This window comes from Tenrec ecaudatus, chromosome 3 (assembly GCF_050624435.1).
Source record: "Tenrec ecaudatus isolate mTenEca1 chromosome 3, mTenEca1.hap1, whole genome shotgun sequence".
NCBI classification, from domain to species: Eukaryota; Metazoa; Chordata; class Mammalia; order Afrosoricida; family Tenrecidae; genus Tenrec; species Tenrec ecaudatus.
Genome location: NC_134532.1, coordinates 148,610,959 through 148,755,137, shown reverse-complemented (window position 1 = coordinate 148,755,137; position 144,179 = coordinate 148,610,959). Strand labels below are relative to the sequence as shown.

Below are 144,179 nucleotides of genomic sequence, written 5' to 3'. Positions count from 1 at the left end.
AAATTATTATTATTTTGTCATATCTTACACTGTCCAACGTCTCCCTTCACCCACTTTTCTGTTGTCCTCATCCCCCAGGGAGGAAGTTATATGTAGATCCTGTGATTGGTTCCCATTGTTACATCATTATAGGCATTAAAAACAATACTTCATCTCTAGTCATAAGTTTAGGCTTATATTTTCTTGTTGCTGTTTTAACTTGAAAGAGGGAACATTTATTAGCAGGCCACCAAGAGGAACTAGATCTGGGACCTGAGTAGCCTAGTCTTATACTTAACCATCCCTAGGCTAAGAAAGAGTTGATCTACAGTATTGATAATAGATATGAAAGAGAAAAAAAATCAAGAGAAAAACAATAAGCAATTTAAAGACATGACAAAACAAAAAGACCCGAGGAAGGAAGACCCAGATAAGAAATCTATTCCCTTACATTTGTGGAATTTTCAGAACCTAGTTGTGATTCTTCATAAAACCTTATGCATTTAGTACTGTATCTCTGTATTGAAAAGTTCAAGCTTAATGACTTGTCCAACTAGCTTTGCAAAACCAAGACCTTCAAAAATGCCAGTCTTATGCATTACTTTCCCAACTAACTCTTTCAGCCATGGGTTATTTTCATACTAAACAAGAGAGGAACTTATGAATGAACCTTCGAAGAGTTTTTGAGTCTCAATGAACCCTTCCTTCTGACAGAAATTGAGTGACTCTAGTATCAAAAGCCCATCAGGGCTAAAGGCAAGAGCAGGGGGCCCTCATCAACATGATGCTGAGGAAGACAGGGCAGACACAGAAGAATGCACACTGCTTGGTCCAAGGGTACAAAGATCAAAGGGAGGCAAAACAAACCGATGCTTTTAGAAACCAGAAGAGTTGTTGTCCTTGACGGAGTGGGGCCTGAGGAAGCTTCTGGAGTGCTGAAAGGCTTGGTTTGCTGTTGATCCAGGTGTTGGCTCCAAGGGTGAGTTCAGTTTGTGGGATTTCATTGAGCTACACTGATGGTTTACTATGCCTTTTTTTCCCTCACTTGTAATACATTTCAACACAAAAAGCAATAAATAGATAAAAATAATAAAGATCCTCAAGAGGGCTGCATTAATGAAACAAGTTAACAGTGGGATTGGAAGAACTAATCATCGATTCTCTTCATGCCCGGATCCTGATGTGAGTGTCATGTCTTTTACACATCAGCAAGTTCTGAAATGCACTTAAAACGGCAGTCGAAGGTGTATGAGCTCAGGAGTGAGTCACCACATTCAGAAACAGCGGTGGAGGGCTTTAGATATAGTTTTGACCTTGAAAGGATAAGGGCACTAATACAGTTAACTTACAGGATACCGAGGAAGAAACCGTGCTGAGAAAGAGTGATGGACAAGACCCAGTAAAGACCCAGGAGGATGGTTCGATGGCTCAAGGCCCAGTACCAGGAGACTGGCAAAGTGTAGGCCGGGACCCAGAGGTAGTGGAGCAGGTGTGTGTATGTGGTGGGGTGGGACATGGGGGGAGTGGACAAAGCAGGATCTCATCTTCTGAGAAGAGACATGGTAAAACTAATCAAGATTTCAGGGCCTGGGTGGTGGTGGTGATGTTGGGTGTGTGGAGTCTTCAGATCTGGAAAGAGGAAGAGTGAAGTTGCTTCAAACAAAAGCATTGATAACATGATTTTGTTATTAAGAGTGAATATAAAAATGGTAACCTGATACGTAAAGCGATGATCTGATATATAAACCACTAGCTAATTCATAATAAAAAATTATGTTCAAAAGGGGAATGAATAAAGGGCATGAACATGAGGGGGGATGGGAAGAGAAAAGCCAACAGGCCCCAGGTCTCCAGCAGGGTAGGTTTGTAGCTCTGTACCCACGAAGGTGTCAAAGGCTTAGGGCAGACCTGCTTGATTTAGCCATTAAATTTTAGCCATTAAATTTTTCTTCTAACCTTCACTAAGCTGTGATCCATCCAGTTCTTGCCTCGATTGTTTTCTGAGTTGGGAAGGTATCATCCTGCAGGTGATACGTATAGGCGCCCAGGGCTGATGGGCCAAGGCTGACTTTGGGTTAAGTCTGAGGCAAGAAAAGTGAAGCTGAACAACCTCAGATATTATACGGAAACCTGTGTCTGGAGCTCCAAAGAGAGGTTGTGGTAGCAATAGACCCCTGGGAGCATGGGTGTTGACGGTGCGAAGAGGGCCCTAAGGAAGAAGCATGCTAACTGTCCAAGCCGAAGGAAGGACTTGCATCTAAAGGATGCTGGGTAATATTCAAAGAGACACAGGGGAAAATGAGAGTGGAGCAGAGACATTTCGCACTGCAGAGGCTAAGAGATCAAGAGGTTGTAAAGAAGGGAGCCAAGCTGTCAGTAGCCCTTGATGAAAGATAGGCTACAGAGGACAAAAACTGAATTCATGCCCTGGGATTTGGCTGGTAACCTTCAAAGGGAAGCGTTTACAAGAAAGGGAATGGAAACCTGATTGCATCAGGTTCAGAGCTGGGGTGGTGAGGAATGAGAGCAGAGCCAAGCGAATTCGTTGGTATTTATGGCTGTAAGGTTGGAGTTGTTTATTTTGGCAAGGGTGTTGCTAGGCTATCACAAGCATGCGCTGAACTCCTGCCTTGCCACTGCCTTTTGCGTCCTGAACTCTAAGAAATCACCTGGATCATCTATTCTTACCCCGTCCTCAGTAATAACTACATTTTAGAATATATTTCTGCTTTTCAAAGGAGAAGCCAATGGCTCTGTAACTCCGTCCCGGGCTGCCCACAGTCAACCACAGTACGTGCTGTGCTGGCCGAGACACTCCTGTGGGATTGTAGAGGTCACCAGGCAGGCGACGGACGGCAGGGAAGGATATTATGTTCTTCCCTTCCTGCTGCATATCTGTTTTCCACATCAGTGTCCAGTGGCCTTGGCACCGGGCACTGAAATGTGTAAATGATGCAGGCCGGGCACACAATTGCCAGCCTTCTAGAAGCACTGCCAGCCATCACCGCCGTCATGGAAAGAGGACTAAATCCAGAATGTGGGCACGATGGCGCCATGTTAATTTTGTCATCGAAATCCCTTTCCTCCGGCTCTTGTTCACAAACGTGGAAGGGCAAACTGAAGGTAAACTCAGCATTTCCCACAGGAGAGGCGCTCAAATAGATTTGCTTAAGTAATCATAAAATGGTAATGCCTAATAAAGAAAGTTGAAGTAGGCAGAAGCCATCATCTTCAGACTTTATTTTCATCACCTGTGAAAAGATCAGCGCAGTGGGTTTCCCCTATTCATGGCACCAAGCACCTCAGAGCAAGTAATGAAACGTCAATCATCAAATTAATGTATTTTGCTGAGATATTTATGGATGAAATGATACTCTGTCTGGGATTTGCTTCAAAATAATCAATAATATGAAGAAGCAGCTAAGGGTCTGGATAAAATAGGATTAGCTTTGAGTCAATAGTTACTTCAATGTGGTAAAGAACACGTGCAGATTTAATTGATGCGCTTTTCTACTAGTGTTTGCTCAACATCTTCCATAATGAAAAGCTTCTAAAAATTAATGTGTTTATGTAAGTTCGAGAGCATCTCAAAAACAAAATTTAAAGGGAAAGCAGTAGAGGGAGGGGAACTGGGGACTGTTGGGGTTTATATACTTGAGATACTCACAAATCAGAAATAGAACAACTAACAGTTAATAAAAAATAAGTCATGACTGGGAAATTCACAAAAGAAATAGAAAATGTAAATCAGATGGGAAAAAATTGACTTCACCAACTGTGGAAGACTGAATAATGAATCCCCCAGAGATGTCCTCCCTAATCCCTAGACCTTGAACCTTTCCATAACAAAAAGGGACTCTGCAGGGTAATTAAATAAAAGATTTTTTTGATGAGGAGATTATCTCGGATTAATAAGTGGGCCCAATGTAATCTCAAGCTCTTTACAAGAGGGTAGATGGCAAGAAGGCCATTCAACGCAGGCAGCAGAGTCAGCAGGAGCCGTAATGACACTGCACCGCTGCCTTGAAGGTGGAGGAAGGGGGCCAAGAGCCAAGAAGTGCCGCTCTAGATGCTGGCAAAGGCAAGGAAACCGATTCTCCCCCTAGAGCTTCCAGAAAGAGCCAGCCTTGCTGACATCTTGACTTTAGCCCAGTGACTGTGCATGGAGGAAAACACACACAATGCTATTTTACCTCACTTTTATTTTCTTGCCCATTGATTTCCAGTGGGCCCTCCGGGGCGGTATTTCTAACACCACCACAATTAGGCAAGCTTTCTTCAATTGTACTTTTCTAGACTTTTTTCCGAAGTGTCTGCACTATCCTCAAAAGATCCCTGGTGGTGTAGTAAGGGTTGAATGGTGGGCTGTTAGCGAAAAAACAAAACAAACTCACTGCCAAGTCAGGGCCGGATGAGAAAGCTCCAGGAGGAAGAAGATGCTTGCTGCCGTAAAACCCTGTGGAGCAGTTCTTCTCCGTCCTGTAGCGGTCACCCGTCAGGCTAGCCCGTGACCACTCTGCAGTCTCCCCATTTCTCCTCCGAAAGCATTTCCCGTGATCATGCTGCTTGCTGGAGGGAGGAGGGACTTGTCATGAGCCCATCACAGGGCAAAGAGCAGTAGTTCCCAAAGTGGTGCTGCCACGGCCAGGAGCCGCTGGACTGATAAGGGAGGCTGCCAGGGCAGATACCCACACTTTATCCTGCCTTGTGGGGTATAGGACACACGTTTTCCACGGCTACGGTGGTGCTGAATCATCTTTTTTTCTGAGAAGGCGGTGATAGGCCAAGTAAGTCTGGGAACCCATGGTGAAAAGCCATGTTCAGATGCCTGTTTCTGTCGGTACCACCATCTGTACCTCCTCAGTCAGCCCGGTGCCCTCTGCGTCCTTTCACTGTGCGGTGCTCTGTTACAGTCAATGCCTGAGGAGTGTGGCTCCTGCAGTTCTCCGGCTGCCGCAGCCCCGTGTGTTTCAGGATAGAATTACACCCCAAGGCTGGAGGGGTTGGCATCTTCTGGAAGGAGTCCTGGTGTTGCAGTGGTGAGGTGCTTGTCTGCTGACCAAAAGGCAGCTGTTCGGCCCCAGCTGCTCAGTGAAAACGGAACCTCCTACGGGGCCCAGTTCTACTCTGTCCTACAGCACCACTTCGAGTAGGAATCAACTTCATATTAGTAGGCTTGATTTTTTCCCCCGCCTTTGGAAACAGCGCATCGAGATTTTTCCAAGCCCGTTCTGGGTAGGTTCGAATGGCCAATCTGAACCCTAGTAAGCTGGGTACTTAATGTCTGTGTCACTCAGCGGTTCTCACGTTACCATTCCCCCTGTCCTCTGGGACGTCCCCACGAGCAGCATAGAAGCATACTTCAAAATAGCACCGCTTTCAAACAGCCAGGAGTCAACTCAGGGCAATCCCACGTGTGCCACAGTAGACCTGCGCCCAGGATTTTCAATGGGTGACTTTTGGGGCGTAGATTACCTAGCTTTTCTTTCTGAGGCACTTCCGGATTGACTTGAACTTCCAAGCTTTCAGGTGGCAGTCTAGCTTGACTGTCCCAGGGATCCCCCAAACTGTAAACATTCCTTAATACCCCACGATTTAAATGACCATTTCGATGTTCTGCTCTTCCATGGAGTAAAAGTCAAAAGAGCTGTCTATTCTTGATATTGCCAATGTTTCATCTACCCTGTGAGTCAGGAGAAGCCCAATTTTGATTTTCAGAAGGCATGGCTAATGGTAGGGTAGTGGACCAAGGCCCACGTTCTGAGGAGATTTCATGGAGCTCAGTAAAAGGTGGGGCAGGGTTCAATGACTCATGCAGATTAGCTAAGGGATGGCTGCACTTCTATTTTCCTATCTATCCCCCTTTCTCTTTATAGAGTCCACCGAAACTAGTGAGCTTCAAGCCATTTCACCCACGGCTGGTAGTGGAGGCCAGAGTTTGCATGGTTTAGTAGTTCTTTCTATTTTATTCTTAAACATTTTATTAGGGGCTCATACAACTCTTATCACAATCCATACATACACATACATCAATTGTGTAAAGCATATCTGTATATTCTTTGCCCTAATCATTTTCAAAGCATTTGCTCTCCACTTAAGCCCTTTGCATCAGGTCCTCTTTTTTTTCCCCTCCCTCCCCGTACTCCCTCCCTCATGAGCCCTTGATAATTTATAGATTAGTATTTTGTCATATCTTTCCCTATCCGGCATCTCCCTTCACCCCCTTTTCTGTTGTCCGTCCCCTAGGGAGGAGGTCACATGTAGATCCTTGTAATCGGTTCCCCCTTTCTAACCCACTCACCCTCTACTCTCCCATATCGCCCCTCACACCCCTGGTCCTGAAGGTATCATCCATCCTGGATTCCCTGTGCCTCCAGCTCCTATCTGCACCAGTGTACAACCTCGGCTCTATCCAGACTTGCAAGGTAGAATTCGGATCATGGTAGTCAGGGGAGTGGGGAGGGGAGGGGAGGAAGCATTTAGGATCTGGGGGAAAGCTGTATTCTTCATCGGTGCTACATCGCACCCTGACTGACTCATTTCCTACCCTAGACCCCTCTGTGAGGGGATCTCCAGCGGCCGTCAAATGGGCTTTGGGTCTCCACTCTGCACTTCCCCCTTCATTCACTGTGGTAAGATTTTTTTTTGTGATGATGCCTGATACCTGATTCCTTCAGCACCTCGTGTCCCACAGGCTGGGGTGCGTCTTCCGTGCGGGCTTTGCTGCTGAGCTGGATGGCGGTTCAGTAGTTGCCTTAACTCTTTGATTTTCTTCACTCTTCTGTGCTGGACGGCAAAAGAGCAATCGCTGCGCCTTGGATGAACCTCTGAGAGGGTAATTTTTCACTTTGTCTTCTTCTCTGCTCTAGCCTGTTGGATCAGTGTTGACTTGCTGTTGTAAAGCTGTATCAATGTCTATTTCGAATATAATCATGATGATTCAACAGGATTTAACGTATCTATGGAAGGATGAGCTTTTACTGATGCGTGCTGTTTTATGCGTGCGATTGGTTTTCTAATGTTCTTTGGACTCTGGGCAGATTATCGTTCTGTTGGCATGTCCTTACATTTCCCACCTCTATCTTTCTCTCTGCTGCAAAAAACCCTTTCTGGACGGCTATCACTCTGTGGTCACTATTCCCTAGAGCAGGCTATAGCACGGAGAGAGGGGGTACGAGGAAGCAAGACAGAAGGCTGAGAGCCCTTTACACTGTTGTATGTTAGACGGCTGGTATAATAACTTACCTTTCACATATAACTTGATCACCAGCTTTGTTATTCATTTGATCAGTATAAGTTTTTAATGTCAATTAATTTTTTTATCACATAAGTTTAATTAAAAGGTTCTAAATTTTGTTTTTAGTTTTAAGATCATTTTCTTGGGGTTTCTTACAACTCTTATTACAATCCGTACATCAATTGTATCAGACATATTAGTACTTATATTGCCATCGTTCTTTTGTAGACATTTACTGTCTTTTTTGTTTTGTTTTGATTTTTAAATCCTTTTATTGGGGCTCATACAACTCTTATCCATCCATTGTGTCAAGCACATTTGTACATTTGTTGCCATCATCATTCTCAAAGCATTTGCTTTCTACTTGAGCCCTTGGTATCAGCTTCTTGGTTTTTCCCCTCCCTCCCCATACCCCTCCCCCACGAGCCCTTGATAATTTATAAATTATTATTATTTTGTCATGTCTTACACTGTCCGACGTCTCCCTTCACTCACTTTTCAGTGGTCCATCCCCCAGGGAGGGGATTATATGTAGATCCTTGTGATTGGCTCCCCCTTTCTACCCCACCTTCCCTCCACTCTCCTGGTATCACCACTCTCACCACTGGTCCTGAGGTGTTCATCTGTCCTGGATTCCCTGTGTTTCCAGTTCCTATCTGTACCAAAGTACATGCTCTGGACTAGCCAGATTTGTATGGTAGTATTGGGATTGTGATAGTGCGAGGCAGGAAGCATTAAAGAACTAGAGTAATGCTGTATGTTTCATCGTTGCTATACTACATCCTGACTGGCTCGTCTCCTCCCCGAGACCCTTCTGTAAAGGGATGTCCAGTTGTCTACAGATGGGCCTTGGGTCCCCACTCTGCACTCCCCCTCATTCACAATGATATGATTTTTCTGTTCTTTGATGGCTGATACCTGATCCCATCGATATCTAGTGATAACACAGACTAGTGTACTTATTCCATGTGGGTTTTTTTGCTTCTCAGCTAGATGGCCATTTGTTTAACTTTAGACATTTACTTTTTTTTTTAACATTTTATTAGGGACTCATACAACTCTTATCACAGTCCATACATATCCATATAACAATTGTATAAAGCACATCTGTACATTCTTTGCCCTAATCATTTTCAAAGCATTGGCTCTCCACTTCGACATTTACTTTCTATTGAGCCCTTGAGATCAGCTCCTCTTTTATTGCCTTCCCTACACCCCACCCTTGTGGCCCCTTGATAGATTATAGATTGTTATTGTTTTCATTTATCACACCGACTGCTGTCTCCCTTCCCCTCTGGTTTCTGTTGTTTTTCCCTTGGATGAGGGTGTGTGTTTATGCGCCATTCATTGAGATCAATGCCCCCTGCCTCACCACCTCCCCCTGCTTTTCCCCTACCCTTTGGCCCTAGGTTTTAAAAGATCATTTTATTGTAAACATAATTTTATTTTGTGATTTTTTTGTCTATCTCAGAGTACATGCTTCTCTTGATAAAATTTTGGTTTTATACAAATGCATAACCCACTACAAATTCTCTTAAAATATATATTTAAATAATATATTGATATATATGAATGTATATTTGTGTGTGTACATTAACCTCCAGCTCTACCCTGAACTCACCTAAATTCAATGCTTAGTTTGAGAAGGAAATACCCCAAAAGAATAATCCCCAATACCTAGGGTCCATAGAACTGCCTGAAATTCCTCCCTGGAGTTCCTCAGAATGTAAACTGCCCACTAGAAGCAACCAAATACCCACAGTTAAACTAGGGCTGACCTGCAGGCTACCTGGAAGGCAGCGGCATCATGTGGGGGGTTTAGACCTCACTTGATGACAACATCAGAGGGGGAGACATCAGTATGACTGTATATAAAATTTGTGTGCAGTGTTGCAGCAGAACGAGCCCTGGTGGCATAATGGTAATGAATTTGGCTGAAATCTGCAAGGTTACCAGTTCGAAACCATCAGCTGCTCTGTAGGAGAAAGATGGGGCTTTCTATACCTATAAATGGTAGGAACTCACAGGGGTAGTTCTACCCTGTCCTATAGGTGGCTCTGAGTTGGCATCGACTTGATGGCAGTGGGCTTGTTTGGTTGCAGCAGAACTTAATTTTTTAAATAAAAATATTCTCCTCATTAGTTATAGCAACTAAAACATTACTTGCATACCCGTACCTATACCTTTATCTATCTACAATGTTAAAATTCTGTGCTAATTTACTTTTGGAATATTCCAATGAGCTCACTAAGAGATGTCATTACTGCCAAACGACGAAGACACTGTGAATCATGGGATTTCATCTGGATGCGCCATAGTAACTTCGAGGTGTGACTTCAATTTTGCTAGTTGTTTGCACCACCATTAGTATTGCTGTTACCCGCAGTAATGTGTGACACAGGGAATTGGGACTTATGAGTAGCCTTAGGACACACAGCATTACCAGGAGGCTGGACAGCATGGAACAGGAGGAGTTCATGGGACCCTGGGTGTTAAGCGTCCACTAAGAACAGAAAACCTCACCACCACTAATCTGTCAGATTGCCCTACTGTGGTGGCTGGCTTGTGACTATGTTGTTGGGAACTATGTCACAACTATTTCAATAACCCACAGGGTCACACATGATGGGCAGGTTTCAGTGGAGTTTTGAAACCAAGACAGGCTAGGAAGAAGGACATGGCACTCTACTGAAAACGATTAGCCAGCGAAAACCTTATGAACGGTCTGACAGTTCCCCAAGATGAGCCCTGTAGGTTGGAAAGCGCTCAAAAGACACCTGAGAAGGAGCTGCCATCTCAAAGTAGAGTTGGCCTTAATGACGGGGAGAGCACAACTTCTAGAACAAACAAAGCCAAACCCCTCACTGCCATCAAGTCCATTCCAACTCACAGCGACCCGACAGGACAGGGTAGAACTGATACTCTGTACTGGAGGAGGAAGCCTCATCTTTCTCCTACACAGCAGCTGGTGGATTCAAACTGCTGACTTTTCGGTTAGAAACCCAAATCCCCAAATTATAACCACCACACCAGCAGGGCTCCTATAAGAAGCTACTGTATGGCTTAAAATCAGGGAAGGTATGCTGCAGGGTTAGAGCCTTGTACCATACTTATTCAATCTATATGCAGAGCAAATAATATGTGAAGCTTGATTATGTGAAGAAGAACTTACGATCAGGATTGAAGGAAGGCTTATCAGCAACCTGCAATATGCAGATGACATAACCCTGCTTGGTGAGAGCAAAGAGGGGCATTTGCTGCTGAAGATCAAAGACGATAGCCTTCCATATGGTTTACATCCCAACATAACGAAGAAGGAAAAAAAATCCGCTGCACCAATAGGTGACATCATGATAAGTGGAGTAACGATTGAAGTTATCAAGGATTTCGGTTTACTTGGATTCACAATCAAGGTCCATAAAATAAGTCATACGGTAAACCTTCTGCAAAAGACCTCTGTGTAGTGTTAAAGAGCAAAGCTGTCACTTTGACCTGACAAAGCATGACAAACCATGATATTTTAATCGCCTTATATGCAAGAGAAAACTGGACAAAGACCAAGAAAGACTGGGGAAGAAGTTATGCACTTGCATCAGGTGTTGATAAAGCATGTTAATCATAGGTTGAATTGCCAGAAAAAGAAACAACTCTGTCTTGGAAGAAGTATAGCCAGAATGCTCCCACAAGGGTACAATGGTGAGATTTTTTAGCTCACATATCTTAGAAGTGTTATCAGGTCTGACTAAGGACCAATACCTGCCTGAGAAGGACATCCCATCTGCTATGGTGAAGTAGATTCCGACTCATGGCGACCCTACATAAGGCTGGGAATCTTTACAGGGACAGACAGCCTTCCTTCTGTCCTACAGTGGCTGGTAGGTTTGAACCACTGAGCTTACAGGACAGCATGACTGGGGCTCCCACGAAGGACGCATGCTGGTTACAGTGCTGGCAAAAAAGAGGAAGGCTCTAAATCAGACGGATTGATGCAGTGGCTTCAAGAGGCTCAAATATGGGAACGATTGTGAAAATGGCACAAGACCGGGCAGTGTTTCATTCTGTAACACACAGGACCACTATGTATCAGAATCTGCTCAGTAGCACTTAATAACGAGAGGAAACAAGAGGCAGAAACCTTAAGAAAATATCAAAAGTAAACTCAACAAAGCCAGAGACTAACGTGGATCCTATGTTGCCATTTCAATAGAAGCCAGGAATTATAGATCAGAGCCAAATGAGGTCGCCTGTCACTGTCCCATGTCTTCTCCTGCGTATTGTCTGTTTCCCTTTGGAGATTAAGTGTAAAGGTTATAAAAATAAAAATAAAAAGCCAGGACTGGCCAGGCCAGGGAAGTTGGGACAGACAGAGAGCACACTCAATCCAACGCAGGCCTGAGGGAGAGGCCCCTGGGGAAGAGTGCAGATGGGTGGCAGGTTGGGAACAAAGGAGCATGGGGCTATGGAATGGGAAAGTCCGGTCGATCTTGTAGATCCAGTTTAAGAACTCTTAAATTAATTTCCTTAAAAAGAGATCGCTGGTAGATGGACAAATCTTGGAAGTGGCCTCTAAAGAAGGAACAAGTACAGAAAGCATTCTCAACATCTAAACACTCGTGGATACCACCATGGTTTTTGTCTTTACAGCTCATGGATACAAGAAATGATTGCTGTCATTTATTGAGCACAGACACAGGGTACAGATTAGTGAGCACATGCTACAAGACAGGCACTGTGTGTCCTTTTCTTTCCCCCCACTCATCTAATTCTCCCAACAATTCTAAAAGATTGCTTTTATCGTTATTTCTATTTCACAGAGAGGTAAACACAATGTAACTCAAAGGTGAGTCCTCTGGAAACTGTATGTACAAGGATCCTACCTACTCCTTCACTTCACCCCTTCCAAAATGTCTGGCCTTTCAATTCTAGGTCCCTGGTCGATGACTGTACCAGGACCAGGCTGCTTTGATGACTGCAGCTGTACAGTACGCCTTAATATCAGAGAGTGTGAGTCTTCCGACTTTGTTTTTCTCTTTCAACAGAGCTTTTAGCTAGTTGAGACCTCCAGCCATTCCACAGAAAGTTGAGGATAGGGTTCTCCCTTTCGGTAAAGAAGCTTTTGGAATTTTGATTGAGAGTTTATCTATAGATCACTTTTGGGTAGTATTAACATCTTAATAATATTAAGGTTTGCAATCCATGAACATGGAACACGTTTCCAGTTATTTAAGCTTCCTTGACTCTCTTTCCGCAGAGTAAAAATCTTAAAATCTTCAGTGTAGAAGTCCTGCACATCCGTGTTGTTGTTAGGTGCTGTGGAGCCGGTTCTGCCCCAGTGTGACGCCATGTACAACAGAACAAAGCTCTGCCTGGTCCGTGCCCTTGGCACCTTTGTTGTTATGCCTGAGCTCAATTAGCAGCCACTGTTGTCGATTCATCTTCTCTCTCTCTCTTTTTTTTTTTTTTTTTGCTATTCCTCCACTTTACCAAGCATGATGTCCTTTTCCAGGGATTGGTCAAGTGTCCAAAGTACATGATATAATTTTTGCCATTCCTGCTTGTAAAGAAGTATTCTGGTCGTACTTCTCCCAAGACAGATTTATTCTTAGGCATTTTATTCTCTTGGTTGCTATTGCAAATGAAGCTGCCTCCCTAATTTCCCTTTCAGATTTCTCACTCTGGTGTACAGAAACCCAGCTCACCGGTGCCTGTTGACCGTGTACTTGCAACTTGGTTAACTTCCTCTGTTAGTTCGAGAAGCTTTCTTCTGTACTCTGGAGTTTTCTACTGATCAAATGATATAGCTCCTAAATAGAGTTCATTTTACTTCTTCTCCAATTTGTATATATTTTCTTTCCCTCGTCTTAATGGTCAGGCTCTGACTTCCAATATGATACGGAAGGGAAGTGGTGAGAAGGGGGCACCCTTGTCTTAGAGCTGACTGAACGGAGAACGCTCTCCCTACAACTGCAATGTGAACGGTGCAGGGTGCCTCATCGGTGCCCTGAATCATACTGAGAAGTTTCCTTTTTACCCTAATCTTCTTTAGGGTTTCCATCAAGAAAGGGTGTTGAATTTTAGCAAATGTTTTTTTCTGGATCCATAGAAATGATCAAGTGTGTTTCTCCTTTGTTCTCTGGATCCGGTGTGTTACATTGATTTTCTAATATTGAACCATTCCAGCACTCCTGGAATAAATCCCATTTGGCCACTGTAGCTGAGTCTTTCAAAATGCGGTTGGATTCTGCTAGCATTCTGTTGAGGATTTCGTATCTACATTCGTATGTCGTTTTCTTTCCTTTTTTGTGCTGTCTTTGTCTGGTTGCGGTATCTGGGTTGTGTTTGCTTCAGAGAGTGCATTAGGTGATATTCCTTCCTTCGGAATCTTTTGGAAAAATTTAAACAGTACTGGTGTCAATTCTTCACTAAATGCCTTTCCTTTCTAATAAATGTGGATTCTGATGCAGTGTTATGTGTTCTAGTCGAGCATATAGACTCTCGCTTGAAGCCCACACACTGCCACTTATCAGTTGTGTGACCTTGCAAAAAAATTAAAAACAAATATAGAATTGCCAGAGGGTGGTTATGAGGCTTAATTAGGTCATATATGCCAAATCCATAGAACAAAGTTTACAACACAGTGAGTGCTCAATCAAATGTGGTTACTACTGAAGTCTACAATAGGCCACAAGGAACAATGGGAGTGGAGAGTAATGAAAAATAAAAGCCACAACTCTTAACAGTAAAAGGGAAAATATAAAAATATACACAAGTAAATAAGATCCTAAGTGGAAATGAGCTTGATAGGAGATGACAACAATAAAAGACAGTAGTATACATGACATATATTTTTGGATATACACCTCATGTATTTTGGGGGAGGGTACCCCCAAAAACAGTAAAAAGCTCCACTGAGCAGAACAGAGCTTTCGTAGTACACATTTTTCTCTCCTGACAACACATTAACATGGACGATGAAGTCTTGCCATCCTTGCCTCCCTCTAAGGAGCGCTCTGTAGTTCTTCTAAGATGGGTTTGTTTGTCCTTTTGGCAGTTCATGAAAGTTCCATTCTGACTCACAGGAATCATAAAGCAAGAGCAGAACAGCCCCTGTGGGTTCCTGAGGCTGTAAATCTTTATGGGTGGAGAACGCCTCATTCCTTCCCCCTAGGAACCCTCATTCCCCGCAGCTAGTGGTCTCAAACCGCTGACTTTGTGGCCAGCTGTCCACTGTGTAACCTACTACAGCACCAGTGCTCCACAGTCCAGGTTAGCAGTGGAGAAAAATAAAGTTGACTGAATATCCCAGTATGTGCCAGGTTCTATGCCAAGTATTAGACACTGAGTTATTATTGAACATTAACTATATACTCTAGCTCATTGCCATCTAGTCAATTCTGACCCATGGCAACCCTATAGGACAGGGTAGAACAGCCCCTATGGGTCTCCAAGACTGTAACTCTTTGCAGGAGTAGAAAGCCCTGTCTTTCTCCCTTGGAGCTCCTGGTAGTTTAGAACTGCAGATCTTGAGGATCACAGCCCAATGTGTAACCACTACGCCAGCAGGGCTCCCTTAACTACGAATGAAAAGTATGGGTATGCTTGAACTGCTTCTTGAGTTGGTAAATGACTCAGCAGGAGATACCAACAAGGTCACTTCTCATCTTCATGCATTTGGTCATGATCACAGGCTTGCCAGATTGGAAATATCTGGGAAAAGTACGACTCACTCGTTTGGACATATATAAATATTCACCTCATAAAAATTATCTATTTCCTCAAAGGGAGATAGCCTGAGAGAAATACGGACTATGAGCAGGGTGAAGCTATGGGAGTTGTCAGGAGTAGCCAAAAACTTAAGACCAGATGCAGATACAGAAAAGCAAGGACAGAGATATAATAAGCTAAATCCTGTCCTATTATTGAACTTTGTGATCTACAGCAAGTTACTTAACCTCTCTGCCTCAACAGAAACAGGATTATGAGTTCAGGTGGTACAGTCAAAAATGTGAGACCAATATAACTCTGAAGAAAGGTCTAGCAACCTACTTCTAAAATATCAGTCATTGAAGACTGGGAAGCATGCTGACGGCATGAGGCCATCGACGGCGAGTCAGAGCTGACATGACAGCAACTGAAATGAAGCGGTGGGCCACCACTCAAATGACAAAAGCAACATTTATTAAACATAGCTCTTGACTGGACTAAGATGCACATCTGACCGAAGCTGAACCAATCATATTCCCAGAGTTGTATTGAGTCATATCCTGGTACCAGTTCTGTGAAGTTGGGTTTTTGAGACAGGGATGTTGAATTTGGTCTGAGGAAGGTGTAATGGCAAGTCAAGGTCATTTTCAAGTTTAAGGTATATGCAACAAAGAGGCTGTGAGTCAGAAAGCCAGCCTCACAGAGAAACAAGAGACGGGAACAGACTCCCCAAAGAAAAACAGCACAGTAAAGACCTATGAAGCTTGAAGACATCCAGGTGCAAACAATCCAAGTGAGGTGGCAGATAAATCCACATGGAAGAAGTACACCAGCCAGTGTGATCAAAGGATTATTGTTAATAAACCCTATGATCAGAGGAGAGAAAACTTCAATTCTGAGCACCTGGTTTGCAGAAGACTACAGATGACAGTGAAAGCCCAAAATCCATATGGAGAACCCCATGTGGATTAAGTCTTTATTGAATTCCTTTGACCAGTGATGTGAGTAGTCTTGGCCTCAGACAGAGTGCATTGGGTAGTCGATTACTACTGATAATAGTTTAAAATTTAACATCATACCATTTATTTTCCCTTTTGACTAATTTTTAACTTTAGTTTTTATTATTTTCTACTCTCTTTTGGATTAAGGTTTTTCTATGTCTTATTTTGTTGGTGGTGTTGTTTTTGGTTTCTTGTTTGTATGATTTTCTTTATATCAGTGGTTCTCAACCTGTGGGTTGCAACACCTTTGGTTGTCAAACGACCTTTTCACAGGGGTCACCCAATTCATAACAGTAGCAAAATTATAGTTATGAAGTAGCGATGAAAATGATCTTATGGTTGGGGAGTCACCACAACATGAGGAACTGTATTAAAGGGGCACGGCATTAGGAAAGTTGAGAACCACCGCTTTATATGAAATTGACAATAAGTAAATCTATAGAAATAATTATTAGATTTATAGTTTTTTAGGGTTACGGCACAGGAGGTTGAGGGTGGGTGAGGAAATGAGGAGCTAATCATAATGGATACAAGAATGAAGAAAATGTTTTAAAAATCCACTGTGTTGATGATTGTACAACTCTTTCTAATATATTTAAACCGATAAATTGTGTGGTACATAAATTATATGTAAATAAAAGTGTTTACGAAAATGTAGAGTTCCGACCCACACTTAATAGAAGGCCCACTAACATATGAAGAAATGCTTAAATCACTGGCCAGCGGAGAGATTCAAATCAAAACAACAGTGGGTTACCACCTTACACTGGCATTGGAAGCCAAGCTGAGAACCGCGGAGAAGTGCTGGAGAGGGCATGGAGAGGTTGGACACATCATATACTGCTGGTGGGAGTGCAAAAATATGTAACCACTGTGGAAAGTGATACAGCATTTCCTCAAACGAAGGGAAACAGAAATACCACATGACTCTGCGATCCATTTGCTGGATAATTGCCTTAAAGAAATATGAGCCAAAACACAAGCAGATCCAGGCAGGTTCTTGTCCATCGCAACACAGTCCACAGTAGCAAGAAGAGGAAAGCAAGCTAAGCACTGCTCAGTGGAAGAGCGGCTCTAAGTAAGCTAGAGCACACGTACAAGGGACGCATTGACAGAGAACAACCTGGAGAGGATTATGCTGAGCGAATTTTGCCAATCACAAAAGGACAAATATCGTATGCTACCAGTGTCAGAAAGGGGAAATTACGGCAAAGGGCAGTGGATTATTCAAGGTGGCTCTAACCAAAGTCTCTAATTCTCACCAAATGACCTTTCCCCGCATGGGTCTGGTAAGAAAGCGGGAAGATACTGATAGGATTCACCGATGAGTAACTGTGAGCAGGATTCCCTGAATGCCATCCTGTGTGTATAAAAGGGGCCCTCAGAGGCGCAGGTGGCGGGATCTCTTCATCAGCAAGAGTCAGGAGTGGAGGCCATCCTCTGGACTTGAGATCTCTACGCATGACACTTCTGGATCCGGAAATAGCTACAGCTTCTGAGGAGGAGCAGCAGGGCCAGAAGCCAGAGCAGGGACCGCGGTGGCAGACTTCCCAGTCCATGAAGCAAGTGCAGCTTCTGTGCAGGAGGCGGAGGAGTGGATGCCTCTGGGCACTGAAGTTGGGCTTGCGGCCCCGAAGAAGTGGAGCTGAGTGCCTTTGTGCAGAGGCTTACTGCAGACGGAAGCCTCTGGGCACTTAATTCAGGGAGCTGGGTTTTCTGACCCAAGGCACTGCGCTGAATGCCTTTGAGTTGAGGTTTAGAGCAGAGTGGTATGCCCGTTGAGCATTTACTAGCAGACTGGACAGAACTCTGTACGTGTTCTGAGCAACAACTCATCCTTGAGCAGCTCTCATTGGCGTTACAACTTGTTAACTTCCTTCATAAAACCTTTCATGGTGGATTTGGCCTGTGGAGTTCTGTGTAGCCACTGCAATGGATATTAGAACCCAGAGAGGTGAATTTAGAACACTAATTAAGAAAACACACAGCATATTCTATACCAAAAGAACCAATCTTTAATGGCTGGATGGAGGTAGGGAAGGAGAGAGGGGCTGTGGAGCAATATAGAGGGTGTGGTTAGCTGATGTCCAGTTGGTTCTGACTCATGGCCACCCTACGTACAACTGAACAAAACACAACCCAGTTTTGAGTCAGGATAAAGGATGGGCAGATGCTAATTTGGGTGAAGGGGAAGTAGTATTCTACCAGAAGAAGAGCAATCAAAGGGGGTGGGCAAGGTAAACTATTGAGAAGTTGGTAAGTAGTTTAAGTTGTTGAATACAAAATTGATTATCTGAAATGTAAACCCTCACATAATTCACAATAAAAAGTTAAAAAACAAATACAAGTATGACATAGCCACAATAGCTGTTTGTCGATGTTTCTCATCTCATAAAACCATGTTATACTTCCTAAATATTTCCATGAAGATGCCCCTGTAGTTTTAAACAGACTCTTTGGAGGGGGGAAAAAAAAGAGGACCTGATGCCAAGGGCTTAAATGTAGAGCAAATGCTTTGAAAATGATGAGGGCAAAGAATGTACAGATGTGCTTTACACAATTGATGTATATATGGATTGTGCTAAGAGTTGTATGAGTCCCTAATAAAATGTTTTTAAAAAACCCAGACTCTTTTATAACCTGAGTTAAGGACCCCTTGTGGTCCAGCGGGTGAAGTGTTTGATTGTGAGTAGCAAGGTTGACAGTTCAAACCTACCAGCCACACTCCAAGGTGAAAGAGGAGGCTGTCTACTCCCGTAAAGAGGCACAACCTCAGAAACCATACTGTAACCTATAGGGACACTGTGAGGTGGTATTGACTCAATGGCAGCAGGTTTAGTTTGGGGGTTGATCCATATTCTTTTATAAGATTTCTGTTTTGTTAAACAAGAGAGTCTCCAGATTCTCTAAGAACTAGTCCATGATCTTACGGGATGTGGTTTCAGAATAATCAGGGCAAAGGCGATGGCGGGAAAGAGTACACTGGTCACTGTGAGAAAAGCAGGAAGAGTCTTTGCTGTGGGGTGCTGAGTTCATGTTACTAGTGCTGGAACAATTTGGAGAGGGGTGGCAATAATGGCTGTACAACACAAAAAGCACAGCCAATGACACTGGATTATACATGGAGACGTCGTTGAATTGGAGAACTTTTTTTGTGTATATTTTTGCCAAAATTGAAAAAAGAATTCCAAGCATAACAGAGGAGTATGGGAGGGAAAGAAAATGTTCTAAAACTGGTTGTGGTAAAGACTGTACACATCTTCTAGATACGGTTGAACTACTGAATTGTATGATGTGTGGATGAAGTGCCAATCAAACTGTTGAGGGGGAAGAAGAGTAAGATTGGAGCGAGTCTGTAAAGATTCAAGTGAAAATAACAGCAGAACCCAGGCACCCACACAGTTAAAATCATGGTTATTTCCAAAGCTTCCTGACAGAAATGTGAGCAAAGAGCTACTGCAGCAGCAGAGGGCCTGCAGGTGTGCGTCAGTGGGCTCTGCTATCGATTCTTCCTCACTTCGTGCACATTTTGTGAGAGAGACACCCGCGTTGCCAGTGTGGGGGCTTTGGGGAGGAGTGTCCAGATTCTATGGCCTTCTTTCAAGATCCTGGTTCTGAAGGGAAAAAAGAAGCGTGTCGACTGCACCTGGGAAAGCTTCTGAGTCTTTCTAAAGGGGAAGGCATTTGTTCAGGGTGAACTCTGTTCCCACAATCCTACCACTTCCTGTTGACATCTTTCTTATGCTTGCGGGGTCACCTCTGCCCACAGGATCCTCATGCTTCCTACTCGGAAACTCACTCATTGACCCTTCCTGGATAGCAATGAACTGCTCTCTTTTCACAATTCTTTCAAAATAGGGCTATCATACAGCTTGTGAGGTATAAAACAGATCCACACCAAAATACGAAGGATTCTAAGGGCAATGATATACTCTGCCTTGATTACTGCTTTTTAAAAGATGTCTGCTGCCTCAACAGGCTAAGTCCTGAATGCCATAATTCAGGTAGTGGAAGCATCTGGTTGGGCAGATATTGTTGAATCAAGGAGTCTTTCCAGGGCCTCTTAAATCAGTCTCTTCCCACTAGAGCATAAATACCATAATGGCAAACTTTTTAAAAAAATCGATTTTAATCATTGCTGTATCCCCAGTGCCTAGGGCAGTGGGTGGCATAGAAGTGTGGTTTAATTAATGCTTCTGGAGTGAACAGATGAAGAAACTAGGGCTCAAATTCAAGTCTGTTTGTATTCAAAGACGCTTCTTTCCCTTATCTCAATCTCAATTTTTAAATTAATCTCAACACTGACCTCACATTAAAAGGAAGAGAGCAGGAAAATAAAGCATGGAAGAGAGGGAGGCAAAGAAATTATTTGGGCGCAGACAACAGTTGCGATGTGGAGCCCCGTGGGCATTTCCTCCAAACAAACTAATAGTTCCCTCAAGGCTCCAGATGTTTCTCATCTGCAATTGTTTCTATGTAACATGGTCTTGAAAAATGTTATTGCTTACATTTATTAAAGACGTTTGCCCCCCCCCCCCCCGCAAAAAAAAAGCTGGAAATTGAAAGTTAAAAGAAAACATCACCCGGGATCCTTCCACCAAATAGAACCATTCTTCATATCCATCTTATCACATTTCCTTTAGGCTGCTTTCCTCTTTTAAATTTGCCTGTGATCAATAAACATAATTTTGCCTCCTGTCTACCATCATTTTTAATTTATGATATCATGATTCCATGATGTGTAAGATTCTCAGTCAGATGAACTGCGACGTTGCAGTCACACGATAGTTAATCTTTGTGTTCTTTCATACTGATTCTGAAACAAGGGAACTTTAAATCCCGCTCTCTATCACTGGCGGGGGGGCGGGGGCGGGCGGGGGGAGAGTTCTGTCCTTCTTTTCTTTTTTGCAGTTGTGCTTTCTGTTAAATATTTTAAATACTGCAAGGAGGCAATAGAACTCGCGAGCAGGTTTATGCTCAGGGCTGAGCAAATGCCATCACTCTCCGCCCACTGTTCCCTCGCAGGCCTTTCTGGTGGGCTGGATGGCTGTTGCCCTGAGAACAGCTGTCTAGGACTCTATCGAGATGAAAATGTCCAAATACAAGGACACTGGAAACAAGCTTTTATGTAATGTACAGATTGCAGTTTTTCATCTAGTAAATAGGATCAATCCACAAACAGTTCTGTAGATCAATGTAGGAAAGGGGTAGTTTTAGCTGTAGAAATGAAATGTTGCCCCCAAATTTATGCGCATACAGGACTTTAAAACCAGAGAGAGGAAACTATGGTGCAGTGGTCAGACTAAGTAAGGTCTGCAGATCTGCTTTGCTTTTTACCAGCTAGGTAAACAAAAGCAACAATACAATAAACAAACGGACAAAATACTGTTCCCGTAGGTGAGGGGTGGCACTTAAAAATACCCGTGATCGATTTTTGGAAGCATTATTTAACCTTTACCATAATACTAGTAGGTTGGCAAGTTGCGTACCCAGTGTTCAATCTCATTTTACTAATAACCCCCCCCACTTATTACTGAATCTCTGACCATGTGTCTTCTAGGCATTCCTACACCTACGGGTGGCCATGGTTAGGAAATTTGCAGAGGTTAATAAATGGAGCATCCCGGAAAGCTTTTTATAAGATAAGCATTTAAACAAGAATGATCAATGAATGCTAAAACTGGAAGGTGGATGTTTGATGAGAAATAAAATAGGCAAACAGCATCAAAATATCTCCACAAATGGCTCTTGTTCATTGAAAATGGGGGAAATGATAACTTTACAGTGGGAAAAGATGGCAGACACCTTCAACAATGATCAAAACTAACATCGTTAGTATGGGACAGGAGTCTCGGAGAGGCACAAAGGGTTAATGAGCATGGCTGCTAATGGAAAGGTTGGAAGTTCAAGTCCATGCGTAAGCACCTCAGAAGAAAGGATGGTGATGTCCTCCTGAAAAGGCAGCACCGGACACCCTACAGGACACAGTTCTATTCTAATACACATGGGGAACTCTGAGTTTGAACCTACTCCACAATAAGCGGCGGTGGTGGCAGTGGTGGTTTCACGGGAGAATAGATGTCAGGTGTCCCCAAGAATTGGACTGTGAAAAGACCCCACTGCTGTGATCTTCCTGCTAAAGATGCATACACAAGACCTAACCATGGAGGAAGATCCCAGAGACCGAACAGCCGACCTCTGCAGTCCTCTTCAAAAGGTCAACGTCAGAAAAGACAAAGAAAGATGGAGGAACTGTTAGTGACCCGTAACAGCTCCCGCATCCTTCTTTGCCATTTCTTTCTTCATCTTTCTTTGTTAGTTGTCATCCAGGCAGCTCCAACTCACGGTGACCCCGCGTCCTCTAGAGCAGCGCTGGGCTTCACCGGGCTGTGTAGGCTGCGACCTTCTGGAAGCCCTGCATTTGCTCTTTGTAAGGGTTATCTTGGGGGTTATGTGGTATTCACTATGATTCAGTAGGCTATTTTGTCCCTTTAGGCCATTTTGCCTCAGAAAAGGTTTTATCCAATCGCTCTTATATCTAGGAATAGCAAAGGAAACTTATCTATGTAATTAAATTGCCTACTAGCAAACCGATTCTAACTCACACAGGCCTTATGAAGGGTTCCTGAGGCTATAAATCTTTATGGAAGCAGATGGCGTCGTCTCTCTCCAAGGGCAGTGGGTAGTTGGAACTGCTGACCGAGATGTTAACAGTCTCACAGGGTGCAGCACCTCCAGGGCTTCTCTCTCGATACATACAATATATCACATGCCTACAGCCCATGATACATACAATATATCACATGCTTATAGTCCACCATACATACAACATATCACATGCCTACAGCCCACAATACACACAATATATTACATGCCTACAGCCCACAATACATAAAATATGTCACATGTCTACAGACCACGATACATACAATATATCACATGCTTATAGTCCATGAGACATACAATATATCACATGATTATAGTCCACGATACATACAATATATCACATGCCTACAGTCCATGATATATACAATATATCACATGCTTATAGTCCACCATACATACAATATATCACATGCCTACAGCCCACGATACATACAATATATCACATGCCTACAGCCCACGATACATACAATATATCACATGCCTACAGCCCATGATACATACAATATATCACATGCTTATAGTCCACCATACATACAATATATCACATGCCTACAGCCCATGAAACATACAATATATCACATGCTTACAGCCCATGATACATACAATATGTCACATGCCTACAGCCCACGATACATACAATATTGAAAACAGTTGTACAACCATCATCACAATCACTTTTAGAACATCTTCTTTCTTGTACTCATTGCTATTGTCCCCCCATCTCTTCCCAACCTTTCCGGTCATTCTCGTAAGAAACTATTAATCCAGTTACTGTCTCTATAGGTTTACTTAGCTTGCATTTCATATGCAGAAAAACATACAAAACAAAAATCAAATCTAAACAAAAATTAATAATGAAATAGAAAAACTTCAATTGCAAAGAAAGCGTAAGATATTAAAAACTAGAACAAATTGAAAATGGGTCAAAAGGGAGATCAAATTACCATATATACTTGAGTACAGCCGACCCAAATATCAGCCGAGGCGCCTAATTTTACCACAAAAACTGCATAAGAATGTGCTGGGAAACCTCGACTTGTACACAAGTATACACAGTAGAGGTGGTACATTTTCTCTAACTGCATCTTCAGTAATCCCGATGTTACCCATCGGTCCAATGGTGAGGATTTTTGCTTTCTTTATATTGAGTCGTAATCCATACTGAAGGGCAATCTTTGATCTTCATCAGCAAGTGCTTCAAGTCCTCCTTTTCAACAAGCAAGGTTGTGTCATTTGCATTTTGTAAGCCTTCTTCCAATCCTGATGTCATATTCTTCATCATGTAAGTCAGCTTCTCTGATTCTTGGCTAAGCATACAGATTGAATAAGTATGGTGAGAGGAGACAACCCTGACACACACCTTTCCTGATAGTAAATCATGCAGTATTAACAGTCTCTTGTTCCACGGAAAGGTTTTGCCTGAGCACAAGTAATTGCTCTGGAATTCCTATTACCCTCAGGCTTTCTGCAGTTTATTATGATCCGCAGGCCCCACGAGATGCATGTTCTTGAAATGGTCTCAGGACTTGGGTGGGATAAATTCAAGGTCACATTTTGGCTTTTGTGAGCTTGTTTTCATTTTCTTCAACTTCAACCTTAGCGACTGATGGTCTGTTCCACACTCGGTTCCTGGCTACTTTCAGCTGCTGACATGGAGCGTCTCCATCGTCTCTCCCCACCGAGGTAGTCAATTAGATTTGTGTGTGCTCCTATCTGGAGAAGCTGCGGTGCACAGTCACTTTTTGAGTTATGGAAAAAAGGTATTTGCGATGAACAGGTCGTTATTCTTGCAAAATGCTGCCATGTGGTCTCCAGCTTCATTTGATCACCGAGTCCATCTTTACCAACTACTGTTCCTTCCTCTTTGTTTCCATCTTTCGTATTCCAATCACCAGTAATTATCAATCATCTTGATCAGATGTTTGATCAATTTCAGAAAGAAGACAGGTAGACTTCTTCAATTTCTGCATCATCAGTTGGTGTTTGGTGCATAAATTTGAATGATAGTTGTATTGACTGAATTTCCTTATGTGCAGATAGACTTATCCTATCACTTTAGCATCATTACATTTTATTGGAGAACATTATAAATCATCCCCATAAGGCATATGGAAATTCTATTGACAGTGTCACTTAGTCAATTCCCATGAACCTGTGAAGCCTCCTTGTATATACATGTGTATATAAGTAGATAGCTGGATATATATGTATCCTAGGTGGCACCACAGGGAAGTATTCACCTGCTAATCAATTAGTTGGAACCCACCTTCATTCTGCAGGAGAAAAATAATGGCAGTCTTCTTCCAGAAAGATTACAACCTTGGAAATCCTATGGGGCAGTTTTACTCTGTCCTACAGGACTGCTATGAGTTAAAATCAACTTGACAGCGATGCATTTGGCTTTGGTTGGTTGGTTGGTTGGTTGGCGGCGGTGGTGGTGGTGTGTGTGTGTGTGTGTAGAGAGAGAGAGTTGAGATTGAGATTCATGTTTAAAGAATTGGCTTTAAAGATTGTAGGGGCTGGCAAGTCCACAATCTGTAGGGCTAGTGACAGGCTGGAAATTTCCCGTCTTGTGTTCCCAAACTGGTAGGACAGATGGTGGAGGAGAGCAAACGTTTCTGGCAGGATGTCTACCTATCATCTGGAGGCAGAGTTCTTGGGAAACCTACATTTTTGCACTTAAGGCCTACTGCTGGTTGGATCACATGCGAGACAGACTGAGTTGCTCTTCAATTTCCCTCTCCTTCCTGCTTAGAATAAGGATGCAGAGCTGGAGCTGAGGCAGCCAGCGACAGCCACCAAGCTGAGAGCCTCATATTAATTAGGATGACTGCGCAGAAAGAGTCCAGCTTGGGTTCCAGATGGTGTCCCAGAGGGTTAGTCCTACACTGCCTGCCTCTGAATGTGCTTAGGGCACTCTCTCTACTTGGGATATATATATATATTTAAATTTTTGTGGCAAATAGAACCACATATGATACAGCAAGGTTAATCAACTTGCCGGAGGCCACACGACTCCAAAGCAGCAGGACCAGGGTGAAACCCCAGTTTCTGTCTGTGTTTAAAAAGGCACTCTCTTTATGAAAACAGGAATAATCATTTCTAGCACTCCACAGTAAGGTGCACATGGGGGAGTAGCTATGGCAGGCCCTGGCACAGAAGAGAGAGACCCAAATGTTCCCTGAATCAGTAGTTTAAGAAACCCAGCACATCTGCCGTCAGTCTTCTGGTATACGGAGCTATTTTAAGGCCTGAAAAACCTGCGTGGATGTGGGTGTAATACTCGCGCTGCAGATGTCAGTCAGCAGCTTCATTCACTTTCTTTGACACGCTGCCCCCTCGCTTTTCTCTGCCTCCTTCCTATAGCTGGAACCCTTCTAATCAGTGGCCATTGAGTTGATTGCAGCTCATAATGAACCCGAGTGCCCGAGTGAAGCTGAGCGCCACAGGCTATTCAAGGCTGTGGCCTTTTGGAAGCGATAGCCAGTGCTTTCTGCTGACCCCCTTCTGGATGGGTTTGAACCGTGAACAATTTAGTTCGTAGTGAAGCACTTAACCATCTGTGCCATTAAGGACTGTTGACCAAACTCATTGCCATCAAGTCAGTTCTGACCCAGAGTGCCCTACAGGGCACGGTTTCCTTACCTCTAACTCTGTATGGGAGTAACGACTCACCTTTCTCCTGGAACAGCAGCTGGTAGCTTTGAACAGCTGACCCTGCAGTTAGCAGCCCAACACATAACCCACGGTGTCACCAGGGCTGCTGCAGCCCTTTGCAACCAAACAAAAGCACATTCACTGCCACACTGTTGATTTCGGCTCATAGCGACCCAATAGGACAGAATAGCTCTTGTAGGTTTCCGAGACTGTAATTCTTTCTCGGAGTAGAGTCTTGTCTTTCTCCCATCGAGCAGCTGGTGGTTTTGAGCTACTGACCTATCAGTTAGCAGCACCTCAGTTTGTAACTTACTATGCTACCAGGGCTCCAGCCAAGTCCTTCTAACTCCCTCCTTACCATTCAGTCCCTACAGCTCCTCAGAGGGGAGTGGCTGAGTGGTGAAAAAAAGCTTTGCAAGGAGATGGCTCAACCCACTGGAGAAGGCAGGGTTTAGACCACAGGAGGAAGCACCTCCTCCAGGTGGCAGAGAAAGAAATCAAAGCTGTTGCACCTGAGAGCCCGAGGCTATGGGCAGAGCTGAGCAGCTACTCAGAGGCAGAGAGGCTCAGGAAGCTCCAGGCGGGAGAGCTGAAGTGCCAGGAAGGCACTGACCCCTGGCCAGGTCAACCCAGCTGATGGTGAAGGAAGCGCCAGAGCTGAAAGTCAATCATTTGTCTTCCAATGAAGGGTGATTAGTCTTACAGACTGCGAATCTTGAACTTTTAGGAAATAAAAAAATTCTGATTTTTATTAGACCACAAAATAAACATAAGCCATTTGCTTTGACCTAGAGAGTTCACAGGAAGGAGTCTGCCTACTGCAATGGCCCACTGAGACTTGAATTCAGAGCTATTGAGACATCATTATTTACATACTGGATGCTCCACCGGAACCTGAGCCTCTGCAGAACCACACACAAGCCTCTGCTAACAGACCAATGGTGGCTGTGCAGGGCGTGCACCTGAGTTGAATCTGGGTCTCCTGAATGGGAAGTGAGGATTCTCAGAGCTGCCTAAGAGAGACTAGGCAGAGAGCTCTGGCTTCTACTTTCTAAATCCAGCCAATTAAAACCTTATTGATCAAAGCAGTCCAACTGAAAATCCACGACAGGACTGGTATATGACCAGGCAGCATTTCCATTGTACAAGGGGTTGCCTTGAGTCAGGGGCCGACTTGGGCATGGCAAACAACAACATTCCCACTGGGGTCCTGGGGCGGCGTAAACACTTAGGTGCTAAATCAATGGTTCTCAACCTGTGGGTCACGACCCCTTTTGGAGTCCAACAAACCTTTCTCAGGGGTCACCTAAGACTATCGGACAACACATATTTCTGATTGATGGCCTTAGGAACGGAGACACCACTCCTCTATCCGCCTACAGGCAGGTCCACCCACATGCAGATATGCCCATAGATGAGTACTCACATATGAAGACTGTTACCCATGCTACACCATGCTTCAAGACAAAATTTCATTTCTTTGTCATTAGAAATAAATATTTCACAATATAGAATTACATATTGTTTCTGTGATTCATCATTATGCTTTAATTATGTTCAATTTGTAACAATGCAAATACATCCTGCATATCAGATATTCACATGATGATTCATCACAGTAGCAAAATGACAGTGATGAAGTAGCAACGAAAAAAATGTTATGGTTGGGGGTCAGCATACCATGAGGAACTGTATGAAAGGGTTGCGGCCTGAGGAGGTGGTGAAGCACTGTGCTAGAGGAGTTTGGAGGTTGGTGTCAGTCCACCCAGAGATGCCTCAGAGGAAAGGTCTGGCAATCGACTTCTAAGGGAAGAAAATCAGCCACTGGGAACCTTACCCCGCCCCCACACACAGGGTTGCCATGAGTCAAAGTGGATTCAAGGGCAAATGTTTTTTCCTGGTTTATTTATAAACTTCAGAGGAAGGAGAAGTTCTAGGACTTGGATCTGGGTCACGATGGGTTTCTTAAGGTCTTTGAAGTCACAGATCTGTGGCCACATGTGTCTGGGAATATTAGCGGTGGGGAGAGAGAAGAGAGGATGGGAAAGTGAGACTCTCCTAGCTGGTCTAGATCTCATTATTGCCACCCACAAACTAGCACGGTGTTTGTGAGATCCTGAGTGTCAGTGCCAGGGAACAGTTGGGCCAGCCAAGACTTCTCCTCACCCCTCGACTCAGGATCTTCTTGGCTCCCATCTCTTCACTCGTGAACTGCAGGCAGGACACTATGTCCACAGAAGGTCATGCACCCTCTTCTTCCTCAAACCACCTACCTGTGACAACCCTGGACCTGCCACCTACCACCTGCATGTCACTAAGGCCAGGCACAGGGCACTGCATCACAGAGCCAACGTAAGAGAACAGCTAGAGTTGTGAGGGCGAGGTCAGAGATGGGAGCTGGCTGCCAGGCCTAGTCTACCTTGACAGACTGTACAAAGGTCTCGGGAGACAACTGTACAAAGGTCCTCTGGCACCTCTTCCCCCAACACCTATACTCACTCACTGCCATCAGGGTGATGCCAACTCATAGTGTGCCTGTAGGGCAGGGTAGAACTGCCCCTGTGGGTTTCAGAGATGATAGCTTTTTATAGGAGTAGAAAGCCTCCTCGTTCCCCTGCACACATATACGAGGGGGCTTCGAAAAGTTTGTGGAGAAATCCCATGACCTTTTAATTCCATTTGGTCATGGGTGTTTGGAAGCCTCCTTCTACATTTGGGACATACCCCAAAGAAAAATAAACAAATTCACTGCCACCAGGGCTCCTTTTAGGGAGCGTCTATTTTTCCATACTACATAAAATGTATCCTGCTAAAGGGGAGTAGAAAGCCTCATCTTTCTCCCCCGGAGCAGCTGGTGGATTCCAACTGCTGACCTTGTGGCTAGCAGCCCACCATATAACCCACTATTCTGCCAGGGCTCCTCATTTGGAACACAGCTTCAGGCAAACTAGACACGGCAGCTGCAGCTTTTGCTCTGAGAACATAGTTCCCGGTGCAGGTGGCAGTGACTTCAGAATGAATCATCTAAAGCTTCCCTGGAATCTGGGAATGTCATGTGCATTTTAGAAGGGTTTGACTAGGGGCGCACTGGGCTAAGGGAAACTCCAACGTGACCCTGGCTATTCAGGACCTGCCTGTTCACCTTGCTGGGAGAGACCTGGGGCGGGGTGTGGGGTGGTGAGGATCAAAGGCCCCATAGGGGACATGAATGGCAGGGCCTGGATCTGGTAAATTTGTCCGTTGACAAATAGTTTTATAAAAAATTTCTCTGAAAACACCTATTTAGGTGTTTCATATATAAACAATTCTGTTTATTGTGTTTTTTTAAAAAAGACTGTACTTAAAAAAAGAATATATATAGCTCTGCTTGCAGATATAAATACAATGCACTGATAGCCTTTAATAATGCAGCATGATCTTTTGAAACTTTTGCAGTGCAATAGAACTGGAGCTAGCAATATGCTCGTGGTATTTACTGCTGGACAGAAATTTTCCAAAACAACAACAAAAATATTGTTAAGCAGTCAAGTCCATTAGGGAATATACCAAAAACCAGAAACAAACTGGCTGTCACCAAGTTGATTCTCACTCACCGTGACCCTATACAGAGTTCCAAGGCTCTAAAATGTTATGGGAGCAGAGAGCCTCATTTTCCTCCTGCAGAGCAGCTAGTGAATTTGAACAGCTAACCTTGAAGTTAGTAGGCTAATACTTAGCCAAGAGCAACATCAGGGCTCCTTTTAGGGAATATGGTGAGCATCTTTTTTTCTAACCTATATAAACTTTCTCCTGGCAAAATATTCCAACTTCCCTTGGAGAAAGAAAGACCCCTATCACTTGTTCTTCTGTCATATGCTTTAAATGGAGGGAGGACTCTCACCCCCCTCCTCTAGACATCACAGATGAAACCACATCTAAAGTAACAGACTTTTCAGTTACAAAGCCATTGAAGTTGGAGTGGTGCCCTATTATAACAGGATGATACCATTAACCACCTGTCCAGTTAAGACATGGATGGTACATGCCAAAGGTTTTCAGGGTCTCTTCCAGCTAACCTTTGTTTAGTATTTGCTATATTTCAATATTGTCAGCGGCTGAAAGCAAAAGAACATTATCAGGGATAGTGCCAGGAGCTAAGCTCCTCGTGTTGGAAGGCACTCAAAATAGGACTCAGGAAGAGCTGTCTTCTCAAAGTAGAGTCAACCATAAGGAGCTGGACGGAGGAAAGCTGGTGAGAAAAAAGCCTTTGGACCTTCATTTGTTGATGGAGCACACCTCAAAATGAGAAGAAACAGCTGCAAATACGTATTAATAATTGGAATTTAGAATGCACAAATTAACAGTCTAGGAAAATGGGAAGTCTTCAAAAGTTAAATGGAATGCAGGAAGTTCATCATCCTAAGTGGTAGAGAGGCGAAATGGACTGGTGCTGGCTATTTTGAATCAGACAATCATGTGGTTTACTAGGCTGGGGAGGACAGGTTCAAGAGGAATGGTGTCACAGTCATCATCAAAAACATTTCAAGATGTCTTTGTGAAAGGATAATAATTATCCACATACACAGAAAAACAGTCAATACAATTATCATTGAAATTTATGCATCAACCATGAAAGCTAGCGATGAAGAAACTGAATAATTTTACCAATAACTTCAGTCTGAAATTGATCAAACAGTGTGATCAAAATGCACCGATAATTATTGGCAATTAGAATGCAAATGTTGGAAACAAAGAAGAAACGGTGGTTGGAAAATATGGCCTTGGTGATCAAAACAAAGCTAGAGCAAGGTTAACGTCTTCTTCAGAGCAAGTCCCCTTTCCAACAGCACAAAAGGTGATTCCACATACGGACGTATCCAGATGGAATACACATAAATCAAATGGACTACATCTTTGGGAAGAGAGCAGGGTACTCAGTATTAGCAGGTGAATCCAGAGCAGGGGCTGACTGTGGAACAGACAATCCATTGCTCATATGTAAGTTCAGGTTGAAGCTGAAGAAAAGTAAAACAAGTTCCCAGGAGCCAAAATACAACCTTGAGTCTATCCCACCTTAATTTTAAGAACATTTCAAGATGTTCTTAATGCTTTGATGCTTTGAACACTAACAACTGAAGACCTAACGAGCTGTGGGAAGACATCAAGAACACCCTACATGAAGAAAGCAAAGATCATTAAAATGATAGAAAAGAACACAGTGGATGTCAGCAGAGACTATAAAACTTGCCCTTAATCAGAGTGGATAAGGTAAATGGAAAAATGATACAGTCCGAGAGCTAAACAGAAAATCCCAAAAGGCAGCTCACAAAGTGAAATATTATAATGAAATGTTCGAAGACACAGAGTTAGAACCAAGGAGGAAGAACACACGTAGATTATCTTAAACTGAAAAAATTTGAAGAAAAAGTTAAACCTCGAGGGGCAATATGAAAAGATTCTATGGGCACATTGAACGATGCAGGAAGCAGCAAAAGAAGATGGACCAAATACCTGGAGTCCCTGCACCAAAAGGAACTAGTCAACATTCAACCATTTCAAGAGGCAGCATATGAACAAGAACCAATGGTGCTGAAGGAAGAAATTCAAGCTGCACTAAAATCACTAGGCAAAACAAGGCTCCAGGAATTGATGGAATACTAAATTACAATGTTTCAACCAGTTGATGAAGCATTGGAAGCACTCTTCTATGCCAAGAAATTTGTAAACTTGGCCAACTGACTGGAAGAGATCCATAATCGACCCATTCCAAAGAAAGGTGATCAAACAGAATACTCAAATTATGTCACATGCAAGTAAAATTTTACTGAAGATCATCCAACAAAAGTTGCAGCAATATACTGCCAAGGGGCTGCTAGAGATTCAGAAGGAAATGTGGAATACGAGATATCATTGCTGACATCAGATGGATCTTGGCTGAAAGCACAGAATACCAGGAAGATGTTTGCTTGTGTTTCATTGACTGTGCAGAGGTATTCAACTGTGCAGACCATAACAAACCATGGAGAGACTTGAGAAGAATGGATATTCCAGAACACTTCATTGTGTTTGTGTAGAACCTGAACATGGAGCAAGGGACATTTTTGTGAACAAAACAAAGGAACTACTGCATGGTTTAAAATGGTTTAAAATCAAGAAAGGTATTCATCGGGTTGTATCTTCTCACCATAATTAGTCAATGTGTATGCTAAGAAAGCAATCAGAGATGCTGACTTATAACAGTGTGATGCTGTGATCCTTTCATACAGTTCCTCTTATTGTGGTGAAGCCCCCAACCGTAAAATTATTTTTGTTGCTACTTCATAACTGTCATTTTGCTACTGTTATGAATAGGGTGACCCCTGTGAAAGGGTCATTCCAGCCCCAAGGGGGTCGCAACCTACAGGTTGAGAACCACTGGCTTATATAAAGAAGAATGAGGTATCAAGATTGGAGGAAGGTTTATTAACAACCTGTGATATGTAAATGACACAAACTTGCTTGCTGAAAGAAGAATCTAATGTATTTGAATTATGGTGTTGCTGTAGAATTTTGAAAATACCATGGACTGCCAAAAAAACATAAAATCTGTCTTGGGAGAAGTCCAGACAAAATGCTCCTTAGAAGTCAGGATGATGAGACTTCAAATGCTTTGGGCACGTTTGAGATGCCAGTCCCTAGGAAGGGATATCAAACTTGTTAAGGTGGAAGGGGAGTGAAAAAGAGGAAGGCCCTAAACAAAACGGATTGACACAGTAGGTGAAACCCTGGGCCCAAACATAACAATTGTGAAGACGACACTGGATCAGACAGTATTTCATTCTGTGGGTCACAGGGTCACTATGAATTGAAACCAACTCAATGGCATCTAACAACATGTTTCAAAGAGCAGCCCTAGTGGCACAGTGGGATAAGCATTGGGCTGATAACCTAAAGGTCAGCAGTTCAAGTCCATCAGCCACTCTGCAGGAGAAAGATGAAGCTGTAGATTAGTCTTGGGGCAGTGTACTCTGGCCTATAGGGTTGCTATGAGTCACAATACATTTGATGGTTTGGGCTGTTTTATATGTCAAGTACTAAGCACTACCAATCTCACAATAACATATGAGGAGGGTATTACAATTGTTCCTTTCTTACCTTTCAGGAAATGGAGGAATAAAATGGTTGAGTAACTTAATCTAAGGAGTTAAAAAAAAAAGCAGGAATTTGAACCCTGAACTCTGGAGTGTGTTCTAACTACTCAGTTATTACACATCTTTAGCCTGGTCATGTGTCACATCTCCTAATATTTTAAGCTGCAGTGTAATAAGGAACATCTTTGTGCCCGCCTCTCCCCAGAAAGTCCCAGGGTGGGATTTTACAAACATATTTTGGAAAGCACTTCGTAGAACACAATAAAGTTGAGGAAGCCTGCTATGTATTAATCTGAAATAATCCGCTCAATACATTAAATGGGACAAAGAAAGATGCAGAAGGTTGTGTACAATGTACTACATTTGTAAATTTATATTTTAAAAAAGAAAAGAGATGGGTTGAGATTAAATAAAGATTGGGATAGCTAGAAGGTTAATATGAGAGGGGCTTTAATAAGTTTGGAGAACATTCCATTTTCTAATTCCATTTTTCTTTTTTTTAAATCATTTTATTGGGGGCTTGTACAATTCTTATTACAATCCACACATCCATCCATTGTGTCAAGCACATTTGTATATTTATTGTCCTCATCATTCTCAAAATATTTGCTTTCTACTTGAGTCCTTGATATCAGCTCCTCATTTTTCCCTCCCTCCCTGCTCCCTTCTCCCTCATGAACCCTTGATAATTTATAAATTATTATTTTGACATATCTTACACTGCCTAACGTCTCCCTTCACCCACTTTTCTGTTGTCTACCTCCCCTCCCCGCCCCCAGGGAGGAGGTCACATGTAGATCCTTGTAATCGGTTTCCCCTTTCCAACCCACCCTCCCTCCACCCTCCTGGTATCGCCACTCACACCACTGGTCCTGAAGGGATCATCCTCCCTGGATTCCCTGTGTTTCCAGTACCTTTCTGTACCAGTGTACATCATCTGGTCTAGCCAGATTTGTAAGGTAGAATTGGGATCATGATAGTCGGGGTAGTAAGCATTTAAGAACTAGAGGAAAGTTGTATGTTTCATCATTGATATCCTGCACTGACTGGCTCATCTCCTCCACACGACCCTTCTGTAAGGGGGTGTCCAGTTGCCTACAGATGGGTAATTCCATTTTTCTATGAACTTTCTGAAACCTCCTTGTGGAAAGATGTTTACAGTAATTACCTTGGTGGCCAAGGATCAGTGAAGAGACTTTTCTCTGTGTATCTTTCTGTACTATTAATTTTAACCAAATGAATGTATTACTTGGGGAAGAAGGGGAGGTGGTGATATTTCTACTTTGAAGAAGATAAAAACATGGCACCAATGTAGTGAATCTCAAAGCAAGGTGAACCAACCATAGAGAGGATAAGATGATTCTCCTCATGGGCTGAGATCTAATCCTAAAAATATAAATTCTTTCTTCCACAGATATTTAGTTTTATGAATTCATTTTTAGTTCTAATTAACAAAATTAAGCGAGTCATTGATAGCCATTGCATTTCACTCTCCATAATTAAACATAATTACATATTAATAAAAATTATGAGGACCTCGATTCAAATTCTATTGAAGAAGTCTAGTGCTGGCCCCAGGAAAAGGAGATTATGCTTGGTAAAGCAGAGGGGCAGCGTAACAGAGAGAGACTGCATGAGATGGGCTAACACAGTAGCCACAATGATGGGCACAAATATGATTGTGCAGGGGGTGCAGGACCAGGTAGGGTTTTCTTTTGTTGTGCACAGGGTCGCTCTGAGTCAGAACCAACTCTATGGCACCGAACAACAACAGTGCCATCTGTGCCGAACAACACTGTGGAATTTCTACTCCTATGTACACAGGTCAGTAGTAGGAATCTCCCCAAGTTCATTCAGCCAACACACTATGTGCCACATAGTATACTAAGCACTGGGGATAAAGCCATTTACAAAAGTCTAGAATACCTGCTCTTTGGGGGAATCCTGGATTCAATTCCATCCCCCTAAAATGGGTTGAGTCCAGTCCCATAACTGTACACATGACCTGGTTTGGAAACAGGGGTTTTCTTTGTATGGTAAACAGGTCAGTCCATAGTAGGGTGGGTCCTAAACCTAATCATCCATGAAATCCCATGTGAACAGAATGGATAGAGACATCCACCGAGGAAGGAATGGCAAGGACTGACAGCCATACCAAAATGAGGAGGGAGGTCCAACGAAGGAATGGAATCTGCTGAGACCCTGATTTGGACTTTAAGCCTCCAGAAATGCAAGAAACTAAATTTTGGTTCTTTGAAGCTACCCCTCTGAGGTATTTCTGCGATGGCAGCCCTCGGAAACTAAAACACGGGGTTACATTTTAGAAAGGGGAAAGAGGAACAAACAAGATGAATATGTAAAATACATATTTTATGAATTTTAAAATGAACATTTCCTATATTCTATTAAGCCTGAAATTGGGATACATCTCTCACTTGCTAGTGTCTGATAAACTGGCTTTTCCTTTTCTTTCCGTGTGTGGTACATCTAATGGCATCTTAAAATCCACTGCCATTGAGTCAATTCTACTCATAATGACCCTCTACAGGGTTCCCAAGGCTGTCAGTCCTTACAGAAGCAGATAAGCCCATCTTTCCCCCAAAGAACTGCTGATGGGTTTGAACCACTGATCTTGTGGTTAGCAGCCCAATGCTTACCCAGCAGCACCACCAGGGCTCCTTAAAAATACACCATCTTGAGTCTAGAGAAGCCCTATCCATACACTTGTAAATATGACCTAGTTTGGAAACAGTTTTCTTTGTTACGCCAATCAGTTCGGCCCACAATAGGGTGGGTCCTAAACCTATTGTGAATTACAATAGGAACAGACTGGACAGAGACAACTAGCTGAGTTTGGGCCCCATTTCTGCAATTCCCACCATTTCACTTTGAGCAAGTTATTCTCTCTATGGCTGGTTCCCCATCTGCAAAGCAGGGCTAATAACACTGCCCACCTCAGAAAGTTGTTCTGGGTATTACGTAAATTACTTTATGAAAAGCATTTTGATCAGAGCTGTTAATATTGATTGCTTATGAATTTCAATTGCTGCTAGCCTTGCTTTTAAGTATAAATGACTATTAAGCTGTGCCATTGTCAATTTAATTTGCTGTGTGCTCTTTAGTCAATGCATATTTGCATGTACAATGTTGCTGGACATTAATTTTCTAGTCACTAGTCTTTAAAATGTACATGTGGTATACAAGAAGTCCATAAGCTGCAAATGTCCAACTTAAGTTCAACCCTAGTTATGCACCAGCCCCTACGAAGCCTGTTGTTCTTAGGTGTCACTGAGCCAATTTTGACCCATATGACCTTATGCACAAAAAAATGAAATACTACCTGGTCCTGTGCCATCCTTACAGATGTTCCTGTGCTCGAGCCCATTGCTGCCACCACTGTGTCAGTCCATGTCCTTGTGGGCCTTCCTCTTTTCAGCTGCCCCTCCACTTTACCAATCATGAAGGCCTTCTCAAGGAGACCAGTCGCTCCTGACAGCATGTCCAAAGAGACAAAGTCTCGCCATCCTTGCCTCTGCCTTCTAAGCCTACGAAGCCTACTGTATTAAAAACTTGAAGTTCATAGGGCACAATAATAAATCAGCACTTGATAACGTTATTATTATTATATTACTATGTTAAAGATGTTTTTAGTGTGTCTGGAAGTATTTAATGCTTTTTTACATAGAGAGAAGTACACTATATACTAGACAAATGTTGGATTACCTGGCATTAGATACCAACCTCATGTAACTGCACCGATTCACATACAAATTTGTTTTAAAGTCAGATTTCGGGATGGCATTTGTTGGTAATCCAGGACTGCCTATATTCAAACACAAGGTATCACACGTCCATGTATCCCTAAGCAGGTATGAGGGAGTGTCAAGGGTTCATGGAAAAATCCCATTATCTTTAAATTCCACAAAATTATTCCATATATCCCATATTCCATTCCACTGTCCTCTCAACCTAAAAACAATTTGGTAAAATGACATGTCATTGCTATTGCTGAGTTTTCCACCGGCAAGTTAGAAAGGAGGGGAAAGTAGGCCACTACTGGGACTTACTGTACTAGAGGATCTTAGGGAAGCTAGTAGGAAAAGAAGACAGAGAAAAAAAAGAATCTCAAACCAATAAATTAGGGTAGTTGTGTTTTCTGCTTGTCAGGGAGGGGAAAAAGGGGCTGCACACTGCAAGTCATCTGTTCAAAACCACCAGCTGCGAAAGATGAGGCTTTCTCAAGAGTGACATTCTCGGACACCACAGGGGCAGTTCTGCTCTGTCCTTTAGGGTCACTACCAGTCAGAATCGACCTGACAGCAGTGGGAGTGAATGAATTGAAATTTCCGATTACTAATTTTCATGATATGTGGCATTCTTATTCTGAATGGCTAGAATTTTAAGGCAGAAGTATCATGATATCATGTTGTAAGCTGAGTCATCGCAATTTTTCTGTTTTCTCTTTATGTAACAATTGGTTCCTGAGCAGCTCCCAGGGGAAACCAATTCCAGGAGGGATGAATCACTGCAAGGAAGAAAGTTGGGGACATCTGCTTCTGTAAAGCTTTACTGTCTTAGAAACCTTATGGGGCAGTTCTACTCCATCTACCAAGTCCGTAGGAGTTCTACTCCATCTACCAGGTCAGTAGGAGTTCTACTCCATCTACCAGGTCAGCAGGAGTTCTACTCCATCTACCAGGTCAGTAGGAGTTCTACTCCATCTATCAGGTCAGTAGGAGTTCTACTCCATCTACCAGGTCAGCAGGAGTTCTACTCCATCTACCAGGTCAGTAGGAGTTCTACTCCATCTACCAGGTCAGTAGGAGTTCTACTCCATCTACCAGGTCAGCAGGAGTTCTACTCCATCTACCAGGTCAGCAGGAGTTCTACTCCATCTACCAGGTCAGGAGGAGTTCTACTCCATCTACCAGGTCAGTAGGAGTTCTACTCCATCTACAAGGTCAGTAGGAATCAGAATCAACTCCATGGCAGTGGGCTTGGGTTTAGTTTCTCTTGGGTAAGGGGTGCATTTTAAGATTTCCCCGGTGATAGTGCCTCAGCTACCATTTCAGACTCTGTTTGGGGGACAAATTAGCCACTTGCCTCTCTGCATCCTGCTGGTCAAGCAGTTCCACCCAGGATTGTTCTCAGACCTGAGCACAGAGCAAGATTGTGCGGTCGGAACCAACTCCATAGCAGTAACATAAAACAGTTTGGGGTTCAAACAACAGAAACTGTGGGGGAAAGGAGGCAGCGGTCAGTGTAAGCTATGGACATAATAATTTATAATTTATCAAAGGGCCACGAGGGTGGGAGTAGGGGAGGTGGGGGTGGGGGGGAAGGATCCAGTACCAAGGGTTCATATAGAAAGTAAAATTTTAGAAAATAATGATGGCAACATATGTATAAATATACTCGATAAAATTGATGTATGGATTGCTATAAGAGCTGTAAGAACCCCCAATAAAATGATCTTTAAAAAAAACAGTTTGGGGTGCTTTGTTTCAGCAGATTTAGGAAACTAAGAGGCCTACTCCACTCAACAACATTTAAGGCTCAGCAGGACATGTGGCAAGGCTGGGACCTCAAAACAACTCTGCTAAAATGTCAAGGCATTATTTATTTTTCAATGACCAAATAATAAGCATAGTGGACAGGCGTGTGTCCCACTCCACCTGGGGGCCTCATTCTTGATGATGTATATTGGGACTTAGGGATGAGAGGCGCTCAGAGAAGAGTGGGGCGCAGTGAGGGGTGAGGCTTAGGAAGTGGGTGAGATTGTCTTTGTTCATACTGCTTGGTAATTTTGGTTATTGTGTGACTTGGTTATTAGACTTGGCAGAGCACTTTAAGGTTATTTTCTATTAAGGTGCAACAAACACCCTCCCCCGCCTCCCACCACCCCCATGAAAATGTCTGAACAAGTGTCTAGCTTTAGGAGCAGAGGACAATGCTGAGTGCAAAGTATATTTGGCAGGTTGATTCCACCATTCCCCAAGTGGCTGCAAACCTTGGCGCTCAGAAAAGAATTAACACCACAGCCTCTGTTATGCGTGTTAGCTACAATTTCACTTTCCAGATGACAGCAAGATATCTCTGGTTGGCATTATATTCACATATTCTTTCAATGATTTATTCACTGATGCATCAATATCACTTTCTATGAGACAGCACTAAGCAACAAGGATGCAAACCTGAAATACATAGACCTTGGCCTTAATAGTTTGATTTAAAACTGTTTAGCGGGCACCTGCTATATAATAACAATCATTGCAAAGTGCTACTATGCAGCTATGTATTTGGGTTTCATGGAAAGCTCAGGAGATGGTGTCAGAATTGAGCCTTAAGGTACTGCAGGAGTTAAAGAAGAGGATGAGGGTGGGGTCTAATTATAATAATGGCCTAAGGGTGTGGGGGGAGCAGGGTCTGAAAAGTTAGGCAGGTGCCAAATCAGAACAGGTCTTATGCTTAGGAGTCGGAATTTTATTATGGAGAGAATGGGGTACCATTAGGAGACTTTAGGAACAAGCGTGACATCAAGTGCTTCTTGGCGTTGCTCGTCTGGTCTTTGAATCAGTTCCTGTCAAAGGACATCATGCTTGGTAGAGGGCGAACCAAAAACATGGCCTGACACAGGGACCGCAACAATGGGCGCGTGATGATAACAATGGTGAGTGAGGATGGTGCAGAACTGGGCAGTGTTTCCTTGTGGTGGACATAAGGTTGCCGTGAGTGGACCTGACTGGAGGCCACCTAACAACAGCAGTGGGTTGGACACGAGCCTGGAGCGAAGCCAGGGCTGAAAGAAGGCATAGGATTGGAGGCTCTTGTCATAATGGTGGTGAGAGACTATGAGAACATAAATCATGTCAGACATGATGGAGAGCAGCACATCTCTTTGAGAAATACTCTATGAAGAGAATTGATGGGGCTTGACAAGTGGGGTGAACATCAGTCTACGATTCCTACCAGCTTCCCCGTCTGGATTAGGCAATCATTTCAATAGTAGGGCTATCAATCACTCTAGGACGCAGAGTAGAAGCAGCATATTGATTCCCCCACTCCACACAATAACACACCCCCCCCCCCCATGAGCGACTAGGAAAGATAAGGAGTTCAATTTTAAACGTTGAATCAAGGCAAGCAGGGAATCCAAGTGGGCAGCTGCATGTGAGTCAGCTAAGCTCAAAAAAAAATTCCAGGACTGTTCCAGAAGGATGTGTACCTGGCAACCTCACTGCAAGAGGAAAAAGGCTCGCCGATATCAAGATGACATTTTTGCTTGTTGGAAAAAAACTCAAAACCAAACACACCCCAGCAAACGCAGGGGTTGAGAGTTAATCATAAGCATTTTGCCAAACCGACACTACGGATCAATGTATTCCTGTAGTTAGCTAAATGCAGGGATCGATGCTTTTCCTTCATCCAACACTTGAAAATAGCGGTGTACCTGGTGTTTAGATCTAGGAATCCCTCTAGCAGGCTTGAAGCGTAACAGCTGAGCAATGCGCCCTCCAGTGGCTGAAGAATAAGGGGCGCTAGCACCCTTGTTAAAAACCAAACAAAGCCCTGTGAAGAAATAAAATTTACGAAGATCAGAAGGCCACAACGCTGGTAATGCTAAACCTCACAATCAAACAAATGCTCCCAAAGGATCTGACCCCCTTACCTGTCACGTTGGACGAAGGTCAAATGCACTTTTGACTCAACAAAATACGACCCCAGATTTGACAGCAGGCGGTAAACCCGCTCGGAGACAATTAGAAACCTTGCAAGGTAACGCGCAGACTATGTACCCCCCGCCTCCTAGCCACGGGCCGGGCTCGGACCACGTGGGTGGCTGGGGCTGCTAGCAGGAGCAGCCTGCGAAGGGAGGGGTGGGGGCGTGTCCGGTGTGGAAGGTGTGGCCTGAGCGCTGGGCGGGGCCTGGGCGGACGCCAGCGGCCGGCCTCCTCTCGCCTCCTCTCCCCTTCGCCCTCGCCCTTCGAGCCGCCACGTAATGCCACGTCCCCGCGCATGCGCGTTTCGGCCGCTCGTGGCGGCTGTTTCCGGGCTTAGGGAGGGGGCCTGGAGCGGCCGCCGAGTCGGAGGGGCTGGCCTGGCGGCGGCGGCGGCCGCAGAGAGCACTCGCTGTGCGGGCTCCGGGGCTAGGCCCCGCGAAGGGCGGGGAAGTTGTCTTCTGTTCCCCGCAGGGGCCGGTCGAGCCGGTGGCTGAGCAGCAAGATGAATTTCCTTCGCGGGGTAATGGGCGGTCAGAGTGCCGGACCCCAGCACACCGAGGCCGAGACGGTGAGAGGAGCGGCGGGTCCGAGGCTTGGGAAGGGTCTGGGCGGGGACTGGGGCCTCCGTCGCCTCGTCGTGAGCCTCCGCTCTGGCGTTCGGAAACCCGGGAGCGCCCGCCTCACGCCCCGGCCGCCGTGCTTCGGTCGGGCTGACAGCGGCCGCGCCCGCAGCGCTGCAGGCCGGGCGTGGAGGGTGGTCCTCGGTGGTCCCGCCCGGGCAAAGGATGGGTCCCGGGTCCCAGACTCCTCCCTCCCTAGTTTCCCTTCGCCTCGGTCTACACCGCCCGAGAGGGACCTGAAGTCCAGCCCCCTCCGCGTTCTGGAATGGGAGAGTTGGGAAGCCAGGGTTTAAAACCTAGCTGCTGACAAGAGCAGGTGGCTGCGAGTAAGACGCTAGTTTGTGGCCCAAAGCCACGCGGCTCCTGGTCCTTGAACTGGAAGGAAGGTTGTTCATTGCAGGTGATCCAAGTTCCCACCCTGATTTTGGGGCTCACCTAAATAAGCCATTTGGTAAATAACACTTTTGGACGCGGTAGGAATCAGCTGTGCCCAAACCGCTTTGGGGGACACATCTGTTTCCCCTCCCACACATCCCAGTCAAAAGCCACTGGGTCTGAACTCGACTAGCCGCGTCACTTATTTAAAACAAGGGTTAGCGACTGAACACAGTGGTTGATAGCTGTTTATCTCTCAGGGTCTGGAGAACTTTAATTTTGAAGTTTGGCGAGTGCCTTTTGGAAATGAAGAGCCCTGGTGGTATCGTGGTTACCTCATTGGGCTGCTGACTGCAAGGCCAGCAGTTCTTAAACCATCAGCTGCTCGGTGGGAACAAGAAGACTTCCGGCTTACTATCACCTTCAGAATTACAGTCTCAGAAACCCACAGGGGCAGCTCTATGCGATAGGGTCGCTCTGAGTTGGAATTGACTTGATGGTTTGATTTTGAGTTCTTGGAAATGAGCATTATATTATTTACACATATATAAATGTTTCATACTCTTAAATGTTTTGTTATTTACAGAAAAGTGGCATAGTAAGACACATTAAAGATAAACTTTGGAGTTCATTCATAGGCATAAATAACTTTGTTACTATCCAGAAAGGTAATAATAATAGCTTCCATTTGTCAAGCCATTACCTTGGGCTAGGTCCTCTACTGAGCTGTTTATATTTCACAGCCATAACTACCTGGTAAGATAAGTGATCCCAAACTCACTGTCATGGAGTTGATTCTAACTTGTATCCCTCCTATAGAACCGAGTTTCTGAGGCCTGTAGATCTCTGGCTGGTGGGTTCCAATTGCTGACCTTGTGGTTAGCAGCCCAAGGTGATACACACACCTACTACAGCTCTAGGGCTTCCGAAGGTAAGGGATAAGCCAACTCACTACCATCAAGTCCATGCTTAAAGGTTATGGTAGAACTTCCCTTGTGGATTTATGAGACTAGCTTAAAAAATCATTTTATTGGGGCCTCTTATAACAATACATACATCAATTGTGTCAAACATATTTGTACATATATTGCCATCATCATTTCCAAGACATATTCTTTCTACTTGAGCCCTTGGTATCAGCTCTTTTTGTTTCCCTTCCCTCTCCCACCCTGGTGAACTCCTGATAATTGATCAGTTATTTTTATTTTCATATTTTATACCATCAGTGTCTCCCTTCACCCATGTGTCTATTGTCTGTCCCCCAGGGAGGGGTGTTGTTGTAAGTTGATCATTGTGATCTGTTCCCCCATCTCCCCCTTCTCCCTAAGCTCATGGTATTGATACTCGCATTATTGTTCCTGAGGAGTTTATCCTGGATTCTGTGTGTTGAGAGTTCTTATCTGTACCAGTGCACATGTTCTGGTCTAACCAGATTTATAAGGTAGAACTGGGGTCCTGATAGTCAGGGGGCGGGTAGCATTAACTAGAGAACTAGAGGAATATTGTGTGTTTTGTCGGTGCTATACTTCACCTGGCTGGCTTGTCCCTTCTGTGAGGGGATGTCCAATTGTCTACAGATGGGCTGTGGGTATCCGTTAGACCCCCTTCATTTATATTGAAATGGTTGTTTCTTTTGGGTGTTCTGATCCCTTCAACACCTTGGAATCACAGGGGTTGGTTTGTATGCTTCTTTCATGTGGGCTTGGTTGCTTCCCTGCTAGATGGCCACTTGTTTAACTTCAAGTCTTTAATACCCCAACGCTATGTCTTGTAATAGCCTGGCACCATCAGTTTTCTTCACATTAGCTTATGTACCCATTTTGTCTTCAGCATTCGTGTAGGGAATGTGAGAATCACAGAATGTCAGATTAGAACAAAGTGTTCTTGTGTTGAAGGAGCACTTGAGTAGAGACCCAATGTCCGTCTGCTACCTGAATACTTAGCCTATAAGTATATGTCCATAGAGCTATATCCCTATTGTTATATATTAATATATTTACATATGCATATGCCTATGTGTATACCTCTATAAACTCCTGAGACTAACTCTTTATAGGAGTAGAAGCAGCCCAATGCATAACTACTATACTACCAGGGCTCCTAAGATAAGTGACAGTGTCCATATCTTCCTTTTAAGCCCAAGTGGCATAGTGATTACATGTTAGGCTGCTAACTGAACAGTCAGCAGTTCAAAACCACGAGCTGCTCCGAGGGAGAAAGATGAGGCTCACTGTGAGTCAGAATCAATTCAGCGGCAATGAGTTTTAATTCTAGTTTTATAAATGAAGTGCAGCTTAGAGAGGCCTAATAATAATAAATAATGGGATCAGGCTCGAGCTCCTAGAAACAGGTAGAACTAAGAGTCGGCCAGATTTTGCCCAGGTGTCACTCCAGTGCCCGCATTTTAATAGGTAAGTGGAAAAGTTGGAATCGTGACGAAAACTAAATGCGTAAGTCTGAATTAGAACTGTCTAAAGCAGCAGCTGACAGATCTTCCTCAACTGTACGCTCACACAGCTGCAGTACAGCTGAGCCGCCTTGGAAGCACATGCTCCCTCCAGATGACCAGAGGCATGGCCGACATCTTCAATCAGCTTTTCTCCCATTTATTTTACTTGTTTGGCATTTGTGTAAGAGACCGTATTTTTTTTTAATTCGTTTTCTTTTGAGACCCTAACTTTTCAAATGTGGCTTACTATAGAGTTTGCTTTAGAGTTAGACCTTCACTTAATCCTGGGCCTTGCACACACCCTTGTTGGACTGGAAAACAAGATGTTGCTACTATTTGGGGAAGAAAAACCTTTTTTTCAGGGTAGTAATGAGGCTTACATGACATAAGAACTAGAGCCTGGCACTGAGAAGTAGTTTTTATTGCGTGTGGGTAAGAGGGTGAGAGGACCCTGCTTTGTTTCTTTTGTTGATAGTTTTCTTTGTCATGGTTGCTTGTAAAAAGGCACAGCATTCATAGGACTTAGAATTCTAAGGCTAGAAGGGCCTTCTCGATCATTCAGGTCTAACTCCCTTATTTTACTAGTTGGGAAATGGGAAGTACAGAGCACTAGAGAAGTTTCCACAATATTTCAGAAGTTGGACTAGAACACTTTTGATGTTACCACAGCGAATGGGACGGCCTAGTTTTTCATGCCATGATTTCAAAATGAAGCTTGAGTATCACTTATGCATATAAACTAAATAAAAGTGAGGCTCTTGCCTAACTTTACACATGTCCATACAATATTAGGAAAGTAATCTGTTATAGGCTGAATGAAATTTCACTGTCTCATTTCACAAAGTGACCTAAGGAATCATGGGACACCAATGTAGATGTCCTTACCTAGGGTACCGCTGAGTCAGCATCAACTCCACGGGAGTGCATTTGTCTCACTGTATAAGGAGATCATTGGCAGATGACAGACTTTTCATTGCTGATTTGATCTAGCCGGGATATTTGAGATGCTAGAGCTTGGAACCTCCAACATTCATGTTACCATTTAGTATTTTCTTCACTTCTGCAAAGTTAAATTATTTTCATAGTGGCTCGCTCACACTTTTTCTCATGGAAACCCTGTTATCTGAATTCTACCTGTCCTTCAGATCTGGTCTTCAGTGCCTTCCTTGCATTGGGATGCTAAACAAAGGTTGGTTCCAACCCACCAAACAGTGACTCTCTGGAGAGAGAGGAGGCTCTGCCCTGTGAAGAATTATAGCCTTGGAAACTTACGCTGTTCTGTGGGAGCCACTATGAGTCAAAAGTCAACTATATGGCAGTTAATTCTATTTTGTGGGGAGGGGAAAGCCCCCCCACCAGAAAGCCCTAGTGCTACTGTTGGATAAGTTGTAGTACTAACTGCAAGGTTGGTGGTTCAAACCCATCATTCGCTCTGGAGGAAGGTGAGGCTATCTGCTCCCGTGAAGATGTACAGCCTTAGAAACTATATAGGGTCATGAGCAGAATTCACTTCATGCAGTGGGTTTGCAGATAGCCGATAACCTTCCTCCTTGAACTCTTTTTTACATTTCAACTTATGCATTCTACTCCTTAGGTTTCATTCTTTACATTACTGAGAAACTTACAATCTGGGCTTTTTTAGGGTAGGATTCATATAGATTTTAATCTTTGTTTCTCCATAGTAGTAAATGCTCAATAAATATCTGTTAACTGAATTAATTATAGTTTGGTATGAAATAAATCACAGATCTGTAATCATTGCCGCTTACAAATTACTAGGTACTAGAGCAGTATTTTTTAAAGACAGGAAAAATCAAACTTGTGGAATGATTGAAGTTCATTATGTCAGACTTTTTTACCAGCTCAGCTCTGACTGCTTTCCTGCTCTTTCTGAAACGTCTCCTAATTGTGTGAGAAGTATGTTACTGACTGTACAATAAGTTGCTTTTCTTCTTGTCACTGACGTTAAAAGTAACTCTGGTGGTACTCTTACTATTGATATTCTTTAGAACCATTCAAATATCAGATGACAAGATGGTTAACAATGCGATGAAGTACTGGGCATGTAAGTCCAGAATTTTATTCTTGTCAAGCCATCATGTTTTAGAGTCTGTGCTTTGCAGTTTCTCCCGTTTCCTTGAGGTAGACAGAGATTCTGACTTCTGGTGATCGAAGCCCTTGCCACTCCTTTCTGGGTGAAAATAAACACACTTATAGTAAAAATCCCACTTCTGCTTTCAAATGGCTCAGTTTTCCAACTACCTTCCAACTAGTAAGTACACTTCTAAGAACTATTTTCTTGAAAAACAAGAGAAGTGTTAATTGTATTTGATGATAAATTATAGGGGTGTTTTGTGTTGTCAAATTGGATCTGACGGATATAAATGTTCAAGTTCATGCATAGTGTTCTGAATTATTCTACTGTATGGTGTCTCTTTTTAGATCAAACATTGATCAGTCGGCTTAGAAAGCAAAAGGGCTAACAAAGTAGACACAGCTGTTCTTTCTTTTAATAAAAATTGTTATTAAGGAATGTGGCTCTGAATGTTGACATCTCTGTAGTCTAGGACATTTTATGCTGTGTTACTATAAATATAACCTGAAACTTCATTTGGGTTAATGTCTCATATTCCATATTAATAACCCGGTCAGTGTCATAAATGGTAGTTGTTCTCTCAGCTTGTCTCGTATTATGTCAAAGGAAAACGATAAAGGTCTGTGTTGTGAGAGCTTTCTTAAACTCGTTTTGTTGTCTGTTGGATACTGTGATGCCTTGGTGCTGCTGTGGTAGGGTTAGGGTTAGACTGCATGCATTATGCTGGAGAAAAGAGTAATGATTTGTGTTTGGGTCATTTTAGTATCTAGCCAGAGAGAGCTCTTAAACTCTTTTTAGTGTCTGCTGAATACTAGTTATTAGGTCATAGGTACTGGAGACTCAAATCCACCATCTGCTACTCAGAGAAAGAGGAGGTTGCCTGCTTCTGGAAAGATACTCAGTGGACTCCTGCATAGGTTGGTATTTCTTGAAATCAATTCATGGCAGTGGGTTTAGTTTATTGAATACCACATGATTTTTTGTGTGTGTGGTTTAAGAAAATTAGAATAATTTAAATTATAGGGAGAACATCTATAGTGAATTTTAAACTGAAAGAACTAATGAAAAAATCTAAGCCTCGAGTTGCAATAGTGAAAGAATCCATGGGCAAAATATTGCAGGAAGCATCAAAGGACGATGGCACGAATCCATGGAGTCACTCTCCCCAAACAGTCTACCCTTTCAAGAGGTAGCATTGGACCAAGAACCAGCGGTACTGAGGGAAGGAGGCAAGCTCCACTGAGGGCATGAGCCCAAAACAAGGCGCCAGGAACTGGGGGAATACCAACTGAAGTGCTTCAACAAGAGTTAGGCCTGATAAACGCATGTTTACATATGATAAAAAGAGTTATGCCTGGAAATTTGGAAGACAGCTACTTCGCCAGTTGACTGGAAGACATCCATATTTGTACTCCTACCAAAGAAAGGTGATCCAATAGAATGTGCAAATTATAGAACAGGATCGTAAATATCACGTACAAGTAGGATTTTGTTGAAGATGATCCAACAATGGTTACAGTAGTACACTGATGGGGCCTGCCAGAGATTCAAGCTGGATTCAGAATGTGGAATAAGGGTCATCATTGCTCTTGTAAGATGGATCCTGGCTCAAAGCAGAGAATACCAGCAAGATGTAATTTTTGTATGTGTGTTTTATTGACTGCCAAGGCTTTCAAATGTGACCCTAACGAACTATGGAGAACCTTGAGAAGAATAGGGATTCCAGAGGACTTCATTGTGCTCGTGCAGAACTTGTACATGGATGAAGTTGTGCAACCAGAACAAGGGAATACTACATGGTTTAAAATCAGGAAAGGTGTGTGACGCGGTTGTATCCTCTCACCATACTTGTTCAATCTGAGCATGTAATCAGAGAAAGTTTATATGAAGAAGAATGCTGTATCAGGATTGGAGGAAGTCTTATTAACAATCTTCAATCTGTAGATGACACCACGTTGCTTGACAAAAGTGTGGAGGGATTTAGGCACTTGCTGTTGAAGATCCAGGATTACAGCCTTCGATGTGGGTTATATCTCAACATAAAGAAATCCAGAATCCTTACAAATGAACCAGTAGATAGCATCATGATAGACAGAGAAAAGATTGCCGTCAGGGATTTCATCTTGCTCGGATCCACAATCAATGCTCATAGAAGCAGCAGTCAAGAGATCAAAAGATGCCTTGCTTTGGGTAAATTTACTTTCTTTAAACTCTTGAGAAACTTTGAGAACTAAGGTGCATCTGACCAAGCCATGGTATTTTTCAGTTGTCTCATGTGTGTGAAAGTTGGACATTGAATAAGGAAGACTGAAAAATATGTGTTTGAATTATGGTGTACGCAAAGAATATTGAAAGTACCATGGACTGGAAATGAGCAAACAAATCTGTCTTTGAAGAAGTACTGCTAGAATACTTCTTAGAAGTAAGGATGGCGAAACTTCATTCTCACGTAGTTTGAACATGTTATCAGGAAAGATCATTCCCTGGAAAAGGACATCATGCTTGGGGTAGAGTAGAGGGGCAGTGAAAGGAGAAAAACTTTTGATAAGCTAAATGGACGCAGTGGCAGCAACAATGGACTCAACAATTTTGAGGATGGTGCAGGACTGGACGGTGTTTCTCTTTGTTGTACATAGGGTCACCAGAGTCAGAACTGACTTGATGGTACCTAGCAACAATAATCATACAATCCTATCAGCTTCTTCCTCTCGCCCTCTCTCTTTTCCCCATCAAGAAAAAATCACTTGGTAGCTGTGGTAGTTACATAATCTGCTGTCAATTTGAGACTTAAGAGTGAAGAGGTGGAGTTTTAGCCTGTCAGTCATGTTGCAGCTTGATGACCTCATTTGGAGCTGTTAAGGAGATAAATAGCTTGCAGGCAGCAGCACACTTGCTCACTCCCTGCAAGATATTACTGATGACGAACCTGATGGAGCTACTCTGAAGCAGCCAGAGCACCAGAGCTGGAAGAGATCCACACCAGTGCTGAGATGTTTCCACCACCACTGGATCCACAAGACTTTCCACACACTGGGCTCTGATCTTCCTGCAGTTGGCGTCATTGCATGTGTTGCGTGAGTCTGAAGAGGACTTTACAGATTGGTATTGGACATAGGAGCTAATATCGGACTTAAGGATTTGATCTGGACTGAGTTGGGATGTCTTATCAGTATTCAGTTGCTCTTGTATATAAAACTCTTTCCCAATACATACATATATACATACATACATACATCTCTTTCTCTCACACACGAGTCTCCCTGGGTTTGTTTCTCTCTTCTACCCGACTGGCACAGTAGCTGTTACGAAGACTGGCTAGACGAGCTACATCACAGTTCTTCTGCTTGATTTTAGGTAGACACTGTTATTTGGGGTGTATTTTTTAAGATGGAGACTTATAAAATGACCATTTTTCCATTCGAGGTCTTTCATCATAAACTTTGTGGTGCTTGTGAAACACTGTCCTTTCAAATACCCAAAAGATAAAATAATTCTGATAGCTTATGGTTTGAGAAGTAGTTCTCATCACACATGTATATAATTAATTATCTTTTAGGAGAAAATATTAGAATTTCTTATATAAGTTGGAGGATAGAAGTGCTTTTTTCTTTTAAAGTATGTACCATGCATTATACTGGCTTTATATTTTGTTTTGTCTTTTGTGACTATGCTTTATAAAAAGTGTTTATGTTATAACTGGAGCAGAAATGTCATAAACATTCTGTATATAAAGGATTATTTACTTTTTAAATTATTCACTTTTAATTTGCATATAAAAGAACTGTGTCTTTTAACTTTTTGTAACCTGTTAGGTACCTTTAAAAAACTCATTCAAAAAAAAGAAAGAAAAACTCCATTCTCATGAATACTCTGAGTTCCTTGGACCAGTGCAATAAGTTAATCTAATTCAGTATCTTTAGAGTAGAGTTGGTGTCAGAAGAAGATGAAGGAAGCTGGAATGTGCAGGCACGTCTGACCCTCCTCTCTTGTGACAGTTGGCCTTGGGCAGATATGAAATTGGATTCTCTTTCCCTCTTCTGTAGTCAGAGGAAGTCAGACATGGCCCATGCCATTTCTTCACATATTTAATATCCATTTTCTCTGTCATCATTTTGAGAGCACATTTTGACCAACTATAAACTCAAAACCAAACTCACAAGGACACTATAGGGCAGGTTGAGCTGTGGGTTTCTGAGACTGTAACTGTTTATGGGAGAGGAAAGCCCCGCCTCTCTCCCTCAGAGCTGCGGTTCGAACTGCTTGCCTCGGTGGACTGCAGTCCCATGCGTAACCAGTAGACCACCATGGCTCCTGAACCTCTATATTCACCCTAAATAGTAACCATCATTTGAGAGTTGTGTCTTAGTGCTGCTGTAGCAGATTTATAAAATGGGTTCCTTTACCAAACAAATTTCTTTTTCTCACGGTTTCAGTGCTGGCTCTGGTCAGGAGACTTACTCTCTGGGCCAGCTCTGGAGGAAGGCCCTTGTCTCTTGCTCCTGGACTATCTTCATGTGACTTAGTGTCTTTTTACCTCTATCTCTGCTTTTCTCACTGCCTTAAAAAAAATCATTTTACTGGGGGCTTTTACAGCTCTTACAACAGTCCATACATCCATGTGTCAATCATATTTTTACATGTGTTGCCATCCATTTCAAAACATTGCTTTTCTACTTGGTATCAGCATCTCATTTTTTCCCTCCCTCCCTCCACCCTCCCACTCTCATGAACCCTTGTCAAATTATAAATTATTATTTTCATATAACAGCTGCTGTCTCCCTGCACCCATGTTTCCGTTGTTCATCACTCTGGGTGGGGGGAGGTGTTTTACCTGGACGATTGCTCTCCGGTCCCCCTTCCTCTCCCCACCTTCCCCCTACCCTCATGGTATCGCTACTTCCATTATTGTACCTGAGGGGTTTATCTGACCTGGATTCCATGTGTCAAGAACTCTTATGTGTATCAGTCTAGCCAGATTTGTAAGGTAGAACTGGAGTTAGCAGTGGTGGGGAGGAAGCATTAAAGAACTAGAGGAATGATTGTGTGTTTTGTTGGTGCTGTACTGCACTCTGGCTGACTTGTCCCTTCCTTGTGACCCTTCTGTGAGGGAATGTCCAATTGTCTACAGATGGACTTTGGGTCTCCATTCCTACCCCCTCATTCGCATCAATATGGTTGTTTGTTTTGGGTCTTCTTCTAATGCCTGATACTTGATCCTGTCAACATCTCAGGATCACACAGACTGATGTGTTTCTTCCATGTGGCCTTTGTTGCTTCCCAGCTGGATGGCTTCTTGTTTATCTTCAAGCCTTTAAGACCCCAGATGCTATATCTTGTACTAGCCTGGCATCATCAGCTTTCTTTACCACATTTGCTATACATCCATTTTGTCTTCAAAGATCGTGTCAGGAAGGTGAGCATCACAGAATGCCAGGTTATTAGAACAAGTGTTCTTGTGTTGAGGGAAAACTTGAGTAGAGGCCCAATGTGCATCTGCTACCTTAATACATGTACATAAACCTATATCCCTATTGTTATATATAAAAATATTTACGTATAAATATATTTACATATGTAAATGCCTATACTTATACCTCTATAAATGTCCTTTGCCTCCTATTTTTTTCCCTCTATTTCTTTTAACTTTCCTCTTGTTCCACTATTATATTTGACCCTCATTTGACTTTCAGTAATTCCTCTCACTACATTGCACTTGGCCAAACCCCATTCTACACCCTCCTCACCATTGAATTTAGATCACTGATTCCCTTGTCTCTGGATTTTTTGGGTCCCCCCTGCCTTTCCCCCACCTCCCTGTCCCCCCTATCAGTCCCATTGTTTTCTCCTCAGTATTGTTTATCCTGCCTACCTTACATAGATAGACACGGGGGGGGGCTATAAATAGTTCCAGATCTGTCTGTTGACATTTATAAATATTTTCCAATCGAGTCTGATGAGGTGCCACCCCTGCTCCTGAAGTCTATTTTTTGGTATTCCTCGGGGACTTCATTGCTTTGCTCCCCTTGCTGCCCTGTTGCAGTCCCTTCGTGTTTCTCCCCAGTGTGTGTGGGTCAGACCGGGCGCAATTCCCACACTGTGTCTCCGGTGTTGTTCCCCGAAGTGCTATGGGCCAGTGAAGTGACACCGTGTCTGGTGGTGGGGCCGGCCCTATGGTCTTCTCTGTGCATTGGCTGCTGGAATATCGTCCTTGGGGCTTGGTGGGGCAGGATGCAGTCCACTCTATCCTTCCTGTTGGCTTGCTCCCCGTGTTTTGCACAGAGCCGCCCCTCTCCCTGACCTCTATCTTCAGTGCTGTCCTCTGTAGTGCATGCTTTTGGGGAAGGGTTTTTCTCACTGTCTTGTGTAATCTTTTTTACATTTCAAGAGACTGATTCAAGACATACCTACACTAATCTTGTTTGATTAACATAACAAAACCGTCCATTCCCAAATTGAATATTAACCATCGGTATATAGGATAGGATTTATATCACATAGTTTTGAGGGTTACAGTTCATTCTATAATGCTTACATATGGTGGAAAATACAGAAATTGCTTTTTTAATTATGTGAATAAAATCTGGGTATTCCTTTTTTAAAATCAATGGAAATTGCTACTGAATTAGTTTAACTTTTAAAGGAAATCCACATTTAGAGCAGTTAATTACAAGAAAGAATGCAAGTGGCTTTGCATCCTTATTATTTCATTGATTCATTTTCCCGAAGAGCAATACTCACTACCAGCTTGGCGCAGAAAAGGAACTTAACCGCAAGTCCAGAAGCCCTGATGGTGCAGTAGTTCGGCACGTGGCTGCCAACCCAGCACGGTGTCCACGGTATGTGAGAAGAAGCCTCACCTCTCGGGTAGCCTCCGGGCTGTACTCCTTATGGCAGCCCATGATATAGTCCATATTCTTTGCCAGCGTCATACTCCATACTTCAAATGTACAATTCGTCAGCTTCCCTTCTTTATTGGCCCTCTCTCACATGCCTGTGACACGATCGGAAATGCTGTGTGTGGGTCAGGCACACTGTAGTTCTCCAAGTGACATCACTGACGGCTTTTTAAAAGAAGTCTTTTGCAGCAGGTTGCCTAGTGCAATACAGTGTTTGAAACAATACAGTACAGTATAGTACAACACAGTCGTTTCCTGTCTACTGCTTCCTTAAGCTTTGATCATGGACTCAAGTCAAATGAAATTCTTTGTTTCGATTTAAATGGGTTCTTCATTTATCATGATGTTGCTTGTTAGTGGTCCAGGTGTGAGGATTTTTGTTTTCTTTGTGGTGGGATGTAATCCATGAAGTTTGAAATCTGCAAACTTCATCAGTAAGTGCTCCAAACACTCTTCACGTTCCGTCATCTGCACATCCCATGCTGTTAATGCGTAATGACAGCTTGGAAACTGCATGGAGCAGTTCTAGTCTATCCTGCTGGGTCTGACTTGGGATTGACATGATGCTAATGAGTTTTTGGTAACTACGAGTCAGAAAAAATGGCTTCTAATTCTGAGATTGTCACTAGGTAATATGAGTTTAATTTTAATGAGATACGGATTGGATGTACTCCAAAACAGTGATTTTTCGAAATAAATTTTCACCATTGAGAGTTTCCCCCAAAACTATGCCTTATACCAGACTTCCCTCTCTAAAGTGGAAAAATGCAGAACTGTTACGGTTGAAGCCAGCGCAGGGTTTTAGGATTTCCATTTATTCGTGTCTCCTTCCCGCTTTGCACTGCCTCCAAAGGTGTAAGCAGCCTCTCTCAACCACTTGTCTTAGTCCTAGTGTTGCACCAAGGTCAATACCACAGTAGATCATTATAAAGAATAGAAATTTATTTCTTTCCTGCTCACTTGGTATTTTATCTTTATATTACCTTATATACTTGTGTAAAAGCGGGGTTTTTCAGCACACTTTTTATGTGGTTTTTGTGGTAAAATTAGGTGGCTTGGCTATTTGGATTGGTTTATACTCGTATACAGGTACTATTATTTTATCTTTACCACTTCATTTAGTTTCAGCTTTTTATTGTTTCTGTTGGGTTTAACAGTTTATGAAGTACAGAAGGAATGGATGTATAAAGATAAGAACTGATGCAAGAATATGTAGGAGATATAGAGGGGGAAATGGGGAGAATGAGGTTGTTTGGGGGGTAAACGGTGAAGGTGGGCGGTGGAGGGAGCACTAGAACTGAGTGTGAATACACAGCTCATTTTAAAGATGATTTAGTCATGGGGAAATAAGGAAAATGTTCTTAAATTGATTGTGGTGATAATTGAACAGTTCTTGATATGATTGAATTTTATGATGTGGATTGTGTGCCAATAAAACTGGAGGAAAAAAGGACCGGTAACAAGCATCAAAAGATTCACAACAAACAAAACCACGTTGGTGAGAATGCGGGGGTTTGGAGTGGAGACCTAAAGCCCATCTGTAGACAGTGGATCATCTCCCCACAGAGAGGTTGCATGAAAGGGATGAGTCCATCGGTGCAGTAGAGCACCGATGGATCATGCAATATTCCTCTGGTTCCTTGAGGCTTCCTCGCCCCCACTATCATGACCCCAGGGCTGCTTCTCACCCTGGACTGGACGGGGAGCATGTACATAGGTATAGATAAGAGATAAAGCCCCCAAAACACGGAACCCAGGAATAGGAATGGGAATAGCAATACCAAAAGGGTAGGGGGGAGGACTGGAGAGAAGGGGAGGAAGGGGAACTTATCACAATGATTGGCACATAACCACACACCACCCCTCCATGGGGGAGACCAACAGAAACCAGAGGGGAAGGGAGATGCCGGTTGGTGTGAAATATGAAAATAATAACGATCTATAATCTATCAAGGGACCACGAGGGTGGGAGGGGACTAGAAGGGAAATTAGAGGAACTGATGCAAGGACTCAATAGAAAGTAACTGTCTAGAAAAGAACGATGGCAATATATGTACAAATATGTCTGATAAAATTGATGTATGGATTGTAATGAGTTGTAAGATTATTTTAATAAAGTTATCTTTTAAAAAAAGGATATAAATTTATTTCCACAATCTGAGAGGCTAGTATTCCAAATCAGGCTCTCTGCTATGCCTATGCCTTTCTTATAAGTAGTTCTGGCATGTCTTGGTTCCGTGGCTTACAGACAGTCTTCACTTTGCTCTCTCTCCCTCCTACCTCTGTGTGTATCTGCATGCCTCACCTGCCCTTTTTATTACTCAGACGTGGTTAGATTCGGGTCACTCTAGTAACGTCACAAAAAAAGAAAATGGAAAAAAAGGCCCTATTTCCAAACAGGACTGCATCAGCAATTATAGGGGTCAGGATTTCAAAATATATTTTGGAGGGGCCAAAAATTATACCGCTGTACTGTGGAAATCCCAATATACATCAACAGATGAATGGATGAGCATAAAGTTGTGTGTTCATAGAATACTAGCCATAAACAGGAATGAAGTACCAACACTTGGAATAATGTGGATGAACGTGGTAAACGTGCTAAATGAAAGAAGCCTGACCCACAAAAGGCCACATTTTGTGTCATTCTATGTATATGAAATGTCTTCTTACTACTTAATCACCGCCGTCTAGTCAATACTGACTCAGCAACCCTGTAGAACTGCCACCGTGAGTTTTTGAGATGGTAACTGTTTACAGCAGTAGAAAGACCCATAGAAAATTGCTGATAGGGATCAATCATAAGGGTAACGGTACCAGGAGGACAAGGGGAAGGTGTGAGGAGAAAGGAGGAGTCGATCACAATGATCCATATATAACTCCCTCCAGGGGGATGGAAAACATAAAAGTGGGTGAAGGGAGACAGCAGTTGGTGTAAGACATGAAAAAAATAATATATAAATTATTAAGGGTTCATGAGAGAGGGAGGGGGGAAATGAGTTGATACCAAGGGCTCAATTAGAAAATGTTTTGAAAATGATGGGAACATACGTACAAATGTGCTTGACCCAATGTATGTATGTATATATTGTGATAAGAGCTGTAAGAACCCTCAATAAAATGATTAAAAAAAAGAAAATTGCTGAGTTTTGAGCTGCCAACCTTAAGGATTGCAGTCCAATGAATAACCACTGCACCACCATGACGCCTACATATGAACCATAGAGACAGAAAGTAAATTGGGTGCCAGGGTCTGAGAGTAGTGGAGATAGACTCGTAGCTTCCCGTTGAGGTGATAAAAGTGCTTTGAAACTAAATAGAGGTGCTGGATATACAGTACCAGGAATAATACTTTTGAAAAGTATACTTTTAATTCATATTGTTACCTGGATTTTGTCTTATTTTTCAAAAAATTAGTACCCTAAGATCTTTTGTAGTTTTATGTTATTTTACTATTATGAAAATAATAATTTTTTAAATTAGTATTTACTAAGGTTCTATAAATGAGATTTTAGCATACCACATTCATAAACACATACACAGTTATATATACTATATGTAATATATACAAGGGGCTTCAAAAAGTTCATAGTTAATTTTTATTTTTTAGTTCCATTTTTCTATGAACTATTTGAAGATCCTTTGTGTGTGTGTGTGCACATCCCCTTTGGATTCTCAAAAACAGCCCCCATAACCTTCTGAACTGACTTCTCTGCCTTGAATTTAACAGGCTAGCAGATCCCTTCAGCAACCATTGTCCTGATTGGCTCTTACTCCTAGCATCATATTGGTAAATCCAACACTCATCCCCAATTACAGTTTGATTAGTTGAATCCATAACGTCATCTTCATTGGTTTTGATCTTGCTTAAAGACTGATGGAAAAAAACATCATCTCTTTGAGCTAGTTGATGTTGGAAAAATACTTTTGGCACTCATCCAGCCAGAAGCTTGCTCAGGTCAAGATGTTGGTATAAAATGGAAAATTTCAAATCATTCAAGATCTCAACTTCAGAAGGGGTTACATCAATGGTAATTCTATGACCTTCTCCACCAGTTTCTAGACTTTAAAAAATGTAGCATTTTCAGAATTATGTTCTATAGACCTGTATTGTCTTATACTAAATACTAAGTTTTTCATTGTCCTTCATAAAATATACATGCAAAAGTTCTAACACTATCTTATTTCAAGAATTATAATTCAGGTCATTAAGATAATACAATATAGACAAAAGGATACGTAAATCAATAAAATAGAGTCCAGAGATAAAAGTTTTGGCAGGATGTGAGTAGCAACATTGTTGAAATATTCACATGTCACATAATTCATCCACTAAAGTATACAGTTTGATGGTTTTCTTTTTCAATTAATCAAGTGTATAACCATCACCATATTAGTTTTTTGGAATCTTTGCATCAGCCCATAAAAAAATGCTCTTTAGCTGCGACTCCTCAATCCACTCTCCCCCAAAACTCCGTAGCCCCAGACAGCCATGATTGTCTTCCTGTCTGTGTTGATTTCATATGAACTCTTACAATAAATATTTCATATAAATAAAATCATACAGTAATTTGCCCATCTCCTTTGATGTAGCTTAATGCTTTCCAAGTTTGTTCATATTGTAGCATGAATCAGCATTTTGTTTATTTTTATGAACTATGGTTGAATAATATTCATACCACACCTTTGGGCAGAAAATGGGGAATGAGTACCACATTTCTTTTTCATGGGAAAGGTTGCTTTATTGGTGGCAGTTAGTGCAAGTCAGTAAATGTTAACCGCCAGAGAAGAGCTGGTATTTATTTACTGGTCCATGGAGCACTTGAATGGTAAACTGAAGTCAGTCCAACTTCCTGTGACATGAAGCCGTAGCCGGTGGATGCATGTCATCTGCTGCTCCACTGACCGTAAGGCCCATGGTGGCTCTGTACAGGAGAGCATCAGCTGCCCGCCCTGTAGAGCAGCGGTTCTGTAATACAGTGCCTCTGGTGGTGACCACACCCCCCAGCCATAACGTTATTTTCATCACTACTTCATAACTGGAATATTGCTACTGTTATGAATCAGGTGACCCCTGTGAAAGGGTCATTTGATCACAGAAGGGGTCATGACCCACAGGTTGTGAACCGCTGCTGTGGACACGCTGGACCTGTATGAGCCTCCCGATGTAGCTCTGCTCCTCTGAAACTATTTTCAAACATCCTGCGTGAAGCAGGACTTCGGGCAGTTTGTCGAAGCGCCTGAGAGTCCGTAGCACCCAGGCCCTGTGAATACCCACTAACTGTAATGACCGAGCGCCGGTTTCTCTTTCAGGTGATGAAATGTTCTGAAGTTGATTGTGGTCATGGTTACACAACACTGAGACGCTACGAAAAACCTTGGGGTCATATATTCAAAATTCTATAGAATGTTAATTATCTCTCAGTAAAGCTGTTATTAAAAAACAAACAAAATGTTCATCATCGTAAATGGTAGGCTCAAAATTAGGAAAGTTCTTAAAAGAAAATCCACACACAAACACACAAGAATCTTTGTGACTTTGGATTTTGCAAAGATTTCTTTGATGTGGGCCAAAAGCACAACCTGTAAAAGAACAAAATGATAAATTGGACTTAATCAAAATTATGCTCTTTAATTTTGAAGACCGTAGTTACATGGAACAACTTGGTCAGTGGCATAATGTAGTTCTACCCCTTGGTTTGGTTTCTTAAAGCTGTGAGCAGCCATTTAAGCTGTAAGTACTGGTCTCTACCCACTCTAGATCAAGAGAGAGAAGGAGACCCAAAACTCAAAGATGCACATAGTCTACAGGACTAAGAGTCCACAGGAACCACAGCCTCAGCACGCTGGGGTCAGAAAAACAAGATCATGCCTCCTTACAGCCACTGGCCTTTCTGATCAGGGACACAATAGGTGTGATCAGGGACACAATAGGTGGACCCTAACACTGGGAGAAACTTTTTTTAAACTGTAGAGTTAGGGGGAGGGGAACAAATGAGGAGCAAATACCAGGGGCTCAAGTGGAAAGCAAATGTTTTGAGAATGATGATGGCAACAAATGTACAAATGTGCTTGACACAATGTACGTGTAAATTATGATAATTGTACAACCCCCCAATAAAATGATTTAATTAAAACAAAACAAAAAAATTGTAGACTTAAAATTAGACTGGTTGAGACCGAAGGAACCCCCAAGATCATTGCTCTGAGATGTGGAAACTACTCCCAGAGGTCACCTTTTTAGCTAAAGAACAGATTGACTGGTAAAACCAACAATACCCCCCAGGAGTCCTGACATTATGAAAGGGCAATTTTGTGGACATACTTTGCTTTACTTACTACCCTTAGATCTCAAGCACTGCTTCTAGGTTTGGATTTCCCATCTTTCGTGGAGCATTCGTAGTCACGGTTTCCTGCAGGACCTCAACGTCAGGACTTAGCACCGCCTCTGAATGGTGTGGAGGAACTTGTATCAGAGTATGAGCCTACTGGGTCTTCATGTCTCAAAGCCCTTCAATCAATATTTGTTAAGTGTGGAAATGGGCAAACTATTTGATGTTAGTGGGAGAACTTAGTTTGAGATATATCAGAACGTCATAATCCTTGAGTTTGTGGGTTTACTCTGTTTGCACTTCAGTTTTTTGAGTTCTAAACAGGCTCACAGACTGAGTTTTTTGTTTTGTTTTTTTAACTTTCATGATAAAACTCACAAGTCATCCAATTTACCCCTTTAAAGTATACGACATGTGCACCCTTCACTGTCAGTTTGGGAACATTTTCATCAGGTGCATATTAACTGTCAACCCCTCCCGTAGTTACAGGTCACCCAACCTTCAGCTGTTCCACTGGAGAAAGGCGAGGTTATGTGCTCCCGTACAGACTTGTGGCCTTGTAAACCCAGTATCGATTGCTCTGTGTGGAGTCAACTGGATGGCAGTGGGTTTGGGAAAACTACCTCTCATCTCTTTTCTGTTGTCTCTGCATATTTCCTTATTCTGGACATTTCATATGAATAGGATCTTAGGCATGCTTATTGAAACTTAAAATTTCTGATATGTAATTTTGACTTTTCTCGTGCACATTCATAATGGAAATGGATAAAGTTGGTGTGTAAACAACTATTGTTATTTTTTACAATTTTCTGTTCTCTAAAGGAGCCATGGTAGCATATAGTGGGTTACACATGAGGCTGCTCACTGCAAGGTCTGCAGTTTGAACCCACCAGCTGCTCCTCTGGAATGAGGCTGTCTGCTCCCATAAAGATTTATAGCCTTGGAAACCCAAAGGGCAGTTCTGCCCTGCCCTATAGGGTTGTCATAAGTCAGAATTGACTCAGGGTTTTTTTTGAGTTCTGTTTGTTACCATATCCTAGTGGATTATTCTTATTCTCTCTTTTGATTTATACAGCAATAATTGGAATATCTAAGAAGTGTTGGTTCTACTAAGGGTTTTTCTTCATTGTTCATTTTATACGACTTAATTTTGTTTGACATTTCCTCTACCCCTTCCCATTCTTGAAGTCCCCGAAAAATGTGCCTGACCACTATCATGAAATTATACTCTACCCAGATAGTTATTTCAATTTATGCAGAACTTTTCTGAGACATCCTGTTGTTGACTTTCTGAATTAATTTTAATTTAATATAATTAGTGATACTGAATCATACATACAGAAATTGTTGAGAAGGCAGAAGTTTTGTTATAGATATGTTTTGAAATTTATCACAATAAAACTTTCTATTAAATGGAAAAAAGTAACTGCAGATTTTAAACTGCCTCAGCACTTACTGGTATAAATTTGGAAAAGAAATTCATTTCTCTTTTGTTCTTTTTAATGATACTATTTCATTTTTCCATTGCAGATTCAAAAGCTTTGTGACCGAGTAGCTTCATCTACTTTATTGGATGATCGAAGAAATGCCGTCCGTGCTCTCAAGTCATTGTCTAAGGTATAATACTTCATAAATAACTAAGCTGCTGAACGTGGGTGTTAATTCCTTTCATAACACCTTTCCTCTTTATACATAGAAATATCGCTTGGAGGTGGGCATCCAGGCTATGGAACATCTTATCCATGTTTTACAAACAGATCGGTAAGTTTCTTGTTCTATTATTTGTCTTAATTTTTCTTAACATTTCATCTGATTTTAGTTTCACTGTTAAGGCTATTAAAAAGTTCTTTTCAGTTATTTCATTGACTCTGTATTGGACCTATAGTGTGTATTGTTGTACTTCGCTCAGCCACAGGACAGAAATGATCTCTGGGACGATGTAGAAATAAGATGAGTTTATGTGAATGCTGGTGGAATGCGTGGGACAGCACTGTGAGAGCTGTCCCACAACTCAGAATATGATCCGTGGTTCTGCATCGTACATACAGAAATTGTGGGGAAGGGAAGTTTTGTTGTATAGATAGATTTAAAATTCTATCAATAAATCTTTCTATTAAATGAGAAAAATAATGGCAAATGTTAGGCTACCTTACTACTTAGGGGTTCAAAATAATATATGCTAATTAGCACAGTAGCGTCTATGATTCGGTGGTTCCTGCTCAGGGTCTGCTGAGGTTGTATTCAAGATGCCATCCAGGACTGCAACCATCTGAAGTCTTGACTGGGGCTGGAGAGTCCGATTCTAAGGTAGCTCACTCACATTGTGATGAGCAAGAGGCCTCAGTTCCTCTGCTTGTAGTCGTCCCTATCGTGACTGGACCATTCTTAGGTTCTGGCAGCTGGCTTTTCCTAGAGCGACTTATGATCACAAGAAGTCGCAGTGCTTTTTGTGGTCTGTCTCAGAACTGACATGCTATCAATGCTACCACAATGTATTCTGACAAGCAAGTTACTACATACAGTTCTTAAGTAGGAGGAGCATTAGTTTTAAAAAGAGCTATATCAAACAATTTTGTTGTTGGGTGCTGCGGTGTCTGTTTCACTTCATCGTGACCCTTGTACAATGGAACCAAACACCGTGCAAGCCTGCGCCATCCTCACCATTGTTGTGTGTTTGAGCCATTGTTGCAGCACTTCCTCATTGTGTCAGTGTACCTCCTGGAGAGTTTTCCTCTTTGGGGCTGCCCCTCAGCACTCATGATGTCCTTTTCCAGGGACTCATACAACTCTTACTGCAATCCATACATACATCAGTTGTGTAAAGCGCATTTGTACATTCATTGCCCTCATCATTCTCAAAACATTTGCTTTCTACTTGAGCCCTTGGTATCAGCTTCTCATTTCCCCCCTCCCTCCCCACTTCATGAACCCTTGATAATTTATAAATGATTATTATTTTGTCATATGTTACACTGTTTGACGTCTCCCCCGCCCTCTTCTCTGCTGTCCATCCCCCAGGGAGGAGGCTATACGTAGATTCTTGTAGTCCGTTCCCCCTTTCTACCCCACATTCCCTCCACCCTCCAGGTATCACCACTCTCACCACTTGTCCTGAAAGAGTCATCTGTCCTGGATTCCCTGTGTTTCCAGTTGCTATCTGTACCAATGTACATCCTCTGGTCTAGCCAGATTTGTAAGATAGAATTGGGATCATGACAGTGGGGGGAAGGAAGCATTTAAGAACTAGAGGAAAGTTGTATGTTTCATCGTTGCTACACTGCACCCTGACTGGCTCGTCTCCTTCCCACGACCCTTCCCTTTCTTGATTTTAAACCACTCAGTGTTCCCTTATTCTGTTCAAATGACTGCTTCTTGGTCTACGTACAAGTTCTACATGAAAACAATGAAATGTTCTGGAATTGCCATTCTTTTCAGTATTATCCGTAGGTTGTTGAGATCCACACATTTGAATGCCTTTGCTTTGTCAGTAAGTACTTAAGTAAGCATCCTTCTGGTATTCTCAACCAAAATTCATCTGATGTCAGCAATGTCATCTCTTCTGAATCCAGCTTGAATTTCTGGCAGCTCCCTGCTAATGTACTGCTGCAACCATTGTTGAATCATCTTCGACAGAATCCTACTTGTGTGTGATATTAATCTTCTTGTTTGATAGTTTTCGCACTCTGTTGATCCCTTCCAGTTCGTTGGTCAGATAGCTGCCGTCCACATTTTTTGGCATAGGTGAGCGAGTGCTTGCAGTGCTTCATTGCCTTGTGGAACAGCAGTTCAATCGGTATTCTGTTAGTATCCCTAACCCGTTGAGCCCCATTTCAGTTGGTATTCCTGGAGCCTTGTTTTCACTGTTGTCTTCAGTGTGCCTTGGACTTCTTTCAGTACCTTTAGTTCTTGACCGTATGCTACTTTTGAGATGTCTGTATGTTCTTACAGACATTTGCTCATATGCTACTTTTGAAATGTCTGTATGTTCTTACAGGGTCTGCATTTTTTCATCTTTTTTTGATGCTTCATGGGTTAATATTTTGCCCTTAGAATCCTTCAGTATTGCCACCTAAGGTGTGAATTTTTTTTAGTTCTTTGAGCTTGAGATATGTATTCTTCCTTTTTAGCTTTCTAACTCTAGGTCTTTGCACATTTCATTTTTATGTTCCACTTTATTTTCTCAAACTGCCTTTTCAAATTTTCTCATCAACTCTTGTATTTCATCATTTCTCCCATTTCCTCTAGCTGTTCTACCATTGAGAGCAAATTTCAGACTCTTCTGACATCCACTTGGATCCTTTTTTTCCTTTCTTGCTTGGCTTTTTAATGACCTTTTGCTTTCTTCATGTATGATGATGTTGATATCATCCCACAGCTGGTCAAGTCTTCTGTTATTAGTGTTCAGTTTGCCAGATCTGTTCTTAAGATGTTCTAGAAATTCAAGTGGAATTTAAGGATGTGTTTAGTTCTTATGGACTTGCTTTAATTTTCTTCAACTTCACCCTGAGTTTTTATGATTAATTGTTGGTTTGTTCCACAGCCAGCCCCTAGCCTCCCTTTGGCTGCTGACACTGAGCTTCTCCATTTTCTCTTCCCATAGTTACAGGCAGTTGGATTCCTTTTCTACCATTTAGCATTGCCAGCATTGCTGTTTATGTCATTGAGAAAAGGTATTTGCAATTAAAAGATGATTGGTCTAGAAAAATTCTATATGCGAACTTCAGCTTCTTATCTTTCACTGAGGCCAATTTTTCAACTACTGTTCCTTCAAATTTGTTCCCAACTTTTGCTAATAATTACCAATGCATCTAGGTCACATGTTTGACCAGTTTGGGAGTAAACAACAAAACAAAACATTGCCATCAAGTTGATTTCAACTCAGACAGAGGAGAACTGCTCTGGGTTTCTTCATAGGAGCAAGGGACCCTCATCTTTCTCCTGTGGAGCTGCTGGTCGTTTTGAACTACTGATCTGGGGGTGGGAAACCCTACTTGTAGCTCACTATGCCACCAGGGGCACTAGAAGTTCGGAGAATTCTTCCATTTCTTCATCGGTGTCTTTACTGGTTGGCTCATAAATTGGGGTAGCAATTGTAGTAACTGGACTTCCTTAAAAGCACTTAGATATATATTTTTTGCTGAACAGGATCATTCAGTACATTATATTTTGTATTCTATTTTCCAATGGCATTATCATGTATTGTTATAATGCTACGCCATGAGTCATTCTTTGAAAATATATTATTTTTCATTTCTCTCTCTCTTAAAAATTATTTTATTGGGGCCTTTTACAACTCTTATAAACTCCATACATAAATTGTGTCAGTCACATTTGTGCATATGTTTCCATCATCATTTTCAGAGCATGTTCTTTCTACTTGAGCCCTTGGTATCAGCTCCTCTTTTTTCCCTCCCCCCCGCCCTTGTGAACCCTTTATTATTGTTTTCATATCTTACACCATCTGCTGACTCCCTCACCCACGTTTCTGTTGTTTGTCTCCCAGGGTGAGAGGTTAGACATCGATTCGTCATTGCAATCAGTTCCCTCTTTACTCTCGTATACATCATATGTAGATTTATCATAATTGAACATTATTTTTGGACCTATAGATTGCTTCTAGTTTCTCACTACTATAGGTACACTCTACTCTCACACATTCTTTCCATGTTGTATGCTGTTTTAATAAAGGGAATTAAGGTTTTATATAGTATTGTCAAATAATTGTCTAAAAAATTGTAACAATTTACTGTCGAACCAACAGTGTGTAAGTTTAGTTATTTCTTCTTTCTAGGTCGGATTCTGAAATAATTGGTTATGCTTTGGACACGCTGTATAATGTGATAGCTAATGATGATGAGGAAGAAGTAGGTACGTTTCTACGTATTCTTACTATGTTAATAGATTTTCTGTACATAAAGTTAACAGCGTTGTGAATTTTTATAAACTTAAAAGTTGTAGATTTTGCTGTGCCTTTTTTATTCTATAAAGTGAGGACATAGGCTTATTCCTAGAAAGTATCTTGGAGATGATTGCTTTGTGTTTGATTTGAATTTGTGTTACATTGAATTTTCCCTTCCTGGGATATATTTTTCTTCTTTTTGTATTTAGTTTTAGTTAAGTAGTATGATGTTATCAATGTCTAAGTAATCATCTTTGACTATTGATTAAAATGCAAACTTAAAAATATGAATAACATTCATGGAAAAATTCCATTATCTTTTCATTTGATTTTTTTCCATGAATTTTTTTCTTTTGTGTTTTATTTCCTGGTATGAAGTTGGAGGATTCTTGCTCTAATAGATTTTTAAACTCTTACATAGGATTATGTTAATTCATATAAAGCAAAAATGTTTTATTAATTTAGGGAAATGTTTTCTTTAGGTTTGTTTGATGTTAGATGATATGAAACAGATTGGAATCTGTACATTTATTTAACGCATTTTTATTTTTCTCATTTAAATTGCTTGAATACTTAAAGTAAGATAGTCTCTTATCTTAAACTTATTCTATTATCCGTATGTGAAATGCTTGACCGGAGGTATGTATACCTTTTGCTGAGTAGATTGCATAAACAGATGCACTGGGTGGCGTTCCACAATGCTGTTGAAGAATGCAGCCCTCGGACTGAATTGGCGTATGCAGTAGGACATGCTGGGTTTTTCACTGTTCTAGAAAGTCAGAAAAATGGATAGGGTCATGACTTTCATCAGTCTAATTTAGAATTATTAAGTGACCTTTACAAATTCTGAGTAGACAAGAAAAATAGAAAAAGAAGTAGAGATAATATGTTGATCATAACTATTTTATTAAAATAAGAGAACAGAAGTATATGTAAATATTTACTACCATGGATAGTACAGAATACTAGTCACATAAAGGAGTCCTGGTCGCATAGTTGAGGTGCTAACCATGAGGTCAGCAGTTCAAAACTATCAGCTGCTCCATGGGAGAAAGACGAGGCTTTTACTCCCATAAAGAGTTTCAGCCTTGAAAACTCACAGGGGCAGTTCCACTCTGCCGTGTAGGATCCTTATTAGTCAGAATTGACTTGATGCCAATGAGTTTAATTTTCTTTTGAGTGAGTCAAAGAAACATTTAGAGCTGATTTGTGTTGGAAGTCACAATTCCTTACACATTCAAAGAGCCTTTTTCTTAAAAGTGTCTATTTGATACTTTGCTTACAACTCTGCTTGATGAATTCCTCATGAACATGGTTTGGTACCAAATGAGAAAGTAGGTATGGGTCACATGACAGCACTTAGTTGCAGTGCACCCAAGAGCACATTGTAAAGCAAAAATAATTTGTCAGGTCAGAGAAAATTAGAAACTCCATATTGTTTTAGAAAATATTTTGTCCTCATTTTCTTTCTTATTGATTGATTTGATTGCTTCCTTCGTTGTTTCAGACGAGGAATTGAACTTTTTTTCCTGTTGAGGGTAATTTTTTTGTTTAATAAAACACATAAGAGCAAAACTTTTATCAGATGGTCTTCCTTTCATATATATTGAAGTTTTTGCTTCTCTTTTTTTATTTGGGCTTTTTAACTTTAATTCCCAAAAAACTTTGGCTATTGGATAAAATAATGTCTACATAAAACATTGTAGAATCCTTTCTTTCTAGGGAAGATCAAATTAGAAACTTAGATTTTCTTATGAAAATATATTCATTTTGGAATAGTCAATTTAAGAAAAGCTAGATATTGTGAAGTGTCGATTCCAATATTTTTGCCTTTGCTGTTCCATCAAAAGGTAATTTTTAGCTGACATGTTGAACTCATTGTAGAGTTCTTTCCTTAGCTGTATTTTATAACCCTTTAATGATAAATCTGTCACGTGGCCCTGAAAACAGACCGTATGCTGTCCTTTAAGATATATCTGATATTTTACTAAAATGAAAGAATCCCTCCACCATGAGATTATATGGTATATTTTGATGTTTTTATTGTATTGTACTACATAGGAAATGGTTTTCTTGAACACCCACTTTCTATTTACTTACTTTTGTCTACCCTTTCAGATGATGTTGAAGGTAAAGATTGCATTTCCATATGCATGATGTTTCTAGGTGTAATTGCTCATTCTATAAAAGGACACTGTCAAGTGATATTTCTTCTAGCTGTTGAAAAGTGAAATTTCTTGCACTGTAAAGGAATTCCTGAATTTAAGAGGAATATTTGATAATCTTATATTGCTATCTATTACTTCTGCGGCTGCTGTATTTGTTCAATTTCCAGAACATAGAAAATATTGTACATTTTAATAAAATTAAAACATTTTCTCTTGTAGGATAATCTATGGAAATTTCCTAGAAAAAAATTGAGGCATTTCATTTAAAAGTAAAAGCAATAGTTAAATATGTATACATAGGTATGTATACATATTCATATAAATGCATTCACAAGAATGTCTATGTGTTGATATTGTCCCTTTAAAATAATGCATGTACAGTAATACTCTGGCTACTCACATTTTTGACACTTATTCATAGAACTTACCCATAATATCTTTCTTTTCTGGTGGTCTGTTTCATGTCCATTTACTTTTAACATTGATGATTCTTTTCCTCATTATTAAAGAAACCAAGTTTTGTTTTATTTTATTTTTTCTGACCAATGTTCCTGAATTGCTTCACTTTTTTAAGATGAAGAAAATACTGTTACCTAAAGTACAACTTCAATGATAACGTTAATGAAGCTGTATGTGCTTAACCACAAGCTAACAAAGCAAACTAACATATTAATGTTTCTTTTGTGGTGTTTGAGCTCTTGGTTTGAAATCAGAAAACAACAGAGCAATATGCCTTGGCTTTTGTTACACTAAGCTATCCCTTGGCAGGTAGTATAGATCAGTAAGTAGTTCATAGGTCTCTTACTGTTTGGTGATACTTATGTGAAGCTTTAAAGTGCACACAGTGTTTCGTGTGCATTGTCTCTACTCTTCATAGCAGCCTGTGAGGTAGGTGATATTATTCTGTCTCCTAAAAATGAAAAGATAGAAGCCCAGAAGTTATCCAGCTTGCATACTACCATACAGGAAGTAAGAATAGAAATTTAAAGGAAATGGAAAATAGTATTCCATAGATTTCTGATTGGCAAAAATTTCTTTATATCTTACTGACTAGATTCTTAAATCTTACAAAATACTTTTAATGTAATAAACTACTAGTTTATAGGTGATTCAGAATGATTAAAAAATGTTTTAAAATGTAGTTGGCCACAGCGTGTTTAAAAAAAAGGTTGCTTATATCCCTTTAGTCTGAGTTAGAACTTAGACTATTGGTGTATTTATTTCTCTAATTTAATTTTGTTGTTCAAAAAATAATTACCCACTTGGTAAGGAGACAAGTTCCCAATGAGAAGCTCCAGGTTGTTTTTAACTATAAATTATTTTAAGAATAAAAGTATCTATTAAGTTTAGTTACAAGCAGTCATAGAAACCATTTCCAGAGAGGTATATAAACATCAGACTCACTGGTATCACGTCGATTCCGACTCATAGTGACCCTGTAGGACAGGGTTAGAAGTGGCCCTGGGTTTCTGAGACGTCACGCTCTTTACAAAAGCAGAAAGCCCCATCTTTCTTCTGTTGAAGGCCTGGTGGTTCTTAACTGTGACCAGTCCAACACATAACCGGCTGTACCACAGGGCTCCAAAGAGTTATATATGGACTTGCGGAAGACGTTTCTTTTCACTATGATAACAAGGAGCTGTTTGATTTGTATATTATCTTATGTTTAAATTTATCCTACAGTAAAGGATCATTTTACTTAAAAAATAAAATTTTCTCAGGAAATTCTCAATTGCATGCTATTCATGATTATATTTTACTATAGGTTTAAATTACATGTATATGCTTCTCACAACCATAAAATGATAACCAAAGAACTTAGCAAATTTCCGTGTTAAGCCACACTTCTGGCTTTCAGAATTCAGCCATTAGTCCTGATTCTGGACCAGGGCCATCGGTCCCTGAGTTCACCTACCAGAGAGTCTCTCCATAGCTAGAATAACATCTTCTCGATCTGTGAGAGTCATCTCCACTGTATTTACCATAAGAGAAATAAAACTCACAGAATTGGGTCGTTTAGTTGTCGAGACTTCCTTTAGCTCTGCTTCATCAGTGGAGCTTGCTCTTTTCTGGCCTGAGAAAAATAAAGAAGCTCAGCCAAGTATAGACACCCACCTTGTAAGAATGTTGGCATCTGCCCATCCCAGGCTGTGGCCTGCTTGGGGCACATGGCAGCCCACTACAGATGAATCTGCTCTGGCTCATAATGACCCTGTCATACCCAGTAAAGCAGTCGTCCTGTAGGGCTTCTGCAGCTAAATCTTTGTGAGAACAGAAAGCCTCCTCTTTGCCCCACGGAGCAGCTGGTGAATTTAAACCATCCACCTTACAGCAGCCCAATTCTTAACTCGTACACCACCAGGACTCCTATAAGCCAGCAAACCAAGCACACTGCCATCAAGTCTGTTCCACTCAGTGACCTTGTGCAGGGTTCTGAAGCTGTCCATCTTTATGGGGTCGATAGCCTCATCTTTGTCCTGTGGTAAGTAAGTATAGGGTGTGAAAATGAACTTCGGTGCTATGATATTTTTTTTACTTTTTTCCAGTAGACATTTTTTCTATATCCACAGTATGAACTCATAATATGTGTGACACAATCCAGATGATCTGAAACACAGATAATCACACACCTGTATTCCCCAGTTCTTTACTTTCATAGATATTTTCTTTCTCTGTGTTGACTGAAGGTTCTGGGGGGCTGACACGTACTACTCTTGGACTATTGTATTAAGTTAGCTTGTTTACTTGTAAGGGTTTCACAGATGTAAAATTCATATATCATACATTTCAGTAGGTGAGTCACAGTCATAAGTGTGCAGCCGTCAGTGCAATCAGTTCCAGTACATTTTTCCGTGTACTCATTGTTATTAGCTCCCCATTTCCCACCAGTCACCCCTGCCACGTCCAATTCTTATCTCTATAGGTTTACCCATCCTGGTATTTACCTACAGAAAAAACACAAAAAATAAAAGTAAAATACAAACAAGTGGATTCATTCAACAAATAGCGTATATGCATCATTAAAGTACTGTTTGTATCAGCAGGTCTTATATGATAATTTACTTACAAATATTGCTTGAATTTTTAGTCTTCATTTAAATTTTTATGACAAACTGTTGAAAAATGTATCTAAATCTAAAGACTTATGCATTAAGGGAAATACATAATTTTAAAAGAATAAATAAGAAATAAATGTCAAATTCTTGTTTATTACTAAATGATTCCATATATACAATAATGTTATTTTTAAAGGAGACATTGAAGAATGTGCAGGTGGTTGATTTTATTTTTAACTTAATTATTTAATAACTATCAGCAAGATCTGTATGTCCCTCGAGAGTTCTGGAGGTGAAGGATTTGGGATTATAATTTACTTACAGTCAACTTTACCCTCCTGAGTGATAGAGTCCTATGATTTTTTTTTTTGGACCTATCTATACAACAATGTAACCATTATCATTCTTGAGTTAAAATGTTTTCCCATCACCCCAACGAGTTTCCAGTTTAACCTAAAACTCTCCTTGAGAACATGTGAAAATTTAAATATTTTTATTTGAAGACATTTGATAATTAAAAATTATTTAAATGGCATTGAAAGTTACTTTAAGGAATTAATTGCCTTCCACTCATTGTGATTTTTACCAGCCATACTGTTGAATTGTTTAAATAAAAAGAAAATGATCATTTCTGCTTAGCTCCTTCAACAAAGAAATACTTTATGAGAACAAAGCACCATATTGACAGTCTTTTACCTTTGAATGTTACAGAAGAAAATTCCACAAGACAGAGTGATGATTTGGGAAGCCAGTTTACAGAAATTTTCATTAAGCAGCAAGAAAATGTCACTCTCCTGCTATCTTTATTGGAGGTAAATAGGGAATCTAGATATTTTTGTCACTATGGTAAGCTTTTTTGTTGCCTTTTTCTGGTGTTTTCGAGGAAGCAACATATCCATACCTCTTCAAGGTAGCAAGTGAATTGTAGCAAGAGATTTGCTTGCATGTTTAAAAAAAATGTATAATTTGTTAAAACACTGGTTGTTTATTTATTTCTGTTTTTACAAATTCCGTTTATCCATCCATTCAGTTCCATTTTAATCCATTTGACCAGTTTATAGTTCCTATTTTCTTTTTTATTGCCTTTTTCCTCTTTAGAGTCACTTTTTGTTTATCCTGAAAATATGAATTATACTTCTAAATATTTATTCTTATGTTACAGGAGTTTGATTTCCATGTCCGCTGGCCTGGTGTAAAGCTTCTTACTTCTCTTTTAAAACAACTAGGACCTCAGGTGCAGCAAATAATTTTAGTCAGCCCCATGGGTAAGTGATTTATCTTCTTTGTATCATTTTGTTAGAAAAACGAGGACTATTTCCTAGAGAACCTAAAGCCAAACCCAATGCCATCAAGTGGATTCTTACTTAGAGCAGCCCTGTGTAAGTTTTCCAGGCCTGTAAATTTTCATGGGCACACATTGCCATATTTTTCTCCTGCAGAGTGACTGATGGGTTTGAACCACCTACCTTTCAGTTAACAGTCTAATGCTTACCTGACAGCACTCTGTTTCCTAGAGAGGGGGACTGAAATGATTTATTAATAAATTGTTTTTCATTTGAAATGTCATTTGCATTTTTGGCTTGCTTGTATTTTTCACGTTTGTTTTTTTCTAGGTGTTTCAAGATTGATGGATTTACTAGCAGATTCCAGGGAAGTTATACGTAATGATGTAAGTACCATTTGGAAAAAAGAGTACAAGAATCTGCACCCCCTCTTTACAAACGATCTCTGGATGTATGGGAAATTAGACTGGGAAGTTAGGGTTACTGGTCTTGAAAGTCACAGTTTTTCTGTTTTTGCCTTATCTCGTAGTTTGGGGTAAGCAGACCATTTTGCTATTCGAATTTCTTTCTCTCAAGTTGAGCAGTTCTTCTACCTCTTCTGAGAGGCTGTCTTCCCCTCAACTGTTGTCTTTAGAGTGAGGAGAGGGCGGCACATGTTTAGCTGTGTAAACATAACCAAGCATGTCACTCGGAATTCTCATCCTTAGTTGACTGAGTAGATTGCAAAGGATTTTCTTATATCAGGGGATACCCAAAAGAAGCCGGAATCCTCCCACCCCACCCCAAAGCTGTGTATTTCTTTTTTTTTCCTTTTCGAAACAACCTTATTATCTTCAAAGTACTTTCTATTACACTTAATACCATTGTGAAATCTGTGATTCCATTCATGAAAACATTTTTCAAACTCATTTCTTTGGATGGCTGACAGCACCTCCCTCATTTTTTTCGTCACCTCTTCTAAGTCATCAAATCGCTGTCCTTTCATGTCCCTCTGCATTCGTGGAAACAAAAAGAAGTCCCACAGAGTGAGGTCAGATGAGTCAGGTGTGTGCTCTGAGATGACTGCCTGAGCAGGTGCATTGTCACGGTGGCAAGACCAGTCCCCCATCTGCCACAAATCAGGCCTTTTTTGTCCCACACTTACGCATTCTTCTCAGAATCTCTGAATATCTAGCTTGATTAGCCTGGTGGAACCAGCTCCAGATGCACTGCTAGTGGACGTGTTTGTCCATTTGGGAAGTTGTCAGACATCAAAATGGGGGTTGTCATCCGTGGACATTGCACATTTTTTGAAATGAGAAAGCCACTCAGGCACTTGAGTTTTTCCCATAGCGCTGCCCTGGTAAGTGGTGTTCAACGTCACAACAGTTTCTGCTGCATTTTACCTGAGTAGGAAACAAAATTTCACAGCTGCACGCTGTTTTCTTAAATCGGCCATTACAAAAAATGAGGTTTGAGCGAAACTGCTTTAAAAAAATTAACTGCGATCAGAGAACCGTCCCAGGCCATGCCACTGGGTCACTAAGAGTAAGTTGCTTTTGCTCATGAAAAATGCGCACTATCACAGCTCTGCCCAGTGGAGCATTTTCCCGTGTTTTTTTTGTTTTTGTTTTTTTCCAGTACCCCCTGGTAATCTACTCTAGAGCGTTTTCTGTATTGATTTACTGTATTATTTGCATATAAGTTTCGATATCTTGACACCACATTATTTTTGTCGATTGAGCATTGTTCCCTCAAACCTTGATCAGGACGTTGTGGAAACTTCCATTATCTTTTCATTTCATTTTTCAATGATCCTTCTTCTTTTTTAAAAGTTTCTGTATCCGTTCATTTTAGGAGCCTTGGGCTGCTAGCCACAAAGGTAGCACTTTGAAACTACCAGCCACGCCATGGAGAAAGGCCAGGCTTTCTTCTCCCTTAAGGATTTACAGCCTTGGAAACTCACAGAGGCAGTTCCACCTTAATTTGTAGGGCCTCTGTTTGACTTGAAAGTACTGAGTTTGTTGAGATTTTTTGAGACATTATGTGGTAATGTAACTTACGAGAACTGTTTTTATTTTTTATAAATTAATTTTATCTTAAAAAAAACTCTTATTGAACAAACTTCCATCTACTAGGAATTCTGAGTTTCCTGGACTAAATGTTACTAAATATCTTGAATTGAAGGACTCATATACTCAGTTATATTTTTCTCTAGATCCTGCATTTAAATAAAAGGATATCATTCAAACCATTGATTAGAGAAATTGTCTTTCCCTGGGTCTCTGAGTATTATTATGCATTTTAAGATGCTATATAAAATTACTTTGTTTTCTGCTTAAGTGCATCATCGTAGTTCTTAATTTACTGTTTCTCTGAACTCTTCGCCCTTTATTTCTATCTTCCATCTTTCCCCTCAATTTGTATGCAGACATAAAAAGATTATCTTCACTTTCATTAATTTTACAGTTAAGGGATTAAGTTGTATTTTTATATTTTTGTTACAGCTTGTTGAGAGTCTTGGTAGCAGCCATGTTTTCTTTGGTTTAAATCATTTGTTTGGGTTTGTTTGTCGATCCTTTTTCCTAGTTGCATACTATAGCATAATGCATTGTACTATGTCACAGTGGACCCCGGGATCAGCTTCCAGAGACACCAAGTGGTATGCAGGGCCACGGTCAGTGACAGGCGTCCTTCGATGACTGGAACAGCGTGCTGCTGCGCTTCCTCCACCCCCCCCCCCCAGTTCTCCCTCTCTTCATTCTTAGAATCAGCCTTCTCGTTGCACTCTCTAAGTGGTGTAGACACCTGGCCGCATCAGTGGGGTCAAGCATAGGAAACACTGAGGAAGGCTGTGCAGGGCCAGCCATTTTGTTCTTCTGTGCATCGGCTGGCTAGGGTCAGACCAACTCGATGGGGCACTTGGCAGCAGCAAGCGTGCACCTGTTGCCTAGCCTCCCTTGGGGCGCACTGGTACATTCTTAGCCCTAGTTTGTTTCAGCTGGAAACAGATTCAGATGGCGATTTATAGGCACGCTGGCATGCTCAGACTTACTTAATGCTTCAAAAGCAAGGTACTCTAAAACAGTAGTAACGACCAGCTTATTTCTAAGTGACAAACTAGTTTTCCTTTCTTTAATTTTAATTATTTTTATTGTGAAATGTAACGCACAAAAGTAGAGAGAAAACACTAAACTCCTTCACTCAAACTCTTCAATGTCCAAGATTTTGCAACATTAAATTACCAAGATATTGGCTTCATCGCCTCCTCTCCCTTATCTCCACTCCACTCCTGACTGGAGTATTTAAAGCAGTCAAACAACCAGCATAATTTGACACATATATGCTTCAGTTTGCATTTTAGGGAAGACATATATACATATGTGTACTGAAGTAAATATTTTCCCCTCATAAACTACAAGAACATTATCACTAAATTAACCAGTTAGGAATTTCTTGGTCCTTCAACTGAAATAAGGTAACCCTTCATATTCCGGTTTCTTAATTGTCTCAAAAATGTTTTTTAATTGTTGACTCTGGAGTCAGACAAGATCTGTTCATTACATTTGATTGTTATGTCTGTCAGTGCTACTAAAGACTTGATTAGGCTGGGCTTAACTTTTTTTTAAATCATTTTATTGGGGGCTCTTAACTAATCTTATAACAATCCATCATTCAGTAGCATTAAGCACCTTTATACATAGTTACCAACAACGTTTCAAAAACAATTTCTTTCTACTTGAGCCCTTGTATCAGGTTTTCTTTTTCTCCCTCCCTACCCCCGTTCCACCCTTGTGAATACGTGATCAACTATAGATCATTGTTATTTCATGCCTTACACTGTGTATTGTTTCCTTTAACCCACCTTTCTGTTGTCCGTCCCCCTGGGTGGGGGGGCTATATATCCAATCTTGTGATGGGTTCCCCCTTTCGCTCCCCTACCCCCAATCAAGTATAACTTTTTGCTGGAATTTGTCCCAGGTGGTATGGCAGTGTGCTTAATTTTGAACTGTATCTAAAACCAAACTCATTGCCATAAGGTGGGTTCCAGCTCATAGTGACAGGAGACATGTATCTGGGTGTCTCCCACTTAGCATTCGATGGGTTCGAGTTGTGATAGCCAGATCCCTCCATTTTGAAGTTCTCTGCCAATCTTGAATCGAATGGTTTTCTCCACTCATGAGCATTGCTAGAGCAGTTATTTCGTTAGGCAATCCAAAGTGGTGATATCTATAATTGTATCATTTGTCCCCAGGAGCCCCAGTGCACTATCAGGTAAGCATTGAACTGCTAACCACAAGGTCAGTGGTTCAAACTCACCAGTCACTCCGTGGGAGAAAGATGAGGCTGTCTGTTACATATGTATGGTCTTGGAAACCCTATAAAGGGGTTGCTATCCATTAGAATCAACTCAATAGCAGTGAGTTTAGTTATGAGTGGCCTAGTCTTGCCATATTTATTAAGCTATAATCAATCGAAAGGGAGAACTGTACTTCATCAGCTAATGCTAATACTTAAAATACAGTCATACTGAAGTCAGGATAAGTAAATAAATCTCTTTAATTGCTAATTTTTGACTTAAGGAATGGGGTGCCCTGCTTATTTTCAGTGACCAATAAGTATACTTAATGTCTTAGTAGGATTTTCGTGGATGTGTTTCATGAAAACAGGAAATCTCTTAGTCACTTAGAGAATAAGGAGAGGAAATAACTTTATTGAGAACTTAAGGTGTGATGATAGATTGAATATTTATGTATTTTATTTCACTCATTCTTCATATAATCTGACATAGATTTTAGTATCCTTGTTTTAGATATATGTAGATTGAGACTTAGAATATATGTAACTTGCTTCAAGTTGCATAGTTAGTGAGGCAACTAGCTTTTTAAACCCATTTTTATCTTGCTCAGGTGTCTTGGCGTGGGCATTTTGAGCCCGTCAATCCCTTGTAGAGGAGAACGACGTGGTAAAGGCTTTCGTAAAGGCTTCCAACCTGAGAGTTCTGGGACAGTTTTACTCTGTGTTTACTGCTCCCTTTGTTAGCAGTTAAACTCAAGTTGACACGATGAAGCAGGAGAATTTAACATTAAAAATATAACTACTTTTGCCTTTTTCTCTATCTAGCTATTGAGACTTGACAGGAAGTTAGTGGTACAGAGCCATTAGGCCATGAATCCATATGCACCTGCTAGCTCCTCAACAGCCAACAGCTAATTTGCTGTGTAAGGGATTTAACTACCTATTGCTATTTCTCATAAATTCCTGAGCATTTTTGTTAAGATACTTGCTGTCACCTGACTATTGTGATAATACTGTCCCCTCAAAAGCTCATGAAAGTCATTAATAGTGAAATAAGGATAAATTGGAAGCAATAAGTTTTCCTCTAATTATAAAGAAAATGATTCAAAAGTTTGTGGGAAAATGGAATTAAAAGGTGTGTAATTTTTCCATGGATTTTTTGAAAACCCCCTCATATGAATGAAAGCCAGCTTGCTGTTGCTGATAAAAACAGAAAATTAGAGACGAAGCCATGCCGGAGTAATTTGAACATGAGGCATGAATTCTCAACTTTTTTCTCAATTGGAATCAAGTGTTGGGTATTTGAGAGGCATATTTTTTCAAAAAGACTTTCTTTGAGTATCATGATTTTAAAAGTATTAAATTCATAACTTTTCCATTACTACCATTTTGTAACATGTACAGTGGCTTGCTTCAGACCACAACGACAGTGGGCCAGTGACTGGTGAATATGAAAACACTATTTTATCTTTATGCTACACCGTGGAAAAGAATCGGTGTTAGGAATTGTTAGACATGGATTGTCCTCTAGGCTTTGTTCCTTCAAGACCTTCAAGTTGCGAATCTGCTCTGCCCTTGATAGCCCTCTACATAAAGTAAAGACGCTGGACTTCGGAGATTCTTACCAATACGGAAATTCCAGGATTTAAAGGTTAAGAAAAGTGATTTGAAGCTGTCTTCCATTGTAGCTCACTGAACACTGCCTTTCTTCTCCACAAGGGCGTGCTGCTGCTTCAAGCACTCACAAGGAGCAATGGAGCAATCCAGAAAATTGTCGCTTTTGAAAATGCTTTTGAGAGACTGCTAGACATTATTACAGAGGAGGGGAACAGTGACGGAGGTACGGTATGAAATGATTGATTTAAAGAGATTTCTTTTATGCGCACTAAATTTCTGACTTCTAGAGAATGCAGTTAGGGAGAGAAATGGGGGCTCATACTTGATACTCTTGCGTCATCCTGCTTGATAGTGGGCTTTTGCTCTGTCGGTTTCTGTCCTTCGTTTGCTCTCGGACCTTCCTGCTTTATCTCCTCCAGGACTGCTTCTGCTGTCTTGCGTCCTCACTTTCTGAATGCAGACCCAGTGTTACGTTCACTCTGTCATCTGAATTTTTAACTTTCTGGACTGCATTCTAGATGTTTTCTTTCCCCTCACCTGTTCTTGACCTGCTGTTAAACCTGTCCATTGAGTTCTTCATTTTCCTTTTCTAAAATTTCTATTTCTTTGGCAGGCCTTTTAGGCAGTTATTTGTAATTCTTATTCCTGCAGATATTTTAACTTATCTTTTATTTTCTTGAACATGTAGCTTAACATGTTGTAGTCCTCATCTGATAAATCAGGATTTTCAGTCTACTTTTCCTCTCCTGGTTCATTCACGTGTTGCTATATGTTTATTTGGTTCCCGATTATCTGTGTTTGTTGTGATTGTAAGAATAATTTGTAGGGATTTAAAGCCTAAGATGAAGATAATTCCTTTCCGAGAAAGCACATCTTTGTTCGGATCAAGCCCCCATAGTAGGACTTTCTTGAACCACCTTACTCCAGCCAGTACAGCACTTAGATGTCCCGGACCGCTCAGGCTGTGCCAATCCAGGCTGCCCAGCATTATTAACACCGACTAGCTTTTGGTTGATTGTTACTCGAAGGATCTATTTACTGTGTGGAGCATTCTCTATTAGATTGCCCACCTTGTGTAAACCCTTGACCTTGATTTATTTTCTCTTTGCCCTGTACGATACTTTCAAAGATTTTGATTTTCCAAGATAAAGAAATGAATTCTTGGCCAAAAGTTATTTTTACATTTGTTTACCTTTCTCAATATCTGCTTTTCTCTTCAGTTTTAGTTTGCCAAACTGTCGGTTTTTAATTACTTTTAAGATAGGTATTTTTGGCTGTTTTTGTGAAACAGTTGTGCCCCAAACCTCGTATTACAGTAGGCAGAGAAAATGAGTTCTATTTGTATACATTAAATTAGGTTTAATGAACAGAGACATAGGGCTGGATGGACACTTCTCACTTGTGATTATGGATATTTCATATTGATCCCAATAGTACAAATATCTATCCTGCTCTTTTGTGTTTTAACAGCCTTCATTTGGCAGTAGTGCGCACCAAAGTGCTAAGTGAGAAAAACTGGCTCTGAGGTTATGTCTAGGCAATGAGTCTTCATAGCTCGACAGTGATGTAATGATGTGGTCATCTCCATTTTATCATAACATCAATTTTTAGATAACTACTAAGCCTTTGTAATCTAACCATGTCAATAAGTAAAGAGTAGGTATATTAATTCAGAGGTCCAGGATAGAGATAAAAATTGGAGAGTCTTTAGAATATACATGATAGAGGAAACAAGAAGAGAGAAATAAGAAAATCTACGTGGATTGCTTAGAATGAGACAAGAATAAAAAGGGAAGAAAGCTAGGGGAGAACTTACTGTATATCAATAATAGAGCAACAGAAATGGGTAAGAGAGATGGAGAAAGAAGAGTTGTAGAAGCCAACGGAAAAGGAGTTTCAAGAAAGAGATATAGGGACAATAAGGCCAAGTGCTTTAGAAGAACACATAAGGTATGACTAATTCATTAAACAAATATTTAGTAGTTGCTTACTATGAATTTTCCCAATACCTTATCTTTGTATATTTTGAGAACACAGAGTGTCTTTATAGATTATGAACTAACAGAGAAGAAAAATCAAATCAAATCCACGAAAGCCAGTTGCCATCAAGTTGACATGGCTTCTTGGCAAACCCGCATGTGTCCGAGTAGCACTGTGCGCCATACGTTTTTCACAGGCTGGGTTTTTTTTGGGGAGGGAGATTTGATAGACCTTTTTTTTTTTTTTTAAGAACTTCTGGGTCAACTCAGGTCTCCAGCCTTTCAGTTAGTAGCCTAGCGTTGGAGCTACACAGGGGTTCTGTGGAAAGACAAGACACTCTATAATGATAGCTATGACCAGTGCTGCTGCTGCTGCTCCTGTTACTGCAACAGCAGCACCAACGCAAGGGCTGCGGACTGCAGTCAGCCGTTCAAACCACCAGCCGCTCTTCAAAAGAAAGGGCTTTCGACTTTCCTAAAGAGATGACTCTGTCACCATTGTCCCTATTTTATCACAGGATGGTAGCCCAGAAATTTACATAGTGAATGTATACTTTTTTTAAAAAGAGTTACAATATCAGTCACTCCTGGGCAGTTCTGTCCTGTCCTACAGGGTCGCTGTGTGTCAGCAGCAACTCAGCGGCAGTGAGTGAGCAGTCGCAGTGAGAGCGAGCGTTGGTGAGCCTAGTCATGGGGTCAGGGTGGTCATTCCAGAAGAAGCTATAGTGAAGCTGGCATTTGAAGAAGTTACTGAGGTGAACAGACAGCTACACACAAAAGCCAGGAGACCACTAAGGAACCTGAGGAAGAAACATGCTGGCAGTGACCCATGTTCCATGAGGCAGCTGTCGACCTTGGCTTTGTGAATATTAATCCTTTTTATAAAAAGTTTGGGGCTTGAAGTTTCCTTCATGGTTTATCAACCTTAACACTTCCATTCTACCTTTTCTTTCCAGGTATTGTAGTAGAAGATTGTTTGATCTTGCTTCAAAACCTGTTAAAAAACAACAATTCCAATCAAAATTTTTTTAAAGAAGGCTCCTATATTCAGCGCATGAAACCTTGGTTTGAAGTTGGAGATGAAAATTCTGGCTGGTCGGCACAAAAAGTTACTAATTTGCATCTAATGCTACAGGTATACTGCCCTTAGACATAAATGCATGATGGGAAATTGACAGTGGTTCTTTCAAAGAAAAAAAAACTGGTCATTTTTGGTAAACCAAGTATTGTAAGTTGATTTCAAGAGAGCTTAAGAATAGCTTTAACACTCAAATTTATATTCAGATAGATAGAGGTGTCCCACCTCAGAGACACACACATTCATCTAGTGCTTGGCTTCAATTACTATTTGTACATGTGGCCATATTGTTTTTTCTGCTGTTCCCTCTCTTGCCCTGCTAGATTATTTTAAAGCAAATCCAAACTGTTCCCTAATTAGTTTTATATTAGAGAGTATGTTTAGAGAGTTCATTTTAAGTTTTTTTTATCAATGCATAGCTTTTATTGACACTAATTTTAGTTTCGTTTTTCTTTTAAATCATTTTACTAAGGGCTCATACAACTCTTTATCACAATCCATACATACATCAATTGTGTCCAGCACATTTGTACATATGTTGCCATCATCATTCTCAAAATACCTGCTTTCTACTTGAGCCCTTGGTATCAGTTCCTCATTTTTGCCCCTCCCTCCCTGCTCCCTCCTCCCCCCTGAACCCTTGATAATTTATAAATTATTATTATTTTATCATATCTTACACTGTCCTACATCTCCTGTAGACCTTGTAATCTGTTCCCCGTTTCTCCCTCGCCTTTCCTCCACCCTCCTGATATCGCCACTCTCACCCACTGGTCCTGAGGGGTTCATCTGTCCTGGATTCCCTGTATTTCCGGTTCCTATTTGTGCCAATGTACTTCCTCCGGTCCAGCCAGATATGTAAACTAGAATTCGGATCATGATAGTGGGGGGAGGAAGCATTCAAGAACTAGAGGAAAATTGTATATTTCATTGTTGCTGCACTCAACCCTGACTGGCTCATCTCCTCCCCGCAGCCCATCTCCAAGGGGTTGTCCAATTTCCCATGGACGCGCCCTTGGTTCCGACTCCGCACTCCCCCTTGTTCACAATGCTATGATTTTTTTTTTGTCTTTGATGCCTGATACCTGATCCCTTCAACACCTTATGATCTCACAGGCTGGTGTGCTTCTTCCATGTGGGCTTTGTTGTTTCTCAGTTAAATGGCCCCTTGCATTTTAAGTTTTTAACTTTGCTTTCAATTAGAGATTTAATAGCATCATACATTTTAACGCTTTAAAGTGTTAAGCTCAACGAGTAAGTTCATTAAGCATTTAGTGAGAGTCGGACACTGGGTACTAGGAAAAACGATAATACTCCTACCCCTAAAGATTAATAGTCTGAGTTGGAAGTCCATTATAGAAGTTACATGGACAGAACAACCTGGAGTTTTCTTTAGGCTTTTTTGTTGAACACTCAGTAGAAGTAGTAAATAAGTCTGTGCCCAATTAAAATGGGAAATCCTTTGAAATACTTTATTAGTAAATTTCCTTCCCTTAGCCCCTCAAATTTGTAACAGCCTATTAACATTGTAAAAAAATTATTAACCCTTTAGTGATTCTTGAGGATCTTGCTGTCTTCGACATTACGCCTATGTGTCGAAAATTCTGGACCTCAAAACTGAATGGCTAGCCGCTCTGGCAATCAGTGTCTGAAACCATTCCACACCTTGCGCTGCTTACAGAGGTTGATGGACAATGAAGCCAACATGTGTTACGGTTTGCCAAGACAACATTTTGTTGTCCTGATAGTGACCCTTTCCATTTTCAGAAATGCCCACTTTGGGAGGATAGATTATTTATCTATTAGAATGTGCAGAAGATAATCACAAATATATTTTGCAGAAGAACACCATGGTCACAGTTTTTACTTACACTTCCAACATCATTATTCCTGTTTCACTTGTCATTATTATCCAAAATCAAACTCCCTGCCATTGAGTTGACTCCAATGTATAGCAACCCTAGCTGGGCTTAAAAGCTGTACTCCTTTACAGGAGACAATAGCCTCGTCTCTCATCTCAGTCAGATGTAACGATTTAGCATTTCCATTTCAAGGCTTTGCCTCCCTATGGTAGCAGCCCCTTTCAAATGGCCAGGCCACCTGTCTGGGTCTTCTCCCCTGGGCTGGGCCTAGCCTTCTGAGCATCCTCCCATGTTCCAGACCCCAGACACTTCCCATCACCTGGTCCTATTTTCTCCTAGCTGTTTCCCCAGTAGAAAGTATCCAGGGAATTTGAAAAATGAAGCTGTTACTTATTAATAGTGCTAATACATTCTTGGGCTATCTCTCTCCAATAACATGAGCATTCTGCTGGAAACACTAGGAAAACAAAAAAGAGAGGTAAACATTGAAACTAGTGGAGGAAATTCTTTTATTCTATAGTTAGGGTATTTGATAAGGGATTTTGATGAAAGTTTGACAGTTTAAAGCACATTTTTCCAAGCTGTAACCTCTAATGGTATACTTCATAAAAAGGGAAATATTTGGCATTCTAGTTATATAGTGAGTTGGTTCTTTAAATAGTGTTTACTTTAAAAAATACCACTTTTAAAGTGAAAAATGAATTGGTTCTGTTCTAGCTTAGCAGAGCCTCTTCTCTGCTTTATATTAGTTTATAAAGGACTGAGCTGAAGAAGAGAGAAAGGGGGAACTAAGAGTGATCAATGTAACACAGACACACACCCCACCCCACCCCAAGGGGAATGAAGAACAGAAACGTGAGTAAAGGGACACAGAGGACAGTATAAGATATGAAAATAATAAAAACCTATAATTTATCAAGGGTTCATGAGGAGGAGAGGGTGGGAGAGGAAGGGAAAAAAGGAGGAGTTGATACCAAGGGCTCAAGTAGAAAATGTTTGGAAAATCATGATGGCAACAAATGTACTTGATATATAATTGATATATGGATTGTTAAAAAAGCTGAAAGAGTCCCCAATAAAATGATTTATTTAAAAACAGAAACAAAAAACTCAATTCAAAAAGCTTATTTCCCATCTCAAAGATTTGAGTAGTTGATACAGTCATGACATGATAGGCCATCAATTATCTTCTGCTCATCCTGCTTTTGTAAAGCATTACCTCTGTGTGAGTCTGGGTACTTCAGAGAAACAAATCCATAGAAACTCATGTATAAGAGGGAGTTTTATATAAAGGTTAAGTGCTCATCAAGAAAACATCCCAACCCAGTGCTGCCCAAGGCCACAGTCCAACATTAACCCATATGTCCGACACCAATCCACAAAGTCCTCCTCCATCTCACAAAACAGACGCAATGAAACCGACTGCAGGAGGAAAGCCGAGTCAGTGAATGTGTAAGCATCTCAGTGCTGGAAGAGGTTTCCACACAGCTGCTCCAGCACCCAGGGCTGCATCAGGGTAGGTCCATGTGTCTTCTCCTCAGGGATGTCTTACAGGAAGTGAGCCTTGCCAGCTGAAGCAGGGAACTGGCTAAGGTAGCTGCACCCTGGTCCGACCATCACAAAGCAGGAGACCCGAGAACTAGAAAGGCAAGGCTCACTGAGCCATTTATCCTTCTGCCCTTCAGTTAACCCCACATGTGTTTATCGCCCAGGTTGGCACAATAAACTAACTACCTCTCCTCTGTGTGGCAGTTCTACTTTATCTTGTAAGGTCACTGTGAACCAGAATCAACTTGATTACAGTGAATTTGTTTCTCAACCTGTCTGAGGGTATGTTCTTAATTGCTTTAGTTAAGATTATTTGTATGTCAAGAGAAGGTGCCCTCGTGGTGTAGTGGGTTAAATGATGCTGATAACTGGAGGTTGGCAGCGTGAGCCCACCAGCCACTTTGAGGGAGAAGGAGGAGGGGGCTCACTTCCGTCAGGCCCCAGAAGCACTAGGGGCTAGTTCTACTCTGTCACTGTGAGTTGGAATCAGCTTGATGGCAGTGTGTTTGGGTTTTTTAGTGTTTGAAGTGTTCTTTTGTGCATCTAATGAAAATGCTTCATTGTCTCCCTATTTGGATACATGTGTTGTAATTGGGATTACAGTCACAGTTGAACTCTGAGCTCCTAAAAGTTGAAATTGATCCGATTGGGAATTTTTCATTCAAATTTTTCAGATTAAATTTAGAGATGCATTATTTTGAAAAGTTTTTTTAATCACAAAACACACAAATTTTTCATAGACTTAGAATTTTATGACTTGTTCTGCTTCCTGTGGCTGCAGGAATCCCTCCTTGCCGCTTTGTGGAAGGATCCAGCGAGGCCTCTTAGAAAGCCCATTGCCTTAGGAGAGACTCTGTTGCTGGATAGCGGCTGTTAGTAGAGCATCCCCCTGTGCTCATCTTCAGAGTGAGTGGTCTCTCTGGCCCTGGAAATGCAGTGATGCTGTAGTCACGCACATCACTAATCAGGGTGCCCAACTGGCAGTACATGTAAGAATCGTTCATTGTGTTGAGTGCAATAATGCCATCGTGATTATGTTGTAAAAACAAGTCTTTGTCAGTTAGAGATATAAAAGTACTGTGGGAGACATTATGTACTGCCTGGAATTCGCTTTAAATATTAAAACAATAACAATAATGAGTAGATTAAAAGGGTGGGGGAGAGCCCCAGGCCAGAAACCATTGGGGTAACCCTAAAGTGCCTTGTAACACCAATTTAATGATCAACCCTCTCTAAGCATGGTTGTTAATCTAGATGTTTATTACTTACCAGTTTAACTACTGGTAGAGTCCCCGCATCCCCCCAAATTTTAGTTGCTATCACTCAGAATACAGCTGCTGCAAACCTTGATGTTTATTTTTTGCATCATTACTTTTTGTTTGTTTTTATACATCAAAAAGGAGCCCTGGTGGTCCTGTGGGATCCGCAGTTCAAACCCACCAGTTGCTCTGCAGGAGGAAGATGAGGTTATCTGCTCCCATAAAGATTGACAGTCTCAAAAACTTTATATAGGGTAGCTCTGATTTGGATTTGGTGTAGCTTATAGTAATAAAATTGTTTTGATCTACTCTGTTAAATCAATGATTACTTTGTATATCTACTATAAATGAGTTTTCTATTTGAAGATTTAACTGCACTAAGCTTTCAGATGCAGTTACTGTTTTCTGTTTCTGAAGCTCAGGTTCAGAGTAACTACGGGATCATACACTATAGGGTTTAATTAGCAGTGGTTAAGTGGTCTGCAGTTTGAACCTGCCTGCTGCTTCCTGGGGGAGAAAGGTGTGGCAGTCTGCTGTCTGAAAGATTCCCTTTGGGAACCCTGTGCCCTGCAGGGTTATTTACTGTGAGTCAGAGTCAACATAAGGTGATGGGCTTGGGCTGTTGGACTTAAGAACCATCGAGGTCAACGTTGCCTGATGCACCATCTTCTAGATCTCTAAGATTGATGTAGCCTTTCGTGATGCATTTCTCATTCAGAGACAATATCACACTTGAAGCCATTCTGTTAATTAATCTTTACTTGGACAAGAAATGTGCCACTCTGCAACATCTTTATGTGCTCATTTATTCATTTATTGACTGGGTGCCTTGTTACACACGTTGTGCTGGTTGCTTGAGATTCCTCTGCTTTCTGGGGACTCAAAGCCGCCCGAAGGAGGCAGGAACTCAAGCAAGTAGCAGAGTGTAATGGGCTATAGCTGAACTGTTGCCAGGGGGTGGGGCTGGGGGGTGGGACGTCGCCATCAGACTGAGCTAGCGAAAGGAATCCCTCACAAACATTCTGTTCACTTGATCCAATCTACCTTAAGGCTTCTCGGAGCCTTAAAAGTCTCTGTTTTTCTCCGTGTAGCTTGTGCGAGTACTGGTGTCTCCCAACAACCCCCCTGGTGCTACGAGCAGCTGCCAGAAGGCCATGTGCCAGTGTGGCTTGTTGCAGCAGCTCTGCACGATCCTGATGGCTACTGGGGTTCCTGCTGATATTCTGACGGAGGTAAATTCCAGCATTCCCCAACTGATGTTCACTACGCTTCTGTGCTTTATCAGTCTTCAGTATTTACTTTCTACCCTGATAGAGGAAGACTTCATTCTTTCCCCATATAACTCCCCAACTTTACTTTCCCCTGCCACCCCAGGACCACTGGGTTAAAATTTCTATTTAAATTAGATTTCAAGGTTTATATTTTTACAACCCACCACTTGTCTGTCAGTGGGTCATACTGTGGTGGCTTGTGTGATGCTGGAAGCTGTGTCACTGGTGTTTCAAATGCCAGTAGGCTCACCCAGAGGGAACAGGTTCAGCAGAGCTGCTAGACCAGGAACAGACAATGCAGAACGACTCAGTGCCCCATTGCGTGCTCTGTAGTTTAGACTGTGGGTGGTCTCCTCGATTTGGGCCCCACTCCTCACCCCCTTCTCTGCTTTGCCCAAGCATGACAATATTATAATTGGCTTCAGAGAACAAACCTAGTCTCCTGTGGTCTAGGGAAGAGATCTGAAGTGGGAAGGGGCTAAGAGATGGTTTATAGATAGACTTTATACCAGTCTGTCGCCACCCCCACCCCCACCTCCCTAAAGTGTGATCCTTAGCAGATTGAATCTTTCAAGGTCTGATAGATCAAAATGGCACACTCCCTGTGGACATTCTAGTCCATAGAGACTCAGATTGTTATCTTTACCACTCTGATAAATACATTACCTATATCAGCTATTGATTTTATATCTCATAATTGATTAAAATCTCTCATAGCCTTTACCCCTTTTGCTTATGAGATAATATTAAAATAAGACAATTCTTTACTGTTACTTTGATGCATTATGGTGGGGAAAACTAAGTGCACGTGCTATCTTTATTGGAAGCCTATTCTTAATGTTTAAAATTGTAATCTTGAGGAAGTGTTATGTCCTTCTTGCTGTCACTGTTTTTTTTTTTTGGTGTCTGGATTTTGTCATTGAAATGCAAAAATCTACAGGGTGTATGTAGCATTTTCTTCTTTTGAAAACAGATTTCCTTCCTTGACTGACTTCTCTAAATGTTCCTTTTCCCCCTAAACAGACCATTAATACGGTATCAGAAGTTATTCGAGGCTCCCAAGTAAACCAGGACTACTTTGCTTCTGTCAATGCCCCTTCAAGTCCTCCGAGGTAGGAAAAGAGACATGATGAGATTCCCACGAGCAGAGAAAAAATGACTTGGGGTTCTTACATACATCTTATGACACAGCATTCTTGGCAGAGTGGAGGGTCAGTGAAAAGGGGAGACTTCCAGGAAAGGGATTGACGCCGTGGCGTCAACAGTGGACTCTGGCGCAGCAGCCATTGCGAGGGTGGCACAGGACGTGGGCGGCGATGCCTTCTGTGGGAGATAGGTTGCTGTGAGTTGGCACTGGCCTGATGGCACCTAGCAACCGCCTTAGCATTCCTGTAAGAAATTCTGTGCATTTGAAAGCTAGAAGTTACCTGACAAGATAGCTGTGTGGGTATTCGTACAGTGTGTGGCCTTGGACATTCAGGTGTTTGCGTACAGCTGTGGTCCCTACGTGCCCTGCCTGTGGTCCTTACACAGGCAGATCACTTCCTGCCTGCACTTTCCTTCTCTCTGCTGCAGTAGGGAGGTGGCTGCTGGGATTCTGGTATGGTTCTTCAGAACCAGAATCACTGATTTGTTTTATTGACTTGTAATGGTTCGTTTTACTCTTCTGGTTTTCATTGCCAACAGACCAGCGATTGTGGTGCTTCTCATGTCCATGGTGAATGAAAGGCAGCCATTTGTACTGCGCTGTGCTGTTCTCTATTGTTTCCAGTGTTTCTTATATAAAAACCAAAAGGGACAAGGAGAAATTGTGTCAACACTTCTGCCTTCCACCATTGATGGTAAATAATTTAGTTCCACTTTCTGATTTAAAAAGTGAATGCTTCTGGTTTAAAGCTTTTAATTGAATTTCCCCCCTCTGTGTTTTAACCCAGAATACTTTGCATAATTAGAAAATGTTGGGGTTTCAAAGCCTGAAGATTAAATAGAGACTAGGCTTTGGGGTCAGACCAGGGCTTCATTGTGGAATTTCTCCTTCTCTTGCTGTGTAATTCTGGGCAAGTTCTTTCATTTGAGTCTTCTCAATTAATGTGGGGATAATGTTAATTGTGTCTGTGAGGATGATGCCTCATTAGAAACATTGTGAAGATTAATGCAGTTGCATATTTAAAGCACTTACCCCAATACATCGTATATAATAGATAATAAAGAGAAACTGTTATGAATACTAATTACCACACTATAAATCTTATCATTAAATCACATGTAACTTTCTATTATAGCTTTCTAGTAGAGGTTAGAGACATTGCCCTTTCATGGCTGTTTAAATATTTCTTTTTTCCTGAGATAAATTCTTTGTTAAAAATATGTAACTTACTGTATTTTATCCTAATCCATTTTCAAAGTGAAGGAAAACGAGACCTTGGCTATAGTGGACTCATTTTAAATGTGGCATTTTCTTGAATTTGTTTTATAAATGCAGTTTTTAATTAGACTAGTTTTGTTTTACTATTAGTATCATCAATTTGATGCCTAAAGTATCTTCTAAAAGAGGAGCTGAAGCCAAGGTGTCAAATAGAAAGTAAATGTTTAGAAAATGATGATGGCAACAGATGTACAAATATGCTTGATACAATTGATGTATGGAATGTTCTAAGAACTGTAAGATCCCCCAATAAAATGATTAAAAATTAATTACTTATTTAAAAGTATCTTCTAATATGTCTTTGTTCTGCAGCTTCCCCCCTCCCCCATGCCTTTCTGTGGTTGTTCTTTTGTTTTAGAAAGCAGACTTAAAAATTATTATTTTGAGATTCCTATGTAATAATATTAGGTAACAAATTTTAAATAGTACTTAGTAGTATGTCATACCATTTGTGTGCATGGAAAACAGTTTCTTTAGTCTCCTCACACATCTTATCATCTGCCTGTCACCTTTTGTAGCAACGGGCAATTCCGTCTCGGCCGGGCAACTCTTGTGTGGCGGTCTGTTTTCCACGGACTCACTTTCAAACTGGTGTGCCGCTGTGGCCCTGGCCCATGCTTTGCAAGAAAATGCTACCCAGAAAGAGCAGTTGCTCAGGGTTCAACTCGCTACCAGTATCGGCAACCCTCCGGTTTCTCTGCTGCAGCAGTGTACCAACATCCTTTCGCAGGTAACATGGCAATGCACCTTCCCTAAGGAGCAGAGAACTGTGACTGTACGCTTTGGTGTCAGGGATAGACATCCATGGGTGAATGTCTGGGGTGGATGAGTTGATTATAACCAGAATCAGCTTTATGGAGAAAATCCATAGATATTCTGGCAGGGCTTTATTTACCAAATAATTCTAATATCTATAGCGTGATGGAAACACAATGGGGACATGCTGTTCTGGGCAGAAAAGATCTTTTTTGGGTGTTTTGCTGGTTTGTTTGTTAGTTTGTTTTAAAAGCATCTTTAGTGTCCTATCATTTCATTTTCTCTTTCTGCTCAGCAGCTGGATTTGGGTCAGTTTACGAGTGGAACAGAATAAGGTAGCTTGTAGCTGTGTCCATCCCTCTTTCTCTTCAGTTACAGCAATTAATAGAAAGCAAAGATAGAATACCATTCCATGAGTAGTTAGTTATACAGCATACCTCTTGCTTGATGTTGGTGAGATTTCAGTTCCCCAAGCTATATCATTTATCCAGCAAGATGAAGAAAAGCATAGCAAAGTGTTTTTGCAATCTTCTAGGCCAGGGCTGGGAACCTCGTTTTCTGCCCCAGGGCCATTTGGATATTTATAACATCATTCATAGGCCATACAAAATTAGAAGCTTAATTAACCTACTATTTTGGGCCAAACATTTAATTAGCCTACTATATTTGGTCAAACATTTAATTAACACCCTAACGCGATGGCTGGAACTGCTTCTCTTTGGGGAGGTGTGTGATGCTCGCTGGTACTGATGACTTTTCGGGTCTCAAATGGCTCTGGGACCAGATGTTCCCCAAGCCTGCTGTAGACACTTAATGAAAACTACAATGTTCTATTGAAGTATGGATGCTCATGTTTAGTATCAACATTGATTAGGTGGTTTGCCCACATGAAAGATCCAGGCTGCTACAGTTTCAAGTTCATGCATTAGCAAAACTAAGAAGTCACTCTGGAAGAGTGAGAATGTGGCTGAGTAACATTGTTCTCCCCACTCCTTGCTGTCCTAGTGGGATTATCCTGCTTCCCCATAATATTATGCAGTGTAAGTCTTCAGTTTTTAATTTTGTCAGTCACGAAATTGTTCCTTATTGTCAGCTTTTATCCGTGGACTTTAAACAACAGTAGTTCCATCATAGAAAATTGAAAGCTTTAAAATTAATTAAGATGAAAATAGAGTTGAATGTTTTTGAAAGTTATCTTACTTTGATTAAAAAATGTATTTTACCTTTAATCTTTAGTGATTAACAAAACTACCTCAAATATTCATAACTTTGCTTATTTAATATCTGGCATGGCTAAGTTCTATTGGGAAAAAAAAACTTCTTAAACTAAACAGCAATTTTAACTCTCTGCTCCCCATCACCTCAAATTTCATGTTGTTAGAGTAATTAAGATTCATGAGCAATGAGAACTCCTCCAGACAGTGGTGTCTCTTCTCCTGTAAGTCATTGAGTGTTATGTGCCCCTCTCCTCACTTAGTCAGATTCCAGACCAGGTTGTTGGGCAAAAGTAAGCATTATACGAAAATGGTAGAAACTTTTTTCTGTTTCAGATCATCCTTTTATCCAATTTTTTAATTTAGAAAATTTATCAGAAACATAATATAGCTAAGATTTACTCATGTGTTTTCACCGTGACAAATCCAGTTATGGACCATTCCTCTGAACAAGGATGCATGGAGGAGACAAAGCTGGATATAGCTGGGCTGTGTGACTAGAGGCCCTTTAGCTTCAGGACTTCACTTTCCTCCTGTGTGAGTGCATAGTTTCCCCTCGGGGTGTTGCCTCCCGGGCTGCACTCCTACCCCTGCAAGTCCCGTGTGCAGTATTTCGGAGCGCGTCTGCCTTAGAGGCATGGCACTCTATGCTTGGAGCTTCCTCTCAGGGTCCTGGGAGCATCGCCATGCTCACCGAGGCCAGCTGTCATCAACGCACAACCTTGGGTTGTCATAACATTTGCAGCTTTTCTTCCAAACCCTCTTAGGTAGATGCCTCTTCTTCCTCCCTTTCTACCCCACAGCAAGTTTGACCTCAGGGACCCCGGGCTGTATAAGACTGAGAATCCAGAACAGTATCTGCACGCGCACAACACACACACCCACACACACACACCCACGGCCAGACAGCGGTGTGAGGGCAGCCTTCCTCCAGATAGTAGGAGAGTAGATTTTTTTCAATGTCATAAATGTAAAACGATAATGTGGAGTAGGTATAATTTAAAATTATCCTTTATTCCTTAAATTGAACACTCATTTTTTTAATAATGAAAGATTCGAACCATTTTGTCCCCAAATATTTTGCATATGTAAAAAGATTGTGAAAAAGTATTTGAGGTTTTTGGAGTTTTTTAGATTTAAAATCTTTCAAAGTAGTACTATTTACAAATAATTTTTAATGTATAATTTGCAGGGTGATAAGATCGACAGACGGGTATGTATCTATCTCCTGATTAAGCTTAGGCATTTGCCTCTTACAAGCAAGGCTGTTTCTTTGTTTTGGGTTTTGCTGATTGTTTAACTGCTTGTGTGAAGTTATGTTCTACTTACACTTTCCTTTGTCAGCAAGTTCACATCTTTCGTAAGTGACTCTCCAGTTCTCCTCCGTGGGCTATGTGGTGGTGTTTCTGAGGACTGTAGGACTCTGAGCTACACTTGAGCTTCCTCCGGTTACTTGCACTTCTGGAATTCCTTGGTTGTGGTTTTTGGGTATTTTTTGTATTTTGTTTTCCCAAACTTGTTTCTGTATGTCTCCTGACATCTTTCAAAAGGAAGTAACATTTAGAATTAAAAGTTTTTCTGTAGTTACTTAGTATGTGAAAGAAGGTGACATCGTTTTTGCTTCAGTTATCTCATATGCACAATAGTAAGTATAATTTTATCATTTGAAATACTTTAAGTAAAATATTTTGAATTACTGTAGTATTCCCATATCTACTAGTGAAGACTTATTTTTGATGTGCATTGGTGGGGGGCATTTTGTGTTTGCTTTGGGGTTTTTTGTGTGTGGGGGGATTTGAATTTTTAGTTTTGCTTTTTATTTTGTTTTTTGAATATTTAGCAAAGAGGTGTGTACAGTGTTCATGTTCAAGCATGTGTTCAATTGTACAGTGTGAGTAATAAGATTTTGTTTATAATTATATTTTTGTCTCTGAGCATGATTTAACACAGTATTGGGTGCATCTTTAATATAAGAATGTTTCATATTAGAGGAAGTATTATAAATAAGTGTCAATCACTTAAAACATATTTTTTTTAAAAAAAACTTACAGTAAATTAGTAAATAGACCTCTTATGTTCAATCTGATGAGTTGTGAGTATTGAATATATGTCTATAATAACCACTCACAGTAAGACATAGAAAATTTTCATAATCCCAGAAAGTTCCATTGTGCCCTTTTCCTATTCTCTATCCCTAGGATAGCCACCAGAAAACAATGGATTATGATGCTCCAGAACTTCATCTCAGTACTCAACACGAGAAAATGTTAGCTCTTGCGATGTTTAACAAGCAATGCAAAATTACCAGAAAGAAAACACATAGATTAGGACAAAGGGAGTTTTTGTTTAGAAAATGCAATATGATGTTGGGTACTGTTAAGTTTGTTCCAACTCATAGTACCTGCAGGCTATAAAAAGAAATGCTCCCAATCCTGCACCACCCTCATAATTGTTCCTCTGAGTCCATTGTTGCTGACACTAGGTCAGCCTATCTCTTTGAGAATTTTTTTCTGTTTTAAGGTGGACCCTCTATTTGACCAAGCACGATGTCCTTCTCCAGAGAGGTGACCTCCTGAGAATACTTCCAGAGTGTATGAGATGAAGTCTCACCAGCTATGCTTTTAAGAAGCGTCCTGGCTAGTCTTCTTGAAGGACAGATTTGTCTGTTCTTTTGGCAGTCCATAGTATAGTTAATATTTTTTCACCAACACCATGATTCAAATGCATCAATTCATCTTCAGTCTTCCTTACTTCTTGTTCACCTCTTAGATGAAGATAAACCATGGCTTAGGTCTGGTGAACCTTAGTCCTCAAAGTAACCTCTTTGGTCTTGACACTTAAAGAGGTCTTGTGCAGCAGGCAGCCTCATGTTTGGATTTCTTGACTGCTGTTTCCTTCAGCATGAGTTGTGGATCCAAGTAAAACGAAATCCTTGACAACGTCTACCAGTTTTTCCGTGTATCATGATCTTCCTTATTGAGTTAATGGTGAGGCTTTTTGTCTTACATACACTGAGGTGTAATCCATAAGCAGGAGCTCTGGTGCCTTAGTGAGTACACAATGGGCTGCTAACCACAGGGTCCCCGGTTCAGACTCACCAGCCATTCTGCAGGAGAAACATGGGACTTTGTATGCCCACAAAGCCGTCCCGTGTCAGAAACTCTCAGGGGCCATTCTGTTCTGCCCTCTAGGGTCACTGTGAGCCGACATCAACTCAGTGGCAGTGAGGTTGCGTTTGAAGTCACCCATACTGCAGAGTTTAGTGTTTGGTCCTCATCAGAAAGGGTGTCAGGTCTGTCTTCGTTTAGCAAGGATGGCACAATATACAGCATTATCTATGTATGGCATGCTGTTAACCAGTCATTCCTCCGATCCTCCAACATGTTGCATTGGACAAATCATAGAATTGTGCAACTAGAAGGAATAATAATAATATAAGAACATTAGTAGAACACTTACTATTTATATAATGAATGCACTGTTCTAGACTCATTACACATATGAGCCGATTTAATCCACTTGCCAACTCTATGGAATATGTATTAACTAATACCCCAATTTAAAGATGAGAGGGAAAAAGAAAGAGTGGTCTAATTGAGTTGTAGAACCTGGGTGTAAATTCAGACATTCCACTTCAGAACCTGTGCTCTGAACCTGCATGTTTTAGATCATAGAATCCAACTGCCTTTGTCTACTCACACTAGGAAAATGGGGGCCAGACAGCATACTGTACCAGTACCAGGTAGGGCAGTAAAGAAAGGGTTTGCTCCCATAACTTCTTTTCACTGTTGCTTTACTGTCTTTCCTACAGTGAAAACTTCAGGTCTTTAAGAAGTACTTTTATTTTAGAAAGCCTTGGTCCTCCGCCTTCTATAACTCATTTTTACTAGACTTCAAATTTCTTTATGTAAAGGTAATACATTGAACCTTTAATACATAGCTAGTATAGTGCACTTAGAACTAACGTTTTCATGATATGGAGTCTTTATATGAGAATGATGTCTTTCTATTAAATATGTTTACTTTTGTGCCCTTGGAGGGTACTTTATACACTTGATTTGTTTAAATTTTGTACCTTCTTGACACGGTTCATGCTTGAGTACTTCATCTGTTTTCCTGCTACTGAAAAGATACTGTCTCATCCCATTTTCTGCTCGATTATATTCAACTCTGCCATTATGATCTTTTAATTAAACTCCAAAAGGAATATGTGTACAAGATTCTGTTTTCCATCTAATTGTGTTTTTGTTTGCTGAGTGATTTGATAGGATCCAGTGTGTACAGTGTAAGCATATTTGGCAGCAGCACGCAGTCATTTTGAGTTACAACAAACATGGGTAACCAGGATATTTGCATTCTTAACTCGAGTAGGAAATTTTAAGTTGTCTGCAGCACCTAGCTAGTTGAGAGTTAGCTATATGTTTTTGACTTTTTAGTTTACATGGTATAGATAACATATAATAAATTATGAGCACAGTAGTACAGAAACCAGGAAGAAAAATAATAAATCACATAAAAGTTAAATCCATGCTTACTCAGAAAGCATTTGAAAAGGTCTGGTTTGAACTTCTTACATTTCATACTGATATACCCCAAAACAGATTACAGAGAGGGCAAGCTATTGGCATCAAGATGTCTGTGATGAGAGGCCTCTGAGTGGTAGATGGACAATTTGGAATTGTTGCCTTTGGAATGTATTCTGAAATTGCCACACTGCCATGCACTACTTTGCTGTTTTCTCATCTTTATTTTTCTTAAAAAACAATACAGATTTTAGTAATATGAGAATATGCCACATAGGAGATATATGAGGGAGCTTCTGAACGTCCTTCAAAAAATTTTGTTGTTTCCGGCTATATTTTTCCATGAATATTTTGAAAACTCCTTCGTATATGTTTAATTAAAATTTAGAAAACATAATTTTGACAAACATGCCAATATTCAATATTCTTTAATTATATGTGGCAGCAGTATAGTTGGTGGTTTGTTAAAATTACCTGATTTATTAAAATTCTCAATTGTTTTGTGAATTCTTTTTATCTGATTTCCTCATGGAATTTGACTAACCTAATCAAGAAATTATTTCTTTGTATTTTGCATGTTGTTTTGTTTTGGGGTTTTTTGTGTTTTGAAGGGGCTGAAATTTGTCTTTTTATTAGGAACTTAAAAAAATTGAAACATAATAAAAAAAATACCAGGCAAATTTGCTGATATTTGATGTGTTTTAGGATTTATTTTATTTTTCTTTTAAGTCTCAATAGCATGCATTTTATCTTACAAAGACCAGGATTTTTTAATCATGTTTTTAGATAACAATGCTATATATTCTATGCTATATATAGCAATGTCATCTATATTACATGCTATATATTATATGCTATAAACATGAACATTTCTCCTCTGTTTATTTTTTTTGGAAGTGCAGCCTGTAAAGGATACAAGAATACATTCTCTTGTGCAGTTGTTTTAATCTGAATTCCTAAACATTTTTTATAAGATGTGAAAATCTTATAAGGAGAGATCTTCGGGCAACTCTTATTTTGAAAAAGACTGAAATGAATGGAAATAGACTCTTATTAACTTATCTGTTGCAGGGAAGCAAGATACAGACGAGAGTTGGCTTATTAATGTTGCTTTGTACTTGGTTAAGCAACTGCCCCATTGCAGTAACGCATTTTCTTCACAATTCAGCCAATGTCCCATTTGTATCCTTTACGTGTTAGTAAGATATGTGTGTTTTATCTTTTTAAACTTTAACTCTCAATTAGAATTAGTACTATACCCCAAATGTGTGAATTCTCCATTATACTTGGGCTGCAACTTTGTAAACTGTGTGGTGTGTTCCAGGCTGGGTTCTTTAGAGAAGCAAAACCAGGGATATAGTGATAAGATATAGATAGCGAAATTTATGTCAAGAAAATGGCTCACATAATGTAGAAACAGGCAATCCAGGCAGGCCCCATGCCCATGGGTCAAATGTTATAAGGTGTAGGCTTCTGGGGCTCATGAACTCAAAATTGGCAAGAACATCATGGGCCAGTGGCAGAGAATGATGACACAAAGATTGGCGGTCCAGATTGCTGGTCGAGTGACTCCTAGGATCATTAATCAATGTGACAGGTTGTTGGCCCAGGTCCCAAGAACCAGAGGTCAGTGAGCCAAATGAGAGATCCACACCCAGCAAAAAAGTATCTACTTATAAGAAAGCTAGCCATATCCCTTGAGACTTTCAACTGTATCAAAGTAAGGGGCTTGCACACTACCTTAAACTTCATAGACCTGTTTGCCCGCTCATAGCACATCCCATCATGGAGTTGATTACATTATGTTGGCTCATATCACGATTTACTAGACAATAACTACCTCACTAATGAGAATCATTACCCAACCAGGTTGACATAAAACCTAACTAAAAATAAAGTGGTAAAGATGCTTAAGGGGTTTTGTGTGTGTGTAAGTGTAAATACACCATTGTTTATGTTTTAGAATGAATTGGACTATATAGATATATAGTGGTTTTTTTCTAAGAATATTTACGTGAAACTTGTCTAATTAAAATGGCAAAATAAAGTACTCTTAGTATATTTTGAATCATGACCCTCCTTAACAAAGATTTCAGCTTACAGGACAAATTGCAGAAAACCTTGGAGAGGAAGAGCAGCTGGTCCAGGGCTTATGTGCCCTCTTGTTGGGCATTTCCATTTACTTCAATGATAACTCGCTTGAGAACTATGTGAAGTAAGTCAGGGGGAAATGCCTTGCTAATGTCATTGAGAGAATCATGCTCTGTTGTTTTGTTTTGTTTTTAACATCTCAGTATACTTATCTCTGTAGAGAAAAACTGAAACAACTTATAGAGAAGAGGATTGGCAAAGAGAATTTCATAGAGAAACTAGGATTCATTAGCAAGCATGAATTGTATTCCAGAGCATCTCAGAAACCCCAGCCAAACTTTCCAAGTCCTGAGTGCATGATATTTGATCATGAGTTTACGAAGTTAGTGAAAGAACTTGAAGGTAAGACTCAAAACGTTATATTAATATTCACTAGAAGTAACTATGGTGGTATTGTGTACGTATTATGTACTGTGCAGACATAGAATAAGCTTAGAAGCAAGGTGTTTCAAGTGAACACTTTGTTTATATAACAAATTTGGTTCCCATTTGACAGTTTCCTCACAAAATTGTCCAGTGTTATTAAGGTTTTTACAATGCTTCAAAATGTAAAGCTTATTAGTTGCATTCTGGCTGTTCTGTTTCTACTAAATGCACTCTTGACATTTAGGACAGTAGTTAAACTACACTTGACTGTTTAACTGAACGTAAATGATGTACATCTGGCAGTAAGAAACACTGAGCAAGAGTGACTGGCTGTGATGGTTGAGGATCTGTGTTCACTTGCCGGCACCATGAGTCTCGGTGGCATTGTAGTTATGTAATAATGTTGTCATCTGGTGTGTCATCCTCCACTTTTGCATCAGGCTGATCTTCCCATAAAGACCCAGTCTTTGGAACCTCCTAACCATGTTGATAGGGGAGGAGGAGTGTACTCTAGTCCCCTGTTCTCTTACCTTTGTTTCAGAGTAAATGTTGGCATTCTGGCCTCATGTAGCTGACTTTTTAATAAAGCACCATTCTCACATAAAACATCTTTTATTTTGTATACCAATCGATTGTTTTGCAAAAACGTGACCTCTTGAGTGGCTTGGGTTTAGGCTTAGAGCGCGTCCTTTAGGGCAGTAGCTGGTCCAGTGAATCTGACCCCTTTACAAATCTGAGTTTTGCTCCGTGTTTTCCTCCTGTTCTGTCAGGGCCCATCTCTTGTGGCCCGATCGGAACGGTGAGTGGTGATGCCAGGCACATCTACTTCGTCTGGTCCCTGCTTACTGGCCACTGGCCCTAGAGACTGGCTTCGTCTCTGAGACCTCGGCTTCTTAAATGAAATGTTAACTGGCACTTCCTGTTACAGGTGCTATAACTAAGGCTGTTTACAAGTCCAGTGAAGAAGACCAGAAAGAAGAAGAGGTGAAGAAGACATTGGAGCAGCATGACAGTATTGTGACTCACTACAAAAATGTGATTCGAGAGCAGGTGAGTCTTAATGATTGTACACTTTCTAATTCACTGACTCCTTTTGCTTTAGTGGAAAATTAATCTTGGCACTTCGAATGAAAGAAGATACAGAAAATATACTCATTTTTTCCCCCTAAACCAAAAGCATCTGAGTAGTCAACAAATTGAACATTTAATATATGTGAACGCTGAGCAGGATGGTGTAGATACAGACATGTTACCAGATCTCAGTCTCATGGGCAGATAAACCCATAAATATGTTACTGTAACATAATAGAAAATGAAGTCCAGTGAGAGGTAAAGGCCCGGTGAAGGTGTTAGGTCAGCACTGAAAAGCAAGTAATTTAGTTAGGTAATTTCCTCAAACAGGGGCTTAGGGAAAGCAAAGAAGCTGAGTCCTAAAAAGATGGGTAGAAATAACCTGGGCAAAAGGAGAGGTAGGAGAGAGCAGGAGGTGACAGGTAACAAACAGCATGGCTTTGTTTGAAGTAAGTGTTGCTGGTGTCCACATAGAACATTGTAGCCGCTGTATAAAAGAGAAACTTAAGTGACAAGGCTGTGGGAAAGGAGGCCACGAGTAGGATTGTTGTGTTAGCTGTGGAAGCAATTAAGTACCGAGAGCATCTACAATGACGACGATGATAGCTACTACTTACTGTTTACTGTGGCTCATGCGCTCGCTAAGCACGCTTTAAACACCGTATCACTTCATTGTCACCACATCCCTACAGAATAATTAGTATCTCCAGTTTAAAATCAGTGAGGATTCTGAGTCTTGGAGGTCGCTCAGTAATGGGTCGAACTGGAGTTCAAATACAGGTAGATTATGGAGACTCTAAAAGCTCATGCTGTGTTGTATAAGGGAACACATTTAGAAATGTGGAAACTGAGGAAGGTAAACTGATCGGACTTGTAATGATTGGGTGTGGGTGATCACTAGGTTTCTGTCTCAGGTGTCTGCCGACTCAGGGACCCTGTCGGCAGGGTGGAGTTGCCCTTGTGGGTTTCCAAGGCTGTCACTCTTCCCCTGGAGGCAGGCCTTCTCTTCCTTGTGCAGCAGGTCCTGGTTTCAGCAGCCCACAGCCAACAGGGACGCTGCCCTGCCAGGCTTCCTGAGCTCTGAATAGAAGGCACTCAATGAGACAACAAAAATGTCACACTGACTTGTAGAATTTAGCTTAAAGGACAATTTGTAAAGCCACCTATTGACTTTTTGGAAGAATACCACTGTCCTCGGCCCCTTAAACTTTCCCTTAGTTTTCTTGCAAACTGTCCTTGTTTTACGTTATGTTCCAACAATTAATGTCTCATCATGGGATCTTTCAGTGCATTCTGGCAAGCACTGGAAATTCTAAATTTATATTACCTGAAAAATTATATCACTCTTGTTAAATTTCTAATATCATTTTAAAATTCACTGGTAATAGTCACGGTGGCGCTATTAGAGTCTCTTACCTGCTGCTTGCATCCCTCTGTGACAAGGGGAGCAAGACAAGCAAAGATGTAATGGTGGGACCCTGTAAATTGAAAACTTGTGTGTGATTTATTTCCACTTTAGGAGACAGTATGTTTTAAAGTCAAAAGATTGAAAATATATTTGAATGTTAGTTTTCAATATTAGCTATATGTGAACAAACTTAACAGTAATGTGGAATTATCTTTGATCTAAAATTGTTTTTAATAATTTTATTGGGGGCTCGTGTAATTCTTATCACAATCGATCCATCCATTGTGTTAAGTACATTTGTACATTTGTTGCCATCATCATTTTCAAGACATTTTTTTTGAAGAACATAGATTCCTATTTTATTTATTTATTTTTTAATCATTTTATTGGGACTCGTATAACACTTCTCACAATCCATACATGCATCCATTGTGGCCAGCACATTTGAACATTTGTTGCTATCATCATTCTCAAAACATTTTCTTTGTACTTGAGCTCTTGGTATCAGTTTTTAAATTTTACCCCCCCACCCTTCCCCACTATCCCTCACTCATGAACCCTTGATAATTTATACATTATTATTTTACACTAACGGATGTCTCCCTTCACCCACTTTTCTGTTGTCCATGCCCCTAGGAGGGGGTTATAGATAGATCATTGTTATCAGTTCCCTCTTTCTACCCTCACCTTTCCCTTACCCTCCTGGAATGGCTACTCTCAATATTGGTCCTGAGGGGTTTATCTATCCTGGATTACCTGTGTTTCCAGCTTTTATCTGTACCTGTGTACATGTCTGGTCTAGCCAGATTTGTAACTGGGATCATGATAGTGGGGATAAGGAAGCATTAAAGAACTAGAGGTAAGTTGTATGTTTTGTTGGTGCTATACTGCACCCTAACTGGCTCATCTCCCCACAACCCTTCTGTAAGTGGATGTCCATTTGCCTACAGATGGGCTTTGGGTCTCCACTCCACACTCCCCCTTAACCACAATGATAGGATTTTTTGTTCTAGGTCTTTGATGCCTGATACCTGATCCTACTGATACCTCATGATAACACAGGCTGGTGTGCTTCTTCCATGTGCACTTTGTTGCTTCTTAGCTAGATGGCCACTTGTTTATCTTCAAGCCTTTAAGGCCCCAAATGCTGTATCTTTTGATAGCCGGGCACCATCAGCTTCCTTCACCACATTTTCTTATGCACCCACTTTGTCTTCAGCGATCGTGTTGGGAAGGTGATGGCATCATGGAATGCCGGGTTAAATAGAACAGTGTTCTTGAGTTGAGGGAATGCTTGAGTGAAGGCCCAGTGTCCATCTACTACCTTAATACAAGCCTATACATATATGCACACAGATCTATTCCCCCATCATCATATATAAATATATTTACATAAGTACATGCCTGTTTTTAGAGCTGTATAAATGCCCTTTGCCTCCTAGTTCTTTCCTCTACTGAATGATCTAAATTTGAATAATCACACTGCTCATATTTGTAAGGATTTTTCAATCTTATCTTGGTACAAATTTGGTGTCCCTTCCAGTTATTGAAATGCAATAGTTTTGGAGCAATGGAAAATAATGCTTGAAATATGTAGCTTACACTTAGGGATGAAAAACAGTTGATTTGGGGGAGAAAAAACATATCTGACTCAATTATGTATTTTTAAGTCATTAATTTAAAATAATCTCACCATTTAAAATGCCATTTGACCCTTAGACAACAAGTACTAATAGCTATAAAATATTTATGTCCCTTTAATAGTGTCTGAGAATCAATCCTTACTAAGGAAATTCTCCAAAATTTAGAGAGAAAAAAACAAACATGTCAACTGAGAGTTTTATTTTAGTGATATTTCTCATTTTGAAGTGAATACTTTGGTGACAAAACATTGAATGAAAGTTATATTACATCTACTTGGTCAGCTGTATGGCAAGCCTTAACAATTATGGTCAGAAGAGCCATGGATCAGTGAGGGAAAAACTGCATTTAGTAGTAAGCTTAAGATTACAAAGTTATTTATGGACTGATTATAGCAAGCTTAAAAATATGGATTAAAAAGAACTAGAAGAAATTACTATCAAATGCCAATAGTAGTTATAGCAGGATAGTGAGAGGTATAACTCTTTACTGTTTTTTAATCTTTTAAATGTTCTATGATTGTCTTTTTGTTGGTATAAATATATATAAAGAAGCATTTGCCAACTCAACATTCCTCAGCTATATAGTGATAGCAATTACATTTTTTTTTTAGCAATTACATTTTTTAAATCATCTTTTTAGGAGAACATACAACTCTTATCACAATCCATACATACATCAATTGTGTAAAGCACATTTGTACATTCATGAGAGCAATTACATTAATCATGTTGCATATCCATCAACATGACATGATTGTTCTTCAAAGTACTCTCTTATATTTACCATATATACTCATGTATAAGCCAAGTTTTTCAGCAAATTTTTATGCAGTTTTTGTGGTCAAATCAGATGCCTTGGCTGATATTCGGGTTGGCTTATATATGGTAATACTATTGCCAAATCTGGTTCCATTCTTGAAAACATTTTTCAAACTCATCTGTGGCTGCCAGCACCTAACCTCACTTTTTTCTTCACCTTTTTTATGTTGTTTCATGTCCCTCTTCATTTGCAGAAACATGGAGTGAGGTTAGGTGAGTCAGGTGCGTGGGGCAAGAGAGGCGTGCTGTTTTTGCCAAAAACTGGTGCACTGAGGGGGCTGCATGAACAGGTGTCCCCCGTCTGCTATCAGACCTTTTTTGTCACACACTGTTGTGTAGTCTTTCCTACATAGAAAACTTGATTAACAATGTGACCTGGTGGAACGAACTCCAAATGCACTACAAGTCGACATGTTTATCCGTTAGGGATGTTGATGGACAACCAGAACAAGGTTTGTCATCAATCAACATTTCACCTCTTTTTGAAATGAGAAAACCACTTATACACTTGAATTTTTTCCATAGAACTGTCCTGGTAAGCTGTATTCAACATCACAACATGTTCTGCGGCATTTTCTCTAAGCAGGAAACAAAATTTCACAGCCACTCACTGTTCTCTTAAATTGTCCATCAAAAAAATGAGGTTCAAGAAAAACTTCTACAAAAAAATTCACTGTAACCAGAGAGAACCTTCCCAGGAGACGCCACTGAACAATCACAGTGATTTGCTTGTTCAGTGCTTGCCGTGGGAAAACGTATACTGCAAATGCTCCACTCAGGAGCTTTTTTCCGTTTTGTTGTTGTCTTTTGCCCGGGGCAGGTGGCGCGAAGGGAGAGATATCTCCTCGTACTTATACTAAGCTTCTTAGTTTGTAAAGTTCTTCAGTGGTTTGAGAGGGCCTAAAATGAAGTTTTAAAATTTTATTTTCCCCCTTAATTGCTATGAGATTGCAAGCCATGCTAGAGTACTCATTAATAGGGCCCTAATTAAAATCTTACCGTCTACTACACAATAATTGACCTGGTGTATATATTCAAGTCCTACTCCTTCATCATTGAATGATTTTGGAGGTGTTGAGTATCTTAATATCCCAAATCAAAGTAATGTCAAATTTTTAATTTATTGAACTTCCCAGTGCTAATTAGTGTGAATGTAAAACATTTGAATTGTGTTTGTATTCACAGGACCTGCAACTTGATGAATTAAAGCAGCAGGTTTCTACGTTAAAATGTCAAAATGAACAGCTGCAGACAGCAGTCACACAGCAAGTATCTCAGATTCAGCAGCACAAGGATCAATATAATCTTCTCAAAGTACAGCTAGGTAAGCCTAACTAGCCATTAGCTTGCTGGGTTAAACAATGGGCTGCCAATCACCAAGATTGACAGTTCAAACCCACTAGCTGCTTGCTAGGAGAAAAATGAGACTATAAGTCAGAATTGACTCATGGCAGTGGATTGGATTTGGTTTTGGATAATATTTGAGGGAGGCAGAATGACACCTCTTTCTCCCATGGAACGGCTGATGGTTTCAATCCACCAACCTTTCAGTTAGCAGCCAAGCACTTAACTGCTGTGCTACTAGGGCTCCTTGTGCTGGAGGAAGTGTAAATGCATATGCAAGTATGCGCTGCATAACATCCTTTTGGACAGTGTCTGACCACATATATGCCCTGTTCCTATAAGGTTTCTTGTTTGTCTGTTGCCTGTTTTTAAGGAGAAATTGCTCTTCTGTTTATTATTTCCCTCTATGGTTTTTAAGACCCCAAACTCCGATGCTGGCCACACTTGATCTTAGGTGGATACATTCATGTGAGACAGAGGCCAGGGCTCTGGGTGCAGGTTCTAGGGCAGTGGTTCTCAACCTTCCTAATACCACAACCCTCTAACACAGCTCCTCCTGTTGTGGTGACCCACACCAGAACATTGTTTTCGTTGCTACTTCATAACTGTCATTTTGCAGCTGTTAGGAATCAGGCAACCCCTGGGAAAAGGTCATTTCACCCCAAAAGCGGTCGCAACCCACAGTTTGAGAACGGCTGCTCTAGGACTTTGTCAGGTGGGCATTGTTTGGCTAGGGCTTCTGCTGCTGCTTAGGCTGGCAGAACATCAGGCTGGTTAGTCACCCTCTGTTCCATCCTGGTCGCTTCTCCTTCCATCCCTCCCTCTGGCCTGTCCGCTGCCCCTGCTGCCAACATGTGTTTCCTCCTGCCTTTAGCAGCAGCGGCAGCAGTGGCAGGAAAGGGAACTGAATGCAGGCTTCCGTAAGGTTTTTACCAGCATTCACCCAGCGTCTGTCACACACCGTGCTATTTCACAGAGCATACCCTGAATGGTAGGCAACACATACCTATTGTAGTAGAAAGTGAAATGACAGTTTCATGCATCCCTGACAGTAATTAGATTCTGGACACTTCAAATGCATTTTCATATTTTCCTCATAACTAATGCCTTAAGTAGTAGACGCACTTGTCCAGATTAGAGTCTCATAGCTCACCAAGGTCACCAAGCCATCGTATTTCTCTCCCAATCAAATATTTTCTTGGAATAACATTTGGATAGTACTTAGTAGAGTGGAGGTTTCACAATACTCATATTTCATTTTCTTACCTGTAATTCATAAAAGAAGAAACTGAGGCAAAGAGGTGTTATCTACAGTAATGCAGCTGAAAGGTGTCAGGAAGAGGCCTCGACTTTAGATTCCTGACATCTAATGAGATGGGTCTAGAAACCTGAGAAACACTGCATAGCTAGCTGTCTTTCAAGTAGTATTTTCAAAAGAAGTTAGGTAAATATACATAGAGATGATTATAAGAATTTTCCAAACTTGTTCACAGCTCTCAAAGCGATTATTGCCTCACGTGTAATGCCTTTCAAAGAGACTCAAGAATCTTTGCGTTGTTGAGCTTCCCCATCATGGTCTTTGCTTATAAAGCGTCTCCTTTTCCAAAACTTGGAATATACATATTTTTTTATTGTTAACTTTTAATACATATTTAAAGCTAACTATCTGGAAGTAGGAGCGTCTTACTTAAGATTGGAATATTAACTACTAGTAGGCTTGTTTATGTGAGACTAAAATATTAGAAAAGTCTCTTTTTTACTCTCCCTACTTATCGCAGTAATTTGTCAGTTACTTCATGTTGAAATCTATTCCTTTGTGAAGGCTTTAAGAGGAATTTCATTTTTCCTTTTGCTGGCAGAATTGGGCTGGAGGGAATGTAATTCCTCATCATGGACCATTCTGCGACTCCCTTTAGGCTAATGCAACCGTGCCTGCTCTTTACGTCCAGGGACTCTGGGCGTCCGCGTTCGCTGTATTTCTCCATGTGCGCGTGTTCAAGGAACGAGTGTGCTCGTCAGCGTGCTTACAAGTCTGTTTGAATCTTTTCATTAAAAACCCTGTGCTGACCTTTCGAACGTTCTCCCTCTTAGCAAAAGAGAATCAGCAGCCAAGTTCTTACAGCGATGGGACTCAGGTGAACGGCATTCAGCCAGAAGAGATTGGTAGGTTACGAGAAGAGATAGAGGAATTGAAAAGTAATCAAGAACTTTTAAAAAACCAACTGGCTGAAAAGGACTCTTTGATTGAAAATTTGGTAAGAAGAAAATGTTGAAAATATTTTTAAAGAAATCAAGAATAATTCTCATCCCACGAGTTCATTTTTCTTCATTTCCCAGTAAGCTCTAGAGCAGCGGTTCTCAACCTGTGGGTCGCGACCCCTTTGGGGATTGAATGACCCTTTCACAGGGGTCGCCCGATTCATAACAGTAGCAAAATGACAGTGTTGAAGTAGCCACACAAATAATGTTATGGTTGGGAGGGGGCTCATCACAACGCGGGGAACTGTATTAAAGGGTTCCGGCTTTAGGAAGGTTGAGAACCGCTGCTCTAGAGTGTAATATTAAGATTTTAAGAGTATGAGCTTTGAAGTCAGATAATTAAGCTTCCAAGCTAATTGAACTGGAACAGCAACAGTAACCTCTTGAATCCGCTTTCCTGATCTGTATATGGAGGGGTACTTCCTATTTTCTTCTTTAGACAACTAGATGAGATACTCGGTGTAAAATTACTAAGAACAGGAAACATGGTCACTATGTAGCCATATTTATTTGATCTTTTCCCAAGAGATCTCAGATAAGTGCTTAGATTTTTAAATACATTATTTGGTATAATTATAAATTTATTGACAATAGAAAAGTTATAATACATGCTACATTGAAATTTTATCTTTGATGTAAGAATTAAAATGTTGACAAGAAGTCTTTTGGTGAAAATCTGTAAGACATTGTATGTGTACACTTCTGTTTTGGCTTTCTGTATATGTGTCCCTTTAGAAAGAATTTATTACATAGTTTATTCCTATCTTATTTGTAGAAAGCTTCCAAAACATCTTCTGAGACAAATGAACAATCTTCAGCAATCATTTCAGTTGGAGATTCTGAGGAAGTTTCCGAATTAAAACAGGTAAATAATTCTTGATTCATGTTTTGTCTGTTTAATTACAATGGCCCTGCAGTTTCATTACTTTAGAACTACCTTTCCCCCTTCTTCTTTTCTCATTCATTCTTGTTTTCCTGCATTTTTTCTTTGTAATTTTGTATCATTATTAGCTCTCCCCTCCTTTCTTAGTATAATAGGAATTCATGTTTCTTGTTAAAAAATTTTTTTCTTTTTAAGTCAAACATTTTTCATTAGGATTCTCAAGTCTCCAATATATAGTAACCACAATGTTTCATTCTTATGGGGAAGCTTAATATGCAGTTGTGTTTTTATTTAAATCTACCTACACTCTAAAACCAAACTCACTACCATTGAATTAATTCTGACTCATGGTGAACCTGTGGGACAGGGTAGAACTTTGTGGGTTCCCGAGACTGTAACTCTTTGTGGGAGTAGAAAGTCATGTCTTTGTTCCTTCCGTGTGCCAACTGGTGGCTTTGAACTGCTAGCTTTGTGGTTTGCAGACCACCACAGCTCCTGTGCCTACACTAGAATTGTATTAAAATGAATTTAAGTTAACCTTCATTTGAAAATGTCTAGTAAAAATGTTACTCTGTTAATGTATTTTCCAAGGAAACTTCAGTTAAATGTTTTTATAGGAGAAAATTGCTTTATATATACAAAAAAAACTTTTCCCAGTTTTCTTTCGTATATCTTTGGTTGTTAGTGTGTGTGTGTGTGTGTGTGTGTACAGTTTGTTTTTTTTAAACCGAGAGTGAAATACTGTAAAAAGGGAAGGAAAGAGAAAATAGCCCACAATCCTGCTGCTTGCATAAGTAAACTGGAAAACTGAAAGAACAATCCAAAGCCACATGAATACATGATAGGAATTTTAAAGAGAACAAAGAATTTTTTACTTCCTCATCCTACCACTTACCCAAGATCATAATTCTTATCAGCAGCATTGCCTTTTAAATTTTGTTTTATTTTGTGATTGTTGAGAAAATATACAGCAAAACTTATAATTCAAGTTTTGACACATGCAATTTATTGACATTTATTACATTCTTCCAGTTGTAATGTTTTTTTTCCCGTGAAATCAGTTTATTAAACATTTTGGGGCTGAAAATGAATTTGGATAAAACCAAGTCTGTACTGAAGTCATTTTCTGTTGTGTGTAGAAATGTAAATAAAATGTGCATTACGTTTAAAAGCAAAGTATTTCACTGCAGAAATTTTAAGTATCTCAAAGAACAGAAATATTTCTAAACACACTAAGGTCATACAGTTAGTTCAATACTCTTGGGATGGTGCGGATTAGCTTGTCTATGGCTTAGTCTCTGTATCCATGCTTGTTTCTTGCGCTTCTACTTCTGAGAGTTTTTCATCGTTTTCCAGTGTTTGTTGAAGTTCGTGGATGGTACTAAGAAGAACGTGAAACTGTTCCCGCCTCAATTCCAGCTTATCTTCAACACTTTCTTTAATATGTGAAAGATGCTGTAGTTCTTTACCCAGAGCCTCTAGTTCCTTTAATGTTTCATGCCTGTTGGGATGATGCTGGATGACTTTTGCTAAAGCTTCATACTCTTGGCGATTTTTTCGTATTCGTTTTGCTTGAAGAATTTGCTTTTTGCACGCAGCAATTTTTTCATGGGCTCCAGCAATGCTACATTCTATTTCTTTGTAAATTTTTTCATAATTTTCCATTTCTCTGAGATTCATATCATATACCAGCAACGTTTTGCCCATTGAAAATTCACATTGCAACAGTGTGCTTAGCATACGTTGGTATTGGCTGTATCCCTCTTCCTGGGATCCAGAGTTGCACCATTTAATGAAGCTTTTCACAAGCAGATTAATTCTTCGATCATCTCCAGCACCATCTCCATCAATGAGGAGACGCTTCCGTATGACTTCATTTCGGGCGGTGCTCTCCGGAGTCCGGAGCTGGGGGCGTCCCAGGCGGCCCCCTTCAGGGGTCGCACGCCGGGGCCGGGCACTTCTCTGGCTCGAGCTCGAGCTCCGGGAACAGCCGCCCCAGCGGCCCCGGCGCGCCCACTTCCTCGCAGCGCTCCGCAGATGCCCCGGCCCCTCCCCGGGTGCCCGCACTCTCGCCCGCAGCCCTGCACCCCCAGCCTCCGCGCGGGAGAGCCGGCTGGGAAGGCCTGAGCGCTAGGGGGCGGCGCTCGCCAGCCTGTAATTTTTTTTAACAAAGAAATAACACCTCCAGTTTTCTGATATTGGAACTGGTATTTCTGCCATTAAAAACAAGAAGAAAACATGCTGATGATTTGATTGAAAATTTAGAAAGCAAATTTGTTTTCCACATTCCGCAATTCCTACATACACATTGCAGCCCCCACAATGTAATAGAATCTTCCCACTTCCTCCCACTTTTCTGTTGGTTCCTGCCTCCTGAGCTTTATCCCCGAGAACTTGCTGTGCTGTTGCTCTTGTGCAGTGGGCGGTTCTAAGGAGCATGAACCTCCCCGCCATTATTGTTCACCTTGTAGACCTATCTATTGTTGAGTTAAAATTGAACCGTGGGAGTGAGTTCAGTTCCAGGCTGGAAGGTTGACGAAGGGCCCCAGTCTCAGGGTTCCACCAGTCTCCATCAGATCATTATGCCCAATCTCTTCTATGATTTTGAATTATGTTCAGCATGGTTTCCCCATTCTATCCAGAACCCTCTGTTTTAATCCTTTATTGAGCAGCCAGCAGTGGTCGTTGGGCACCATCTGCCTTTTCTGTCCTCAAGGTGGTGGAGGCTGAGGTTCAATGTGCTCCCATTAGTCATTTGTACTGTTTCCATGTGTCTGGATTTTTTTCATTCTTTGCTCTGGAAGGAGAAAGACCATCTTAGATGGCTGCTCAAAACTTTAAAGATCCAAGTCATGACTCAACAAAGCAGTATGTAGAACGTTTCCTTTGTGGACTATTGTTATGCCAGTTGAGTTTGATGTCCTCCACAACTATGGGTCTGACCTCCCAGGCCAGGGACTCATTCTATCATTGTGTTTGTTTGTAGCTAAGAAGTTTGCATAAACTTGTCCCCCCTTTGATCTACAAGATGACAAGTCTGATAGTGTTCCTCCTGAGGTGTTGGCTCGGCTGAATATCAGCTGTGAATCATTTCAGACTCTCAGCACTTATTTTGCCTGCATTGTTCCTCGTTTTTTCTATAAAGTTTTATGTGCAGCTTATAGAAATGATAAAAACAGTAATCTTATGGTACATATATTATGGACAATATATTTATAAGATAAACATCAGTCACAACAGTGAATATTCTGTGAGTTTGGTGATTATTAAAATGTGACAATATTCTTATGTTATACTTGTACTAACATCTAAAGGAATCAGATAATTTTATCTTATTATCTCACTATCTACTCTTTAAGAAAGTCTTTGTTTGTCTTCAAACAAGCAGCCATCTAAGTGGGACATCAGTTGAGTTCACATGGAGGAAACACAGCAAACTGTGATCCAAGGATTGTAAATAATAAAATCTAATTCCAAAGGAGGGAATGGTATCAGAGCTTAAATTGTGAACACCTAGTTAGCAGAAGGCTATGGGTGACAGTGGAAGCCCAAAATCCATTTTCAGTGTCCACACTTGGATTAAGCCTCCATTGAAACCTTTCTGTCCATAATTAAAATATGTGAATAGATTTGTTACCAGAGGAGAGCCCTGTAGGGTTAATTATGGCAGATGTAGTTGCACTGAAATGTAATATCTTACCATTTTATTCCCCTGTTAACCCATTTTAACGTTTCTTAAGAAAGAGTGAATTCCCTCTGACCACAGACCAGGGATGTGACTAGTGAACAGCCTTAGTATCCTGCACAGTGCATTGGAAAGTGGATTCTTGCAGGTGAAGTCAGGTTAAAATCTAACGCCTTATCATTTGAGCTCCCTTATGAACCATTGTTTATTTTGTTCTAATTTTAAATATTTTCTGCTTTCTTTTTGATTGAGATCTTTCTTTGTTTTACTGTTATTTTGGGGGGGGCTTTTGGGAGGTATATTTTCTGTATATGAAATCCAGGATAGTTAAATCTACAGAGACTAATTGGATTAATAATTTCTTGGCTGTCCCGCAGGGGAGGTTGTGAGGAAATGGGCAACTAACAACAATGAGTTTTAAAAAATGTTCTAAAATTGATGGTGGTGATCTTTACATGGTTGACATTTTGGACTAGAAAATTCTCTGTTGTAGTAGACTGTCCAGTATGCTGTACAGTGTCAGTAACACTCCTGGCTTCTACACAGTAGATTCCAAGAGCATATCCCTATACCTACCCTCAGTTGTGACAACTGAAAAGGCCCCAATGTCACCAAATACTGCCAAGGAATTGGAGGAAGAATCACCCAGATCAGGAGCTACTGTGCTAATTGCTTATCTTTTCCCTATAATGTTTTGATGTGAAAAGGAGAAGGTTTTGGAAATGTCCATATTAAGAATGTAAGCTCAGTTATTTTTTTCCATTTAATCATGACACTATTGTTTCCATATGTGCTTGTGTATGCAGACTATAAATGTCCAGCTCTGCCCTTTCCAAATAATAAACCTATAGCCGTTAGGTGGAAGGGGAAAACAGTTCCCTAGATGCATGGAATTGGGACAGGGACCTGGGAGTCTATTTATTAAACAGACTTTCAACTAACCCTTCTATTTCTAGCCCCACCTTGACCTACATGTCCAAAGAGATTTAGTGTTACCAGGTCTCACACCTCTTGGTGGTTCTGCCTAGTGTAAGGTGACCCAACGTCCTGCTTTTGGCGAGACAGTCCCGATTTTTAATAGCAATTTTTCCCACATCCCGTGGCATTTTTTAAAAGTCCCAATTTTTGGAAAGAATGCACGACAAGCTAGGGTGTACGGTTTTCGGCTGCCATGTGGCTATTTTGCCGGGATATGAGTTTTATCAATGGTGTCCCTATTTACCAGTGTTAAGATCTGGTCACCTTAGCCTAGTGGTCACCATAGGGTTCGGCTTCTGTAGGTCTGCTGCATCAGTTACTGCCGTTGGTGTTGTGAAATTCCCTGATTTTAGTGCTCTTCTTTCTTTTCTTGTTACCATTATCCTTATGGGTTTCTCCCATCCTTTCTTTCCTTTTTCTTCTTTTTTCCTGTTCCTCCTGCTTTCTTCCCTCTCCCCCTTCCTCCCTTTATGACTCCCATCTGGTAGGTATCACACAAGAGTTTCTGTTTTCAACCCACAGTTCTTAGAGTCATTCCTTTGAGTTGGAATTGTAAACCTGTAGGTTTAGTTTGGAGGGGAAATGTTTTGTTGTTGTTCCTGTAAATAGGAATTTCCTTGATGAAATTACTGCTTTAATGTTGCAACTCAATAATTTTTGTCTCTTAGGAACTGGCAACATTAAAGTCTCGTTTGAACTCACAATCTGCGGAGATCACCAGCCTACAGGCAGAAAAGCAGGAGCTATTACAGAAAACAGAAGCATATGTAAGCTATGTCTTGTTGGCTTTCTTCTGAAGGGCAGCAGACAAAGTTTGGGGTGGTGTTACTCTTCAGCCACTAGGAAAAGAAGACAGTTGCCTGATAGCATCTTCCCTAGCAAGCGCTCCAGTCTCAAAGGCATGGCAGCACCGTATCACAGCCAGGCTCACCGTCACTTCATTCGGGCACTCAGCATTTCCTAAATAATGTGGGCAGGACCCGTGGGCAATCTTGGTATTCACAATCAGATGCCAGAAAGGAGCCGTGCTGAGATTCTTTCATGAGATTTCCTCCAGATTTGCCAGGGTGGATGATACGTTCAGGACCACGGGTGTGAGGGGCGATGCTGGGAGAATGGAGGGTGAGTGGGTTGGAAAGGAGGAACTGATTACGAGGATCCACATGTGACCTCCTCCCTGAGAGATGGACGTCAGAGAAGGGGGGGGAAGGGAGTCTCCGCATAGGGCAAGATATGACAAAATAACAATCTATAAATTATCAAGGGCTCATGAGGGAGGGGGGAGCGGGGAGGGAGGGGAAAAAAAGAGGACCTGATGCCAAGGGCTTAAGTGGAGAGCAAATGCTTTGAAAATTATTAGGGCAAAGAATGTACGGATGTGCTTTATACAATTGATGTATGTGTATGTATGGATTGTGATAAGAGTTGTTTGAGCCCCTAATAAAATGTAAAAAAAATAAAAGTATGTATTGGGAGTCCATGGCCAATTGTATTTAAGCATTTAGGGAACTAGAGAACTCTGTCATATGAACCGATGGCCTTATCTTTATTTAGAAATGGCTTCATTGGATTAAAATTGCACGTTAACCTCTTCCTTCTTTCATTTATGGGTGTTCAGTTGAGATCGTTTCTATGTTTTGAATGAAGCCAATATAGAAGGCATTGTCCATATTCTGTTTTGTGATTCATAGAACAAATCCTTATTATTTTTTTCTTACAAATAAATCCTTATAATTTAGTTAACAGGAAAGTGAGGTGAATATCGTTCTCTTCTTTCCAGTCAGGAAAGTGATTTGCCTGTGACTTTTTCCATCTGCTGTTGAGTCACAAGACTCCAGACTGTATCAAACCCCTAATTAGAGGAATCCTAGTAGCCGATCCAGGACAGTGACAACCAGAATGTTCACCTGTAATTTATCTCAACATCAAAGTGCGTTTCACAGTTAGAGCATTATTAGCTCCATTTCCCCAACTGTCTGTCTGAGATGATAGTGCGGGTTTAACCTACAGGCATTTCATGAAAAAGACGTTGAAAACTGTCAGGTTACAGCTGCCTCTTTGATTCTTTCCTGGGCTGACCTGGAAGCCTTCTGGCCCAGCCTTGTCTGTGACCAGCTCTGGTAGGGCTTGCGGTTGCGCCGCTCCCCTGAGAGACAGCTCCCTCCTCGGAGGAGAGCGCTTTAACACATAGAAATACATAAAGAATGATACTTTCTGTTCGTTGGGAGGCATGTAGTATTATTTCAAAATAGCAAATTAAATCACATTAGGAGTTTGGATTGGTAGTTTGGAATTTAAAATTTGTGCGTTTTCATTTCTACTTTCAGGCCAGTTCAGTTCCTGTATCAGAAGAGAGTGAAACAACAGCTGCAAAAACTACTGATGTAGAAGGAAGGCTATCAGCATTACTGCAAGAGACTATAGAGTTAAAGGTAAGTTTTTGATGAGACTTTCATTGACTAAATACTTTCTCAAATGAACTACAGGAAATTGATTGTACTGCAGTTAATCTCTCACAGCCTTAGGCCAGTGAGGTAGAGTGGTACATCAAAACCGTTGCTTCCCCGTGATGATGGCTAGACGCACAAATCGTTTTCAGAAGGCCATTTCAGATAATGGTACCAACTACGTAAAATGAAAACTTATATTAATGTAATTTGAAGGCAAAATCATTGAAAATATTCGTTTTCAATGTCTTTGAACTTCAATATCTAATCCCTAAGAAAACCAGGGGTCCAGATGTGCTAACTTAAGCCACAGGTCTTGTCTCTCTGAGGCTAGGTGTTACCATCAATCCTCTCGATCCTTGTCAGCCCGTGGTGCAATAGACACAGAAGAATAAAATAAAAAGAATCCAATAACGTTAATAAAAATAAAGACTTGAAGGAAAAAATAGAAAAAGCAAGATAACATGTAATTGAGCCTATTGATTGTGATCAAATTGTTTTTTAAGCCGTGGGTTTATTGGGATGAAGATTTCTTTCACGTTGGGGTGGAGCCCTCCTCCTGAGGCCAGCCGTCTTTTGCTGCTCGTTGTCTGTGTTTCTGTCTCCTCTGCTGACGGTCTGAAATGTGCTGGGGTTTTGTCTCTTTGACCCTCTTGTGGAAGAGCAAGTAAAAACTTTTCTTTTTTGCCTGTATTTTAACCAATACCGTTCTCTGCTTCTAGTCTAAAATGGGTGTGGATGTGGGTGGATGTGGTTCCGTAACGTGCCCCTCCTTGCCCAGAGTGAGGTCCAGGCCCTGTCTGCGGAAAAGGCTTCCATCGAAGAGCAGCTGGCCTCGTCCAACAGCACCATTGCCATTCTGCACAACGAGAAGCAGCAGCTGGAGGGGGCGATGAAGGACTCCAAAAAAGAGCAAGATGACCTCTTCATGCTGCTGGCCGATCAGGATCAGAAAATACTGTTATTGAAGAAGAAACTGAAGGAAGCTGGCCATCCTGTAAGATGATCTAATGTTTGCCCCAAATAACTTGTCATCTCTGTCATGATGATGCTCTTTTGTTTGGTGGTTTTCGGTGTAGCACACGCCTAGACAGTAGTCCCCATGTAGTCCGAGGTTTCACTTTGTTGCCTGTGGACTGCTGTGCGCTGAGTATGTTTGCCTGGCTCACCGTTCTGAGTAGCATGATGGGATCGTGAGCTATCCTCCGGGAGGGCCTGGGGCTGGTTCCTCCTCCACTGCACGCAGGCCCGGCAGACGGGCGGGGCGCGAGTTTGCCGTGGACAGCCCAGGCCACCTTGGGTGCTTGTTATATGCTCGTATGGCACGCATACACACACACACATGTATATGTATGGTTTAGTACTGCCTATTGGAACTTAACCCCCCCTCCCCCCCATGGAAAGGGAGACGGCACTGTACTTTTATGATGGGCTTTGACGTGTAGCACGTGAACACTGTTTCATCAACACTGGTTTTACCGTGTCCAGGAAATTGACCAAAGGCACCGTTTAGGTTCCCTTTCAGTCATGTTTAGATAGTTTTCCTTTGGCCTTTGAACTTAAAAGGTGAATTGAATTGATTGTTCTTCTGGTAATACAATTCCACCAGGCCAAATGTGCCATTATCTTTTGCTGTGTTTGCTTCAGATTCGAGAGAAGTATAACTCTCCATCAGCAAAGTAAGCCCATGTATACCATCTCATATTAAAAGCAGCAGGGAGCTTTGAGCATTAAATCAAGGAAATTGGATGGCTTGTGTGCTACTGTAAGTACTGGAATACAGAATTTATCCATCGGGTACATGTTACCCACTAGTAGCGAGTCGATTCCCACTCAGCAGCTCCATAGCACAAAGGAGAACTGTTCCTTGGGGTTCCCAGTGCTGGGAGCTTTACAGAAACCAGCTGCTGCCTCTCGCTCCGGGTGCAGCTGGTGTCCTCCAGCCACTGGCCTCACAGTTTTCAGCCAGCACTGAACTCGCTGTACCACCAGGGCCCCGTAGGGGAATCACTGTTATGTCATCCATAAGAAGTGACTCAATATGTCTACCTGAATGTGTTTTCTTATTAGAGTGAGGAAGAGGATGAGCTGGAATCTGTAGGCCAACCTGATGATGAAGAAGATGAGGATGTGGAACAGCAGGATCATGTCTAATTACAATCTTTAGGAATGGTGGAGATTACATGATAACTTTGAAGATGGTGTCTTACGACAGTGTTGTGGTCTGCCTTTTCAGAAAATAAAGATTCAAAAAGCACGTGTGAAGCATTCACTACTCAGATAATTATTGTATTTTTAAATGATGCTACTCATGATAAAAAGCCCAAGCCCCTGTATAGAAGCCATACCCTTTCTGTAAATTTATCTGAACATTCCCAAATGTAATTTGCAAAGAGTTCTAGACACCAAAACGGCATCATTTTAAAGCATAGTGGCAATGCTGTTTGCCTTGGGTAACTGGTTATTATCTACATCAGTCCTCTATTTTGTCTATTAATTTTCGCTTCTCAGAATTTGTGGCTTTTAGTACTAATTTATGTGATTTATTGAATTGGAATCATTGTTTCTAAATTCAACGTGGAGTTCTTAGCTGACGGTTTTCTTTTCGAGAAATGGGTGTACTGCAAGTCACGGGAGCAGGCGCTGGAGATCGCATCTGCCAGCAGCCCCCTCTCGACGGTGTGCCTCCTGAAGTGAGCCCGAGGACCATCGTAGGAGCGCCGGGACGCGCTGACGTGGCTGCACCACCCTGCGCCTTAGTGAAGAACCAGAAGGGGAGAGCTTGCGTCTGAGAACTTTGGCAATGGTGTATTTGCATGTGGCTGGTTTTATTTTAAGCTGGGCATTTAAAAGAAAAATTCCTAGTTAACAGCTGATGCAACTTCGATTTGTGACAGCATTGTTTATCGAAAACGTATTATGTTCATAAAAGACCCACACTATGATTTATATAATTTATTGGCATTTTTGCTGAATAAGTTTGTCAGATAATAGATTTATAAAAAGCAAATGAAGCAGTGTGTCTAAATTTAATGTTTTGGTAATAAAAATAGCTATGTTCACTTAATGCTTGATTTTGTGTTGTTGTTTTTTTTAAGATTTTGAGAAAAGTATTTTATTCTCAATAAAAGTGAGACAAGTGAAAGCTGTGAAGGGAGAGTTCTCTTCCTGGGTGTATATTATAGCTTTCTACATTTACAAGCAATCATTTAAAATTTTTAAAGAAATATGGGCCATAGCTAATAATTACAGTCTCAAAAATGTGGAGGGAGGGGCCCAATTGGAACAACTGAACTTGAGGAGGGCTGCATGTGTCTCAATTCAACTCTGCAGGTCTTAGCCAGTGGTTTCATTTTAAAGAGAAGTGATGTGCCCCTGAGTTGATTCCGACGCACAGCGACTGTAGGACAGAGTAGAAGTGTCCTGTAGGCTTTCTTGTTCCAGTCGTGATGACTGCCTGGCTGTTGGCACTCAGGTCCTCCTGGTTGGAACAACCAGGTAGAGAGACGCGGCAGTCTGCTTGCACACTGCCTTGGAGGCACTGGAGGACAGCTCTTTTCTGCGGTGTAGGGTCATTGGGCGCTGAAATCTACTCCATGGCAGCAGGCTTGGCTTCTGTTTTTCTTTTAATCTTTCCAGGGGCAGACAGCAGAACCCACCACCACCAGGGTCCCTAAGTAAAGCCCACCACCTACCCTGCCAAAGAAGTGGCGAAAGCATTCTCAAAAGCCCTGCCATTTTGGAAAAGAGGTTCACATTTTATTCTGAATGAGATGCAAAGCCAGGATGACTAGATCTATTTCTATTTCATAGATTCCTCTCTGTGCCATGGGAAGACATGTGTGGGAGGAGACTAAGGGAGAAACCCTGGAGATGAGGTGCCATTTAAGCAAAAACAGTTGAAGTTCAGATTCTGGGAGTGGAGGTGTCTGTGGAGGATTAGTGATCTCTTATGAGGATTTGAACTGCCCCTAGGGACTAAGGCAGCATGGAAAAGTAGCTCCTGGTAAACACTGGTGCCATGTGCTGCAGACCGCAGAGGAGCGGGTTGAGGTGGTAATGGAGGGTTGTGCTACATCCACCAGAAATACTCATGCAAGTTAGTGTGTTCGGAGAACAGTTGGATATTAGAAATTTGAAGCTCATTGGGACGGGAAAAATGTGAGCAAGGTATTTAAATAATGTATTTACATCCATTCAACAGAAGAAATTCTTGTGGGGAGGGGTGTAGAAGGAGAAGGTGGCCAGGAACACCACCTAGAAGCCATTCGGTCTTTAGCGGGAGCACTGGACCTTAAGTAATGTGGTGGGTGCCCAAGAGTACAACCGCCCGGCAGGTTTGCTAGGTGGTGGTGTTTATGGCAACAGGTGGTCAGTCCCCCCCACAGCGCTGCTGGGTAGGTTCAAACCACCAGCCGCCTGCCCATTTAAGCACAAATGCTTGCAGACTCCAGACTCCTCATGTTAAGTAACATTAGATGGACAATGAAATCAGTCATGACCTGAAACAAATTTGAGCTCTGGAATTAGAGGAAAAACTTTATAACAGTTCCTGCTGTAATTTTAGAAAATAACTTGCTGAAATCGCACTAAAGTTTTATGAACATGTAATTCACATACCATACAATTAAAAAGAGTATGTGATCAACACTACAACCAATTTTTAAACATTTTTCTAATTTTCTTTTTTAATTAAAAGATCATTTTATTGGAGGCTCTTACAGCTCATAACAATCCATACATCAGTTGTATCAAGCATATTTATACATATGTTGCCATCATTTTCTAGACATTTACTTTCTATTAAGCCCATGGTATTAGCACCTCTTTTTCCCCTCCCTCCCCATCCCCCTCATGACCCCCTGATAAATTATAAATTATTATTTTTATATCTTACACTGACTACTGTCTCCCTTCCCCCCATGGCTTCTGTTGTTCATCCCCCTGGAGGGGGTGGGTGGGTGTAGTTATGTGTCGATCAACATGATCAGTTCCCTCTGCCCTCCTTCCCCCTACCCTTCTGGTATCGCTATTCCCATTCCTATTTCTGCATTCCATGTGTCGTGAGCTATCTTATCTGAACCTGTGTACATGCTCTAGTCTAGCCCGCAGTGAAAGGCAGCACTGGGGTCATGATAGTGGGGGGTGAGGAAGCCTCAAAGAACCAGAGAAAACGACCTTGTTGAATAACCCACAATACTTGCTAGGAGACCATTGCAATCTAACCTAACTCCTACATTTATAAAGAAACTCAAGAAAAAGAATATTATGACTTAGGTCAGGTGCACCTTAGTTGTCAGAGTGACATACTTGTTCTTAAATCCTTTAAAGAGGCCTGATTTATCCATGTCCAACATGTCCTTTGATTTATTGACTGCTGCTTCCATGAGCATTGGCTGTGAATCCAAGCAAAGTGAAATACTTTGTATCTTTTCTCCATCATGATGGTATCTATTGGTTCAGTCAGGAAGATCAGGCTTTGCATTACACTGAGTCATAATCTACATTGAAGGCTGCAAGCCGTGAATTTTCCTCAGCGAGTGGTTCAATCCCACTTTGCTTTCAGCAAGCAAGATCATGCTATCTGCTTATTGCAGGTTGATGGTAAGCCTTCCTCTAATACTGTTGCTGTATTCTCCATTTCCTCCAGCTTCTTGGGTGTTTGCTCAGCATACAGATTGAAGAAGTATGGTGAGAGGAGATAACCCTGGGGCACACCTTTCTGAAACCATGCAGTGTTCCTTGGCTCTGTTCCTTTGACTGTCTCCGTGCAAATGCAGCTCTGCATGGGCACAGGAAAGTGTTCTGGGATTCCCATTCTCAGTGTTATCCATAGTTTGTTATGAGCCACATGGTCAGATGCCTTTGCAGTTAATAAGCACACCTCTCTGTTAGTGTCTGCTTTCAGCTAAGGTCTATCTGACACTAGCAAGGATGGCTAAGACTTTCATGCACTTAGGACCTGGTATCAGGAGGGACCAGTCCCTGGCAAAGGGCACCGTGCTTGTTAAAGTAGAAGGGCAGTGAGAAAGGAAGCCCCTAACATGAAGGACTGACAAATCTCTGCCACAATGGGCTTAAACCTAACCATGGTGAGGATCGGCAGGGCTTCATCCTGCTGTGCACAGTTGGAGCCGATGATCAGGAAAGTCCAAATCTTTGCTGCTAGGATTTTAAGTTTTTTGAGCAAATTACTGAACTTTAGAGAATCTACATTTCTTCCTGGGACTCATTAGGAAGCTAATTAAGGTGAGTGGTTCTGAGCCCAGCTGCAAACTGAAATGTCGGTGTTTGGAACCCACAGCCACCACTTGAGGAAAAGGTGAGTCTTCCTGCTCCCAGTCTCAGAGAGCTCAGAGCAGTTCTATTGTGATGTGTCCCCATGAGTTGAAATCGAGTCAATAACAGTGGTGTGGACTAGGATTACCTTTGAACATGAAAAAATCAAATTGTATCTAGTTAAGTCTGTCTAGTCTAAATTGTGCCAGGGGGGTGCGGTGTTTCAAAATGTCAGTGGCTTACAATACTGGTACTTTTTGCTTCAGATCTTATCTTTGGCATCTTGTCTGTAGCTCTGCTCCAAATCCTTTTCATTCTAGGACAAGCTGCTTCAGTATGGGGCTTGTAGGCTGTAAGGGGCTGGTAAGGTTTCGAGGCAGAGGGGAAATGGCGAAGCCTCACAGTGATGCTTAGAACTTCTGCTTGGAAGTGGCATTGCTTCCAATCACATATTATTGGCCAAAGCACGTCATGTGACTACAGGAATGTCCAAGTACCATAGGGTCCTTCCATACAAACAGGTAGGGCAGCGAATACTTGGACTCTCATACAATCTAGCACAGTATGTGAGAAGCAAACCTAGCACATTTTGATGTTTGCTGCTGGATCCTGCTAAGGAACAAGCGTATAGAACATGGGGAGGGGCTCCAATGAAAGCCCGACTCACTGCCACTGAGGCCGTTCTGATTCCTGGTGCCCGTGAGGACGTGTGGGCCTGCCCCTGTGGGCTTCCCAGGCCGTAACCCAAGGGGAGTAGAAACCCGGCTTTCTCCTGAGGAGCAGCTGGTGGATTTTGAACTGCTGACCTTTTGTTTATCAGCCCGATGGATAATCATTATGCCACCAGGCCCTCGTTATGAGTAAAATCTGACAGCTGCCTGAGTTTGCATCTCGGCTCTGACGATAGGCAGTTATTTTGCCTCAATTTCCTCATCTGTAATTTGAGAATAGCGATAGAGTGGTAGGTTAATTGAGGGAAGATATATTCAGGATCGTGCATAGTAAACCCTATGCCCCGGTTAACTGTTGTGCAAATGGAACCTGGCTTTAAAATCTCAGCGTTATTATTCTGTTTGTGACCTTGAACAAGTCATGGAATTGAGCACTGGTTATTTTTTCATTTGTAAAATCTTAATAAAACTCATTTCTAGAGAGACCACGCAGGTCAACATCATGGACTGAGCGAGACTCCCTGCAATCAGACCCCCAACCATGCCACTTTGAAACTGCAACTTCGGTCAAGTTCCTTAACTCCCGTGTGCCTCCATTTCTGTAGCTGTAAAAAAGGGATAATAATCATACTTACCAGGATCTACATATCATCCCCTCCCTGGGGGACGGACAACAGAAAAGTGGGTGAAGGGAGGCATTGTACAGGGTAAGACATGACAAAATAATGAGCTGATACCAAGGGCTCAAGTAGAAAGCAAGTGTTTTGAAAATAATGATGGCAACAAATGTACAAATGTGCTTGACACAAGGGATGGATGGATGGATGGATTGGATGAGTGTACAAGCCCCCAATAAAATTATTTTTAAAAGTCATCATCATCGTACCTTATATCCATAGGAAATGAGCCCTGGTGGCATAGTGGGTTACATGCTGCGCTGATAAGTCAAAGGCCAGTAGTTTGAATCCACCAACTGCTCCATTGGGGAAAAGATGATGGTTTCTGCTTCTGTGAAGCTGTCCAGCCTTGGAACCCACAGGAGCAGATCTACCCTTGACCTATCGAGTCTCTATGCGTTGGAACTAAATCGAAGGCAGTGAGTTTTTGAGAACCTTAGCACAGCCGCACAGTGATAGACACTTGCTCTTGAAAGTCTGTCCTTGTGGTTCAGATGACAGGAAGGGTATGTACAACAAGACAAGCTTTGTATCCTGAGATAAAACCATAAGCTGAGGTCCCCCTAGCTGATCTTGAAAATAATTTAACCTTTGATGTTTCCTATAAACCTGACTCTAACCAAAGTGATTCTACCCATGATTGTTGCTATTTTGATGTCTGAAAACATATCAGAATGTTTGTGAACATTTTCCGTGTGAAAAATTGACTGTCTTTAAGTATCATAAGTGACTAATATGATAAGCTTGGTAAATTTGAATCTCTTCTCCATGAATAAGGTGGTGACTGTTGTTAGTCACTGTCCATTTGACTCCAATTCATGACAACACTACGTGCAACCTTATGGGGACATTGGCTGGTCTTGCACCATTTTCATCGTTGTTCGTATATTTAATCCATTGTTTGGCCATTGTGTCATTTCATTTTATTTTTTTCCCTTAAGTTCTCTTTACTTATGTATTCTTTTAATTGAGATCATTTGATTGTGGGTTCTTTCAGCTCTTATCACATTCCACACATCAGTTGTATCGAGCACGTTTGTACATGTGTTACCATCCTTTTCTAGACATTGACTGCATCATTCCATGCTAATGGAGGTGTCCCTGAGATTTTTGGTCTGTCTCCTTTGCCAGCCTCCAACAAACCTTACTCAGTACTGTCGAGTCAAAGCTGACTCATCGTGACCCCTGTGGGTTTCCAAGACATAACTGCTTCGGGAATAGAAAGCCCAGGCTTTCCCCTGCGGAGGGTGGTTTTGAACTGCTGACTATGCGGACAGCAGCCCAACTCATAAACCACTCCCCCACAAGGCTCCTTTCAAACATGATGTCTTTTCCTGTTGAATGATATTTCCTGATGACATTTTCAAAGTAAGCTGAAGTCTCATCGATTTCTTCTAAGACAGGTTTATTCATTCTTTCGGGCAATTCATGCACATTCCATGGTCTTTCCCACCACCACCTCAGTTCAAATGCGTCCTCTACATGTTCGTGTGTTTGCGAGATGACTGTTCTTCTGAAGTCTCATTCTTTTGTACTCTCTAAGAGCTCGCTTCTCTTTCCTTGTGTTAAGTGTTCTCACTTTGGCTATAGGTGAATAGACTAGGAGCTGCATCCTTGTCCCTGAATGGGCCAAATTCTCTGCCCTAGGAACCTATATGTGTGATGAAGAGATTTTTGTTCTGTCTGGTCTTGATCCTTAAATAAGGAAGATGTGACCCAGGGAGTTAAGGAGTAGCCATCTTCACCAGACATGTAGACAGTGCGGTGGTGAATGTTTAGCTGCAGTGTAGACCGAAGAAGAAACAAGGTAGAATTGGGGGAGAGAGAAGAGAGGGGCGAGAATTCTAGCACTCCGTCAATACCCCCCAAGAGCCCCTGTTCCATCAAACTGTGTTTCTGGCTCCCTACCACTAATCACTGTCTAAGATCGCTGTGTCTCTGCACTCAGGGAGATGAATGCAGGTTCCGGGAGGGCAGGAAAAGTTCCATCAAGCTGTGTTTCTGGCTCCATACCACTAATCACTGTCTAAGGTCGCTGTGTCTCTGCACTCAGGGAGATGAATGCAGGTTCCGGGAGAGCAGGAAAAGTGTCTTGCTGGCCGTTGCCCAGTGTAATACTGTATTTGATTTCTTGACTGCTGCTCCCGTGCACAGTGACTGTGGATCCGAGCAGAATGAACTGTGTGACAACGTCCACCTCGTCTCTACTTATCACAGCGTTGTCTATTGATCCAGTTGTGAGGGGGTTTGTGTCCTTTATGTTGAGGTGTGGTCAATCCACACCGAAGGCTGTAGTCTTTGACCTTCATCAGTTAGTGCTTCAAGTCTTCTTCATTTGAGAATCGTGGTGGTGCCCTTTGCATTTTGCGGGTTCTTCCCCAGTTAGCCCAGCTCCTCAGATTTTTTTGCTCAATGTACAGGTTGATTGAGCATGGTGAACGGGTTCAAAGTGGTGCACCCTTTGGCTGATTTAAACCCTGTAGTCAGTCTTCCCTTGTTCTGAGCAGATGCCTGCCTCTTGGTCTGTGTGCAGGTTTCACATGAGTATAAGTGCTCTGGAATTTGAGTTCTTTGAAATGTGACCCATAATTTGTTAAGAGCTATGCAGGCATTTTCTGCTGCCAGCCAGGATCTTTCTGACACCAGTAATAATTTCCTTTGTCCATTTCCTCTTCTGAATCTGGTTTGAATTTCTGACAGTTCTGTGTTGATTTACTGCTTGCAACTGTTTTTGAATGATTTTCAGAAAAATTTTACCTGAGTGTGCTGTGAATAAGACAGTTAATAATATGCACGCCTCAGGGACCATTAGGCTAAGTGATCTGAGATGATCTCTCAGTGTGGGAAGGTTGAGCCCTTAAAGAAAAGTAGGGAGAGCAGCCCTGGCATATTACTGTACTCGTTATGAAATCCAAGGACTTATAACTGTCTGGTTTAAATGGAATATTAATTATTCAGAATATAAATGAAATATTAATTATTCAAAAACATTTCCTTCGATTGTTCAAAAGAATGCCCTTTTTAACAGCTCATTAACACTTTAATACAATTTATAGTAATGAACTACACATTTTCCCTATTATATCTCCTAAGTGCTTGTTCATGATCACAATTAGTCTTTTGGGGGGCTAGGTATTTAATTATTGTTAATGTGGGACAAAGAGCCCTAATGTCGCAATGGTCTCTCTAGCACTGGCTGCTAATTGAGAGATCCTAGTTTCAAGCCTGTGTTAGTCTAGGTACATTAGAGAAATAAATCCACAGAAACTCATGTATAAGAGAGTTTTATATAAAGGGTAAGTGCACATCAAGAAAACATCCCAACCCAGTGCTGCCCAAGTCAAGTCCAACATTAACCCATATGTCTGACACAATCCACAAAGTCCTCCTCCATCTCACAAAACGCACACTATGATGCTGACTTCAGGAGAAAAGCCGAGTCAGTGAGCATGTAAGCATCTCAGCGCTGGCAGGGGTCTCCACACGGCTGCTCCAGCACCCAGGGCTGCATCAGGGTTAGGTCCCTATGGCTTCTCCTTGGGGATGCCTTGCAGGAAGTGAGCCTTTCCAGCTAAAGCAAGGAACTGGCTAAGGCAACTGCACCCTGGTCCAACTATCAGAAAGCCAGAGAGACCCAAGCACTAGAAAGGCAAGGCTCACTGAGCCATTTATCCCTCCGCCCTTCAATGAATCCCACATGTGTTTATTGGCCAGGTTGGCACAATAAACTAACTCAAAGCCCATTAGACTCTCCGCTGGAGAAAATACCTGGAGAGGTAGGTGCTCTTTGGAATTTACAGCCTTGGAAAGATCTACTCTGTCATAATCTTCATGGAAAAACTCCATTTTCTTTTCATTTAATTTTCCCACACACTTCTGAAGCCCCCTCCTGGAGTTGCTCTGAGTTGTGATAAACTCAACAGTACACAATGATGACAATAACATGAAGATATAAACTCATTTTAGTTAAGGAGTATTGTGGATCTGCCTGGCTAATGTTGTTTACTCCCAACTCTCCTTTGAAGAGACCCTGGTGCCACGATGGTTACCTGTTTGAATGCTAACCAGAAAGTTAGTGATTCGAAACTGCCAGCCACGCTGCCTGAGGAAAGGCCTGGCAAAAGACTCCTATAAATTTACAGCCAGAAAACCCTCCAGAGCAGATCTAGACCCAATATGAATTGAAGTCCACTTGACAGAACGCAATAACTTTATTTACTTTCCTCAGAGTCAATTTTTTTCTATTTGTCAACAATGCCACAATACACATGCATAAATCTTTAAAGAAATTTATTTGTAATATTCTTCTTGTTCCCAGGGGTCTTTTGTTTGTAAGTCCCACCCCGCCCTCGATTTGTCCCTGCCTTCTTTTCTACCCTTCCTGCTGCCCTCCCCTGGGCCTGGGCAGTCTTCAAAGTCTGGGGGTTTTTGGTGTGAAAACCTCTTTTTACTTTTCTCTTTATAATTGTAGTGTCGTGCAATATTTTCATTGCCTTTGTGAGTCATTCGGGTCATGGAGTGTCTGACAGCTTCCTTATCGTTTGTTCGGGATGTAAAATATTCCAGTACATGGAGGCACCAGAGTTTGTTTATCCATTCCTCTCCCACACACGGCTTTTGGTTGTGGTTCTCATCTTGTTATTGTAGATAGCGCTGCAATAAACATATGTGTGCGTATATCTGCGTGTGTGTTTTTTTTTTATTTCTTTGGGGTACATACTAAGTTGAGAGATTGCAGGGTTTTATAGCATTGCTATTTGCATTTGTTTAAGGACGCGCCATACCATTTTCTACAGTGGCTGTACAACTCCAGAATCCCATGAGCAATGCCTGAGTGTTCTCCTCTCTCCACATCCTCTCCAGCAATGGTTAGTGTTATTTTTTTAAATTTTTTCTGTCGGTCTCTGTGTGAAGTGGTGCCTTATCATTGTTTTCATTTGTATTTATCTGATAGCTAGTGATTGTGAGCATTACTTCATATGAATATTGGCTGCAGGGATGTCATCTTCAGTGAATCGGTTATTCGTGTTTTTCTTCAACTGTTGTTCTTGAATCCTAAGCATCATCTCCATCCATCCTCCCCTCACAGGTCTTTTTCTATGTTATACCATGTGGGAAGGTACCATTCTCTTTCCGTAAAGTTACTTTTAAACGATGTGGCAGGATCGTTGACAATGTTTTATGAGCCTTCTGCTGTATATTTGTTTAGCTTTGCAGAGGATTTATTTATGATGATGCACCCTAAAGGCACAGAAAGTGGAGTCAGGAGTTTCTTATTCTTTAGCACAAAAGTAAGGATCTGTTAAGTGCTTCATTTAATTGACATTTGTTTGTACACAGAAATATTTGCCTAACTTTTAGGAAAAACGTGCAGATATTATCTCCATCCTTTGTCTTAATCCTCCATGACCTGCATTTGTTTGATATTGTTGTGAGCATATCTATGCCCCTGTGATAATTTTCTTTTTCTTTAAGAAAGGATGTTACTTTTATTCAACTCCATTTGAAGGCATTCTAAGAGGTGATTTAGGGGATCTTGGATGAAAATGAACCTAATATCAATTATTGTCTTAACTATTTTACTACTACATAAAAATTGATATGTCACTCGACCAATCTGATTCTTTGCCGTTTGAAATTCCTAAAAGTCCTAGACTTTAGTCTCTATTTGCTCCACATATTATATTGTAATCCTATAATTTAATTTTCCAAACCTACTAAATAATACTGTAATCTATTTGTGCATAAATGATGGGTTTATGTGACTAAAAATCAACATACCATCAATTGAGACATTTGAACAAATGAATATAATGCTCCCTTGTTTATGTCAAGAAATTTGGAAGACAGCTATCTGGCCAAACTATTCCCCACTCCAAAAAAGAGATAATCAACAGAATGCAGGAATCAGAATAATGCCACATGCTGGTAAAGTTTAGCTGACAATAACTAAACAACAGCAGCAGCAGGTCATCTACAGGGACATGCCAGAAACTTAAGCCAGATTCAGAAGATATGGAATGGAGATTATCATTGCTCATGTCAGAGGGATCTTGGCTAAAAGTAGGAAATCTCAGAAAGATGTTTACCTGTGTATCAGAAAGATGTTTACCTAGGTGAACATTGAGTATACAAGGCTTTTAGCATGCATAACATATATCTAGACCAACAGGTGGTCATCCAAACGGAACAAGGGGGTTTTGCATGGTGAGCGTCAGGAGAGGTTTGCATCAGGGTCATATCCCTCCATTACACTTATTTGATGTGTATGTTGAGACAATAATCTGAAGAAAACAAACAAACAACAAAAACTCACTGCCATTGAGTCGACTCAGAGCCTGGTGGTGTAGTGGGCTACGTGTTGGGCTGCTAGGGACGAGGTCGGCAGATACCCCTGGCTTCTGTGCAGGGTAAGATGAGGTTTTCTGCTCCCCTAAAAATTTAGCCTCAGAAACCCACAGGGGCCAGTTCTACTGTGGCCTATGATGAGATAATCTGAGACACTGAGCCAACTGCAGGGAACTCCACCCCGGAATCGATAGAAGACTCATTAACAACCTACAGCATGCAGATGACAGAACCTTGCTTGCTAAAACAAAGGGGACTGGAGTCCTTACTTACTGATGATAATCAAAGCTACGACCTTGTTATGGATTAAACCCCAACATAAAGAAAGCAAGAATCCTCATGATTGGACCAATAGACAATGGCATGATAGAGAAAATATTGATGTTGCTAAGGATTTCATTTTGTTTAGATCCATGATCAACACCTATAGAAGCAGTAACCAAGAAATTAAATGACATATTGGGCAAATCTGCTGCAAAAGACCTCCTTTGGGTGACAAAGGTGCATCTGACTAAGCCACAGTATTCTCACCTGCCTCAGATGCATGTTAATTCTGGAGAGTGAACAAGGAAGGCCAAAGCAAAATTGATGTATTTGATTAATGTTATTGGCAATGAATATTGAAAGTACCATGAATTGCCAGATGAACAAATCCGTCCAGGAAGAATAGGAAATGACCTTGGAAGAGTGGTTGTAGATATTTGCAAACTAAACTCGATTCTGTGATTGCAGACGGGGAAGGTTTACCTATTCAGCATTCACAACTGTACCAGAGTCTCACCAATTATCTGCTTAAATGACAGTGATTTTTTTAAAAGGCTAAAGACATAAATGTTTTCTTTGGGCACAGACATGAAAACTAAGCCTCCTTTGATTGGTTTGTTCATGCAGTTGCCTTGAATGAAGATAAAATAACCATTAGGATCTGTTCCAGGCCCTTGGGCATTAAATGGAATTGTATGCAATTGGTACAGCAGCAGCTTCTAAAATCTCTGCAGTTCTACATTTGAATTTAAGCAACCCATTACTTTCTGCAGTGGTAGATTAGATGGATTCGTGTGTTTCTTATAATAAGCATATGGATGTTTGGTTTCTATATATTAGCAAGTCTTTATTAATTCTATGTCTTTTTGATAATTTATCTTGACTAGAGTTGACTTGTAGGTTTCAACTTGCATGGCAACTTGAGGTGGAATGTTACGGAGCAGGACAAAGTGTCTTGCTCGGTTAGTGATGTCTGTCTGCCACGAGACAGGGAGCGAGTGCTGGCGGTGGGCAATTCTGTGACCAAATATGCACTATACATTCTTTAAGCGTTCCTAGGAGGCCACTGACAGACCAGTAGTGCTATCCCATTTTTCAGAATACAAGATGCTAGATTAAAAATATTATTTCAAAGCCCTTTTTTTTGGTCAACGCTTTGTCTCACCTCCCTGACTTTCCCTAGTAACCCATTTGCCTTTTAAAAGATTTCTCCCCTCAATTTGGAAAAGCATAGATATAATGATTGTACAACATGAAGCGCATAATCCATGGCACTGGATTCTACATGTAGAAGTTTGGGGATTGGAGAATGTTTTGTTGTGCAACTTTTTACCACAGTTAGAAAAAATAGTATATGAATAGCAACGAGTACAAGGAAGAGGTGGAGGTTCTAGATTTGACTGTGGTGATAGTCTTGACTCTTCTTGATATGACTGAATTACCGAATTGTATGACATGAGGGCGAAGTGCAAATAAAACTGTTAATACATCTATATCCCTCAAACATAAAAGCCCCTAAAAGTCAGTAGCACTACATGGACAATGAGTAAACTTACTACAAGAACTGTTGTGATGTCTACAAATGCTGTACAAAAGTTATTCTAAGTCACAGAAGCCCATTAAGAACTCTCCCCTATTGCCCTAATTTTGCTCAGCTGAAAATTGAGGCTGCAGCCAGCCTACTAGTGGTTTGTGTTGGACTGCGACCCTTTGGGTCAGCATCAGAAATGACCAGCAGCTCTTCTGGAGAAAGACTGGGCTTTCTACTGCCCTGAAGAGTGACAGTCTGGGAAACCCACAGGGGCTGTCCTTCCCTGTCCTCTAGGGTCGTTATCAGTCGGTGTGGCTCCTTGGCAGTGGGCTTGGGGTTGGTTTTCAGCTTGGTTTGCAGGCACTCAGAGGCAGCCTGAACCTAAAATCTCTGCGCCAATCCCTGCCAGTTGTACTGTAATCAAATTGAGAAGCTGCTGGAGTTCGTCAGCAACACTCGTTAGCTGTGGTTTTAGCTGCTGATTTGTGCTCTCTTTCCTTATCTCCGCCAAAGGCCTCTCCGAGGCATTTGGACACCGCAGATAATTTAACTGAAGGGGAAAATGAGGAGCTGATGCCAGGGGCTTGGGTGGAGAGCGGATGTTTTGAGAATGATGAGGGCAATGAATGTACAAATGCGCTTTACACTATTGATGTATGTATGGATTGTGATAAGAGTTGTATGAGGCCCTAATAAAATGATTTTTAAAAGGGGGGGGGGAAATCTGTTTGATCCAACTGAAAAAAGCTGGTGGATTTTTACAATATTTCCTACTCTAACAGCAAAGCGCGCCCCCCCTGCTTTTTTTTTCTTTTGAGTTGTTAGAGCAGTGGTTCTCAACCTTCCTAATGCTGCGACCCTTTAACACAGTTCCTCATGTTGTGGTGACCACCCCCCAACCATAAAAATATCATCGTTGCTACTTCATAACTATAATTTTGCAACTGTTATGAATTGGGCAACCCCTGTGAAAGGGTCGTTCGGCTCCCTAAAGGGGTCGGCAAGCCCCAAGTTGCAAACAATAAAGTCTGGAGCAACAAATCCAGTGGCACCAACACTGTAGGAATTTCCCAGTGTAGACGTCCTTGGTTGCCGTGTAGGCCCGTCCCCCCTGGAGCTGCGGCCCCAGTGTTGGCCATCAGTGACGGCAGGCTGGTCGTCGGAGAGGATTCTGAGAGTTGCCTGTGTAAATGACCAACATCGGAATCTTTCCAGATTTGACCAACAGACTTTAAGAATAGGAAGTCGGAGTCTCCAGGATCAGAAGAAATGTCAGCAAAGACAAGACAGGCACACACAGTCCTGGGGCTCTCCGGTTGGGCCTAGAGTTGCCATTTGGTTTCAGCCTTCCACAGCTGAGAGAGGATTGACTACCAGGTGTGCAGGTAGTAACCTTGCCTCAGAGTCCCGGGGCTTGTTGCCAACATCGCTTCCCTGGGCTGGCGAAGCAATTGTATAGAGGAGCTTCACTTCCACGGGACTTGGTAGTGAGGGCGACCCCATCATGAAAATAGTTTCACTGGACACCAGGCGCCTAACTTTGGGGCAGAGGATGATTGGCCGAGGTCTGAAGCTTGAGGACGCCTGCCACTACCTAACCCCGGGACACTGAATTCTCTTGGAAGTTGCTCTCCATTCCCAGACAGCAGCTCAAGACTTGCAGGTCTGGGGTCCGTCTTCCGCTTACATGTCCCCTCGAGGCTCCTCGGCTGTGGAGGAGGTGGCGAGGCTGGTGCTGTGAAGCGCACCCCTCGGGGGAAGACCTACAGTGGTCAGCATTTGGGGGGTGGGGGCAAACCTAGCGGATGTACTCAAGTAGGTCACCAAGTTCCCAGGCTCAGAGGTCTGGCCATCTCTCTCTGACATTTTGGACCGAGTGGCGACTGCGAGGACAGAGCTTCTCAGAGCTGGACTTGCCAGCACAGGAGGAGCCAGAGTGGGTGGCTTGTGTCTAGGAGGGACGGCCACTGGGCTGGCCCGGGGCTTCAGCAGGCTCGGTGCTTCCCAAGCCCCGGACGCCAGCAGCGCTAGCAGCTCAGCTGCCGTCCAGTCAAAAGCGTCCTCTGGTTTCCCTTTCAGGCTCTGAATCGGCTGTAAGGTAGAGGACAGAAAGACCAAGTTAGAGAAAGTACATTCTGACCGCGAAAGGCATGAGGTCTACCAATTTATAGAGTTTGGGCTTAAATATTGGGAAGACGTGGGAGGAAGGATAAGGGGAGGGGCTGCAGTACATCGCCTACATGACTCTCCAGAAGATGCGCTCAAAGGAAGTTATTCAACAGACAGGCTGCAGGGACAGCCAAACAGGGAGCGGGGATTGGCACGGAGCTAGACTGGGATACTGGTTTGGCTTTGACTTGATCAACTTGCGTTTTGCGTTCCATCAGTTCTGCCCAGACACTAACTCAGGGGACGAGTAAGCAAGTCCGGGTTGGTAGCGACCTTACGCCCAACAGAAGGAAACACCACTCCGTCCTGCACCTCCTCACAGTCCTGGTGTCCATACGCGCCCCTACTGTCTCCTGGTCACTATCAGCCACCCTGTGAGCAGTTTCCATCCCGGGTGCCTGGTTTGACTAGACAGTAGATAGAAGCTGGATATTTTTTCTGCTTTTTACCCCATCCACCATGCCTTTATTATCAAAGTGACAAAATGCTAACATATTTTCAACAAAGAAATGGCGTGGGCATAATCTTGCTATTCTTATGCAAACCTCCAAGTTTGATTGATGTCCTTTATTTGGTCTAGTATTTTTTACGGGAGGTGGGCCTCTTTCCTATCTCTTGACCTTCAATGATGCCTAGCTCCTCTACCGGTCATCTCCAGCTGCCTGCTAGAATGGGGAAGTGCCACAGTGCTAATGAGAATAGGAATGTTTTTCCTTCAGTCCACGTTCTGTTGGCTTTATATTAAGTATATACCTTGTGAAATAGGCTTCCAAAAACCCGACTCATTGTGCCCTGGAGGACCAATTTAAAAATTTAGAAATTTCATGAGTTTATATTGCTATTGGATGTTCTTGAAATTTTAGGATCTCCTTCAGGATAATATGGGAATTCAAATGGATATATCTTATAGCCTTAGAAGCTTTCTATTATAACAAAGGCATTCTATATGCAAAAAAGATCTATTCTCATTGCCGACACATTCCTATTCAGTTTAGTAAAGCAGAAGTTAGAAGGATTCAGGCACACTCGAATTTGCCAGCCTCTCTACTACACTTGTGCTGTTGTTGTTGTTGTTAGGTACCATTGAGTCTGCTCCCACCCACTGCGACCCAGTGTGCAACAGAACAAAACACTGCCCGGTCCTGTGCCATCCTCACAATTATCCCACTGGGTCAGTGCATCTCGTTCAGGACCTTCCTCTTGTTCACTGCCCCTCCACTTTACCAAACATGCTTGCCCCACGGTCCTAATTTCCTACAATCCACATGTGGCCTTTTCTTTGAAATGGTCTAAAACAGGGGTTTCACAACTGGGGACAATTTACTCCCCAGAGACCTTTGACAATATCTGGTCATCACCTCTTGGCTCCCTAGAGACCTTTGACAATATCTGGTCATCACCTCTTGGGTGGGAGTGAAGAAGGCTAACTGGCATCTGGTGGGTAGAGGCCAGGGGTGTTGCTAATCACCTACAATGAATGCCCAGAACAGCTTCCCCCCAAAGAATGATCCAGTCCAAGAAATCAATACTGCTTTAGTTGAGAAACCTTGATCCAAATGAACCTAATTCACATCTTCAGGGACTCACCAGCATCTGCAGTACATAGTAGTTCAGTCTGTGTCCAGGGCCACTGTCACTGCTCTCCGCTGACAGGCCACGCAGCCCTGCCTGTGAAGAGAACAGTGAAGTCAGCCGTGATATTTTTTTCTTGCCCCATTGCTCCTGTTTGAAGTGAATAAATATTAGCCAAAGCTCAGAGAAGAATCGTTTAAAATAACTCCCATCAGTTTCATGGCTCTGGTGAAGAATACAATATTTCGGATGAAATAGGAAAATGACAAGCAAATTTGGGGCAAGTCCATTGTCATAGGCTGTCCCTGCCACCATCCTTCCTTTTCAACAGGAAGGATGTTGGCCCCCCCATTCTCCTTGTGTCTGTTTTCTTATGCAAGGTCCCTCCTCTCCTGGCACCTCAGGGATAGTCCAAGATGGTCCACAGCCATGTGCAACATACAGCAGATTCCCAGGGTCAGCGCCAGAAGAAGCCTTAATTTGATGAAGAGAGCTGGGGCACAAGTTGGATTTTCATGCTACCAACCCACATTCACTTATGCATTCATACCCCTTTTCCTCCAGCGTATGTATATTAGCTAAAATGTCCTTTCTCGAAATGAATGGGACTGCCAAGTCTTCAAACGGGAGCTCTCTGACATATTACAACGTTCCAAACGACTTTTGATTCCTTGGTTGAGTTTAAGTGAATAAAGATGCTAAAAGCATCTCATGAAAAATATTCATTTATCAACAGAGAGCATTGCTGAGAATGTAATTATTATCAGAATTAGTGGTTGAAACAATGTGCTGTTATTTTTGCTGCCAATCCTCAAAAACAAGCTCACTACCATCGAGCCTATTGCCTCCCAGTGACCCTGTAGGACAGAGTAGAAGTGTACTGGTTTGGTTTCCCAGACTGTAACTCAAAGCAGAAAGCCTTGTCTTTCTCCTAAGGCAGCAGTTCTCAACCTGTGGGTTGAGACCCTTTTGGGGGGGGGGGGTGTCAAACGACCCTTTCACAGGGCTCATCCGATTCATAACAGTAGCAAAATTACAGTTACGAAGTAGCAACAAAAATAATGCTATGATTGGGGAAGTCACCACAACATGAGCGACTGTATTAAAGAGTCTCAGCATTAGGAAGGTTGAGAGCCACTGTCCTAAGGAGTGGCTGGTGGTTTTGAACTGCTGACCTTGTGGTTAACAGCTCAACACTTATTTACTACACCACCAAGGTTCCCCTAACAATTCTATCAGGAAGGTATATGGGAAACACAGATGCCTTTGAATCCTGGAGCCATAATCCGGATCAGCAGGAATGAGTGCAAGATGGATTAGCAATATCTATCCCAATCAAACAAATGAGCAGTAATAGCCCCCATGCCACATACTTGCCAAGAATTCTAGATATTAGAGGAGGGTGTCTCTTAAGTCCTACCTGCATGTTCAGAAAGAGAAGAGGTGATTCTGTATTTCCACTCTTGTACACTCAGACTGTTGGTGAGAAAACATCTGTTGAATAAGATGTTTCTCAACAATTTCTCAAATTTATCCACAGCCATGGGCATCAGCTGATTTCCCATGAGCTGATGGGAACCAGAGAAGAACATTGCTGAGCCCAGATGCTTTAGCTGGGTGGTCATCTCTCCATCATATTCTTGTAAAGCAGTCCCATGACAACATAGGTTAAAATGTCCACTTTGTCTAACAGATTGCTACATGTCATGGACATTTGGGGTTGCTTGTGAATCCTGAATGAATGTGAACTGAGGAAGATAAATCCCAACCTTTCACTCTGAGCTACTCCATGGGCAAAAGAATGAATTACCGCCCTCCTAGAGGTCTTGATTAAAAAGCCATTGCCTCGCTCACAAACATGCCGGAGTATCACATTCCATCTGAAACATATGTGAGAATGTTGCATTATTTGCCATGATGTCAACGTAGTTACTTTATTAATTATGTGTTTTAAATGACTGGTTTAATTACTTTATCCCCCTTCACAAAACAAAATTCTTTCAGAAAAACAAATTGCGGGTATGTGGGCTGGCCTCCCCTTATGTTACAGATTGAATTGTGTCCCCTCGCCCTCAAACGTGAGGAGGATTTCTAACCTCTGTGCGTATGAGCCTGTTTGGAAGCAATGGGCTTTCTTTCGCTCTAGCAATGAGGTCGCACCAGAGTAGGGTGGGTCCTAAACCTAATTCTTTCTGAGTGACTTCTTATAAAAAGGGCAGAACAGCATGGGGCAGAACTCAGACAGAAGCCACGTGAGGCACCGGTAGGCAAGCGCAGGAGTTGCCTGCAGGCTCCAGAAGCATGGAGAGGCCCACAGAAGGACCAGGCAAGGCTCAAACCCTGATTCAGACCTTTACGCCGCCAGAGCTGTGAGAAAATCAATTCGCAATCCTTCAAGCCTCAGCACCACTGGTGACTGTCACTTCGTCATAGCGTGGTGGCTGTGTTGCTGTGATGCTGAAGGCTCGTCACTGGGGTTTCAAATATCAGCGGAGCCACCGAAAGTGAACAGGTTTCAGCAGAGCTTCCTGGCTCAGAACAGACAACGAAGAAAGAATGAGCTGTCCGCTTTGGAGGACACGGAAAATCTCACGGACGGCAGAGGAGCGCTGCCAGATACAGCACACCTCAGGAAGAGCAGCAGAGCAGAAAGAGGGTGCCGAAGAGGAGCCCCTCGGGAGGAAGGCACTGCAAACCCGACTGAGGGAGAGCTGCCCTCTCAAAGCAGCGTCGGCCATACATGACGTGGACGCAGGTAAACGCTGTGGGACCTTCATTTGCTGACGGACAGGACTCCTATGAGAAGAAACAGCTGCGACATCTATTGACAAGTGGAACTTGGGATATATAGAATAATGAATCTATGAAAATTGGACGTCATAAAAAATGGAATGGACCAGGCAGTGTTTCATTCTCTTGCACATAGGGTTGGTGCTATTCGGCATGGACTCCACAGAACCTAACAACAACAGCAACAACAAAGCCACCCACATGGATTCTTGCTGTTGTTATAGCAGCACAACTTCAGCCTTTTGGAGAAAACAAAAATCCCAGATGGGGTAGAACAGTTTATAAAATTGCGCTCCCCTAAGTGTTGTGTTTGTTGGGTGCCATGAAGTCAGCTCCCACTCAGCTCGAGCCCAGGTACAACAGAATGAAAGGGGCCTTCCTCTTTTTCACTGCCCCTCCACTTTGCCAAGTCTGATGCCCTTTCCCAGAGACTGGTCTCTCCTGATAACATGTCCAAAGTAACCGAGACAACGTCTTACCGTCCCCCTTCTAAGGAACATTCTTAGGGTCTCTGTAAAGCTCCTGTCTTTCAAGACAGACTTGTTGGTCTTTTGGACAGCCTTAGGAAATGAGGTGGTAATAAGTGAATTACAGACTCTTCTTTTTATAAGCGCCAATATGTAGGCATTTAAAATATGTTTGGAAATATCTGTGAGTGTTGCGCACTTTGAGATTGTATGAACTAGTGTACCTCTCTGAACACATAATTTGTAGCTGGTTACCATTGAGCTAGCTCCAACTCATGTTGAGGGTATGAGTAGCAGAACACAACGCTATCCTGTCCCGCAGCATCTTCGTGACTGTTGGTGTGCCCGGTCCATGGCTGCAGCCCTAGGAGCCCTGGTGCTGTCGTGGACTGTGTGTTGGGTTGCTAACCCCAAAGTCAGCAGGTCAAGATGAGCAGCAGTTCTGCAGGAGAAAGCTGAGGCTCTCTACTCACGTGAAGAGTTACAGTCAGACACCGCAGGGGCAGCTCTGTCCTGTGCTGCAGGGTCACTGGACTCAGAATGGACTCGCTGGCAGTGAGTCGTCTGTTTGCTTTGCTGTAATCATCCCAGCACTACAGCAGATAATAACAATCTTTTGTGATCCGCAAGGTGTTCATTGACTGCTTTTCAGAAGCAGATCTCCAGGCCTTTCTTTCTAGGTTGTCTGAGTTTGAAAGCTCCACTAAAATCTGCCCACCATGGATGACCCTGCAGGTATTTTCAATCCTGAGGCCATAAGCTTCCAGCCTCAGAGCAGCATGAACGCTACTACAGTCTGACCAACTGATAGGCGGGTGGTGAGTCAACGTATGATTTCTATAAATACCATTTATCAAGTGCGATAACCCCAGGGGGATGCTCAGGCTTAGGTCCACTTCCCTTTGACTTTAATGACCTGAAGCTGAAGCTAGAACTCATTTTGGTTTCCGGGCGTGCTGGTGGGGAATGGGTTGTGTCGCTGTGTCGTTGCGATGTGTGCTCTGTGTGCTCATTTGTTCTCCCAATGATTAGATTCTTAAGATGACAAATCACGGGGACTGGAAGTTGGCTGCAATTTTAAAAAAAAAGCACTTGTAGGAGAAAGAGTGAAAACGTGATTTCTGAGTTCCCGTTAAATGCTAGTATTCCATGAGGCGCTGCTTGCTTCGTCGCTGAAGGGATGGGACCCACTGGTGAACACAAGCAACCACGAGCTCAAACGCTGTTTCCTAAGGAGGCAGCGGAGGGAAAGGCAATTTAAAAGCCGCAAAGGAAGTTTCTGCGCGTGTAGAGAAGATGGAGTCAGACGGCAGAAAAGGAGAAAACACACAAACAACTGATATATCGTCTTTTTCCAGGAGGAATCACGTACCTTGATATTATCGTTGCTTCATTCAGTGCCAAGTATGAGAAGGAAGGATGCCATTATAAATAGTGACGGTTTTAAAAAGAAAATAAAGGGACAAGGATGTGTATACTATATGTACCACTAGTACATCTTTCGCTGCATAAAAGTAAAATGCCCAATACTCATAAATGGATTATAGATATTGAGGTTGCCTTGTGTCAAGAACAAGAAATTGGAAAGATATTTTGATGGAAAGTAACATTAAGATATTTCTGGGCTATTGGGATTCTAGGAGGTGGGGGGAGACATAACCATATTCAATCTATTGGCCCTGTCCTAGTGTCCTGGAATTGAAAGACAGCCAACAGTCCTCTTTACTGCCCTCCCTCTCTCCCGCCCTCCCTCCCTCCCTCCCTCCATCACTCCACTTTCCCAAGTCTACATCAAGGGGGATCTTCTGTAGAAATCTCATCGGCCAGGCTCCTTCAAAGTAAGACCTTGGAAGCCTCTCCCCACCTTTAACATTGAGAAAGAGCATGCGGGAGCTGAGTTTGCGAGAGTCTCTCAGATGGCTGACTGAAAGACCACAATAGAAGTGCCCCATTGGTCAGTCATGAAAACCTAGAGCAGCAGTTCTCAACCTGTGGGTCGCGACCTCTTTGGGGAGTCAAATGACCCTTTCACAGGGGTCGCCCCCTTCATAACAGTAGCAAAATTACAGTTATGAAGTAACAACGGAAATAACTTTATGGCTGTGGGTCACCACAATATGAGGGACTACCCGTATCAAAGGGCCGTGGCATTAGGAAGGTTGAGAACCACTATCCTATAGCCTTTTTTTTAGGTCCACCTAGAGCCATGAGAGATGATGATTTGAACAAACATCAGTGTTGGAAATGCAGGTAAGCGGATAGTATCTGGGCTTTCCAGAGGGCAGTAATCCGTAATCCTAGGATTTCATGGGTCTCTAGAGGGTATGACATTATGCAAAATATTACACATGTATGGGAAGAAGCACTTAGATTTTGTCAGAGTCCCAAAGGGGTGCCTGACGCTAAAGAAGTTAAGACCGTGGCATAGAATATCCCAAATAATCCTACCTATTTAGACCCCAAGTCCTTTCCTGTGCCATCTACCACAGACACTAGGACCGAGTGCTAAGCCTCTACTTGCCATGCGCTAAGGCTTGCCGAGTGGGCCTGTGGAGTCGGAATGCCGAGCTCTTCCGTTCCGAGCCTGTGCCCAGCACACCTAGCCGTGCCGACTGGTTCCGTCTCCTCCGCGCGTCCGAGGGCCCCTGGAAGAGGCACGAGTGGCAACATGCGGGGGCGACTCACCGTCTGAAGTGCGAGCAGCCCAGGGAGAAGTACCAGGAGACCCGCGCGCTGGACCATGCTGAGACCCTGAAAGCAAAAGGGGAGCCGTTTTATTCATCTGTGCTCAATATCCCTCAGCCTCTACTCATGCACCCGACAGACACTTATTTATCACCAACTGCATGCTATGGAAAGAAGCCGGGGGTGGCGTGGATTATGCATTGGGCTACGAACCACGGCTCACTCGTTCTAATCTACCAGTCCCTCGGAGGGAGAAGGATGAAGTCTTCTGCTCCCATACAGGCCGACAATGCGGAGAACGCAGAGGGGCAGGTCTATCCCGTCCTCAAGGGCACTGTGCGTGCGAGTCAAGCTGATGACTGGCTGTAGGCTGGTATACCATGGCGGAGTAGAGAGCAGCGGTGAAAAGAACAGGTTGACGAGCCAAGCAAAGCGGGCTTGAAATCGTGATTTTGACATGTTCTGTGTGATCTGTTCTTATGTGCCAATCAGTTGATTCCAACTCAGAGTGACCCATGTACAACAACATGAAACACAGCCTAATCCTTCGCCGTCCTCGTCTCTGTGGGAGCCCCGCCTTGAACCACTGTGTCAGTCTAGCTCATTGGCGGTCTTCCTCTTGTTCACCGTCCTTCTATTTTCCCATGCACAATGTCCCTTGCCAGGGACTGGTTTCTTCTGGTGATATGTCCAAAGTCCGAGGACTGTAGCCTCACCAACCTTGCTGCTTCCCAGACAGATTGCTTGCTGCTGGCAGTCCATTATCCTTCCGATGTCACCCACCAGCCCCACACACTACATGCATGGATACTTCTGCGGTCTTCCTTATTCACTGTCCAACTTTCATATGCAGATGAAGCAACTGCAAATACCAGGGCTTGGGTCAAATGCATCTTTGCCTTCAAATTGACATCTTTTCCCTGTAGCATCTTAAAGAGCAGATCTGCCCCGTGCAATATGTCCTTTGATCTCTTGAATGCTCCTCCACGAGCATCGCATCGGCTGTGGATTCAAACAAATGAAATCCTTGACCACTTCCAACCTTGTCTCCATTGATCACGAGGGTGTCTTTTGGCCCAATTGTGAGCACTTGGGTTTCTTTACATTGAGTTGCAATCCACAGTGAAGGTTGCAGCCCCGAATCTTCATCGGCACGTACTTTCTAGTCCTCTACCCTTTGAGGAAGGATGGGTCAGCTGCATAAATATGAAATCAGGTTATTAATAAACCTCCCTCCAAACCCAATCGATGCCGCGGCTTCTTTCAGCCTCAGATATGCTGAGCACGTTCTTCCCTTTCATTTGCTAGCTCCAGGTTTTGGACATTTCCTTCTCATTCTTTACTTTGGCTTCTCGGGCTGCCTTTCGAAATGTTCTGTCCAGTTCGCTTCTTCATCACTTCTTCCAGAGCACGTTTTAGAGTCTCTTCTGGCATCCACTTTGGTCTTTCCTGTTTGTTTGTTTGTTTGTTTGGGGGACAGGGGGTGAGTGACATTTTTGCTTTCTTCGTGTTTACGTTCTTGCTATCAGGAGTGTGGCCATTGTTGATATAATTGTCCAGGATGGTCAATAACTTGTGGGAAGTTTCCAAATGAATCAGAGTTAAATTTCCAATTAAGTCAGATTTTCCAGGATTATCAACAACTCCTGGGAAGTTTCCAAATAAACCATAGTTAAGTTTTCTTATAAATCAGGTTCTTTCTGAAAATCACCGCTCTTGTTGTTTAGACAGTAAAATGTTTATCCATGTCCCTTATCTTGTCTAACTCTGAAGAGTTCATTGTGACACAGAAGCAGACAGAATCAACTCAATGAGGAGAAGCTGACAGGTGTGCTTCAAACCTGGCTCAGCCACCTGCCTAGAGGTAGTGGCCCTCACCTTTCTCCACTGTGGCTTCTTCACCCGTGGAATGAGTGTAAGCATGCCTACCACATCCAGGTCCTGCTGTGAGATTTAAACAAAACACAGTGAGTCGGGTACTCCCACGGGGTTGGCCTTACAGGGACAAGTGACAGGCAAGGATGGGTTGTGTCCATAGTGGCTTGACTCTTTTCTTCAGTTTGAGAAAGGCTGAGGCTGCTCTTCCGTGTTGGCTTACAAACTTCAGGTCTTCTCACAGGTTGTAACAATACTGTGTCTTTTCAAACTACCTTTGAGATTTTGTGTTCAGTTTTTCCTCACTTCAACTATTCAATGGCCTCCACTCAACAGCAAAACAAACAAACAAGCCACTGTCTTCTAGCAGTTTCTGGGTCATAGTGATGTTATAAGGTAGAATAGAACTGCCCCATAGTTTCCAGAGCTACACATCTTTACAAGAACTCCTTGGTGTCTGGTGAGTTCAAGCCACTGCATTTTGGTGAGTCGCACAGTGCTTTAACGACAGCGCCACTAGGACTCGTGTTCAGCACCCCAGCCAATAAAAATTCTGATCATTAGTCACTTAAAGTAGGTTAAATGCCAACCGATCCAATCTGCCCCATGCTATTTCTGACCCTCTACAAAGTTCTGATCAAAGAACGTGTGCTCCACTGCGCCCGTGCCGGCCACCAGTTTGAACTTTCATTGTGGCACGTCATAATTTACAAACCTTTGACTCGGAATAAAACTCTTACTTTACCAAAATGGTTTCCTTTTTACAATGGTGATGAAATCTAAGTGAGGTGGTACAGGTGAGGCATTCCAACGAATGCATGGACACAGTCAATCCTCAATATAAGTTTATCTTTTATGACTCTTATACCCTGAGCTGGGCACCTAATACAGAGGGCAAACACAGTGAAAGGATTTAGAATCTAAACAGATTAAATCGGAAGAGGAGAACTCTGTCATAACTCTTCCCTACAGCTTTGTGTCTTACTGAGAGCGGTCACTCATTAACTCCATGCCGGAAAAAACAACAACCCGGTGAAATGTTCAGGTTGAGCTTGGCCTGAACAACATCCCACACCACCCTCTGGGGAAAACACACACAAAAATAATGAGAGCCAAAAGAACGAAGGGTCTTATGGGTCGTAGAAACCAGGCTCTGATGAAACGTTTGTCACTGCTGAGATCCTGGCTGCTGCTTAAACCTGTATCGACCCAGCCAGAATGGAGGCAGCAGCACCCAGCGCAGCAAGGATTTTGATCACTCATTCCACAGGCTACTTTGCTCGCAGAGCCAGCAGGCACTGGGTGACTCAGCAGCCTCCTCCTAGTCAGGAGCCGCCTGCAGATTCCCCGGATCCCTGTGTGTCAGTGAGCTGTGCCCGAGAGGGGAACGCACCCACAGATCTCCAGCAGAACTTTCATCCTCCCGGGCTTGCTTCCTTGGAGGCAGAGACCCCTCAGGTCAATCCTTTGGAAGCAGCACCTGAAGGGCCTTGATGGGCAGGTTTGCTGACTGTCTTCTGTCCCACCCCCAGTCCTTCAGAGAGCCCGCCCTGGGTGAGTGCTTTACACACGTCATTTCATTTTGTTCTCACGGCAACCCCATTTGGCGGGCATGCTGATGCTCATTTTACAGGCAAGGAAGCCAAAGCTGAGTCCCTTTTCCAAAGGCACCGCAGGTCGGTGGCAGAGCTAGGATTGAAGGCCCTCTGTCTGCCGCTGGTCTTTCAGCCTATGCTGTCT

The 144,179-nt window shown here is 41.8% G+C and overlaps 1 protein-coding gene and 1 pseudogene across 2 annotated transcripts; one reads left to right on the top strand and one right to left on the bottom strand.

Annotated features, from left to right (window-relative positions):
* Positions 1-41,363: 41,363 nt before the first annotated feature.
* Positions 41,364-118,178, top strand: USO1 (USO1 vesicle transport factor). Of its 2 annotated transcripts, XR_012783478.1 has the most exons (25): positions 41,364-41,642; positions 61,372-61,458; positions 61,538-61,602; positions 65,633-65,709; positions 71,676-71,776; positions 72,127-72,229; positions 72,578-72,633; positions 78,245-78,365; positions 81,078-81,256; positions 86,960-87,100; positions 88,163-88,251; positions 88,826-88,980; positions 90,083-90,294; positions 97,129-97,239; positions 98,154-98,272; positions 98,369-98,550; positions 99,503-99,624; positions 104,701-104,839; positions 106,951-107,114; positions 107,894-107,983; positions 113,333-113,431; positions 114,992-115,096; positions 115,893-116,108; positions 116,759-116,876; positions 117,182-118,178. XR_012783478.1 is itself a non-coding variant. In XM_075544189.1 (24 exons), exons 1-24 carry the CDS (start codon positions 41,577-41,579, stop codon positions 117,263-117,265), a joined length of 2,883 nt encoding a protein of 960 aa, XP_075400304.1. In that variant the 5' UTR covers positions 41,366-41,576; the 3' UTR covers positions 117,266-118,178. The 2 variants fall into 2 exon arrangements, 1 of the variants encoding a protein (XP_075400304.1); XM_075544189.1 differs by lacking the exon at positions 116,759-116,876 and having other exon boundaries at positions 41,366-41,642.
* Positions 109,266-109,878, bottom strand: LOC142442829 (THO complex subunit 7 homolog pseudogene; annotated as a pseudogene).
* Positions 118,179-144,179: the final 26,001 nt, after the last annotated feature.

Coding starts and splice junctions, on each gene's coding strand:
- USO1 (XM_075544189.1), top strand. CDS start 41,577: ATGAATTTCCTTCGCGGGGTAATGGGCGGTCAGAGTGCCGGACCCCAG. Junction 81,257..86,959: donor ATTTGCATCTAATGCTACAG/GTATACTGCCCT, acceptor TTCTCCGTGTAG/CTTGTGCGAGTACTGGTGTC. Junction 88,252..88,825: donor GCCCCTTCAAGTCCTCCGAG/GTAGGAAAAGAG, acceptor CATTGCCAACAG/ACCAGCGATTGTGGTGCTTC.